Source organism: Dermacentor silvarum, chromosome 2 (assembly GCF_013339745.2).
Source record: "Dermacentor silvarum isolate Dsil-2018 chromosome 2, BIME_Dsil_1.4, whole genome shotgun sequence".
Lineage (NCBI taxonomy): Eukaryota > Metazoa > Arthropoda > Arachnida > Ixodida > Ixodidae > Dermacentor > Dermacentor silvarum.
This window is the reverse complement of record NC_051155.1, coordinates 74,806,656-74,950,834: the sequence shown is the minus strand read 5'-3', so window position 1 is coordinate 74,950,834 and position 144,179 is coordinate 74,806,656. Positions and strand designations below refer to the sequence as shown.

At 45.5% G+C, this 144,179-nt stretch overlaps 1 protein-coding gene and 1 long non-coding RNA gene across 2 annotated transcripts; one reads left to right on the top strand and one right to left on the bottom strand.

The window, feature by feature from the left end:
- Positions 1-38,337: 38,337 nt before the first annotated feature.
- LOC119440178 (phospholipid-transporting ATPase ABCA3-like) lies at positions 38,338-65,548 on the bottom strand. The gene is made up of 8 exons (XM_037705111.2): positions 65,320-65,548; positions 60,678-60,788; positions 59,130-59,253; positions 52,097-52,280; positions 49,325-49,512; positions 42,096-42,269; positions 40,356-40,570; positions 38,338-38,485 (listed from the first exon to the last, which is right to left on the bottom strand). The coding sequence occupies exons 1-8, from the start codon at positions 65,546-65,548 to the stop codon at positions 38,424-38,426; spliced, it is 1,287 nt and encodes a 428-aa protein (XP_037561039.1). The 3' UTR covers positions 38,338-38,423.
- A 13,605-nt stretch (positions 65,549-79,153) lies between these two features.
- Positions 79,154-82,834, top strand: LOC125943637 (uncharacterized). Its single transcript, XR_007465809.1, has 3 exons — positions 79,154-79,552; positions 80,917-81,020; positions 82,620-82,834. It is a non-coding gene; the product is annotated as an uncharacterized LOC125943637 (long non-coding RNA).
- Positions 82,835-144,179: the final 61,345 nt, after the last annotated feature.

The following is a 144,179-nucleotide window of genomic DNA, read 5'->3' as shown; positions in this document are numbered from 1 at the left end:
CAGTTTACCGAACTCATATGACTTCCCTCCATCCTCTCCCCCATCTGATGCCATCTAACACCTTCCGCTCAGCGCCGCGAGGGCTTCAGCCTCTGCCAACATTCTGGCTTCCTACTGCGGCGGCGGATAGTTAATCACCGCGTCTGCCCCCATTTCCTTCTGCCACCGCAATCTGCGGCGTACTTCCGATGCTGTTGATCCGGTCTAGAAATCAGTAGTGTGTACATCGAAAGGAAGAAAAGCAGACGTCATAAAAAAAATTAATAACATCGTATCATAGATGGGAACATTAAACTCTAAGCAGCGCACGCAGCCTAGAGTTAGAGCTGTAGGAAGAGTGCGACTAGTCAGTCCTGCACACAACGCCGGGAATGCGACGTGTTGGCAGTTCATTCGAAGTCTCTCCCGCAGCGCTATACCGGAAGGCCACCAAACGAGTCCTTTCACCGACGTCCCCGACTTCGAAGTTCCAACGCACACAAAAGCAATGACAGTGATTGCTCACGCGTCGGCTTTTACGGTCGCCAAGACGGACAAAAAAAAAAAAAAAACATTTACGCCATTTCCCTGGTTTCTGCGGTTAGGCTCTTCTTTTCCGCCTACTCTTACGCCTTTCTTTTTCTTATCTCATTGCCTTTGGCGACAATACCCTTCGGGTCTTACACTGAAGGTTGTGGTGAAGCGAAAAATAGAGGAAGGAAGCATTTAAAAGAAGTTAATGACGGTTCGGTACTGGGCTGCTGGAGTTATAGCAGCGGAGTTTCGAATAAGGCGAGAGATTTAGGCTAACTTTTTCGACAGGTTGATTGATTTTGTCCGCCATGCCGTCTGTTGTTTTGCTAAAGAAGACGTGTTCCTATAGGTTAATTAAGCTTGCTAAAAGGCTAATCTGGTGATCGCTGCCGTCGTTGATAAAGGAATGTGGCAGTGAATCCTCACTAAAAATGTTTTAAAACTATATCTCTGCTCTAGAATGCGCTAATATTTTTTTTGAAAATCTGTAGAAGTGTTCTGCTGCCTATACGTGTATGCGGAGTGTTTGAACTAGCTAAACAGGAAAAAAAATTATTCTGTATGGTTGCGCACTACCAGAAGAATGGACTTAGCGTTGTGGAAATGCTTTTTATTTATTTATTTATTTATTTATTTATTTATTTATTTATTTATTTATTTATTTATTTATTTATTTATTTATTTATATCTGTACGGCAATGTTGAAGAGGACTAGCAACAAATGATTGAGGGAATTCTTAGGCCAGCCTCAGTATATCTGTGGAAGAGTCCGTTTTTAATATGAATTACTGCTGCAGCTTATATCAATTACTTAGTGCGGTCCCTGATCAAGAGAAGGAAACTTACAGAAGAAGAAAAATTGGTTGCAGCTCACATGGCCGACATTGTCAAGCGATGACCGGGAGCCTGCCGCTATCCTTACAAAGGAAAGTGTACAATCATTGCGTTTTGCCAGTACTAACATACGGGGCAGAAACTTGGAGTTCAACAAAGGACCATGTAATAGAAACTTAGGAAGCACGGAGTGAGCTATTAAACAATAAATATTGGGCGTAACGTTACGATACAGGAAGGCAACGGCGTGGATTCGAGAACAAACGGTAGTAGCCGATATTACAGCTGTCATTAAGATGATGAAGAAAAAATGAATTTGGGCAGGCAATGTAATGCTTAGGGCAGTTAACCGGTGGTATATTAGAGTTACAGAATGGATACATGGGAATGGAAGTGAAGTCGAGGACGGCATAAAATCAGGTAGGTGCGATAAAATTAAAAATATTGCAGGCATAGGATGGCGTCTGCTAGCGCCAGACAAGAGTAAGTAGACGTTGCTAGGAGAGGCCTTCGTTCTGCAGTAGATATGAGTAGTCGAATGACCAATGTGCCTATTAGTGTTAGGAAATAATTTATCATTCGTGCTTTATACCTGTCTTGCTTACGCGGCTGTCACATGCTGCTGTCTCTGGCAAATGCACTGTATCGGACCTAATAATGCACTGTATCGGACCTAATAATTTCACTCGCTAAACGGCGTCGACCACAGGGTCAACGCTGGAGCCTCTCCGCTGTACCGCCTGTCTATGCCAGTAGCTCTCAAAATATGTAGTATCCTGAGGAAGCTGGTAATAATCTTCTTTACTGAAATTCCTGCCAATGGTGGCGCCAATAACAGGCCAATATGCGCAACTGTGTTTTTTGACACCGATTATTAAGCAGATATTATGTTCAACCGTAGCCTTTCTATTTTATTAAACCGTGTTCCCATGAGGAGATCATTATTACTGTCTTGCGTCTGACTTCTTTATACCTGCCAAGGAAATATGCCAGCGTGAACGTTAGGTCCACACTCATCAGCTGGTCTTGTACAGTGAGAACCGGCTTTGTGAAGGGCAAATGAACGATAACGTTTCAGTATCACAAATAAACCTCAACTAATGTGGTGAATCATTTACTTCTTGGTTTAGCACGCAAATAACATCCATATCCCGAGCCTGTAATGCCCGTGGGTATGCAAATTTATTTTGATAGATGTATCTTTATCTGCATCATTAAAAATATCTATATACGTAGCAGTGAAGCACAATAAAAAATCAAACTTTTGGTAGGGTGCATAACTGAGTGAAAAAGGATATGGCGCATTAGCACAAGTAAATGAATAAAATTAAGTGTCTCAAACCAACTGAATCTCTAAAGAGAGCAACGCTTTCTAAAAAAAAAAAAAAGCTTGTCTGGTGTCATCATAACGCCAAGCGCACTAAAGCAAGAGATGATCCCACAACATATCTATGTACTGGAGTACCATGTCCAGTACTGCCCTTCCAAACACGGAGGTTTCTCTGTTCTTGCGCTAATTATTCTCACACATCAAGCATGACAGCAAATTTCGCAACGCAGGTGAAATCGGGAGCTTTTAAGATGAGTGCAAGAGAGCAATTGTTTCTCCTAGTGATTCGGGTCCTATACTTGACGTCTACAGCAGTAGACAAAGCCCACGAAGATAAAGGTTAATGCTCCATTTTTTTTATAGTGAGTGCGATTATATTGCTTGTTCTAAGCGACAGACACAGGCCGTAGACGATTTTTCAAGCGCGTATACTGCGCAAGTCCGATTCTAGTAGGGTTAAGCTGTCTGCCCACCTTAAAGACACACTTACTGGGAAGAAGAACAGGCGACGGTCTCAACAAGCTGAACAGTGCTTCGTCCAGTTCATTTGGGACTATTGTTCATCTGCACCCATCCCGCTTTCCTCAAATTTAACGTCTTTCAAACGGTCCAATCACCACTGATTGCAGCTGCGTTGTTCTTTCCCTTTTTTCATGCCAACCACGTCGTTTGCGTACATTCCGAGGCAATTGCTTTGACTACTGTGGTAAGGTACGGTAAGTGAAGCTGGTCTGCATATGAAAGCTGAGTTAAAAATCAAACCTGCCCTCCGTAAGAATGTTGGTCGACTTCCCATTCGCTAGCAGTACTCGTCATCGCGTGCGACACGACTGCTTTGCTTTCATGACAGTTCAAAACAAGTGAAAATCTGATGTTATCCAGTACACTTCTGCTTACGTCTACAAGCGTGGCTTGTTGTAACGAGCAGTGCTTCCGTATGCTGTATTGATTTTCATTAAGAAGATATTGCCTTGCGCGATATTCGATGCTTTACATTGAAATATCTTGGGTGAAGTCACTTGCACATGTGTCGCCTCTCCGCGGAATCTCCGAACACAAGCGAAATGTCAAGGTTTAACATATCTTCATTGCATGCAGTGCAGAACGAAATGAATGATCGAAGGAAATATTAGGTTTTAAGCGCTTCTTGCATCGTCGTCAACGCATCACGAACGCTAATGTGGTGGTGCTATCTGCTGGGCGGAAAACAAAACGTTTTCCCACCTCGGTGCCTTCACGATAGGCATAGCAGGGTGTAAACAACGGACAATCTCCGTAATTACGACCAAACATTTCTAATACTTTGTCCTCAGCCAAAGATGAGAATAAGCGATAGTTCATTTGCGAACTTATTTGTTACTGCCACGAAGGAGCGCAAGTCATATGAGCGAATCTGATCGAAAAAGGTGAAAACAGCGCTATAACCACGAAAGACAGAAGAAACACAGATCACAGGCTCTGACTGACAAATTGAAGGTTTATTGCGGTGGAGCAACATTAAAAGAACGGTGGCGGGAAAACAACCGACACGTGAGCACCCAGCCGTTGTCGCATGGTAAAACAGACGGAGTTTTAAACCAGATAAGAATTTCAGTCAAGCAGACGCAAATTTGGGTTGAAGCGGGTGGTCTGGGATGCGCTGAGTGCGGCTCTGTTGCTACAGGTAGGCAGTCACGGTAACCTGTGCTCTAGTCAGCGGTATAAGATGCGCATGTGCAGTGCACATAGGTATCAAGTAAACGTTAAACAATATTATTGTTTTCTTATATTTATTTCATATATTTCTTTAAGCAAGCTCACACTTTCTCTAAAACTGAGGTGTAGTGGTTGGAGGCAACGGCACGCTTTCAGCATCTGCACTTGAACCGCGGTTAAACATGCGTTGACAAAAAATGAGATAAAGAGAGAAAGACATTAATTACCGCTATCTCATCGCATGATTTGCTGCTAGCAACTTTCGCGGAATAAAATATCATTTTTTTTCTTTTTGAGAAGCTGATGCTGCTTTGGGTCTTCGGCATCGTTCTACTCTGAGCTTCAGTTCACCTTTATGAATAACATATTGGCTACTAGAGGCCGAATCACGAAAAGTGAAACAACGACTTGCATGGTGGAAAGAAATGCTGTCTGCTAATGTTTCGCCTGACGTTCTTTCGAGGGATGTAACACTCTCGTTCATTCCTTCGAATAAGCTCGACTGTGGCATCCGTAATTTCTACAATGTTACATGTGCGTTATAAGCAGTCAGCGATCCCTATGTGGACGTTTACTTCTTGGCAGTACATTTATCAGTCTTGAGCGACACCTCGAAATTGGGCCTTAAGCAACCAAGTCTAAAGGAACCAGCAGGAAGCCTACTTTCGGTGATAGAGCGTCATTTCAGGCAAATTAATCCAAAACACTGGGAACGCAGCGGAAGGATCTAGAGGACGTGTGTAAAGGACGCCTGTTTCTGTACACAATGCGAAAGAGGCAGTCTTTTTTTTTTAATGCGTTAGCATTAGCAGTGTAAAAGTGTGTGCACGCAAAGTGTCTCAAAGTGTATGTGTGCACGCAAGTGCAATACGCGTAAAGTGTCTCTAGCGGCCAGTCGCTCGGCAATTTTGCGTGTATTCCCGGGCTTCTTTCACGCTCGCCAAACACTTTTACGTAACACGTATTCAGCAATAGAAAGCTGTGTAGGGAGTTTTTCATGTCGTTCTACAATCTTCTCTTTGGCATCTTTCATCTAACTATAATAGTTTTCAAGTTATTTGAATAATAATACTAATTATGTAATTAGGCGGAATGAAAAAAATAATCTGAGTATCTCCAAGCGACGGCTAACAACACTACCTTGGTTCTGTTCAGCTACGTTGTATTTGTGTATTTTTAAACCTTGGTGCATGATACTTGGGACACCCTGTATATGTATAAACTATATATATACAGGATGAATCATGGATATGGTACTTCAACAGGGGGAACATAATACTAACAGATTTTTCTCGCATTTACCACTACATAACTATTTTTTTTTGTCGGGAAACGTTATGCAAGTTGCATAGGAAATTGAAGTGTAGAAGCGCATGATCTGGTTACAAAATTACTCTGTTCAGGAAAACACTGACAGTATGAATGGAATAACACGCACAATCTATCTCAGTTAACTGGTGGGTGTTACACAGAAATATGCATCACTGCTCCGGTCTCTATATTCCTCCACAATCTGAGATCACAAATGTTCCGTAACGCCACGTAGTAGTGGGGCAGGAAAACTTCACTGAAATCTCCGTAACCCCTGAGCACGTTAACGCAGAACTGCTAAGGGACATATAGCGATCCGGCATCACGTACCGTGAGGCTTGCAGTTAACCGGACTGCAGTGGAGCGTGCATGACTGAATACCACTACGCGGAAGGCCAGTGTATTTTATAAGTCGCTTTTGTTGCACCTGAATTAAACAGATCTTAATGTCTAAGTATATTTGATACCGGCATTATGCCGCGTGCAAACACCGGAGATTTTTAAAAAATGCGCCAATGTAAACTTAGTCGGTACGTATTTAAAGAGCAAAGAGGGATAAAATGCAACGTGGTGCAGCGCTTGTGTTTTGTTGCTATGTGTATACCATGTTAACGCTGCTCGTAACTAAAGGAATCTTGAGGGGGTGAACACTATACAAGCACCAACGTAAAATAGAATGCACGCAACTACTATACACACAAAAATTTAAATGAATAGAACAGAAAAACGCAATTTCCTAGAAACCCGGTGTATGCGTCCGCTTGAATAAACAGACAGATATGCACCAAAGCATACCTGAGATGACCTTGTGTTGGCTAAATGCCAGACGTTATACATAAATGTGACATGCATGCATGCGTCAAGAACGATTGTCGTAAATTCTCAGCCGCAGGTAGAGTATTTGCATAAACAATCTGTTTTGGCCAGTTCAGAGCAACAACTCCGAGGTATAAAACCACCTGTGGCAATTGTATAGAAAGCAGTCACGCAGCATCCGCCCAATCGTCAAGACGCACACCAGCTAATGCACACAACTCTGTGCACGAAGCAAATACAAAGGGAACAATTCGAGAGTTGTCCGCAGTCTGCAGAAACCACGCGGCACTGTTCTACAATGAATGCGCCGTCTTCCTCAGCTGCTGGAGCGGTACTTTAATACGAGTTGGTACACCTGTTTTTACTTTTTATATGGCGTGCGCAAAGGTATAGACATTCTTGCTTTTCAGTGTTGTGAGACCAGATTTAGAACCCAGTTCTTGTAAAAGGGTGGTTCATATGTGAATGGGTGTCTTTCTACTGGTTCGTAGCTAAAATTATAATAGCAAGCGGCCGGCCAGTGACAAACACTTCATAAGGACAACATTTCTGAATTCTATTGAGGATTTTACCAAGCCAAAGCAGCACAAAGAGCTACGAGGGAATGCCGTAGAGTAGTCGTCCAGTTAAATTGTTTGACCAGCTGGGTTCGTTATCGTGCACCCACAGTATGATACACGAGTGAAATTGTTTAATATTGCGTAGGTAGTTAGTCCAAAAAATGCATAAATTTATGATTACTAGCAATAAAGATTAGGTGTGTAAGCTCAAATGTGAAATTGTGCGTCACGTTGGAAAACGCTATATTCAAGAATTTTCCACCTCGCTACATTTCCCGCAGTTATTTTTTCCACGTTTCAATGCTATGGCGCAATAAACAAGAACGAATGACAAGGGAAGGCCGGGCGCGCGCGTTTTGCGCGCGTGACAGCCGCGCTCTCAAAAGGGGTTTCATAGAATCAACATTGCTCAATGGCTTACTTGGATGCTATTTCGTGACGATTTCGGGGTCACCAAGTCAGCCGTTGAGCAATGTTGATTCTATGAAACCCCTTTTCAGAGCACGTCTGTCATGCGCGCGAAACGCACGGGGCCGGCCTTCAATTGTCAATCGTTCTTGTTTATTGCGCCATAGCATTGAAACGTGGAAAAAATAACTGCTGGAAATGTAGCGAGCTAGAAAATTCTTGAATATAGCGTTTTCGAACGTGACACACAATTTCACATTCCAGCTTATCCACCTAATTTTTATTGGAAGTAATCATAAATTTAGGCATTAGTTTTGACCAATTAGCTAAGCAATAATAACAGAAGAATTCACCAACATGCGCAAGTCGAATTTCGCTGCTGTGATCTGTCATTTACCTTCATTAGGTGATAATTCATTGGTAAATTCTAGTTAATCATTAAGGAGAACTATGCGAGAACGCAACCGCACGTTTGTACATAAATAATGTTTCACCAAAAAGAACATTTGAATTACACTTATGATAAAAGATTCACGATTACTAACCCGTATCTAATCAGGTCAGAGAAGCCTCTTCGGTATTTTGTGTTTACTCGTACAGTTTTCTTTCTTTTTTATATGGTGTTCTGTATGCAAAATGCCTTTGCAAGATAGCGTCAGGGGAGCTCCTCAAAATCCGAAGATGTAAACTATCCTAAACCAATTGAGCGCAGCCATAATTTCGACGTTGGTGCACATAATAGAACAAACAGTGCCGAACGAAGGCCTGGCAATGTGTGAAGTAACCCTAAATCCCTAATTATTGAGATGAGTGGTCCGCGAGAGAGAGAATTGTACTTTCAACAGTTGCGTGGGAAATCACGAAATAAAAAAAAGAGGAGTCGCTTGCACTGCAACGTCTACTTTCACGGCTTTTCAGTGTTGTTGACTGGCGGCGTACGCTGACAGGATCCACGGTGCATACAGTTAGCTCACCTGGGAAGAACGCTGCGCTTGTCGGGCCGTAGTATATATATAGTAGTAACTGGATTTTTCAATGGGCCAAGCGTATTTAGGAAAATCAGAAGCACAACTTCGCGGTTATCTTAGGTTTGTTATTTACCCAACAGTTTCGGTCGGTGGACCGACCTTTTTCAAGGGCTACAGGAAATTCTCGCAACAGACTTTTTATATATTCAGGTAGAGAAAGAAGGCGACAAAAAAAGTGAGAAAGGAGAGAGTTAAAGGAAAGACACCAAGACCTGGTCGTGCCAGACAAAGCAAAGGGCAAAACACGAGAAACACGAAAGAAGAAGAAATAACCCGCAAATATAATAGTAACAGCGTGGCGAAATCAGCATGAAATTGAAAAGCAAGGGCAAAACACGAGAAACACGAAAGACGAAGAAATAGCCTGCAAATATGACAGTAACAGCGTGGCGAAATAAGCATGAAATTAAAAAGCAAGGGCAAAACACGAGAAACACGAAAGAAGAAGAAATAGCCTGCAAATATGACAGTAACAGCGTGGCGAAATAAACATGAAATTAAAAAGCAAGGCACAATAATGTGGGTGGTTCGGTCCGCTCCCCCACTGGGGTAGTGGGCATTCTTTCGACATCACACACGTGTTCGGCTTGCCTATGTGGGGATTAAGTTCTGATTTTAGCTAATTTAACTTATTGACAAAGAAACGAGAGGTTTCCCATGTGTTTATTTATGCCGTGCGTGATTGTTCTAAATTTGTGGATAAAATATGACTCTCTTTGTTCCCGTTCACGAGAAGAGCGGAAGCCTGACTGGAGAAGAGTGACACGTATTTTATCCAATGAATGCTCAGGCAGACTGATATGTTTTGAGAATGGGAGATGTGGTAGTGCGCGGGTGTGAGCTCTGTGGTTATCTAGACGGAGTCTGAACGCGGTTCCTGTCTGGCCTATATACTGTTGGTCGCAGACTTCACAATGGAGCATGTAGATCACATTGCTGCTGTCACAATTTAGAGGTTCCTTAATTTTGAATGTGAAATCAGAGGAAGTAGCCTTAGCAAGACATGTTGAAGTCATGTGCTTACAGACCTTGCAGCGGGGTTTACCACAAAGTCTGCCGCCTGATTCTATGTTTTGAACCGTGGTTGTTCTAGCTCTGACGAGGATATCTCTTAGATTCCTTCCCCGGCGATAGACAACTCGGGGTGGCTCTGTGAAAATTAAAGACAAACGTGTGCTCTGCTGAATGATATTAAAGTGTTTGGCTAGGATGGTGTTCACGTGCGGTAATGTAGATGAGTAGGTGAGGATAAGGTTGGTTTGGTTGTTCGGATGGCGGGGCTTTGAGCCCGTCAAAATTTCATTTCTGTCTAAGGCTTGTGCTCGGCTTATAGCATCATCAACAATACGTTCCGGGTAGTGCTTCGCCACCAGGGCCGTTCTGAGTTCCTTTGCATGACATTGGAAGTCTTTCTCGTCAGAGCAGATGCGGCGGTATCGGTGGGCCTGTGAATACGGGATGGCTTTCTTGCAATGTTGTGGATGGCTACTTTTGAAATGAAGATATTGGTGGCGGTCTGTTGGCTTTTTATATAAGGTTGTGAATATGCGATTATCTTTCATTTGTACTATGACGTCAAGAAAGTTTACAGCTGATTTAGAATAGGTGTAAGTGAAAGCGATTGACGGATGAACTGAATTAAAATCTGCTACAAATTTAAGGAGACTTTCTTCGTCGTGGTGCCAAATAAAGAATATGTCGTCTAAAAACCTTTTGTAGATGAGCGGCTTCAAAGGTCTGGCCGCAAGAAAGGGTTCTTCAAGTGATGCCATAAAAATATTCGCATAATTAGGAGCCATCTTCGTGCCCATTGCCGTTCCGCTTATCTAGAGGAAGTGTTTCTCGTCAAATTCAAAGTTATTGTATCCTAGTACTAACCGCAGTAGCGTTGACAGCGTGTCCTCGTCTAGACTTACAGGCATGTTTGCGTTCATTTAAGCGTTGACTGCCGCGTCAATGCCCTCTGCTTGTGGTACGTTTGTGTATAGGGATACTACATCCATTGTCACCAGGAAGCTTTCTTTGGGGATCTCGAGTCCAGTTATTGTGCGAAGAAATTGGTTGGTGTCCTGAATGTAAGATGGAATGGTCGGGACTATGTCCTTAATTATGAAGTCTAAGGCACTTGAAATTCTTTCTGTTACCGTGCCGCTGCTTCAGACAATAGGGCGACCGGGGTGGTCAGTTTTGTGAATTTTGGGTAGCAAATAAAAACGACCGGGGGCTGGCTGAATCGGCAGCATTGCTTTAAGCATATCTCTAGATATTTTCCCCTCCTTGTGCAGTGAATTTAATTCGCGGCATATTTCTGATTCGAACAATTTAGTGGGGTCCTCTGTGAGTTCCGTATAGAAGTCCTTAATTTCTAATTGTCGATATCCTTCTTTCAGGTAGTCGACCTTATCCAATATTACTATTGCGCCACCCTTATCCGCAGGTTTAATTACCACATCTGATCGACGGCTCAGCGAGTCCAACGATTTGCGCTCTTCGTAAGACAACTTTTGTCGAAAGGGTTTCACTTTTGAGCATGCTCTCATGATATCTTTTTGGACGGCGGATATATACATTACCAAATATCTGTCCCTCTGATCTGGTGGCGACCAATTTGTTCCTGATGCTCCGGGGAATGCTGTTCGGCTGGGTTTATCATGAAAATATTCCCGCAAGCGAAGATTTCTGGCAAAATTATCCAAATCCTAATAAAATTGAAACTCATTAAATTTACCGCTTGCCGGACAGAATGTAAGGCCTTTAGCAAGAAGACTAATGTCGGAGGCCGTAATTAATATATCTATATATATATGTTATATATATATATATATATATATATATATATAGATCGGTGTACCGCGGCAGCTACGATTCAACGTATAGCGCGGCGCGACACAGAGTCACGTGTTGTCAATGAGCAAGTCGCGAGAATCAGAACACTCGGGGTAGCGCCGCAGCAATATAGCCCGAGGTGCCGCCTCACTTTGCAGTCAAGTTCCGTTCGAGGTGTCGCGACGCGTTCGCACGGAGGGGCGATGGCCGTGACAACAATTAAGCCATTACCGGAGGACCATGCAGCGCATCCAGCGTCTCACGCCCAACGCCCACCCTTTTCTAGCAGCGGCGATGACAGAGCGGCCGCGCCAGGCATCCAACTTTGGCGGGAGCGCACTTCACGCTTCGTCATGCGGACCTGCGCACAGAAAGCTCCAACACGTTGGCGCGTGACGTGAGACAGCTGTGAAAGCAGCGAGGAAGCTTTATGGCGCGCAGGGATTGAAAGCGGTGCCTTCAGAGAACCTCAGTTAAGCGGAAATATTTTCCTCCGCCTCTCTTCCTTCGGACACCCTCTTAACAGCGCCAAGTGAAAAACGAAGTACTTAGCAGCCAACAGTTAAATCGTCTGCAAACGTCTGTTCTTTCGTAGAAACTGACGCTCGGCGGAACTTACACTGCGTGCGCAAAAATAAAGGGTCATATTTCTGCGTGAAATATTGCAGCTTTAAATATATCAGCTTGGTAGCCTTGGTAACGGTTATTGCACTTTCTCAATACATTCAGTTGTTAAAATGTATGGTTTTGGTTATAGCGTTTGCAATGAGCAATCTTATTGCAATATAAAGAACAATTAAGGTCCTTGTAATGTTTTTTTACTATTATTATAGGTCATTTTCCCTCTTGTGATCAAATCGTTATGCCCAAATTATATGGAAAGTAGCACATTGAAACAGTGTGCCATATGGTGTCGTTTTTACTGTATTGAAAATGCACACCCGTATGTCGCCTGCGTCTTTTCGAAAATCCGCAAGAACGCCTTCTCATCTCCCTTTTTTATTTCAAATTATCTAAATTGCAAGTTTTAGTATTGCGTGGCGCCCTTCTGAGAACTTGATCATCATAGCGTGATTCATCATTTACGCGTCTGCGCTCGTTTTATGCGACATTCTAGCAGTTGTCGGGATATGGGGGGATGCCAGCGGCCCTCTGCCTCGACACAACGAGCCCCGCGGTTGGCGCATGCCTGCGCATCAACCGCGGTCCGGTACAAGCTCGAGGAAACAATAGACGACAACCACGTGTACACTCGGAAAGCATTTATTACGACTGCAACTAACACTTCGAGCAGGCCAGCTAGCTATAGTTGACATCGCTGAGGGTTCCCTCGAAGAGAATAATACACTAGGTAAAGAAGGGCATCCGACTTACCAACTGGGGAATACGGGGGGGGCCGCGGCGTTTGCCGCGGCAAGAACGTGGTTGACTAACCACGTGCGGGAATACGGGAGCGGCGGCGGAGACTTCCGCCATCGCCGCTTGCTGGAGACCAAAGAGACCCGGGCGATATCAGCGGGATCTCACGTGACCCACCCGGTGGCGCTGATAGCGCTTGCGATTCCCGCGCGCCGCCCGCGGAAGGAAAGTTTCCCCTCTCCCAACTCTCCCGGGCACGCATGCGCTTGACGCGACGTTCGCTGCCCGTGCGGCGGTTATGGGACCCGAGGATTCCCACATCCCTCCACCCTTAAATATTGCCCTACGGCGGAGAAATCGTTGGAACGACGTATTAACAAAGTATCCGGGCAGATGCGATGGTAAACTCCGGCAGGAAATGTCCGAATCCACGTTGATAGGCAGCACAGTCCTGTGTGGCGGCCGCCCACATGTAGCAGCCGTCACAGTGGTTGACGATGACGGGGGCTGAAGATGGCTTGCTTTCCAGATGCGCGCCGCAATGTCCACCCGGGAACAGCGGGTCAGGACTTTCTCGAAGCGGCGCGCGCGCCGGCACGATGAACCTCGCACCGACGTACCCTCGTGGGAGTATGATGGCAGGCCTCCCTCCTCGTGGCTGCTGCATCGGGCCGCGAACAGGGAGGGGCCGAGACAGCAGGCAGAGACGTGGACCATGGCAGCAATAGCAAGTCATGACGGCTTCACTCGTTCTGCAAAGTCGCTCAAATGCACTCCACAAACACTTAGAATTAAGGCAGTAGAGGCCGCCGCACCGTCGGCCGTCTGACACGATGCTGAACCACCCGTCTACCGCATAGCTTTATGCGGCAACGAGAAAAAAAAAACAATCCAGTTCGTTTGAATGAAGTTATTCGCTTCGACCGAATTTTTCCGGTCCGATACAGCGCAGCGTGGGCGATGCTCGTATGAACAAAGCGCTCTCTGGTCCCCCGAGATTTCTGTTATTCCGCCCGCAAAATATTGAGTTCATCTGAACAAAATAAGCTGTCTATTTCGAACGAGGTTTCTCCGCTCGGGCGAGTATAGTAGAACTAGCGAATCCGGTTGCACCCGCTAAATGTCACGGCATGGTCGTCTTCGAACATGCGACCGGCAGCTCCGCAGAGCCTTAGGCCTAATCGCGTCCATGACGGATACCAATGCCACAAAAGACCCATAAAGGGTTCCAATGAGCCGCCGCGAGGAGATGCAGGCCTAGCTAAGTGGTCCCCGCTCGCTGCTCAACACGCAGCTTCCGAGCAGACTCCTGGGACTGCGCCCCGCTGACGTCCTAGCCAGCGTTTCCGGCGCCCAGCTCCAGAGCCAAAGATACAGAAAAGAGGCTATTTACATATGTACAGGGAAAATCGACCACCGCGTCGGCTGCTGCACTCACTCGCTTCGGGCGTACTCTTAAAAGAAAACTTGCTGCAAATCTCAGCGTCTACACGAGTTCGGCGATACTGGCGCAGCGTTAACTCGCCCTCAAGAAAGCACACACAGATCTAGCTAGCAATCACGCCTTCGGCTGAGGCCTAACGCTGGTCCGGACAAAGCCTTCAGGCTTCCGCGCATCCGAACCGATCGTCGTCCCGTTTTCCAAGAGCTTGCCCCACGTTGGGAACGCCAAAATGTCGGGATATGGGGGGATGCCAGCGGCCCTCTGCCTCGACACACCGAGCCCCGCGGTTGGCGCATGCCTGCGCATCAACCGCGGTCCGGTACAAGCTCGAGGAAACAATAGACGACAACCACGTGTACACTCGGAAAGCATTTATTACGACTGCAACTAACACTTCGAGCAGGCCAGCTAGCTATATTTGACATCGCTGAGGGTTCCCTCGAAGAGAATAATACACTAGGTAAAGAAGGGCATCCGACTTACCAACTGGGGAATACGGGGGGACCGCGGCGTTTGCCGCGGCAAGAACGTGGTTGACTAACCACGTGCGGGAATACGGGAGCGGCGGCGGAGACTTCCGCCATCGCCGCTTGCTGGAGACCAAAAAGACCCGGGCGATATCAGCGGGATCTCACGTGACCCACCCGGTGGCGCTGATAGCGCTTGCGATTCCCGCGCGCCGCCCGCGGAAGGAAAGTTTCCCCTCTCCCAACTCTCCCGGGCACGCATGCGCTTGACGCGACGTTCGCTGCCCGTGCGGCGGTTATGGGACCCGAGGATTCCCACACAGTAAACATTTCTTTCGCTTTTGAGCTGTGTTGTAGTCAAACTATTGTTGTTGGTTGCGGGTGATGTTGAGTCGAACCCGGTTCCTGATCTTGAGACTGGTACGGTTACCCTTGCAATTGTTCTTGAGACAGTGTGTAGAATTGAAACTGTGCTAGCGACGCCCGGCCCAGCTCAGATCCGGGTGTTTATTACTAAGCTTTGCCAGGGCCCTTGTGTGCATGACCAGGCCCGGCGTGTACCTAAATGATATAAAAAACTTGCAGATTTCACCGCATGTCTCAGTCTCACCTTCTTGAGATCTAATTATCTGCAGTGCATAGGCAATAAAAGAGCGAAATCTTTGATTCTCCCATGGGTAGATCAGTGATCTCGCCCATTGCCTGTGCTGTTATAATTCCGCTGGCGCACATGCATTTATCTTGATTGCCCGATTTGGTGCAATAAGGATTTATCATACGAATATATATATATATATATATATATAAACTTCTCGAACAATATAATCTTCTCAAACTTCTCGAACACATTATTTCATCACACCGTTACAAAAAACTGATGTCCAATAATTTCTTTTTTGGTAGCCAGCATGGTGATTTCATAAAACTTTATCATGCGAAACAAATACTTAGATTAACAGCGGATCTACATTCTAACATGGATGATAACCTTCAAACTGGCTGTACCATTCTAGACTACTCTAAAGCACTTGACCGTGTCGCGCATGGCAGTCTTATTGCGTAATTATCAGCCGTTGGAATTGACGGTTTAATTTTGTCATTGAATAGAAACTTTTTATCTTGTCGCCTTCAATTCACAGTGCACGCCAAATGGCTTTTCTTCTTCCCTCTGTGACGTAATATCCGGTTCAGCGCTGGTAGCGTCTTGGGCCCCTTACTATTTTTAATTTGCAATAATGCCTTCAGTACTAACATAACTTCCAGTATAAGGCTGTTTTCCGATGACTGCATTGCCCACCGGGTTAATAAAAATACTAATGACCATCTTACTCTTCAAAACGATCTTAACGCTAATACCTCCTGGTGTGATAAACGGCTAATGACCCTCAACTCAAATAAAAGTGAGGTAGTTATGTTCAGTCGTAAGCACTCTACATCCAGCTTCCCCTATTCTACAAACAATACAGTGTTACCTCAATGCTGCTTTATCCACTTTCTTAGGGATAACTAACTCTTGCCCTCTGTTGGAAGGAGCACATAACTATTTGTGCTAAAGTATGTAAGACACTTGGCTATTTGCGTCGTACTTTGCGTCGTTCTAACTCTAACGTACGTAAATTAACCTTTATAACTTTCGTTCGCCCACAGCTAGAAAGCACCTCAGCAGTCTGATATCCTCAACAAAAGTACCTCGTTAACAAAATAGAGTCGATCTAAATTAGGCCCGCTCCATTTATATTCTCTAAATACGACCGCCATTTCAGTGTTACTAAACTTAAACAAGAACTTGACCTCCAGCCATTGAATACCCGTCACTCAGCTTCACTTTTATGTCTACTGCATAAATACGTTCATATCCTACCGTCTCGTCGCTTACTAATTCAGCCTCTCACGCACACATCGCGACGTCGACATAATAACCTGAGCATTATACGTATTTACAGAAGGATTAAAGCTTTCATTTCACAGGCACTACCACTCACCATTGCACTTTCGAATTATATTTGCGAAGCCATCGTCGCGATCACTGGCCATAAACATTTACGTGTACAATTGCGCAGACATTTTAACATTCTATAATGATTCCAGTTTTCTTCTATTGCATACTGAATAGGTATGTATAACACATTGATAACACTCCCGTGCTTTGTTTTAGTTGTCTGCCAACATAACTCTGTTTATTGCTCTGTGCCCCCCTCACTCAATGCTTCTTCCGAAGCCCCGTGATGTATTGTAAGTAAATACGTCGTCCACTTGGCGTTTCACGACAAAATAGCCAAAGAATATGTTCTTATCTTTGATGTTGCGGAATTGCAGAACAGGCTTCACAAATACGGTTTTCTGATACTCGCTGTCATTAATTTCTGAACTCGATGTCCCTCCTTATAGCTTTCTTCATTCTTAGGTTCCGCACTGGCAACCACGTTCTCGGTTCGTAAGTCCTTGCTCACTGAGCTGATATAAAACGCGCGTTTTGAATTCACTGCGTCTTACAAGGAAATGTTGCAACATGTGTGAAGTTTTATTACATTTCAGTGACAAGTTTTACTGAATTATCATTGGTATTATGCCATCGTTAGACGCAAGAAGCGATTGCTCCTTCCGAAATTTCACAAACGCTGTCGTCAATTCCGTAGCAGGTACTAACGATCGTTCTCAATACAGGGTCACCCATGCGTAAGTATGAGGCGCATTTGACCAATGGGGCCAGGTTCGAGGAAGGTCAATCGTACTCGCTCTGATGATTGTCACTTCAGCATTGCTTGCCTATGCTACCTGGGGATAACTCTGATCAATAAATTCTCTATTTCTTTGTCAATAATTATGAAAGCGTTTGCGCCTATTCACCATCATTACAGTGTGAGAAAGACCACCCACGAAAGCTCCGCAAAAGTATTTAGTTATTTTTATTCGCTCTTAGCATGCTCTTCAATAGAGAAAGAAAACGAATGAGACATTGTTGACTATCATAAATGCTGGAAATCACTTCGTTCTTTTTTTTATAAAGCCATTTATATTTTTGTCAAGCTTTCTACAAGGTGAAATAAAATGAATAGCGGGAAACCCAGACCGGATTATACGCATAAAAAGCGTACTTGAAAAACTTTAGCTTTATATAACGACAAAAAAATGGTATTAGAACACATTGAAAATTCTATATGGTCTTTACAGTGCACTTTCCAGGATGGACGGCTGCTTGGGAGCAGGTGCCATAACCTAAAATAGAAAAAAGGCAGAATGGGTCACGGCGGCCATCCAAAGCCGCAATGCATCCATATTTTGATTCTGAGTAAACGTGTTTTAATTTGGGCACCCCAAAATTCTTGTTGCCAACTTCTCCGTAACTGGTTTAGGGCTCTGGCATTACAATATTTGTTAAAGCGCGGAAACAAAGAAATTATAAGGCGAACGAATAAAGACGCAATTAAACGTTTGAAATTCGAGATGCTATAAAATGTAAGTGGTAATTTGGCAGTAAATGGCAGAGAAATGCGTTAGCTTGCCGTCGCGCCTGTTTGAGATCCGTCATATATCATTTAAACCGCGTTCACCACAGTGGCAAGTATTATTTAGCAGCTCACTCGACGCACCTCATGCCTCTTCGAAGAGTGAAGTGCAACTGGTGGTCCACCGCCAGTTGCACTATATATATATGCACGAGAAGACAGGGAACCGAGGGGGCCCGATTTTTATTAATTATATCATAAGAAGCCAACAAACAATGGCACCAAGGACAACATATGGGGAATTACTTTTTCTTACCAATTAAATTAAAGTAATTATAAATAAATGGAAATGATAATGGATGAAAAAACAAGTGGCCGCAGGTGAGGAACGATCCCACGTCTTCGCATTACGCATGCCATGCTCTTACCATTGAGCTACCCCGGCGCCGTTTTCCCATCCACTTTCTCGGGTATTTGTTTTACAACTAGAACTAAGCCCTGGAGTGCTAGCCAGCGCCACCACTCCCAAACCTAGGTGGCGGATGTGGAACATCCTTTCTGCCGCGGGCGTGAGGAGTATGTGATCTTCATGGGTGAAGGCAACTGGTCAATATACTCACATATGCTACCTGCAGCACCAATGTTGCCGGATTCGAGCCTTCGTTATGTGATGAACGAGAAGAAAGGGAACCCTTTGTTCCCTTTACTACGGCTGATTGTTGTTTTCATTATGACGTCTTCGTAGCATTTCGTCCCCTTTTTCGTCATTGCCCCCTTCACACGTGTTGACTTTTGTTTTAACCACGTTTTAGAGGTACCACGGCACCCTTTCATTCCCTCACTTATCGCCTACACTTCGGTTAGTGTTAAGAGAAATATTCCGTCCTCGTTTTCTTCTTTTTTTCTTTTTTTGTTCTGATCCCAAGTGTTTGCGTAACCTCTATTGTTCACGCTGTGGCTTATTCGGTCCAAGCAGTGTTACGAAGTTAATCTGCAAAATTATCCCTTATGTTATCTGCACATGTGCGAGTGAGGATGTAGTCACGTGCCTGGGTTCTTGCTTCAAATAGCCTATGCTTTGATTACCAAAAATAACTACTTGGGCGTCTGCGATCATGTTGTATTGTGTGTTCCTTCCGCTTGCCCTCGTTCTTTCGAGCAGTTTTAACCTTCCTTTAATTGTGAAACAACTAGCCTGCAAGAGCGCCCTACCAATAAGAGATGCTGCAGCTACACCGCCGCTGAAGCTTACCGAAGTGCTTTTTCAGGTGCTGTACTTACTATCACTGCTTCAAAGCTTTTGGGGCCTGTGCCGCATTGCTTTTCTTAATGTCGGCGTTGCGAAGTCGGATTCTTGTGCACTTTACGTGCATACCGCTCTAGCACTTAGTCCTAGACTGTATTTAGCGCCTAGAGCCACTTCTAGCGATGCCTCCACCAGGATAGCACTGATTGCCATCCGAGTTGATTCCACCTACCACATTTGATGGTGTGATGGTATGCGTGTATGAATAGCAGCGCTGTGCGTATTCTAATCGCTGTACTCTGAAGGCAGCACGAAGCTTCGCGGAATGCAGTTATGGCAGACATTTCTCCTTATAGATTCGCCCTATCTTTACCACGACAAAGTAGATTGTTAGCGCATACGTCTAGCGTAGCTTTAAGCACTCTGATTATAATGACCAGCAATATAGTGGGGTATATTTTGTTCGTAAGCGCCATTTTTATTGTCTGATCAGTCTAATGTCCCTGTGAGAGCATAACAAGTTGAACCAATGAAAACGATCCCCGAATTTATATTTTTAGTCGCATTCATTCGTTATGGTACCCAATGGTCAAGCTTTCCAGGGACAGCATTATGGTACATCAGGAAACTGTCCACAAAAACTCATGAACAAACACTATACGAGAACGATACACAACTAAAACAACAATAAAGTCACTATGCGATATGTTTCCGTAGTATTTCTAGCCGTACTTCAAACGAACACGGATCATGTACAATTTCTCTCAAGAATTCCCGCCGTATATTTATATTTTAACAATAGAAAACATCCACCATGGGGATGTATAGTAGATGAGACGTGGCGCTGCTAAGCCCGAGGCTGCGGGACGAAGTCCCGGCCGCGGTGGCCCCACTTTGATGGGGGCGAAATGCAAAAACGCCTGTGTACTACACTCTTGGTCAAGTACCGTATAATGTCCTGCACATATGCGATATATTTTCGTTCCAGCGTAAATTACTGCATATAAACGGACTTTCGAGCAATATTATGCGTGGCAATGGCTGCGGCGGCAGCCTAGGCCCGCTATATGCGGCCGCGAGCGGACGCAACGCTTATAAGCAGCCTTGCAAATCTGGCGCGCAAAAAGCCTGCCGAAGTGTTGAGAGCGCGTTACAAAGCAAAAGCTGTAAGGAGCAGTGAGGGTAATGCTTTGAGGGAGAAAGTAAAGCGAAAGGCAAAAGGAGAGAACGAAGAGAAACAAGTCGACGCCTCCACGTTTCTTGCATCCATGGCGAAGGAGGCGGAAAGGCTGCGCCGACCTAAAGGGGCTCTACGCCAACCGGACCGGGAAGGAGCGCGAACATGGCGTATGCCGGCGTACGAGGCGATTGTTTTCGGCAGTAATTATCGTCATATCTTTGTACCGGTGACGTTACGCGAATGTGTTCGTGTTGTGAAGTGATTTGGCCGCGTCGGTGAACGCTCTCGGTGATATCAGTGATGTTCAAATCCACCGTTGTTACCGGAAATTGCAAAAAAAGCAGTGCAACTTCGACAACCCATTCGAGTACAACGGCCACACCGGCGATCAGCGGCAGCGGGCCGTCATGTGCGCTGGATCGGCGGGCCCAGGAGTGCGTGCTGTAGAGCTGCGAACCTGTGCCTATTTGGTAGGTCGATTTTTACTTCCGATACGTTACGCTTACTAAATGCTTAATTTCTACCATTGCATTATTATGAACCAGCAGATAACGAATGTCGGTGATTTAAATATCTGAACGTGTAGTACTAATGCGAACACGCGCATTGGAAGTTTTGGTGTGTGAAGTAGTTATAACTGCAGGCGTAGCACCGTTTAGGTTTCCCCCTAGTTGTATGATTGCTGGCGATTGTTTTTCTTGCGTGGTCAGGTGTCCATTTGTTGAAACTTCATGCGCGAATTTTCGTTAGGGCTTGCGTTTTATAGCGGCGCTGGTAATCGCGTGTAGCTTTCTAACCATGAAATGTGCCTTTCTTTAATTCCTTTCGTGGGCTTTGCGTGATTAATTCATTGCATTTCGTAGTTGCAGTTTGTCAAACGACGGTCATATCTTGAAAAAAAAATTTCTCGTGTGTTACGCACTTTCCTCTGTGTAGTGTGTCGATTTGCGTAGATTTCTGGTTTTCCTGTTCAGTGGCGTACCAACTATTTCTCGAGTGAGGGGGCAAACCGCAAGTGATCTGACTCTCTCCCTCTCTCTCTCACTATTGTATATATTGTGGGCGTTTATTACGCACATCTTCCTCATCTGTATGTTATCATCATCATCCTCGCACTTTTACCTATCCTCCTCTTCGCCTGTATATGTGTTCATCATCATCGCCTGTGTGCTGCGCTGGTTCGCTGACGAGCTCCCGGGCCTAATAAACGTCGTTCCAACCGAGACGTCACAAGTGGTGGAGTGTGCTCTTCGGTCCTACGTCCTCTGGCCGTCCGGTCTGCCTCCTGGAGCTTCGTTCAGGTCGCCGCTTGCGCCCACCGTCAGCTAGCATGCCGCAGGACGTGCAGCCTGGCGCCCCTATTGCCTCCATTCCGACTTCGCAAGTGCCTCCTTCCTTTATCGTCAACAGCGCCCAGCGTGACCCCCATCTCTTCGCTGGTCTTCGCGGAGAGGATGTCGAAGACTGGCTGGACGATTATGAGCGAGTCAGTTCCGCCAATCACTGGGATGATGTTAATAAACTACGCCATGTCTCCTTCTATCTGTCTGGCGTGGCGAAGACGTGGTTCTTTAACCACGAGCCCGAATTGACAGACTGGACTCTCTTCAAGCACCAGCTTCGTGAAGTGTTCGGCACACCGGCTGTTCGGTCCACTCTAGCCAAGAAAAGCCTCGATGCTCGCAAACAACACCTGGGTGAGTCGTACACCTCCTACATCGAGGACGTCCTTGCACTCTGCCGACGTGTGAATTCTTCAATGTCGGAGTCGGACAGGGTACGCCACATTCTCAAAGGCATTGGAACTCTTGCCTTCAATGCACTCGCCACTAAGAATCCGGCTACCGTCGCTGACGTCGTAATCACTTGTCAGCGCCTCGATGAGCTCGAGTCTGTCCGCCTACAGCCCGACATTGACGATGCCCATTCTACGGGGGACCATGACCTACGTACACTGATACGCACGCTCATACGCGAAGAGTTACAATCGATGGGGTTAACCTCACCTTCGACGTATCCCAGCCAACCTTTTGGTGCGTCATTGCGTGACGTTATCAGGGAAGAACTGGCGTCCTTGACCTGCGCTGTGCCAGCACAAGCTCCTGTCCCTCAAGCGTTACCAACTACCGCACGACCGACATACGCGCAAGTTGCTGCCAAGCCTGTCGGCCACGTCACTTCTCCGTTGCCACTACCAACTTACGCGTCGGTTGCTACTGCGCCCACGGTTCACTTCCCGTCATCACCGCCAGAGCCTTCATCGGCCCATCTGACCTCCCTGTCACACGGTACACCGAACACCCCCTACTACCCCCCTTGGCGTCCGTCTCGTCCTACGTGCTATTATTGTGGCTATCGCGGCCACATATCACGCTTTTGCCGCAAGCGCCAGCAAGACGAGCGTCGGGGCTACGATATGTGTGAGCGCGATTTTTACAGTGGGGCCTCTTACCAAGGGCGGCGTTACTCTTCACCTTCGCAGCGCTCTCCATCTCCGCCTGCATCACCTGATGCACGAGGCGCTTACCGTTCGGCCAGACGCCGTTCTCCATCACCCTACCGCCGCTCATCGTCACCACTTAGGCCTGCCTCCCTTACCTCTACCGTTCGCGCGGAAAACTAAGCGATGCAGTTTCCGGAGGAAAAACTGCATACACACACAAGACTGAAATTCCTCCAGCGCGCCCATCCAATATGATTCGTGTGTACGTTGAAGGGGTGCCCGTGGATGCTTTAGTGGATACTGGTGCGGCTTTGTCTGTTATGCATGTTCATTTGTGTTCCCGTCTGAAGAAAGTTAGGACGCCTTACGATGGTCCCACGCTGGTTGCAGCCGAAGGGAACACTATTCGACCTGCTGCCTTCTGTACTGCGCGTGTACTTATCGATGACATTCTCCATCACATACAGTTTGCTGTGCTACACCCGTGCTCTCACCAGCTGATTTTGGGATGGGATTTTCTATCTTCTGCCTCTGCTGCTATTTGTTGTGGGCAGCGTGTGATACACCTTACCGATACCGAACACTTGCTTGGCGAAGAAACCCACACGCCACTTCACCTGACCGCTGCGGAAGATACGGAACTACTCCCAGGACAAATCCATCTAGTTACTCTCCTATCCGACAACATTGACCATGGTGACGTCTTGGTGTTCCCTTCTTCACGTTGCCTTACTAAAGGCATAACATTTACATCAGGAGTTGTTCGATTCCACAATGGATCTGCACTGGTCACTGCCACGAACGCAACTCCAGAAAAAATCCTCCTTCCGCAAGGCACAACCGTTGCATCCGTTGCCGATCTGGAGCCTGTCTGCGTCTTGCCACTTACATCAGTCTCTTCTGGGGACCCATCTTCTGGTGATTCTTCTTCGGCCGCCGCCCTTACAGCAGTCATCAGCAATGACTTGAAACCCGCGCAGACGCAACAGCTGCTGGCTTTGTTGAAAAAGCACGCCAATTCTTTCGACGTGTATTCGTCAACGTTGGGCCAAACAACCGTTGCAGAGCACCGCATTCTGACAGACAAAACATCTATCGTACGGCGCCGCCCATACCGTGTGTCTCTAGCCGAGCGGAAAATCATCGAAGACAACGTCGCAGACATGCTGGAACGCAAGGTAATTCGCCCCTCGGCTAGTTCTTGGTCGTCTCCTGTTGTCTTGGTCCGCAAAAAAGATGGCTCCGTGCGCTTTTGCGTCGATTACCGGGCGCTCAACAAGATAACTCGAAAAGACGTCTACCCTATGCCGCGCATTGATGACGCCCTTGATTGCCTCCAAGGTGCGGAATACTTTTCCAGCCTGGATCTGCGTTCCGGCTATTGGCAAATCCCCATGCACGAAGACGATAAAGAAAAAACGGCGTTCGCAACCCCCGATGGACTGTACGAGTTCAACGTAATGCCTTTCGGGCTCTGCAACGCGCCTGCGACTTTTGAGCGCATGATTGACACCGTGTTGCGTGGCCTGAAGTGGAAGACCTGCCTGTGTTATCTGGACGACATTGTCATTTTTTCATCCACATTTAATCAGCACCTACAACGCTTGGATGAAGTTTTGACGTGCCTCGCCCGCGCTGGTCTTCAGCTGAACACCAAGAAATGCCGTTTCGCCAGCAAAGCCATTAAGATCCTGGGTCATGTCGTGAGCAGGGATGGCATTCAGCCGGACCCTGATAAGACTGCTGCAGTTCTTCGCTTTCCTCGTCCTGACAGACCCAAAGACTTGCGCAGTTTCCTTGGCCTCGCCTCTTATTTCCGTCGCTTTATCCAGAACTTTGCCTCCATCGCAGCTCCATTACACAAGCTACTAGCTTCCGGTGTACCCTTTCTGTGGTCCCAGGAATGCGAATTGGCATTTGCGCGCTTGAAGGACGCCCTCACCTCTGCACCTGTGCTTTGCCATTTTGATGAGGCCGCACCGACTCTCCTACACACAGACGCTAGCGGGCGCGGTATAGGTGCTGTTCTTCTGCAACGCGACAACTCTTCGCGAGAGAGAGTCATTGCATACGCCAGCCGTGTACTCAGCGCTTCCGAAAAGAACTATACGATCACTGAGCAAGAGTGCCTGGCTATTGTTTGGTCGATACAGAAGTTTCGCCCTTATCTCCACGGCCGCCATTTCACCATCGTTACGGACCACCACGCTTTATGCTGGCTTTCCACGCTCAAGAACTTGTCTGGACGCCTGGGTCGCTGGATTTTACGCCTCCAAGAGTATGATTTCGAAATCATATACAAGTCCGGGAAGAAACACCAAGACGCCGACGCTCTTTCTCGCTGCCCGCTTCCTACGGCCCCGCTCGACGCCTCTGCAATCGCTTCGCACGTCACCAGTTCGACCGACACTGCTACGGTTTCCTCCCTGGCCTCTATGTACGAACTGCCTTTCGACGATGATCAGCCACTCGCCTCTCGTCAGCTGGCTGACCCGTACTGTCAACGCTTCATTGATCACCTCTCTGGGGCTTCTCGTCCACCTAACGCGCGCCTCCGTCGCCAGCTCGCGCACTTTAAGCTGGACGATGGCGTGCTGTATCGCCGTATTTACCATCCTGACGGGCAACGCTGGGTGCCAGTTCTACCACGCTCTCTCCGACTTCGTGTCCTCAACGCCTTTCACGATGATTTGACAGCTGGCCACCTTGGGTTCCATAAAACCTATGACCGCATTCGAAGTCGTTTCTATTGGCCTGGCCTTTCTGCTAGCGTCGCCAGATACGTCGGTTCCTGCTCTCCCTGCCAGCGTCGCAAGCTCCCAACATCTGCTCCTGTCGGCCAATTACAGCCGCTTCCGTGCCCTGCAGCCCCGTTCGAGGTTGTTGGGATCGACCTTTACGGGCCCCTTCCGGTCACTACTGCTGGCAATCGATGGATAGTGACTGCCGTCGACCATCTGACGCGCTACGCTGAGACAGCTTCTGTGCTTACTGGCTCTGCTTCGGAAGTTGCTCACTTCGTTCTTGAAGCCATTATTCTACGCCATGGTGCTCCTCGTGTACTACTCAGTGACCGTGGAAAGGCGTTCCTTTCCCAACTGCTAAACGAAGTTCTTCAAGCCTCCGGCACAGCCCACAAGACAGCTTCTAGCTATCACCCCCAGACTAACGGCCTGACCGAGCGGTTTCATCGCACCCTTGCCGACATGATCGCCGCTTATATTCAACCAGACCACAAAAACTGGGATGTTCTTTTACCATTCGTCACTTTCGCCTATAACACGGCCGTGCAGCGCACAACTGGCTACTCGCCATTTTACCTCGTTTATGGACGCTCCCCTACTTTCTTTCTGGACGTTTCATTCTTCAACTCCAAGGCTAATACATCTCTATCATCGTGCGAAGAGTACATTTCCCGACTCGACCACTGTCGCCAGCTTGCTCGCCTGAACACAGAGGCCAGACAACAAGACCGGAAAAATATTTACGACGAATGCCATCGCGTTGTATCTTTTCGACCTGGTGACGAGGTCCTGCTCCTGACTCCTGTTCGCACCCCTGGTTTATGCGACAAATTCCAGCCACGGTTTATCGGGCCGTACATAGTCCTTGGACAGACTTCGCCAGTCAACTATCGCGTCACTCCTCTTGACGCCCCCGCAGACCGCCGTTGCCGCAATACCGAGGTTGTCCACGTCTCCCGCATGAAGCCCTTCACGCGGCGTGCCTCGACACCTTGACGGCCGGCCAGGATGGCCGCTTTCACGTCGGGGGGAAATTAGTGTGGGCGTTTATTACGCACATCTTCCTCATCTGTATGTTATCATCATCATCATCCTCGCACTTTTACCTATCCTCCTCTTCGCCTGTATATGTGTTCATCATCATCGCCTGTGTGCTGCGCTGGTTCGCTGACGAGCTCCCGGGCCTAATAAACGTCGTTCCAACCGAGACGTCACAATATATATATATATATATATATATATATATATATATTTGAATTACTATTGTACTAAGCGAAAACGCCTGGGAATACTTTTCTGTCAGTTATTCATTTATGTTAAACTAACATAGATCTCTTTATCAATCACACATGGATAACCATCGAGGCCCGAAAACTTATTTCAATTTGCATTTAGTTCTTGACACAGTATAAAATTTATGATACAGGGACAAAAGGCAGTGGGTGCCCAGAGGTCCCTGATCCTGTCCAGGAGCAGCAGTGCAGCGCACGTGATTAATTATGGCGCTTTACGTGCTAAAACCTCGATCTGATTATGAGAAACGCCGTAGTGGGGGACACCGGAATAATTTGGACTACCTCGGGTTCTTTAACACGCACCTAAATCTAAGTACGCGGGTGTTTTCGCATTTCGCTCGCATCGAAATGTGGCCGCCGTGGCCGGGATTTGATCCCGCGAACTCGCCCTTAGCAGCCCAACAGCCACTAAGAAACCACGGTGGGTCGTGCAGCGCACATAAAAAATGCAAATTTGTTGGAGGAACTTTCACCAATAAACAAAAAACTGTACCTGATGTTTAAGTCTTGTGATACACGAATGTATCACAATCGTATTGTCGAGGTTACACGCAACGAAGTACAATCCACATAAATGACGTGCAATATCCACAAAAAAAGGGAGCAGACGTGTGAGACCTTGCAGAATTAGAACAAAATTGTCAGCGAAGCTGTTTCTTTCGATCAGTTTCAATAAAAGTTGCACTTACCTGCGATTATACCGTATAGTTTAAAAAGTCGCCCGTATATGACGGTGTTGTTTGAAACCTTGCCCGTATGTAATGCTTCAAAGCACTTCTCGTTAGAAATTCTCAAAAAGCCAGTAATGCCTTAGCAAATCTAACGTCGCCAGAACATTTACCATTTACACCTTACTCTCCTCCCTCCCCCCCCCCCCCCATTCAAATTTCGCTAGCTTTGGTATATCGCTTGAGTTCATAGTATGCCCAGCGCAGCAGGATCACTTCTGCTTTATGCGTAACACACATTCATAGAGCTACGGATCGCGTGCTTGCGTACTTTACTGCAAATATCATAACCAGCCCCCTGTCTTTGAAGTTTACTTACATAGTGCCCATACAGCGCCCTATATTTTCGCCAAATATAAACAAAGTGTCTTGTTTAGTTCACCGAGGACATCGATAAAACCAACTAGGAACGCCTTATGATGCTTGAAAATAGAGGGAAATACGACGGCTCAGTAATTATTTGCAATGTAATTCTAACTGAACCACGAACGCGAAAGTTATGTCCCACATTGCACTTACCATGACCCCCCTCCTTTTTCCACGAAATATAAATCTGTTGTAACCTATAGCTATATCGGAACACTGGGAAGGACAGCTGGAAGCGACCATATCACACGCTCTGGCACTTGAATAAGAATTTTTTTTTACAAAGACCATGTTTGATCCAACCTCATTTAACTTCGCTCAGAGGGTTATCATGGCTAGCGTATCCCAAATTTTTGATAAATTGTTCTTGGTGGCATTTATAGTTCTGTGAGGGCTGTGGGTTCAATTCTGCCCCTTAGACAGGCTCATAACACTCTAGAGCGCTGCATACGTAATTTATTGCGAAAGCCCCAATTACCTATCTATTTTGAACTTTACCTAAACATCAAACATCACTTGGTCCTCTGAGTCACAAAACATAAAGAAGCTGCTTCTTTTAGTTGAGTGAGGACACAAGGTAAACCCAATATATCACGCATGAAAAACTAAAGAGAAAAAAGTGAGGGTTGAATAGTTATTCGTAACGCTCCTGCATAAGCCAGAAACGTTACCACTTCGCGACACATTCTGCTGAAAATGCTACCTCTTCTGCCAAAGTATAAAATATCTGAAAGGCAGAGTTCTCTCGGGACATTGGGAAACCTAGCTAATAATAGCAGTGTGATACTTTCGAATACTTGCGCACAGTTTTTTTTAACTGCATTTCATCAACTTGCATGCATTTACCATCGCACATACATGCATTTTATCATCACACATCCCACGGTAAAATTGGCGAATTGTTCCCCCTAAGTTCGGTAAATTTGACCTGAGTTGTAGTTAAATCTACAACAGTGAAGTCGTCTGTTCTATTGGAAAAAGGCGAATGTAACCCACTCATTTGGGATATTACCTACATATTTCCCATGCTATGCCCCCAATTTTCTCCAGAAATAAACAAGATGCCTTGTTTAGCTCACCGGGCACACCGGAGAAACAAACTACGCATCTAGTATGATGCACGAAAACACATGGAGAGAACGATGGTTTAGCAATTATCTACAACACTTCCATTTAAAACGGGCCGAGTGAAAGTTTCGCCACGCATTTCAATTGAAATTATCTCTATTTTCACGGAATTTCAAGTCCATATCTTGTGCAGTTGTCTTGGGAGTCTGGGAAACATTTCGTCTAGCGGCAGTATGGCACTCTGGAACACTTCAATCAGTAACTTTCTGCAAAAGCTGTAATGAGCCTAAACAGAATAAAGATAAATCGCTCGCCACCCAGAACATTGCTTCCTACTTCGAATATATATAAGCACCATGCCCCACATAGTTTAAGTTTACCGACGATACCGGGGGAAGACAACTAAATACTGTGTATACCGCAGAAAAATTGGGAGAAAGCGAGTATTCATTAACAGTTTTTACAGCACGTAAGCAACCTAGTTGGGTACACGTCACCAAAAATTGGGTTCCATTTTTTCAAAATATAAAATATCTGCTGTGCTTGCTCCTGTACAGAAACAAGTAATAGTGTAGCTCTTATTTAAAAACGACCTGAAAATGATACAGATAAAATCAAAAGTCACGCAGGCCTTTAGAAAAAATTCAGTTCTGTGTTCTGTTGGTATTGAAATGGCTCTGCGCGTTCGACAAAGGTCATTTTCACGAAGATATTCATAAGTCGTGATTACACAATGAAATTCGATAGTTATACCTTTAATTGGTTTGATTACATTTTTGATGGTGACAAGATACTGAGACTGCAACGCTATGTAGACTATCTCTGGACGGAGATGCAATAGTTCCAGCATTTAATAATCAAGCGATTTCATGCCGTTGTACACCAATCGTTGGGCGCGGCTGACTGTAATACTTTATCCGGACCTCTCCCTTCGCCCGCAGCTTAAATATAACAAGCCTAATTTGTTTTCAAAGACGGTTAGGCGGTCCCAAACAAGTAGGCATGATGCAAGTAGCGCAAGTCTACATTTTTTAGGGTGGGAACTGTCCAGCGCTATAGGCCTCTCTGCAATGCAAGCGTGTATGGAGAATCCTGCGCGTCGACCGCTAGAGCCTCATGAGGAGGCATAAGAGACAATCCTCGATGCCCAAGCAAGGGATAATTAGTAAATAAAAGCATTCCTTACGTGGCCACTCTAATCAGAAAACAAATTTAGCCTCAGCTGTAGTTTTGTTGGACTTTCCGGCATGCATCCGAAAGTGCCTGCTTTCAAAAGTGTGGAGGTGGGGGGCAAATTGCCTACTTTGCCCCCCCCCCCTCACATTTGACAGTGGGAGGGGGGGGGGGCAAGTGCCCCTTCCCCCTGCCCCCCCGACAGATACGCCTAGTTCCTGTTAAATGCGTCGAGTTCACTAGAATTCAAAGGCCGATTTAGCTTGAAGCTTGCGTGACGCGACCATAATCAAATAACTCCGACGACGCAGCAGCTCCGAAGTGACGGTTTCCACTAGCCGCAAGATTTGCCAGATTATCTCTTGGAGATAAGCGGTACACTCGTCACTTGCAGAAGGGGCGAAGTTCTATGCAACTGGCAAAATTTAAACAACGCGACATGTCACGTCGATTGTAGCAATTTCTAGTTTTATAGCAGACAGAAAAATCTGGTTTTCAGTACTTGTGTTGTTCCATAATGTTTTGAGATAAAAGCGCTGCTTGCATAGCTAAAACTATGAAAGAAGCAAAAGAACATTACAAGCTGGACATTTTTCTTTTGTGTGGTGATTGCTATGTTGTGTTGATTTGCAACTATGAAGTACCCACTAGCCCCAAAATAGGCCTTAATAAGACCTTTCTTATGAGCTTATGCTTCTCGGGTTATCAAATTTCTGCATTTTCTTTTTATTCTCGCTTAACTGAATTTTTTTCTATACAGGAATAAAGTAGGACGTCAACACTAATAAGAACGCCACCCATGAAAGCAGAACCCCGGGCTCTCCATTGGAACGTTAGAGTGGACCACCGTACCGGTAAGCGAAAATCAGGCCAAAAATGGCTGTTCATTGCAATGCGGAAATATATGCTTATGATGAAGCACACGAAGAAAAAGCTCACATTTTTCCAGCTCAAAAGTGGTGTGGGGCTCAGAAAGATACAAGTGTTTACAATATTGCTCGCATGCGGAGAACAATGAAGCACTTACACGAGCTGTAATATCACTAGAGAAAGACATACATTCGAGAGCCTCTCACTAATTTCTGCTGATTTCAGAACAGTGGGAAGTCACTGAGTTTAGGCCAGTGTAAATTCAAGTACAACTGAATGCCAGTAAGTGTAAGGGACATAAATGAGTGCCCCTGAGAGCCAGCTGACAATGAGGGCCAATTAATAATTACCTGCAAGTGTGAGGAAATATGACTGTTAAATAAACATTGAGCCCAAGCACATTGAGTTGATTTCGAAGAGGTCAAGTATATATGAAATGTGTTTGTACATGACGTGAAGAATGCAACTGAATGTATGTTTATCTCTTTAGTTGCTTGCCAGAGCATTATGTGTTTGTGTCTATTGTGATGGCTTGATTACTTTGTTTACACTGTGTATGCACTCATTATATTCAGATTAATTAAGGTGATACTTTAGTGTTAATAATGCCACTGACATTTCAAATACAATGCTGTAAATTCAGAGGCCGGATACATTCGCATGTCTTTCACAATCTTTTGTGAGTTATTCACATGTGAAGTGTGTGATATGGAGTGTTCAGCTTTCTGTAGTAAAGCATCGATACCTAGTTTTATAATGCTGACATGTGCTCTTGGAAAAAGGAGGTAGAAAGATAGGAAGACAGGCAGGTTCGCCAGCGTAAATTGAAGTGACTGTGCTGAGGAAGGGGTATAAAGAGAATGAAAGGGAACAGTAGAGCCGAGATTTAAAATAGAAAGGAAGAGAATGTGTGCACATCAACGCAATGCCGTGCACTACAGCAACAACCCACATGTGAAGTCTCAGGGCAATGCAAGGGTGTTAAACACAGTCTGAACAATTGTTCTGTCCCCCAACAAGGTGCAATTAAGCGCAGTCAAGTGTGGTTTTTTAGCCACACCAAAATGAGGGCAGTCGAAAGACCTCGGATCGTTATCTCGCAGTCTCAGAAGTTAATGGTTAACATTGAGATCTGTTTCTTGCAAGTACACTACTATATTGGCATCAAACAACTATTGAACAAACATAGCCCTAAGAGGGCCAAGGTGAAGCAGTTTTTGGAATCGTCTATACGGTCGGCACCCGTCGCATACCATCGACACAATATTACCTTACCCGGCCGGATGCATCCGAGGGCTCACCTATTTCTGCCACAGCACGGCAGAAATAGGTGAGCACAGCATTTCTTTTTCCTTCCAGGTACAACGGTCACCTGGAGGCCCAGGAGTCATCAGGACAAATAACTCTGAATATACATGAATGAAAGCTAATGTGTTTGTGTTGACGGAGCAATTATGTTAAAACGAAACACATATTTAAAATGCTTTTTTTTCTATTGTTAGCAATGTAAACATAAAAACTTCTTTGGATCTCTGCATTCACCCAACCACTGCGGCATGTATACAGAGTGTGCTCCGCAAGACAAAACATTTTTTATGTTGCTTGGCTCCCAAAAGAGTTCTTCTATTCAAATACATACAAGGTGTGTTCGAAAAGAAACCAAGCTTTTTTTAACATCTTTATTGCTTATTGTACAACATTTTATGCATGTTCCCTTCAAAGTAGTCCCCTCTTATGGCAATACATTGTTACTATCATCTCATCCATTTTTGGAAAGCCTCCTGGAACGCTTTTTCTGGGATTGCGCGTAGGTCTCGTCTCGCATTGTCTTGAAATTGCTTTTATGGGTTAGAAACGACGACCTTTCAACTTGATTTTAAGTTCAGGAAACAGGAAAAAGGCTTCTTGGGCTAGGTCTGGAAAGTACAGTGGATGGGGCACGACAGTGTGATGTTTTTCTAGATAGCCGTAGACAAGGGGCGACGCGTGAACTAGCTCATTGTCATGTTGCAACAATTAAGTCTGGGTTTCCCACAATTCAGGCTTCCTACTGCCCACAGCATCCCGCAAACGCGCTATAATTCCTTGGTAGACTGCCTTCTTTACCATCTGACCACGTGGTACAAATTCCTGATGGACTATGTCTTTCCAATCAGAAAACACCACCATTACCTTGATTTTTTGCTGACTAATGCGTGCTTTCTTGGACGAGAAGACTGTTCGCCCACCCACTGCGACGACTGCACTTTTGTTTCAATATCAGAGCCATAAACCCACGTCTCATTGCCTGTTGTGATGTTACAGCAGTTTTCATTATCATTGCCAGTGGCATGCGGTTCCTGGCTTATTTCAACACAGGGGTTTCTGATCGACAGTCAACAAACGCGGCACGAATTTTGCACTGACACGACACATCTCAAGTTTGTCATTCACAATAGAATGCCATGATTCTATGCTGATGCCCACTTCGTCAACTAGTTCTCGAAGAGTTAAAAGACAATTTACACGAATCACAGCACGCACTCTCTTGACATGGTCACCATCTGTTGATGTGGAAAGCCGTCCAGGCTTGGGATCGGCACCAAGCAACATTCTGCCTTGTTCAAAATGCTTAAACTACTCATAGCACTGAGTGCGACTCATACAGTTTACCCGGTATGGATGGTTAAGCAATTGAAATGTCTCTGTGAATATTTTGCCAAGTTTGTAGCAATATTTCACACACTCACGTTGTTCTTCAACTTCATTCGTTGTTACTTTGGCACTAATCCAACAAACAGTTTGTACATGTGCGCACTTCGGCGGGTGTAGCTCACCAACCAATGGTCAGAGCGAGACGCGGCAAATGGCAGTTTGTTGTCTAAACCCGCTGCTACATGCGTTCAGTAGCCGCAGCGTGCTCTCTGCTGGTTTGCGTGCTATTTCAAAAGTTTTGGTTTCTTTTTGAACACACCTCGTACATTTTCATGCAGCGCTCTCATTCTTTCTTTTTTTTCTTGCTAGTCATAGATAGCTATTTTTTATTAAAGCTGCGAGCACTTAGCGGTCTAAATTTGTCATTAGATAACGTACCTATAGAAAATGTGACCTTACAGTAAGTTTAGTACATATGTGTGTTCTGTTCCTCATGTTGTAGTTATCTATTTTACGTAGTTTTGGTTATAAACAAAACTTTCTTTAATGAACGAGAAAACGGTGAACTGAGAGGCCCAACTCTTGTTGGTCGCAACTGCATGAAGTACATGCAAGTTAATGCGTTATGCTCGTTTCACATTTTAAAAGCTGCAGGCAGTAACACTGCCTATCTGCTTTAGTATTTCCTGTAGCAGTGTGGCTTTTATTTGTTACTGTCAGAGCTTGGTACTATATAAGTCCCCATTCTGTGTTGAAAACCCAGAGTGAAACTATGCTGGGCACTTTTCACTTTGTTGTATTGTTAATAAATCATTCTGCTTTGAAAAATATGTTCTTTTTCTGTGTCTGCATGAACGTACGTGTCTGCAATAATGTACAGCATGCTTTCAGATGGCGTACACAGATTAAGTGGGCATTCCGCACAAAGCATACTTAACGTTGTAGGAGAAAACGTGTGCTTTTAATAACTGCGCATATAGGGCACAGTTGATATAACGAAGGCAGAGGCACTCAACTAATGTACACGACACCTAAATCCGAATTCGATCTCTCCTTCTAGATAATAGGTATGCTAGCGGGCAGTCCATCTCACCTGCTTGCAACCACTTCATGGCACACCTTCCTTTGCGGGACACAGCACAATAGTGCGTGCCCACTAAATACAGCGCGTGCACTTTATGGCAGTCTGCACGGTGCCTTCTCTTTCTTTTCTTTTTTGAGATAACTAAAAGAAGTTTGTGCATGAATGCGGCTCGTCCTGCGCACGGAGATTCACTTGCATTCCTGATAGCAGAGAGTGCTCATTGAGGTGGTGCTGATCACACAAATGCAGCGCAAGATACAATGGACAAATTGCGGTTATTCCACGTTATTTTGCGTCGAAGCCATCGACTTGCAAGGGTATATGAATGGAGCCGTTGTAAGCTTCGACACGCCGGCAAAATCACACCTTGTTATGCAAAATTTCAAACAGCTGATCCATTCACTTTCAACGACAGTCGCCGCAGTAACAAGGTGACCTTAGCGTTTCGGCCGCACCTGTCGCATTCCGACGGAAATGCAAAAACGCTTGTGTCGTTCTTTCGGTGCGCGTAAGTAACTTCAGGTGGCCACGATGAATCCGTACCTCTCTATTATTGCGTCCCTCGTAATCCACAGCAGTTTCGGGACGCTAAGCACCATAATATAAATTCTTTAACGACGCCTCGATTTCTTACCTCCCTTCGTTCCTTTAAGCTCGACATCACTGCAGGTATGGCCACGGTAGCTCGTTGCAACTTCGCGTGCATGCGCCTGACCGTTGAAGAGGTGAAAACAAGCTAGCGTGTGCAAAGCAGTGAAGCTTCCGATATTTGCAATGCTGTTACGGTAGGCTCACGGGCGGAGATACCGACGCGCCTTGCTGCTTCAAAATAAACTCTGAATCATTAACTACAACGGAACAGCATAATAGGATCCGTTCGAGAGCATTCTTCTTGATACTCACAAAAGCTATATATGTCAGTGTTTTGGACAGGGTATCCCTGTTGAGGCCAGTGCAGGTGAATGCAAATATTTGTCGGTTTAACAAACTTAGACGTGCCGGTAATATCCCGCCCACTTATTCGACATCTCAGAATATCGGAGCCGTATTGTCGTTATACCGTCGAGGCAGCGCAACAGCGCGGATCAGTTTTAACTGAACCTTCTGAACGAGGTTGAAAGTTTCTCAGACAAAGCCGAGTTCCCGGTTAAGCAGTGACTGCAGCCGCATCATAGCGAATAAAGAGAAAATATAAAAGAACTACATTTGCCTGGCGAAGCAGTTGTTCTTTTCGTGCAGCCCCCATGCTCCGTAATCCTCCGTAATCCTACTCCGTAATTTAGCCTTTCCGCCCCACATGACAGCTGTTGAAAGCGCTATTCGTATACTGATACCCATTTAAATACATCTCCTGTCACCAACCACCTAAGCATCGCTATACAGCTACACAAACTATGTGTATTTCACGCACGATCGCCGACGGTGAACGATCGACATAAAACGACAGCCTCGGAAACACAAATGTACCTACAAATAGCTGTCCGAGTCCTCCGCGAAGGCGTAGTGATGTGGAGTAGTGGTTAGCGTGTTTACTTCTCAGGAGGTGTACCCGAGTTCGACTCCCGGTGTTCCCATGTTTGTGTGATGTGCGTTACTATGCTTGTGCTGTGTGTTATCAATTTCGTATAATGTGGTGCTATGTCTATGAAACAGCGCGCAAAACCACTGTGGACGGCACCTGTCTTCGAATAATTTTTTTTCGTTAAAAATGCCCAATGGGCCGCATAATTTTGAGCCGCATGAGATTTGAGCCGCTTAGTCAGCTGGACTGATTTGATCTGAAATACCACATAAACATTTGGGGGTATGCGTGACGTCCACCAAGCGGCCCTACCATGGGCCGTTTAAATGCAGGCCGCATAAGCAAGAGCCGCATAAAATAGGCCGCATACGTAGTAGGCCGCTTACAGTGAGTCATATATAAGCGTCGAAATTTTGATATACTTTCCGCCCTATATTGGTTGTTTTAAGCCGGTATTTGCTAAGAGTGTATGGAGTGGGGGCACGTTAAAGAAACCAGGTGGTCAAAATGAATCCGCAGTCCCCCACTACGGCACGCCTCATAATCATATCAAGGTTTTGGGACGTAATTTGTCCCAGAATTTATGAATAATAATTCTAAAGTGTTTTATTCATTCACTAACAACAAGAAATAATAAATCATAGAAAGCACTGAAACAGCAGAATACCACCCATTGAAGGGAAACACCATTTAATCAAAAACTTGGTTCAACAGTTGCCTAACGAGAACATTTCTGCACATAGAATATGTGTTAATGGAGATTAAACGCGATGCCTACTCTGAAGCCTTTATTCTTTCAATAAAAATAAGTGAGTCATGAATTCTACGGAGACTAATTTTACACATATTTCCGGCGGTTTACTTTGAAACATCCAAGAAAAGCTTATAATTTGCGGATTATTTCATTGTTCTACTAAGAATGTATTGGTTTACTGCGGTATTAATTACGAACTAACCTTAATCAATCACTTACACGTTTACTACATTACTGAACACGTCCAGTGAAAGCGTATTTTTTTGTCGATACGTGCGTATAGTATCGTAGAAAATAAGCCTGTCGCACACTACGGCTACACTTGGTACACGAGCGTGCATTGTTTACTGCATTTGAACAACGTAGTAGAGTTTAAGGGGCACCGACATATTTTTGAGTATTCATTTTTTCAGTTAAGTAAGGGTCCGAGACCTCTAAACACTATAAAAACTAGAAGCCTCAGAGCGCCGTAAAAATAATATATGCACCTTTTATATATTAGTATGTGGTCAAGTGAGAGCAAGACATTCCTACCTTTGGCACTCGCTCCGGCTCGCTCGGTCACCTCGTATATGCTGCAACGTGTTGTGAAGGCAGATGTATAGCATAGCCGACCGAGCGAGCCGCAGCTAGCTTCACAATGTCGCACTTTACTGCGCCTGTATACTGTGTGGTGACGTCAAAATACCTGAACTGGCTGTCGAAAGGCTAATATGTTAAATTATTAACGACCATGTGACCTTGTCACTATTCTTTTGTATGGTTTAGAGGTGCAGGACTTTCATTTATCGCAAGAAATTAAGAGTTAGAAATGTTGTTTCAGAACCCCTTTAGGTTTGTCGTCAGAACTGAGTGCCCTGTCCAGCATGTATCGGCCCCACATTCGCTACTTCCGGATGGCACACGTTGGCGTCTTCATACGGAGCTACCATATGGATCCAGCTTCACGTTCACTTTATTTCTTTAATTAAAGTGGCGACGTTTCGCACGAAGCACTGCCGTAAAAGGTAAAACGGACGCACTTAAATGCAAGTTTAAGAGCAATATTGGTGCTGTGTCACACCTCTAGAAGCACCTGTATTATATGGAGAAACGGTATACTTGTTCAATTACATTACTCGACGACAAGGCATAATGTAGATGAAAGTGGTCACTGTAAAGCAGAAAAGTTTGCATTCATGTGCGGTCTCTGCTTGTGGTCGCAAACTCCGTGAAGACGTCTTCCAGAGTCGTCGGCGACAGCCAGATTTCGTCAATTTGTAAAGCGGCCTTCAGTTCCTCAAGTTTGGCGTAGATGGTTCCCCACGTGAGGCTTTTGTCCAACTGGTACTCGTGCCTTCCCTGCGGAAAAAAGAGTATATAAACACAACGATGCCTGTGAGTAGGGCACCAGACTTTGTATTAGTGTTTTTTTATTGAATCGTGTCTCATTGCTACTTTGTCACCAACATGCTTAGTCATCTTAATTGTTATTAAAAAAGTGAACAAGCATCCTCAACGCACATACACACTACTTAACCTTGCAAAAAGCGCCGAGTAGCAAGAGAAGCCAATGAAGTACTTGTAAACTGTCTCACACTCCATTATATATTGTGAAGGAAACGAAGTGTTCGTTAAAACATAAAACAAGAGGCTACGCCACCCGCTGTGGTGGCTCGGTGGGTAGGGTGTTGTGCACTTTTGTACGAGAGGTCCCTGGTTTGGTTACTGCTGGTGGCTTGGCTAATTCCAATGGTGAAGTAGAATGTACTTGTGTACCATGATTTGGGGAAACCTTAAGATAACCACTTGGTCAAAATTATTTCCCATCACTCCACAATACGGTGTCCTTGATTTCTATGCATAGCAAATATACGCGTACGTTTGAATGGGGAGTAAACGCAAGGCTTCCTGTTAATATTTAAATATTTCACTATGTGAGCCACGATAGCCATAGAAATAGAGTTAGCTAGGTCATAAATTTTCTTCGGCTTATTTAAAAGATAACGACAGTTCATCACGATTTCGGAGCGTGATACCCCCGCACTTATTACTTATTTTAAAGGTCACACGTTATCTTTTCATTAGCTTAGCGATATGTTCAACTAGGAAAATATAGAAAGAGGGAAAGTGAGCGCGTAATTAGGGGAGAGGGTGGAATATGGGGCCCCAGTCGTTTTCACCATCTTGGCTTCTGTAACAGTTCTTCAATACGGCCAGGAATGACCGGCTTAGGAGCGAAAAAAAAAACTGTCGCGATTGGTACGAAAGGTAATCTGTTCAGAAGTGCCACAACCAACTACTCCCTTGTTCAAGCACAGATACACAAGCCACAATATCATTCATCTTGAATTTGGGCTGGGATACCGTAACCAAGTTATAAAAATATTTTCCTCGTCGGACTTCTTCAGTGGATCAGTCGGTTGTGAATAGTGGGTTATAGTAATTAGACTCGAGCGAAGGAAACCACTACCTTTTGCCGGCCTCGTTTCACATATTTGAAAACACCTCTTTTCGTTCTTCCATATTGTTTTATACCTGGATGATGCGCAGACGACCGTGATGAAAGCACTGTATTTCAATGAGCCGACCACCGCATCTCTTTACATAAAACTCACCCTGTGTTACTTCCGCTCTGTGTCTGAATAAATTATTATTAGAAAAGTCGAATAATTTATCGTTAGAAATGTCAAATAATCCACATTGTTTTGCCCGCCAGTTTACAGCTTTATAATGGTGCGTCTTTCGTTGCAGCCTCCTTATCAATGAAAATTTTTAGCCTTTTTCGTTTTTTTGTAAGTTTCCTTTGGCGTTGCTTATGTTTCATCGATCCAATATTTTATATTTTTGAAGTATGCTTTGAATGAGCTCACGCCATGAGGGCTTTCCGAAATCTTCACAACGTAAGACGGGAGCATGCTTTCGTTCTTCTCGCGAGCCCCTGGACACCTAAATATTGGTATCTATCTCAAAACATTGCAGACCCACGCTCACGGCACGCGTCAAGCCACGTGGGATTTCTGTGGTTCCAGGAACTACGCTGCTCTGATAGTAGGCAATCGGCTAGCCCTCCGGCGGGTACCTACACCCTACAAAGTAATGAACGTCAGCAAGAAATGCATCCTCCGAATATTCATCCTGGTCGACAGCATATGATATCAAAATATGCTGAAGAGAAAAATTGCAAACTGCGCTACTCTAGCCGACATGATGGCACACAAACACCGCTCACCTTGTAGGCACGCAGCCGCTTGCTCTCTGGCAGTATTTCGTTCACTGACAGAGTCTATCCGTGTTCTGGATTCACGTTCTACCTCGTTTACGGTGAACGCAAGTGTGCAACCACGGCCGTAGCGCTCCATAATACGGCGTAGTGGTCCCAGACAGTGAAACTGCCCGTCAGCCATGATGCCCACCCGATCGCAGGCAGCCTCGCACTCTTCCATCCTACGTCGAACAGAGTTTGTTACTTGTTGGTACTAAAAAAAAGACACATGGTGCATCTTTCTTTTGGAAAGCAAACAAAGCTACCTTTCATGCTGCAACCCGTCGATGCTAAGGTAGCGCTACTCTGCCTTTCCCGCTCTTCGCTAATCGTTCTTCTACGTGGGACACCTCTGTGGTTCCCAAAGGTTATAAATTTCTCAATGCGCGTGTAAAAGACGAATACCTTCTAGTTCGTGTAATGCTACATTTATTGTGAATACTCGTTCAGAAACTCTTTTCCGTGCAGTAGATTTTTATTCTTGCATATGTTGGCGTAAATTATGCTACGTGAGAAAACGTTGAGACATTTTGGAGTGCTAGCCATGAGTGCGATCAGATGGAAATCCCACGTGACCGCACTAAGTTAATCTCGCGTTCATAAGAGCAGGAAAGCGCGAGGATGAGAAGGATGGCTGCCTAGATGAAGGAATGGCGCTATCGTGAAACTTTTTATCGAGGGACTTTAGCCTTGGCAAGCTTGATGAGACGCCTAGCTGCCACAAGCACCGCTGCATCTGTTGCCTCTTGACAGCAGCCAATGAATCTGGACTGGCTGTAAAAGGCAGAGATTTCACGAATTCTGCTTGGAGTATTGGCCTATTTTCATTACGCCAAGGAACATTTTCCGGACGGAGGACAGTTGAGGTGATTCGCCACGACCACTGCGCGTCATGGCATGCGCGCAATGCAGTGTTGCTCACTGTATTCTTTTAGCAATGAATTTCGTCGAAGATTTTTTTCTGGAGGTAGTAATTTGATTCAAGTGAGTTATGGGTAAACATGTGTAGTTTCGCTTGTAAAACTGCGCCTTGAACTCAAAAAATGCTTGCGCTTTCAGTGCTTTTAATTGCGAAAGCCTTTCATAATTTGTGCAGTCTTCTACATACAGCGCACACAAGGAGGAAAAAAGAAGAAACCGTAACAGAATACATACAACGTATTGCGCCATTGTTTTCTTGTGTCTCGTCTATGTGCGCTGTACATAGAGGATCATGAATCACCAGCTTTCTCAAGTCCCAACCCTAGCAATAATTGTACACGTTATGCAAGAGGTTACCTTCATTATTACAGTGCTAGTGCCGCAGAGGAATAGATAACTTGCACGTGACGTGACCGTGATGGTGCATGAATATGGCACCTGGGATGACGTCAGTGTATGATATTCACTGCTGAGGGTAACCTGCTTTCACGGAGGAAAGATAGCTTATTAGAGGCGCGTGCCCCACAGGTTGTGCTAGAGTGTGTTGGAGCCACGCGAGACGCCAACGAGCGCAGCTGCTCACCGTGGTGGTTTACCAACATGGCGCCTAGGATGACATTATGCAAGCCGTCTATTGGCTTAGCTCCACAAAATAATCCCATTAAGTGTAGTTTCCGCCTATTCTAGGCGAGATGTTGTTCGGCGTCACTTCTTTTATTTCGCACTGCCTGATTACCATTTGCCTTAAGCGCGTTGACGTTACGAACACCTAACACGCGATCGTACTTGTGCGACGTCATGACGACCGCTGTGCCGCAGGTGCCGCTGATGGCCCTCAGCGCTGCCAGGATATCCCTGCGTGCCATCACATCGACGCCGGCCGAGGGCTCGTCGAGGAACACCACGCGCGGCTGGCCGATCAGCGCGGCAGCCACGGACAGCTTCCGGCGGTTGCCGCCGCTGAACGAAGCGAACGAATGAAAGAACATATGAAAGGCGCACGACGAAAATCGCACACAGAATACAGGTAAAGGGGCAAGGGAAATTCTCTCCACGGCTCATGCTTTATCGCTTGCGGTTTCCTAGTGAAAATAGCACGTTGTGGCTTGCCTTTCAAGAATGGGCTTCCCTACAGACGGTTTTATGCTCGCGATAACAGCAGCGAGCGTGCAATCCCCAAGAAACTTCCGGTCACCTGCGTTATCAGTCTGATATGTTTTAACGCATGGTTGCTTCTTTGCCAGTGACATTTAGCAGGTACGTCAGTGGAAAAACCGGAAGCCTTGCAGGGCCTATGTTTGTAATTAGTGAAAAGGTCTATAGAAATGAGCTTGTGCATCGTTCGATTGAAGTGCAAGTGTATACTAGGCCCTAGTTTTCAAGGGTACACTGTGCACAGCTGGATACTAGTGGAGAGCTTTCTCTGAAAATACCTGGTAACTGAAAAAGTTGCGAGCGCACTCTAGGAATGTACAGAATAACTTGTATTCTGCTAGGTTTTCTAGCCATGGGCTCTATTCTGGACACGCATGGCGGCTGCACGGCCGCCATTATCCGCCATCTTGGCTGTCTCATTGGCTGTCCAGAGGTCACGTGTTTCGAAATTTCTGCCGGGAAACGGAAGTTTTGCCAAATGCAATTTTGCGTTTTCGTCAGAATGACGAAACGTGACGTGGAGCTGCAAATTTTATCGACTAATACTTTTGTGCGGTCCTTGGCACCTATATTGCGACTTTAGCGCTTTAAAAAGAAAGTGTACGGTAGCGTGCAGAAGCCCGTGGAATGCATCTGCAATTTCGCGAATATGTGGTGGCATTCCAAGATAGCCGGCATGTCAGTTGTTGATTGGCTGAAAGAATATCCCGTGAAGAGCGTCACAGGAAGGGCCGTTTCGTAAACGTCAATTTGACGTTGCGTGACGTTGCGCTGGGCCGCCATTGCACAGATTTTCCGCCATAATTTGTGGTGCGACGAGCCACGCGAATTATGGTAATGAGCGGCCATATGCAGTGTCAGTCGAGAGGCATGCGTATCGCCGCATTTTTCCTGTCATTTGGGGCCATGAAAATCTTTTGTTCACAACGCGTGCTCATAGCATTTGCATCGCTCTCGGGTGGTGTTGGCATTTGTGTTTTGAACCATCATTTCTATTAAACACACGTTTATTTGAAATAATATTGGTGGAAACTAGCAAACTTTCTGCGACGTTTCGCACTTTTCACTACTGTGTTTGTATTGTAATCAATATTAATGACTTTTCGCGTCATCAAAGGCTATGACAACGGTGACTTTTTAATTTACAAAAAGAAATGTACGCAAGACGGCGCCTTGGAGTTTCCTTTTTATCCTCTCGCGGTGCGAGTAAGCAGCGAAGTGCACAAGAGATGGCAGTGCCAGCGTTTGCGTCACTCAAGCGGATACCTGCGGCGCGCGCAACGCTATCGATGATATTCCGTCGCTTCTCAGCCAGACGAGTCGGGCTGAGTAACTTGCGGATCACGAGATAGCGATAACGCGGCCTAGAGTGTGCGCTGATCATCACTGGCAGGTCGCGTATATTGTCTCAAGGTAGGAAGCAAGCGCGTGGGCGCCAATATACGATGACTCATTCCGTTTCCCGGGGACACGCATCCTAGCTAATGAAGCAGACGACAGCCTGCGCGCATGCAGACGACGGAAGCGAGAAACGATTTTGATCGAATAATCGTACGCTTTGAACTAGCTGCTTTATTTTCACTGGGGAGGAAAACTGTTTTGCTTTATCAACCACGCTATGTTCAGTGCCTACATTACAGTTTCTTAGGCGAAACGTCAAATTTGCGTCACGTTACGAAACCAAATCGGGGCTATCGGCGCCATTTTGTAAGCGTCGCGCGTACGTCACGCTTCGAAGAAAATGGCGGAATGTCCAGAATAGCGGCTCATGGTAGCTCTGTAGCTGTAGCAGTGTTGCCAGGTTTGGCTATATATAGCCAAATTGGGCTACGGGAAAAAATTTTTGGCGTCGACTTGGACGAGTTGTCTATGTGGCTATATTTGGGCTACTGAAAATCAGCGACTTGGCTGTGTTTGGGCTATACGTGGCGCCCTAATCCAAGCTCCAGAGCTGGCTCTGATAGGGTAGAAGCAAATCTCGAAGGCTGTGTTTTAGCTGGCAGAGCCGGCCGCGTGGTTGTGCGTGTGTGCGTGCGTGAAATTACCCCCCCCCCCCACTTTCACTTCCCCCTCTGCGCTGTTGTCTGTGCCGGTGGCTTTGATCTTTGCTGCATATAAACTTACACCCTGCTTGGCCGTTAGGCACCCGATCCCCGGGCATCGGGATGAACCTGGGAATAGCGGGTTTTTCACAGTACACGGTACTAACGTGGCTATGCTCACGAAGGGAGAGCAATAACATAGGGTCGGGGCCGTCGGGCGATCGGGGCGCCCACATGAAAGAAGGGAGCCGGGTGGATGACACGCCCCAGTGTATTTATGTCCATGTCTTAATTCTGGGTGAAATATTGTGCCGGGCAGAGCTTTCGACCTACTCCACGTTTCTCGCGCGAAGCTTTACTGCCATTTTCCATTTCCTGCTAGATGAAGTTTTCTTCGTGCTTAGATTCGAGATTCATTTCGATAGGTTGGGCGTTAGATCGGATCCTCCTGAGAGAGGAGAATCCAAACATGGGGAAGTGGGCAAAGTATGCGAGAATGTATAAAAAAGAATGGCAGCAAGACCCCGAGCCAAAGGTGGGTTCAGGTGCTTTTACTTCTAGATGGTTTGCCCGTAACGCTATCGATGCAGATACTCATTCTGCCAATATCGAAACATGTTTTCCACGATGACATCAGTGCACCACGTCACATGAACTTCGCCCACCGTGTTAGCTTAGCTTGTGAGGTGTCGTGCTGCTGGCTCGATGACGCGCGCTTAATTCCCGGCCACGGCGGCCGCATTTCGATCAAGGCGAAATGCAGGAACACCCGTGTACTTAGGTGTACGAACCCGAGGTGGCCAAAATTAATCAGGAGTCCCCCACCGCGTCATGCCTCCCAATCATATCGTGGTTTTGGCACGTAAAACCCCAACAATTATTAGACTTATAGAATAGGGGCCTCAAGCGTATTGGGGCCTCAAAGAAATAGCGTCAAAGCCACTGCGCATATGCAAGACGGAAACTGTGTTTGGGTTTTGCGTCGGACACGCTATTTCACCGATTTAGTCGGAGCCCCAAAAGCTACCTCAAAAGCTTTCGTCAACAAACATGGCGGCGCCCAACTAAGCGATGGCTCTAACATAGCACAAAACTGGGATGGATTCGTGGTAACGCATGAAGTTTGTAAACTAGAAGAAGTGATTGCGGTTATCGCTTTCTCTCAACTAATATGTGTAATGAAGATTGATTCATTAATGCCGCTGATTCCGAATTCAATTGTCGATTTCATGACGCGTAGGCCTATCACGGATGGAATTTGTGGGGTGAAGGTGCGTAAAGTTGGTTACTCAAAACTAAGCGCAACAAGCTGCATGCTGCTAATAGAATTGGTTATAAATTGTAATTGAAGGCGAAAACACGAATGTCTAAACTACTTTTCTCATCAGAAAATGGTATATATTATTTTAATATTTATAACACCTACATGAACAGAACTGAATTCCCAGTGCCACACGCCAAGCTCAATAGAGCTCAAGCGGTGACTCTGAGATTGTTACAGACAAGAACTTATCCTAGTCCAAACTTTATTAACAAGCTATATCCAGAAAGAGAGGTATCAATCAATTGCGAGAAGTGTAATGGCATCATTACTCTGGATCATATGCTTTGGCAATGAATGCCCTGTTGCTTTCACAGACTGCGACAAGGAAAGAGAGAGACTGGTGGCGGCGAGTGCTTCACAGTGGAGTGCTTTTAGATCAAGTACAAGCCGTCCAGAAGGCCCATGACACGGCGGTAAGGTTAAACCTTACTGTCCCTCGTCCCTTTGGCTAAGATCAAATGTCCTGACGTGGGAGCCGCCTGCGTCATCCTCAGGGTTGATCTTCAGGACCTGAATAAAGTTTATCATACCATACCATAGCAGCTTTTCTTTGACGCCGTAGTGACGCTGCAAACGCAACACGCTATCCGCAAACGCAAAACCCCTATTCCAAAACTCTTCATTCCTGCATGCCCCAATGCTAACACCCGCAAAGCTCTTCGGGGCCAAAAATTTTAGGGGCCCCTATTCTAAAACTTTATTAGCCATTAACATGTTTTTTTTTTACAGTAACCGGTTTGCACAGCATTACCACTGTTATCAATTTGTTGTTTACCATTGCTCTTTGTACGCCGTCGCGGCTCTTACCATTTCGAGCGAGTTAGTTCGGGACGTGTTCGTCGCCGAAAACGACTGCGCGCTTCTTACACTAGTGGGTCGGTTTGTGCAGTAATCTTTTAAAGCTCCGCTTACACCGATTCAGACAGTGAGTGGCATCTGTTGTCTGTCCGTTTTCTTAACGCATGTTCTTGGCGTGCTAGAGACCTATGGTGGCGGCCAGGTTGATGTAAAATGACACTATATGTATAGTGTGTGTCCCAGCTAATCCGGGACAAGCCAATTAAAAAAACTAAAAAAACGAGAAAACAAGATTGTACGATGAGACAAATAACGCGAGATATCATAGCGCGAAAGTTGCTCATAAAAAAAGAAGCCGTGAGCACGTCGCAGATCGCTGGACAGCTGAACTTCTACGCATAGGCAGATATAACGTGAGAGATCGACGACGCTGAACATTAGTTTGTGTTCACGACAGCTAAAAAGCAGAGTTCGTAGTTAATATTACTGTAAATTACTAAAAATAATAACTTAGTATTATGTGCCATAAAATAAAAGCACCGATTCGCCCTCTGCAACGATTAGCTGGAACTTAAGAGCTTCCGGGGCCAACCAAAAAGTGTTCTGTGCAAGCATGATGTCGCTGTTGTTGATGTAAAGGGCCGACCGTCACGGCGGCACGGACATTTTGTTACGACGGGTTGTGCAAAAAAGGACTGCCGTAGTCGAATGTGAAAAGGTATACACAAATAAAATTGCAAATAAAAATGGCTATATTTGGCTACGAAATATTTTGCACTTTTTTATGTTTGGCTATATTTGGGCTACAACTTCTATAGCTTTTGGCTACGCCACCTCGTCGGACCTGGCAACACTGAGCTGTAGCTTTCGTAGGCCGACCGCTGGCAAGTGGGTCCCATCTAGGGTTGTGTTAGCGACGTTGCAAGTGCGCTTGCGTATCGGAATTTCAGTGTAATTTAACGAGCACTTAGTTGAACAAAATAGTTCGATGATAGCAAAACGTCAATTGCCTTGGTCTCTTCAGTCACTCTCGCTCACTGCGGAACGACGTTCTCGACTCTAGGAGCCTTGCCATATTGAGCCTTGACATACTGAACCAGTATACTTGATTTTACTGCACCTGTGTACCATAAGGATTGCTTTAGCTCGATCCTAAATATTTTTTTCCAACGTTTGCCGCTGACCGATCCCAAGATAAAATAACGTAGGCGGAGCGCCGCTCAGACTACTAATGAAGCTCGAGAAGGAATTGGACTGGAATAGAAGAATCGTTATATGTGAGACAAACTCCGCGCAGTTTCTTACGCTTGCGATGACATGCTCAATGATGTCTTCAGGTTAGGGGGTGTGGATATACGACGCCTTGGTCTTGTGTAGTTCAGCCTAACAGCACGACAGTTTGGTTACACATGCAGGTACTTAGGTGGCTTATAACGTGAGAGCAGGGGCAGCCGTTGCCGTAGCCAGAGTACCACAGGTATCAGGCGTAGCCTGCTCCCGAAGTGCGGAAAAGCTGTCTTGATTTCAATTTCCGTTTGATTTGTTTTTAGCCGAATGTTTGCCTGATTACTTGAATAACGTAGCTAAAAACAATTCCTTCTATTATGCTCTGCAGTTTCACTCCTACAGCTAGTGTTCTTGTTCAAAATGTTTGCAAAATTCTGCCACAATTTTTCAATCGTACAACGGTGAAAGGCCTATAGATGCAAAAAATATATATGATTTCGAATATATAAGAATCTAATCAAAGCAGGAAATATAACTGCGCTTCTAATGAAAGCCCAACCGAGAGTTTGTGTACGATGTACGCGGTGTATATCAGTTGATCCACGGCAGCACCTACCCCTCCGTCACCTTTGTTATATAGGCAAGTTATGAGCATGCAGGCGACCAATGGTAGCCAACGCCGCTCGTGCAGATTTGGTAGGTGTGGAACAGTCATTAAGCCGTCGGTGCCACCACAGACGTGTTCTTAAATGTGCGTGCAGCTGTTGCATGGTATTAACCATCAACAAGTGACAAGTGCTTCTGTTGATTCGAAAGTCGAGATGAGAATCTGTTGCGGAGATTCCATATAGACGTTGGAAAATGTGACGCTTGCTTGAATTAGTTTTATAAAAAACGCTAGTAATGCTAAATATCAGTGCGACAGATCTCGCCGCCACAGCTGCTTCCATCCGCTCCCAATTGCTTTGTTTTGCTGTCATCCCAGCGAGAGCTAGTACTAACACTGGGCAGCTGCCAGAACATACATCGACAATACTGGTTTGGCGAAGCAATATTGTGAGAACTTTTAGTGTGGTAGAATGCCTTCTTTCCATACAATAAAAGCTCCGCAATAGTGGAACCCGTCCTAAATTTCACGAAAATGTCCGAGGGGTATTGGTAGATCCCTCCAAACGCTATCATTGAACATTTCGCATCAATGGTGCTCATGAAATCGTTGGCCTTATACATAAACAATTTTGGTACATTGAGAAAGAAAAACAAAAGCTGGTATGCGATTTTGTTACGTTTAGACGCTTTTCCTGAAGGACACTCATCAGTACCACAAATGTTCGTTATCAACAAGCAACGCGTAAAGCTAGGGGAATGGCTGATTCGGTATAGAATCGCGAGGAAGTTATCCTGGCAGAAGCAACTGGCGACCACTAACCCTTGAGATATTACCTCCATGGCTCGCTTTTGTTTCTCACCTGTAGGTTCCGCACCTTCGCCCTGCATGGCCTGACAGTCTGAACGTGTAGAGAAGGTAATCTAGGAGAGGCGATATCTCGGCTTCAGGCACGCCGCGCAGCCTTGCAATCAGGCGCAGGTACTCCCGTGCCGTCAGGTTGTCCAAGAGGCCATCGGCCTGCGGGCAGTAGCCTATCGCTGATTGCCACTGCAGTGAAAAAATAGCGTCACTACTGATCCGAAATTTGACTGGATTGATTTAGACGGTTCGAATTATTTCACTTTTTTGTTACAAAGAGAAATGCAGGTACCTCAGCGAAATGGCACGGCACAGTCCCCTGTGTACCTGATTGACAAATAAGTGTCTGCAAATCATAGCTAGAAACGGTCCTGCTTCAAGGTTGCTTTTTAGGCTTTCTTTCATCACTAAAATGATTCAATTTATAATATAATCATTTCTTGTTCTAAAGTATCCCCTTGTTCGACCATTTTTCGTGCTTCCGGGTTGAGTGCTCGCCGAATCACCCAGTCATGCAATTCCTCGCAATATATGCGTCTGAGATATGCTTAGCGACAGGCCAAAAGGGGGCTTCTCTTTGAGCTAAGCACAACTATTCTAGACCTGTATTTACAAAGACGTTGTCCAGTCAAAAATGTGTCATTAGCTGACCGCCTTTGGTAATAATATTGCATACAGATTTCGCTTCCGTCTCTTATAACGTTGGAGGTATACTCATGGTTAAGCTACTTCGCTTTCCAGTGCTACTTCAGGATAATGTGCGTATTTGGATTAGCTCTAAATCACACAGCTTAGATCCCTCAGACCATACCGAACGATGACAGAGCTGAAAAACCTGTTCTAATTAAAAAATAAATAACACAATTTCACAATAAACAACATCACCACGTTCTGAGCATGGATGACACTAAATACTGAGGCGTGGGCACAACATCACTGGTATAATCGTCGTTTCAGCAGAGCTATATTTTTCCTCCAGCAAGCGCTCTTGTAAGGCTCGCATTACGCAAATTTCAGTATGCCAAAGGAAAACTATGTTGCATGTGGGATCACACTTGAGTGTGTCACGCGATGCGCAATAAAGCGTACGGTTGAGCCAGTGCCTAATTCGGCAGAGAAGGAAGAGAGAGCGGCTCGCCACATTCCAACTTAATTCCAAACAGCCAGTAGATAACAAAAACAATGGGTGTAGAGCACGCTCCGAGCAAACGGACAAGAAGCGAGTGGGTATAAAGAGAGAACGCACTTGACGACTCTCATGAGGGCGGTGTACACTTGTGCAAAAGGCAAGGGGGGGGGGGGGGGGGCTCCGGTCGGATTATTTTATATGGGCATCTCCTATTTCTTTGCAACTGCTCCTAATCTTGGAGGTGCTATAGGCGACGCGGTGCTGAGCACTTGAAAATTTATTTAGCATCACAGCTGATGGCATTCAACAGCCCAACTTTGCGCTGTTTGTCTGCGGCAAACAAACGTTCCTCTTTTGGGACGCCGCTGGTGACGCCTGGGAGAGCGTGTACCAGATGGGGCTGACTTTTCACGAGCTCAAGTACGCGTAAGTGAGTGAAATTCATCTGCACTACTACTCATGTGTTTTACAGCGGCATGTCACGACTGTCTGATAGACCGGCAAGGAAATACCAGAAAATCAATTTTTCGTCGCTAGCTTATAAATGGTCTGTTGACGAAGGGAATGTTGACCCGAGCTTTTTTTTTCTTATTTCACGCAACCGACCAGCTCAATTCCCGCACTGCGGTGACCGCCCCACCCTACTGCATATGGTCTAGCTTTGCCAAGAGAATCCCAACGTCCCTCCTGTTCCAAACCCCACCCTCACCTCCTGGGAGGAGCGGCTGACCGACGCGACGGCGATTGGCCAGTAATGGCTGGTCGACCGTGCCGAGGCGGTGGCTGCTACCTATGGGGCCCCAGACTAAGGGCTCCACCTTCGATGCACAACTGGTCTCCACGATATTGTAATAAAGTTTATTCATTCTCTCCAGTGTGCTCGTTGCAGCTACTTGCATTTCCTGGCGTGGATCGCCTGTGTGATCGTTGTGCGGTCGGTAGGTCGCCTGCGTCTGTAGCACTTGTCGTCTTCGATTTTCATCTTGCTGTCCGCTCTCTTTCCTCCTCTTCTGTTAAATCGTGATAAGTTCCTGCGTTTCGGTTTATCCCGGGACATGAGCGGGAGAGGGGGGAATTATTATCTCTTGCGGCGCATACGATGCCGCCTTGTTTTCTGTTGATTTCGCAGGTTGCCCTCACTGTCTCTTTGTGGTGGTACTAGGATTTTTTCCCGGACCGTCAATGATAGCACAACCTCCTTGGAATAGCATACCTAACGCAACTATGCGTAGGGCTGTTATCATTCGACAACTGCGCTGTATGTGTATCTACAAGTTCACCATGGCACATTTATTTGAACCAGTATAATATGTATAATATGAGTTGCAATAGGGCGTAAGCTTACAGGACCCTGCAGGTGCACAAATTCTGCTGCGCAGTTAAAACATTATTCGATACAAAACATTTACCCGGAAACGCGCATAAGCCTATGCCTACATCAGACCCATGCACGTGGAGCGTTTCTCGTGCTTGAACAATTTGAAAACATGCACCTGTATTTGACTACGGGACGAAATACGTTAGTTTATTGGGCAAACGTGGGTTCCAATAATGCGTAATCGAAAATTTCGTGGAAACGCAAATGCGTAGCTGCCGCTCTTCGGGTACAAGGACCTATGGTCGTTTTCTTGACCGCTTGTTTACCTGACGTGGATTCCTGGAGAGGACGGCTTGGTTCATGTAGGCGTCACCCTCTGAGGGCCTCGTTACAGCAGCCAGAATTCGAAATGTGGTGGACTTCCCGGCCCCGTTCGCGCCTAGCAGGCCGACGCACTCGCCCGGGCGCACGGCGAGACTCACGCCACGTACGGCGTGCACGCGTCCATACCTGCGAGGGAGAGTGTTGCCCCCCGCTTGACAAACTTGTCTTTGTTGCTGCCAGACTTGTTCCATTGTTGTGCAAAAAGGCCACCTCGCTGATGGATTTCTTTTAGTACTGCCTTATCGCAAAGTGTTCCTAATATGTTGTTAATACGTTTTTATTCGAATGTAGGTCGACACCATTTTTTTAATGTTACCCAAAATGAGCCATCGAACTATGTACTATTGACCAAAGAATCTCGACTTATATTTGTGAGCAAAGCTAGCAATAGTACCGAGCTAACGGAGTTGCTTCGTCGCGGACGCCGAAAAACAGTCTGGAGAATGTCCGGCAAGGCTTTAAGAAATGCTGCACATCCAACACACTCGATGACACTGAGGACGACGTCATTTGGGGGTGGCATGTACGGCCTTCGAAGCGTCTTACGAGAATTACTTCTGTGTCAGTTCCGACGAGGATGCACCGTGTGGCATCCACTGGCGAGATATAGTAGCCGAGCTTACGGTAAATGAAAGTTTGGCGTAATAAAGGTTTTGTTTTTTTATATAAATAGGCCGACCTATGTTCAAGTACATACGATAATTTAATACCTCTCACTTGTTTTAGACGCATAAGAAACTATATAACGGGTTGCTTACACATTCTTCAAATGACCATACCTTGCGCCTATATACAAAGACCCTCCAGCTCCCCGACATACGTTACTTGTTGGTGAAGCTTCTTTTCTTTAGTGTTAGGCAAGAAGCTATGTTTTTATATAATTGTACTGATCACTAAAAACAGAAGTGAATAACAATGTACAAAATTTAAAGAAACTTACTAACCATACAACACGTCTATATCATCATCATCATCATCATCATCAGCCTATATTTTATGTCCACTGCAGGACGAAGGCCTCTCCCTGCGATCTCCAATTATCTCTGTCTTGCGCTAGCGTATTCCAACTTGCGCCTGCACATTTCCTAGTTTCATCCCCCATCTGGTTTTCTGCCGACCTTGACTGCGCTTCCCTTCCTTGGTATCCATTCCCTAACCCTAATGGTCCACCGGTTATCCATCCTACGCATTACATCGCATGCCCAGCTCCATTTCTTCCGCTCATTGTCAACTAGAAAATCGGCTATCCCTGTTTGTTCTCTCAAGCACACCGCTAGCTCTCCTGTCTCTTAACGTTAGTCCTAAGATAGTCCGTTAGTCTTTCAAAGCACTTCTAACTTCATCGCTAGTTATAGAAGCAGCCTCTGTATCCGGTTAATCACTATTTCTAATGAAAGTAGCTTGGCTGTTTTGGGCACTGCACAGATCAGTATAGAATTCTTCCGCTGCTATTACTGTCATCGAAATTGCTGATGATATTACCATGCTTATCATTCAGTGAATACATATTGCCTGGTCCTATGCCAAGCTTTCTTCTTACTGATTTAATGCTGCGTCCACATTTTAAGGCTTCCTGACATTTAGCGAATTCTATCTGATGTCTTGAGTTGGACATTGTCATGTTTTGTCGTTTCTTTATTAGGTCCTTTGTTTTTTGGGAGAGCTTACCTACTGGTTGCCTTGGTGCCTTGCCTCCCACTTCAATTGCTGCTTCTGAGATCAACCTAGTTACGGTTTCATTCATTACCTCTATGTTATCTTTATCTTCCTTTTCTAAAGCTGCATATTTGTTTGGGAGCAGCAGCCTGAATTGGTCTGCTTTTACCCTTACTGCCTCTAGGTTGGCCTGTTTCCTCTTGACTAATTTCACTCTTTCTCTCTTCAAATTGAGAGAAATCCTAGACCTCACAAACCTATGGTCACGGCACTTTACCTTACCTAACAATTCTACATCCTGCACTATGCTTGGATTGGCAGAGAGTATGAAATTTATTTCATTCCTTTTTTCTCCGTTAGGGCTTTTCCAGGTGCACTTCCTGTGCTTCCTGAAGAAGTTATTCATTATTCGGAGCCTATTCCTTGCCGCGAATTCTACTAACATCTCTCCTCTTGCATTCCTAGAATCGATGCCGTAGTTCCCAATTGCTTGCTCACCAACCTGCTTTTTCCCCACTTTTGCATTGAAGTCGCCCATGACTACACCATACTGAGTTTGCACCTTTCTCATTGCTAATTCAACATCTTCATAAAACTTGTATTTCTTCATCATCGTGACTAGAGGTTGGGGCATGGGCTTGTACTAGCTTCATTTTGTACCTCCTATTCGCCTTTATGACGACGACTGCTACCCTCTCATTAATGCTGTAGAGTTCATCAATGTTGCCTGCTATGTTGTTATGGACTAGAGGTCCTACCTCGGATTCTCTCTTATCTGGAAGACCTATGTAGGAGAGGACGTGACTGTTAGTCAGCACTGTTTAAGCCTCACCAGTTCTACTCTCACTAAGGCCAATATTATCCCAGGCAATGCCTGATAATTCTTCAAATAGTCCTGCTAAGCTAGCCATGCGCGTGTGGAACGTTGCCAGGTTCAGTTTCCATTGGAGGCCTGTCCGGACCCATAGATTCTTAGTACCCTCTGCCACGTTGCAGGTCTGACGGCCGCCTTGGTCAGGTGCTCCGCAGCCACTGGGGACCGAGGGCCATGGGTCCTGAGGGAGGTAGTGGCCGAATACTGTACCAGGGAGGCCAATTCCTTTTCCGATGTGGGAGTGTCCACTAGCTCTCGGTAATATATTGCTTTTCGTGCCAGTGTCAGGCACCACTCCATGCCTGAAAATGTGGTGGAGTTGAGTAGGATTCGAACTTACGACCTTCAGATTTGAAGCCGGGTATTCTACCACTGCTCCACGCCACCACTCATGAATATATATATATATATATATATATATATATATATATTGTAGTCAGGAATACGGGCGCTAGCAGAAGACGAAGAAGAAGATGGTTGTTGTTGCTGGTGCTCGCGCTCGCTCCGTTTGGCCGTTGCAGGTTCTGTGCATTCACACAAACGCCGAGTGCATCTGAACTTAAACGCGTACCATCAATTGGTGGAGATGCAGGGTACAGTCTGGGTGTGGAGTTCCAGGATGAATATGGAACCAGCACGCTCCACCACTATAGACGCATGGATGGCATAGAAGGCATTTGGTGGTCGACCAGGATCCGGGCTGAATGACATTGCTGGTGAATGTCTGCGGCGTGCGACTTCAGCATAGGTCAGAGGAGCGGAAATAGGCGGATTCTGGTAGGTAGTTGGTAGCGTCTCAGAAATTTGCTCCTCTATGGCCTGTCGTAGCCTCGGAGCAAGCGCTTGCACGGAGTCCGGGACGCAGGGAACAAAGGACAATCACCGTGCCACTTCTTCTCGGATAAATACTGTATCTGCTGCATCAACATTGTGGTGTCCGCTATAGAAACTGCGCGTGCAGTTAATGCTGACATGTTGGCCGGCTCAGAGCTCGGGAGCCGGGAAGAAATGCACTGTTTCCCAACTCGTCGTAGCTGTGGCAGTACTGAAACACGTCTGTGGCAGTTTTGAGATTTTAGGCAATAAGCAATTAGAAGGTGTTGTCCTCGATCCCCTTCTTGATGTGTCTAATTTTATCAGCTTCGGACATAGCTAGGGTTGACCTGGACGACGTCGTAGTCCTTTCGAAGGCCCTTGACTCCCATCTGAACCACCTCGCAAGCGTCGTGACTTGCCTTTCAGACGCTGGACTGCAGCTTAACTTCGAGAAGTGCCACTTTGCCGCCGGCTTAGACCATGTTGCCCGCAAAGACGGTGTCCTTCTCGACCCTGCAAAGCTTCGCGCCGTCGCCGAGTTCCCCAGGCCGTCTACGCCGAAAGAAATCCGTAGCTTTATAGGCCTGTGTTCGTACGTTTTCCGATTCGTGCGTAATTTCGCGTTCATAATGGCACCCTTAACGAAGTTGCTTGCCAACAGCCAAGGCATCTCGGCATGGTCTACAGCTTGGGAAGACGCGTTCGCCACATTCCGCCATCTTTTGATGTCCCCACCTATTCTAGGCCACTTTTACCTAGATGCTCCAACAGAAATCCACACGGACGCTAGTGGAGTAGGCCTCGACGCGATTCTTGCCGAGCGGAAGTCTGGCTTCGAAGAATACGTCGGCCCTTACGCCAGCCGCACTCGGGCCGCACTCTCAGCAAAAGTGGGCGCTTTCTTGTCCCAACCCGAATTATTTGACGGTAATGTGCTGATTTTGTGTTTCTGTGCTTCAGACGTGCTTCTTGTCATTTGAGAGAAGTATCAGAGACCGAAAGTAAAACAGCATACTGTAATTTCAACATTTGCGGGCGTCACATTTTACGCGTGCTGTAAATGAACGAAAAGCACACTCTCCAATCAAGCAGAGAAAACACGCCCGCGCCTTGCTTTTGCTTCGGGATGACACATAACCAAGATGGGATATTAACGAGAAAGTAGACGCGTGTACCGCTTTTGCACATTGTCGACGATCACAGCATTCCTTCTCGGATCGAATCCAGTTCGCAACTCTCGTTGTACGAGCTCTATCTCCGCACGAACGTCAGCATCCGGTTCCGCCTCGGTTTTCCCTTCGTCATCATTGCGCCAGCGTTTCTGCAACAAAACAGTGTCAGATATAACTGCCAGCTCGTTTGGATGCATTATGTATCTATAGACTCGCAAGAAAGTATTTTCCTCGTTATCATTATACAAGAGACGAACGGTGGAGGAGATAATGTACATACTGTGACTCCGGAACAGTTGTGAATCCGCAACTCTTTCTCGCCACGTGGCTAAATTATTTACCCTCTGAGAACAGGTTCGCGGATAGAATTCGCCTGAGCAGTGGCAGCATGAACGCAAATGTAAGCGTAATGCCAACGCTAAAATTAAAATGCCAGAACTGCTGGCAATTCATCGTTACGTGCATGTTAAAAAAAGCAAGAAAATCTTACGCCGACAATTAATAGAGAGGTTTAGCTTGTCCGGTAATCGGGTAAACGCGGGCGCGCCGGGCATCTGGGAGTTTCGGCGGAACCGTAAACGTGAGTGGCCTGTACGGTGCTGCCACCTGGTGGCGCAGAGCTCAAACAGACAAAAACAACCAATATTGTAGTAATAAAGCCTATTACACTTTGCTGCTGGTGTAAATTTTTGGCAGCACCCCGATGTGCATGCACCACTGCCGAAAAGTTACCCCAGAAGCGAAGTAGAATACACTTGGTTACTGCAATATTAGCTGTTTTTGTCTGAGCTCTCGGCCACCGGGTGGCAGCACCATACAGGCCGCTCACGTTTACGGTTCCGCGAAAACGTCCCGACAATACGCATAGCCACGCGTTCTTGCTAATTGCCGCAATACAGTAGACTGGTGCCGAAAACTCATGGAATTTTAATACTGCATATATCGCGCTGATGGGGCTTTCTGAGAAAGCGCTTCTATGGGGGCTATAGCATAAACAAAAGCTATAAGTGGCTGGCATTTTTGCTAACGGCAAAGTCAAGAAAAATCAATAGATGTGTTGTTCATCAGCATCGCCATCATAATCATCATCAGCCTATTTTTTATGCCCACTGCAGGACGAATTCCTCTCTTTGTGATTTCCAAGTAGCCATGCCTTGCGCTAGTTGATTCCAACTTGCGCCTGCAAATTTCCTAATTTCATCAACCCACCTAATTTTATGCCGTCGTCAACTGCGCTTCCCTTCCCTTGGCAGCAATTCTATAATTCTAATGGCCCAATGTTTATCTACCCTACGGATTACATGGCCTGCCCAGCTCCATTTTTTTTCTCTTAGTGGCAATTCGAATATCGGCTATCCCCGTTTGCTCTTTGATCCACACCGCACTTTTCCTTCTCATGGTAGGGGTTCCCTGTGACTAATCGAACTAGATAAAAGTTCTGCTGCACAGATTTTAGAGGCTGAATGGTGGTTATGAATTCTTTCCATTGCCGGGATGTAGAACATAACCTTTGTTTTCTTCATCTAAAATCTTCAACCCCGCTCTTAATCATTCTTGGTTACGGTCCTCGATTATTTGTTGCAATTCATCCCCAGTGTTGCTGAACAGGACAATGTCATCTGCAAACCAAAGGCTTCTGAGATATTCGCCGTTGATACTCACACCTAAGCCTTCAAAGTCTAAGAGCTTGAATACTTCTTCTAAGCATGCAGTGAATATCATTGGAGATATTGCGTCTCCTTGCCGAAGTCCTTTCTCGATAGATCATTTTCCACTTTTCTTGTGGAGAACCTAGGTTGTTGTCTATTATTTGTAGTTATTTCCCAAGACATTCATGTATGCCTACACTACTCCTTGATTACGCAACGCCTCTATGACTGCTAGTATATCCTCTAAATCAAATGCATTTTCATAATGTATGAAAGCCATATACAGAGGTCATTTGTACTCTGCAGATTTCTCAAGTACCTGATTGATGACATAGATATGATCTATAGTAGCCAGCCTGTTCCCTTGGTTGATTGAAGTGTTGACCTGATTCTATTAGAAATTATCTTGTTGAATACTTTATACAATACTAAAAGCAAGGTAATGGGCCTATGATTCTTCAATTCGTTAACGCCTCCCTTCTTATGGATTAGTATAATTTTGGCATTCTTCCAGCTCTCTGGTGCACTTGAAGTCGTGAAGCATTGCCTATAAAGGGCTTCAAGCTTTTCAAGCATGATGTCTCGTTCATCAGTTGTTATGTGTCGACAAATGCAGTATCGTTTCCATCTGACTCAAATAAGAAACCATTGCAGAATCGTCTGTTGACGCTTCACAGTAACCAGTTGTGGAGAGCTTGAAGATGTAGCAAATTCTAGCAATTTGATTTTCAACGTACAAATGCGCCGAACGATCCACGGAAAGGTAGTAGTAACGGTCCCTCTGGCTGTCGGTCTGACATCTCTCCACACGACGAGGGCAAAGAGCAGCACTCCCTCGGCGACCATCACGAGAATCTCCAGGGCGATGCCAGCCGGGTGGAAGCTGAATGGGTTGAGCGTCTTTACTCCCACGGTGGCATTATTGGTGTAGTCTGCAATAAATAATTATGTTGGCAGCGCGACCATTAGAAGATTCATTAAATTGATGCGTAGTACGGGTCCAAAAACACAGACGCCTAAATATCTGTTGAGTTTAATCTTTACCTCTCGGTTTTTTTTTTTTTCGCTATGCATCTGAAGCTGTGTGTACAACCGTATTCGCATTCGACCGCAGCGGAAGACGGTAATCGAATAGCTGACCTATTTCATAGCACGACAGTGCCGTTGCTACTGAAACACAAGAGCGAGCTTAGTTTGAGTTAACAAATACCGAGATTTATGTCAGTTTTCCAGTTCCTATATCTCATTACATGGTTTGATTCGGTGCGATGCACGTATTTTACTGTTTCGATACTACCAACTCTAATTGAGCTTGGAGGTTTTACTTATCGGAAGGTTTTTTTTTTTGCTATTCTTAAAAGGACTGTAACTAAAGTTTCTTATACACGATAAATTTCTTGGGGAGGCCACGTGAACAGATACTATTTTATTTGGGTATCACATAGTTCAGAAAATCAGCGAGCAGATATCGGAAAAAATATAACAAGTTCAACTGTGTGAAGCACACCGACACTCAAGTGCAATATAACAGTAGTGGGCCTGGCCAATCGTACTTCTCGCCAATCGACCGTACGCACACGTTGAGCATTTATAGAAACAGTTATGACCACAAGAACTTCGAAAGAACACATCGCACGGGGAATGTAGACGTTAATTCGATTAGCGTCGAAGCAACGAAGCAACACAGCGTAGTGCTACCACTGACCCTCGTCAGATGAGGCGTGTATGCACCGGGTTCCTCTCTCGCGCTTGCCACTGAACACACTGTGCTATGTTTTGGGGCTGCCGCGAAATCCGCCCGTGGTGCGTGTGTCATATGTTCCGACTAGATTGTCTCAAGTAGGTCCGATGGCTGGTTCTGAATGCTGTTTCATCAGCTCAGGAGCCCGCTGCATGCGATACCAACGAGACCATGGACTACCCAGTAGCTCAAGTTGGCGGGAACACGGTGAAAGAACCAGGAAGACAGAAATATAGGCAGAGAGACAGTCTTTATGAATTGCCTGAAGCTCTGCGAGAATGCTGATCGCATTAAAATTCGGCAACAGCCAACTCACGGTGACTTTCGATGGTAATGCCATTAGCATTGAATCCATATAGTAGCGACACAATGTATTGCCACCGTCGAAACGAGTTATGCATGAGGCGCGTACTGCAGCGGGACTCCCCTTTCGAGCTTCTCAAAGAACACTCAGCGCCATGTAGAGCCGCCGCCGCGAAGCCTGCGTGCATGGAGCGCCGGTGGGTGCGAACGCTTGGAAACGCGTCATGCGGCAACCGCGCTCCTCTCGCGCGTTTCTTTCTCGATGCGCTCCGTCATCTGGTGGCGCGACCGAGAAGTCCGCGCGTGGCCTACCAGCCGAGAAGCACGGCGTGCTGCTGCCGGGGAATGCTGAGAACTGTTCCCTCGCTTGCCGCACACCCAGGTGCACACACTCAGACACCCTAGCTGACGAGAGGTCTATTGCTGTGCACCACATACACAGTGCATTCATGGTTCAGGTCGCTTCAGCGTTGGCATGAAAGACGTTCATTGAAAAGCGATACTTACCCAGTGAATTTGCGGCACAGGCTGCTAAATCTTTGGGTTGCTGTCCTCGAATAACCCTTGTGACGTGGATTCGAATCCGCTCAGCATCGGGGAAATTTACGCGACTTTTTCGTCGTCGTAGAGCGGCACGTTCCCAGAGGCTCATGTCTAGTAACCCAATTATTTAAAAACAGCGCTACCGACATAGGACACAGAAAAGAGACCGGGACACACACGTGTCCTCTATCAGGTAGTGATTTTTTTTAATGATATGAAAAACCACCAACTCACCCAATCCGCCGTTCTTCTTAGTTACCCAAATTGGCGTCAAAGACGTGAAATAAAGAGCGGCACACAACTACTGACACATACCCAGAGATCAAAGAAGTTAATCGCCGACCATAGACAGAGTGGCATATACCGAGTTACGCATAACAAGGGCTCCAAGACAGCGTGAAGGCGTTTCATTAATCAGCGGTGCCTACGCATTCCCGCATCTACAGAGACCTAGTTCGGCATGGAAGAGGTTCGTTGAAGAGCGGCCCATATGTATGCACTGCCACCTACTCAGCTACCCAAGCTGGCCTAACGGTTGGTTACGAACCCTGTTCCCTCATCTAACCGTTTTTCAGGCTGTCTGGGTGACTGGGTAGTCCATGCTCGAATGGCTAGTGCCATCGACCATGGACTACCCAGTGACCTAGACAGGCTGGAAAACGGTTAGATACCAACAAACATAAACAGAAACAAAGGTAGGTAGCCTTTGGAAAGTGCGTGGAGTAACATATGGATGCTAATGCATCAAACCATGTAATAAACATGACCAACTAGGGGCTGTATATGCGTTTAATGTAGAATACGTCAGGCACTTCGTGATGACTATCTTCCAGCCTGTCTGTCTCAGTGTTTAACTGTTTACCCGCCAACTTTGGTCACTGGATAGACCATGGTCTAATTGTTAGTGCATATGTTAGATGTATATGTATGCATCTAACAGCAGTATGTTTTTTTTTTTACTTTGCTAATTGGGCAGCTATGCTGAAGTAACCGGGTTCGAAAACAACCGTGGGACCAACTTGGGTCACTTTGTTTGTGCCACTAGAGGCGTGATAACCTAAAATGATTCCGAACTGTTTTGATTCTAAACTCCTGACGTCAAATTTACGTAACGACCAACGCAAGCATCGGGCGCTGACCCGCAGCGTAATCTGAACAACTCAATCAAACACTCTCCTCGTTTATAGGAGGTCACCTATGTTCGTTTTAAAACGAATGACATTGTCTACACTCAGCGGTTTTTGTTATCTAATTGGCTGACACGAGGCGAGGAGCACGCTCTAGTGGAGATGGTTTCGATGGGGCCGGGCCGGCACAGTGAAAATAGATAACCGCATGAAGAGGGGGGTGACGGCTTCTCCGATTGGTCCACTTCGCCTTACTTAGCTTGTGGTGGCTGGTCGAAAATCGCGGCGGCGTGCAACGGAAGGATAAGAATGCCGCTAAAACAGATCCACAGCAAGTAAGAGTTTGCATAGCGATGTCGTATGCATGCCGAAAGGTCTCGATAACGTTTTACTGCCACGCAAAAAGGTTTATCATGCGCAAATAAAGACATGCTCACCGGCAGATGCGAGTATAGCGAGGGCCTGAGCGATCGGCGGACAGCCATCTTCTATTCCTTTCGGAACGGGGCAGTCTGTGGCTATTCAGAAAATTTTCAGTTGTGTTCGGCAAAGTAAGGCATTTTTTTCGCGTACACGTCACTTTGACGTGGTGAGTTTTCGCGGTTTTGTGAGGTTGCGTGACAGACAGGCGAAGTGGGGGTAGCCAGAAAACATTGGACCAATAGCAGAGTGGTAATGGTGAATAGGCGTCGAATCAGGAATGATTATTTTTCTTTTGTGCGGTTCATTCAAGCATAATCAATGTGTACACGTTATATCAGATGGGGAGATATCGCGGTATTCGTGACGTCGCGTGACAGACAGGCGAAGTTGGGAGTGGCCCGAAAATGTTCTGAACAATCGTGGAGGCTGATTGCAGAAATTGGAATCAGAACAGTCTGGAATCATTGTAAGCTATAGTGCCCTAGGTATGTATCACGCTTTTACGAACCCTTTTGACGCCAGTTGGAGTCACAGTTTGTGCTGCCCTTACATATATATATATATATATATATATATATATATATATATATATATATATATATATATATATATATATATATATATATAGTTGCCAGTTGCCAGCACCCAAAAAGATCACGTGCTCGTGACGCCTGCGGCAGAAAGGATGTTCCACACCCGCCTTATGGTTTGTGAGTGGTGGCGCTGGCTAACACTCCCAGGGTAAGTTCTAGTTGTAAAACATAAATACCCCAGAAAGTGGATGGGAAAACGGCTCCGCGGTAGCTTAATGGTGAGAGCATCGCACGCGTAATGCGAAGACGTGGGTTCGTTCCCCACCTGCGAACAGTTGTTTTTGATCCATTTTCATTACTTTATCATTTCTTTATTTCAATTATTAAGTACAAGTAATTTCCCGTATGTTGTCCTTGGTGTTATTGTTTGTTGGCTTCTTATGATGTGCTTATTATATATATATATATATATATATATATATATATATATATATATATATATATGGCCAGAAGGCAATGCGAGACAGCAGCCTGTTTATCGATACGCCTTATACAGGACGAACTCTAGAGGAATAGCTGGGGCGATAAAAGTGACAACTGGAAAGGCACCACCCTGTTGCGACCTCGCATTTTCGTAACGCTAAATATACTCAAAGTATGATGCGAAAGCAAGCATTCAGATGTAGCACGTAGGTATTGACAGTGTGTCAAGTTCATTCTGCATATTTTCAGAAGCTTCGATGGTTATTTATAAATGTCGGTGTAAATTTTACGGGGCGTGAAATGATGCATTTGAAGCCGCCTGAACTAGATGGCGCGATTGTACTCGGGCGGCTCGGCATCGCGTCGATTACGCGTCTGGTCTGAATCACATGTCCTCTGCGCCTGACGCCTGCACAAAGTAGCAACATGGCTGCGCCCTTGCGGTTAGCGGCTTCAATGCATGGGTGCTATCGGGAGCTTTTATCTATATTTAGGTATACTAAGTCTATTTTGATTGCATTAACAATGACAGTCGGCGTCAAACTGGTTCGGCCGGAAGTTTACTTTGTGTTGTTACTATCGCACAGATATTGATCGAACTAGTTCCACTCGTCGAACTATGACAAACATAACAAAACTGTAACATTTCTGGACGAAATCTATAGGAATTGCGAAATTATTACGGCTGATGCGTGACAATAGGATACGCGGCATTCCGTGAATACGTTCGGCTGGAGCGTGTCTGCGTCGAGGGAGTCAACAAGTGTCAAGGCGACGGCGCTCTTTAAAAACTTTCCTGGAGTAGATGGCTATCCATTTTGAACGCGACAATTAAATTGCCAGCTACCATTGGGATGGTGCTAAATAAATTGTACAAAACTCCCAGACCGCAATGAAAAAGCAAGACAAAATATAATGTTTATGTGTATTAAAATTTCCGAAATTTCTTTTGTCGTCACTAAGTTAATATGTATCACCCAGTTGTAGAAAGTAGCCCCTTATTCCATGTATACTTCAATTTAAGTTAACTGTATCGCTCCTTTCGCTCCTTAAGAGTGCCTTCGCTCCTACAGAGATACTGCTCTGCATATTGAATGCTCTCAAAAATTGACCAATATGCCCTAGAAAGAGTTGCTCCTGCATGTGGTATACTTTCTGCACTTGTTTGATTTTTGTGTGCGAACAGTGCTTGCCAACGAAACCACACAAGTCTGATGACTCTCTGGAAAATAGTGAGATCCAGCTGCACAATCACTACGCTTTATGTGCGAATCTCTGTGTGCTCAAGAGGACATATGAACATTCGTGTCCAAAGAAAGCAAGGGGCGTGGCTGACATTTCAAATTACTGATAAAATCGCAACGTGCTCCAAAACAGCACGCCCGCACACGTCCCTAGATGTAGAAAACCTGCTCGATCGACTCCTCGGCTATAACAGTGAATTGACTTTTCCTGTAGTTTCTGTCTAATAATGATACAACAATTCTTGTCTTAGCATGAATACGTACTGACTCATCATGTATTTAGTTTACTGGGTCATATTTTAAGCATGGACTGAGCACTACTCATTTACCAATATCGCATATGCTGGTGGGCATTACATCGCTCAAGCTATAAGGACCTTTCATCAACGTTTTACTCGAACAACATATTCTTTTTTTATTATTTTGTGCGATAGCAAGTATGGCGTTATTCGATTTTTTACGTTATTCGAAAACGTTAGCATTTTGGTTCCCATCCGGTTGGCACAGAAGATTGGATGAAATGTATGTTATTTGTTCGAGGATATACCCTAACGATCCAGTGTTCACGAGTTGTTGGCATCAGGCAATTTCGGTTGCTTACGTTCGCAGCAAAAGTGCATGGCCCCCGGAAAGCGGTTGTTCGAGGTGAGCGCCAGGCAGAAGTAGTCGAGCTGGTAGAATCCCCCGTGCTTAGTTTGCGCGTACCGCTCGCACTGCGCGTTCTCGGCGTGCAGCTGCAGCAGTTTCACCAGCGCCCAGGGAAAGGTGAATGCCGGAACGGGACACAGAGTTTGGGGCACCCAGCGTGGAGCATCGATGCCCCGGGACATGTCCAGCGCTGTGACGACCAGGTACACGAATATGGGCGCCGCGCCTGCTCAACCAGCGACGAACGAATCGTTAGCAGTGTAAGAGCTTGAGCTTCTAGCATCCGTAGTGCTAATGCTTTATATTTGTCGTGCCCAGACGGTAGTGACCGCCACATCGTTACTGGCGCCACCTTGCCCGAATTCTGCTAAGGAAGCGTATCACATTGCATTGTCGGCGTGGTACAGGTAAATATGGTATACATATACACTGGCTCGAAAGTAAAAATTTAGTATACCTTATTTTAAAGGCGAGACGAAGTATGCAAATGCGACTTGCGCAGGTGCTTTGGACTCCTTGGCGGAAACACTATGCGCGGCAACATTATAGCTTGAAATTGCATAATTTATAGAAATTGTTTTGTGACAACTGTTATCAGTTCCAGCATACGCCCATGACGTAGGACCGTCTTTACAAGTGCTGTAAAAGCAGAGGCATCCTGGAATAAAGCTCATTCGTTGCTAGCCTGGCTTCCTGCGCTCGTGTCTTTCCTTGACCACGACAGAACAGTTCAACTCTAAAATTTTTGCACTTGACGGTGTAAGATTTAAAGTAAAAGAATATTATCGTGTTGCCGAAGTCAACTTGATTTTGTTCATTATATTTACGAATCCTGTCTTTTGAAATATTTGCCCCATCCGACACTCCGTGTGGCCGCCCTCAACATTGGGGCACGTCTCAGTGTCTTGAGGGGAGCCCCATTGGTAATTTGAAACAGTTGGGCTGCCGCTCTCTTCTTGCGAAAATTTAAAAAAACTCAATAGATCCAGGAGCTATCTTACTTCGAATAGCATACTTGTGATGAGATTTCGGCCTCCGAATTAAAATAAACGTCGCTGAGTGATAAGTTTGGCAGCGCAAAACGCAAGTGTAAACGCAAATAAACGCAAATAAACTTGCCTTATGATAGAAGTGTGGTCATGTATCCAATGATTCTGTACACACTAATTGTAAAATTTCGAATGTTATTTTTTATCTTTCTCTAATACTTTACAGTGGTTTTGTGACTGTATTTGCACATTTCTAACTCTAATTTAAGAAGCATTACACATTTCTGGAAGTTGCACTTTCGCAGCTCGCATCGCGTTTCAAATAACATCGATTCGCTTCTATAGTGTTGTGATATGTCTCGCGTACGAGGCACGTTCTTTGGCTTGGAATCATAATACAATAGCACTGAAGCTATCTTGTGCAGTACTCGAAGCAGCCTCGTCCTGACGCACTTATCACTTGCTTTTAAAAACATGCAAGAAAAGAAAAGAAAGAAAGAATCATCCAAAGGCACCTTATAGCGATAGAATGAGTATATCGATACATAACGATCATGCTGTAAATTTTAAACACTGACTGTACTTTCTGCCATGCTCAAGGCTAATGCTTTCTGTTCACCTACAGTTGCTCCGAAGCAACTGTTACAACAGGTTGTGAAAGAAGCATGCCGATGTGTCAAATGTGTTTCTGAGAATGGGAGAAACGTTCTTTCAATTACCTTTAAGAAATGAATACACAATCTCTCTGTCGCATTTATGGTAAATTTACTTGTTGTACCAAACCACTGTTAGAGGCGCATACGCCTCATCATAAGATTATATAATTAACACCAGCTTTTCGTACGTCGAGGAGGTTGTCTAGAACGATCAGATTTTCTATGCAAAATGGCACACGCATCTTGGAAGTAAGCTGGAGCTCGCAAGAATGGTGGCTAATTCTACAAATGCTTGCTAGGTTGTGTTTAGTGGAATTAGGTTATCATCCAGTCTAAACAATATAGCCTCACATGAAAGCATTTCAAAGCCATTGTGAGATTTGAGAAAACAGCTGTGCTGCTATAGGTGCTACAACGTGATTAGCTTGAGAAAATTAATTATTCGAAAACAAGCGTAGCTGAAAACAAGAAAACCAGTGTAGGCAGCCCTAATTGATTAGTCGATTCTGGCGCCACTGAACCAGCCTTGTCTGGCAGCAATCAGCCTGGCTCAACGACCTTAGCATAGCCCAGTGAACTAATTCGCAGACACACATCTATAAAATATATCAGTAAAACAGGCAGGCAACTGCACATTTGTGGCGGCAGAAAACGAACGTCGAAAGCTAATGGGCGCATAGGCCTCTTGAACGCATCTTGTGTGGTCGCGGAGATATCCTTTCTATCCACCAATTTTTTGCTTTCGCGCGTGAAATAACCTGTACTTCCGGAAGCATAGTGTATATTGGTACGTGTTGATTAAGCCTTGTAGTTATAAAAAGCTTCTTAGGAATGGCTAACTTATTCATATCGGAGAGAGCAGATAATGCCCTTCTATGAATGGACATATTGCATATTTGTTCATTCTTGAAACGTCATACATCTGATATGTCCACTAGTATTGAAAAAACGTCTCGACAAAACTATCAATGTTGCAAGCCCAAATTATAAGGCTTGGTGTACGCTCGTCAGGAAGCTCCGTTTATGGCCATCGTGATTTTTTATATAAGTACCCTCCTAATCATGCTCAATATATGTTGCGGTTATAAATTAAAGTTTTTTACAAATAACTCCCGCTTAATTAAAGTGGTGTTTTACATAAAATCACGAAAAGGATTAGACAGTCATATCTCATTCACAAGTTTAGTGCACTGAACCAGCACGTGTAAATGTTTAAAAGGAAGCTCTTCAATACATTCGCTATAATTATCACTCAAGTTTATCGAGTATCCTTAATCATAACCTTTCTTCATTTGATTTTCAGACCTATTTGTATGCCTGCTCAATCAGTTTTCGTTTATACCTGTAACCAGAGCAAAGTCCCCTAACACATGTTCCTATTGAAGCTACCGTAGACTCTGACCAACCACAGGTCACTACCAAGTATTCTTTCCCTCTCTGCATGTCTTGAATTTCCAGAGAGAATAATTCATGCTTTCTTAGAAAACCAAACACACAAGATTGGCCGCCACATACGTATGTCCGTAAATTATCATTATGGTTCCGGTTTTTTACTCCACTCCTGTTATTTCCACTCATTATTAAAGAAAGTATTGTCGATGCTGTGTAGGAAGGGTTATATGCGTGGCGGAGATATTTCTTTTGTAACAGGAAAATATGTTCTAGATTGTTGGATGTTGCGTTACCCCATACTAATCGCAGATAGTTTAAATGTGATTTAAAACGTTAGTAGAGCGAGAGTTTATTAGGTGTGGAAAGAATGTATCTTATAGGGCCTACCACACCAGTTATTCCACTTGTTTTGCTTAGAGCGTATATAACGTGATTGTCCCATGGCATGGTCACTGAAAAGATGCCACCCAGACATTTGAAACTGTCGACTACTTCAATACTTGGTGAGTTTAACACAATGTCTTGACGGAGAGGTATGTGCTTGTTTTTTGGTCTGAATATTACAGCTGTTGTTTTGTTTGTATTTATCTTCATTATATTCAGTCCCATTCATTCCTCTAACGATTTAATTTTACTGTCACATTGTTTATTAGAACATCAGTATCATTACCGGTGAAAAAAAATAGTCCTGTCGTCCAAATAAATAATAAACCTTACCGGAGAGTTAATACTGACGATAACATTCAGTTAAATATTAAAAAGTAGAGGCCCTAAAATACTTCCCTGTGGCATTCCCCAATGGACAGTTCTAGCCTTAGAAGTAAAGGTGTCGATTTTCACAATTTGTGTTCTATTAGCTACGTAGGATTTGCAAGAGGTAGTGGTTGTCCTCGTGATCCATAATAGTTTAATTTCTCCAGTAAAATGTTATGATCCCCTAAATCAAAGGCCTTAAAGAGTCTACGAAAATACCCCCAACTACAGATTTGGTTTCGAACTCTGTTCATTTACGGGGTCATAATTTCTAACTTATATAGAATTTTATTTTTAATCGCCTGTGGCATATGGCATAATTCTTGTCCTTGAGCTGTATTTTTCCTAGAAGAGGACATCAGTAGAGCAAGAAATTGAAACACATACTCAACTAATTATCAAAAATTTACTAATTAATTCATAATTAATTACTTCCTGGCACATATTTCAACTTACGAATTGCAGCTGGTGAGCTTGCAGGATGTATCCACTTGAAATTAGCTTGCAGGATCGCACCAGTTTTGGGATATTATTTCCCAATGTGTTGGACAAAATACATCGGTATTCCAGTTATTTTTGCGTTTCACTGTATAAATGAGCGTTAAGTCAGAAAATTAAGTAGAATGACAGTGAATATTTACCGCGAGGTTGTATTGTCTCCAAACTTGTGTCATCCTCTGGAAATTCATTCCAAGTGCATACGCCTTGCAAACTCACGGGCTATATTTCGTAAATTGCAACATGTGTCGTAATGTAATCAATTGAAAAGATAATTTGTGAATTTTTATTAATTAGTTGAATGAGTGTTTCAATTACTCGGGCAAGTAATGTCCGCCTCTCAGGATAATCAACCTGAAGGACTAGAATTACGTTATCTGTAACATTCCGTAAAACTTGCAAATGATCACCCTGTAGATTCTTTCTGCACTTCTAATGGCAATTTGACTGATTTGTTCTTACGAAAACTCAATTGGTGTGGTGCTAACAGGTTATGTTTTTCAATAAACTTTGTCATCCTCTAATGCATATTTTTTCAAACACATTTGAAAACATGGGTAAAATAGATACAGGCCTATTTTTCGGAAATTATTACGATCTCCTTTTTTTATACGGAACGGTAACTTTCGCAGACTGCATTTTCGCTGGAAAAATTGCCGATTCCAAACACATGGTAAAAATATGGGTGAGTATTTGGGCACAACTTTCAACTACATGTTTAATGGGGTCACATGAAAGCCGTCAATGTCACGATTTTACTGCAATTGTTTAAGGTTTTTATAACGGGCACAATTTCTTGCGGTGTGATTGGCTGAAGGCATATGGTGTTCTCATTGTGAGTGCAAATACATTTACTAGCATGAGAGGACGTAGCGCGAGTACTAGCAATATCTGTGAAAAAATTACTAAATGCATCAGCGTTTACAATATCTCATAACTCTTTGCCATTCATTTGTAACTGCGATAAAGGCTTGTGCCAATCACTACAATTCAAAAGTCTGTTCAACCTCGACCATAGTGGACTGTTCGCTGCTTTCGATGTCCAGGAAAGATGAGTAGCATGCTGTGCGTGCATGCCGTAACTTATTAGTTAGCTTGTTTCGATACTTTTAAAATACGGCAAGGTCATCTGCTGATCGCATGTGGAGGAAACGTTGTTATAGCTCGTCCGTCATTTTCATTTCAGTCTAGGTGTGTTCTTGTACGGCACGGCGCAATAGCGACCTTCTTGACGTGGTTGATGCGTGAAGACTTATAGGATGGTGGGGGCATTAGGTGAGAACGTAGCTGTGGTATATAATAATAGATTTTGTGAAACAAGTACAGGCCGGAATGCTTGCGGCGAGAAGCGAGTGGAGGGAGTTGGAGTGTGTTTTTCGTTTCAGTGATGCTAGCTATGCGATGATAGTTGGCAGTGATAAATCAAGTGGCGTCATTCTGGACAAGTGCAAGCGCAGTAGTGAGAGTATTGAAGAAGGATCCGATATGGAAGACACGTATTCAAGTTTTGTTCTGACCAGTGTTTTGTAGAGAAATGGTTTGAGGGAGGAAGGAGCAGAGGAGGAGTTACGACGGAGGTAACCTAGCATGGGATTAGCACTTTTAATTATGATACTGCAGTGCAAAGTCCAGTTTAGGGTTGAAGTTATGTTCCCGCCTAGATAATGGTCACAAGAAACAGACTCCAAGAGAACGTTATTGAGGAAATAGCAGGGGGAGGTGGATGAGGTTCGAGTTACACGCATAATTTTGTACTTATGAGGATATAGTTCCATAAGCCATGTGTCACACCAGTTACACATGGCGTCAAGGTCAGTTTGAAGGGTACCAGTGTCGTTATCGTTGGTAACTTCACGGAGAACGACGAAGTGAAGGCCGGCCGTTAATGTATATTAGGAACAGGAGCGGACATAAAACGAACCTTAAGCGGACCTTTGTGGAACCGTGCAATGTACCGGTTTGGTAAACGATCTCTGATTATTGTATTCAACAAACTGAAGACGGTTAGTCAAGAAATACTCAAGCCAGCTAAGTAGATTTTGATCTATAGTAACTTTGCTTAACTACAAAAAAGCAGTTGTTGACAGATTTTATCTAATGTCTTTGAGTAATCCAGAAATATTCAATCCGCCGTGGAAGTTCCATTCAAAATTAAGTGTAGTTTGGGCATGAAGGAGAGTAGCTAGGTTTCAAAGCAGAGTGATTTGCGAAAGCCGTGTTGGGAAGAAGAAAAGATGAGATGAATTCGAGAAATGGGGTAAGTTCAGAAGACAGAATATCTTCAAATATTTTACAGCAAATGCTGATTAGGGAGATGGAGCGATAATATATAGGGGAATTCTTATTACCAGCCTTGTGGAGTAAAATAACCCTCTGGAGCTTCCTGTCAGCGGGGATTTGGTGGGTGTTCAGAGACTGCTGAAAATATTTCGAAAGAATAATTGATGAACACAAGCTAGTCTTTTTTAGAATTTTTGAATGAATGAGGTCGGCGCCAGCGGAGCCAGAAATTGCTAGTGATTCTATAACCTTAGAAACACCGCATGTATCGACGATTATTGGGTTCGTAGCAAGGCATGCGCGTGGTGTGACGGTGGGGAGTGGTCGATTAAGAACAACGGCGGAGTTATTGTAGAAAGTTTCATTAAAAATGTCGCAGTTTCGCCCGAAAGGCGAAGCATCAATTGCGATAGCAAATTGGTAGAGAGCTATTCGGAGTAGGGATAGTAGAGTAGTTTTATCGGCCGCATAAACTTGGACACATTCGCTTTCTAACTGAATAGACAAGCGTGGTGTCATCGCGCACAAGCAAACATGAATAGATCACACTGAATGACCGCAGACGACGACTGTCAAAACGCTGGCGCGGCCGCTGCAGCGGGCGAAGAAGCGTGCGGTCTATCGCTTCAACGGAAACTGAGCGGCGAACGGACAGCGCATCAAGGTCAGAGCCGTGTGGAGACACGGCCGGGCTCGACTGGCGCGCGCGCTCGCTCGCTTCTTAAGAAGCGAGTGCGCGCGCCAGTCGAGCCCGGCCGTGGTGGAGATAAAGAGACGGTGCAGCCAGTGCAAGCGTATTTGTTGGCAGAGTAGAAGCTGCTCCCCCCGTCCCTCCCGCGCTGCCTCCCCGCTTTTTTTTTTTTTTTTGCTTTCGCGTGGGAGATTGCGTTGCCAGTTCTCCTTGCGCTGAGTTGCAAGATAAGCATTTGGTGCCGTAGCACAGCGTCGCCCCGCCTCCCTCCCTCCCCATACCCCCACGGCCTTTTGGGCGACAATCGCGTTTGCTTTCCGCCGTGCGTTGGCTCTCCGTGATAGCGCGCGTCCCCCGCGCGCTTTTACTCGTACGGCGCGCGGCGACGATTTTATCGCCCTTGGAATCTATACGGAACCTGACGGCGACGGCGACGGCAGAAATCCCGTTGAAGTGTCCATATAATTGCTATCGCAATAAAACGGAGGGATATTCGTCATCTGATATAGTAGCACCGGTGTCGTTAACAATGCTAACAGCACTGTGACTGGAAGGCCTAATCGTTTGCCAAAATTTTGTGCGATTGTTAGTTAACATGGTAAGCAACGTTACTTGAAGTAATTTACTTCTGCTAAACTTTGTGCTAACACGTATGTACTCTCAGCAGTATAGTAGGCTTTCCATCGTGTGTCAGAGGAAGAAGACTTTGCGGCACAGTATGCCCGTTTTTTAACACGAAAGTGTTTTATGCCGGGGTCCACCAAGACTTCACTGACGTATTTCCGTCACGGAAATACGTCATAGAACATAATACAAAGAAAGAAACCAGAAGAAAAAGTTCCACAAACATGCAAAATTTGGAAATCGAACCCACGACCTCTCGGTCCGCGACGATAGATCGCCGAGCGTTTAACCCATTGCGCCACAAACGCATTTGCAGAGAGCTACACAGACGCGCCTTATATATCTAACACTCCTCCGTGTACCCGCGCTCTTGCTCGGGGTGGTGCCGCCGCCTACGAGCAGAAAAGAGAAGTACTGCATTATGACACTAACGCGCACCGACAGTGAACGCTTCGGTGGTCTCAGCACTTCGACGCCTCGATGCCAGCATTCGAAGGGACGCTGGCATCAAGAAGCACTACCAACGCCACTTAGGTGGCGTTCACCGTACTCAGCACAGCGGAGCGTGGCCTCCGCAATTAGCTCTGAAAATGTTTCTGAAGTTGATCGCGGAGGCTGCAATTACGACGCGCTGTACGTGCTGATTTGACTCGGTGACGATTCAGTTACGTGCTTTGTCTTGCGCGTTGTATTAGTGTGTCAGTTACGTGCTTCGTCTTTCGCGTTGTGCTAGCGTGTGCAGCGTAGTGCAGCTTCCATATGCACGACGGTTGCTCATGGTCATCGACGTTGGTAGTCGTGATGGAGGAGACGTGCCACCAGGCGTCAGCGTGGGTGCATCAACGCCTAAGGGCGCTTTAACCACAAAACACCAATAGACATTATATATCAATGTGCAATAAACATTACACTACTTCTGTGAAGACACGTTTCACTTTCGTGTTCTATACCGATTCCTATATAAGAGGGATCAACCACATTTTTTCTGTTTGCTAAGCGTTAACTGCCTGAAAATTTGCTTTTCTTGTAATCCAACATAACTTTAGTACGCGTGTGCTTCTTTGAGATAGGAGTGTTAATAGTAAATTCCAGAAGTGGGTGGTCACTTAAAATAGGTAAGTACAAAATATTAGACGCATGTTCGGCGCATGATGTTAGTATTAAATCAAGCGAATTGGCTGTTGCAGTTGCCAGTATGATTGGCTTACAAAACAGCTCTGAAAGAGCAAACAATGACCATAAATTGAAAACGTTGTTGAATTCTGCAGAAGGGGGATGAGCTGCAGGCGGAACTGAAGACCATTGTGCGCTTGGGAAACTAAAATCTCCCGACAGAACGAAAGGAGCGTTTGTAAATTGAGTGTGAATAGCGCCTAGCGGGTCATGAAAGTCACTGACAATGTCGCCCGTGTACGAGGGCGCACGACAACGCACGAGAGATAAATTTGCGATAACCCAGCTCGACAACTGACCAAATGCTTTCTAGTTGAGAGATCGCAGGAATAAACCTCGACAATGCATTCTTTTTTCAATGCAATTTATCGCCGTGACACAGAGTGCGATCACAGCGATAAATTGCAAAGTGGGAGACATTCGAGAAAACTTCATGATCATTTATGTTTGGATGTAGCCTGGTTTAAGTTACGGCAATCATATTAGCGTCGCAGGAATCGAGAGCTGAATTATAAGCGGCGAACTTGTTAAGAAGACTTGTTTCTTTTGTTTTGAAGTCTTATTAAACATTATTATGACTGGGCGGCATTTGGACTCTCAGTAAGCACCCAAGCGATGCACGCGTTCAACACCACTTGGTGGCAAGGCATTCCCAAAAGCAGATGAAATGGCATTATGTGCTCGCTGCTCCGTTTGACGCCAAGATTCATGGCCATCAGGAATGCCTTAATTAAGTTGGCAATACCATTCGATAATATAACCATATCGAAAGAATTGGACAACTGACTATTTAAATACATGCCAATGTTGAAATCTCCATCAGCTATTCAAGTATTGGAATTACGAATTTGAACCACATGTGCAAGAAATTAGGAGTAACGTTAAGAAACGGGAAGAGAGCGCTGTGGATCAGAGAACAAACGGGGATTGACGATATTCTGGTTGACATTAAGCGAAGAAATGGAGCTGGGCAGGCCATGTAATGCGTAAGATGGATAACCGGTGGACCATTAGGGCTACAGAATGGATACCAACAGAAGGGAAGCGCAGTCGAGGACGGCAGAAAACCAGGTGGGATGATGAAGTTAGGAAATTCGCAGGCGCAAGTTGGAATACGCTAGCGCAAGACAGGGGTAATTGGAGATCGCAGGGAGAGGCCTTCATCCTGCAGTGGACATAAATATAGGCTGATGATGATGACGCAAGAAATTGATCGTAGAACTGTATAAAAGCCGATATATCACCAGTCGGTGGTCGATAGCACAAAGAAAATACACGCTTACCAGTGCACATTGACAATATTTCATAGGTTGGTGAAAGCACAGTGCAAGACTCAAGAATCAATGGAAGCTAATTAAGGTCTACTGACACTTAAGTCACGCCGCAAGTGCTTTCACCTAAACCTCTTTCACAAAATTTTTCACACTTGCCCAAAACTTAAAAATTATGTTTTCCTCCCCCCAGATTACGTGTTCTCGTGGATCGATCATAAATTAAAGGTTAAAATTCCGTTACACCGCGGTAACACTTGCCATGTCTCTTTTTTTGCCGCAAACAAACAGTGACTGGAACCACCTTCCCGCCTCTGTCGCTGCAATCGAAGACCGTGCCACTTTCAAAGTTGCGATGAGCAATTTGTTGTTAGAACACTCCTCGATGTAATGCCCTTGGGCCATGAGAGTACGAAAAAAAATGTCACAGTTTCACCCTAAGGGCGAAGCAATGAATGCGATAGCAACACAGCAATGTCATACGAAGTAAGGTGAGCGGCTTTGGTAGCAATATGAATTGTAGTAAACATGAGCTGATTAAGTAAGCAGGTGTGCTGCGGCGTAAGTAGACCGACATGAAGAGAGACTCGATGACCACGAGAAGGCGCGTGTGAAACGGTGGTGTTGATGAGAAGCGCTGCCCGTGGGCAGCGCGTGCGAAGGGACACACGTGTAGCGCTGCACTGCCGATCCGGGCAGCATTGCATGTGTAGCGTGCGTTGGAAAATGTGGCCCGACTATTACTAACTGTGGTGTGAGCGCGCACAAACAAACATGAATAGATCACACTGAATGACTGCAGACAACGACCGTCAAAACGCTGGCAGCGAGCGGATATATACGCCGCAGGAGCGGGCGAAGGTACGTGCGGTCTATCGCTTCAACGGAAGCTGAGCGGCGAATGCGCATAAAGGTCAGAGCCGTGTGGAGATAAGAGACGGTGCGGTCGAACGAACGACGAGCGCGGTTGTTGGCAGAGTAAAAGTGTGCCCCCCCACCCCCGCTCCCTCCGGCGCTCGCTTCCCGCTTCCTTGCTTGCGCGTGGAAGATTGAGTGCGTTCGCTCTCCGTGACAGCGTGCGTCCCCGCACGCTTCTGCTCGGGCATACGGCGCGCGGCGAAGATTTTATCTATACGGAACCTCACGGCGACGGCGACGACGACGGCGACAACGACGGTGACGGCGACGCCGACGGCAGAAATCCGGTGGAAGTGTCCATATAATTGCTATCGCAATAATAAGTAAATAAAGCCGGCAGATCCCACGCCATGTGGGAATCGATGTTATGTGAAGCAGTGTGCGGGGAGCCTACCAAGTTAATGAAACAAGCATGAGAGCACCAAGACTTAGGAGGCACTTTCATGACCTACATGACACGCGTCTCATGAGTCCTCAGGAGTCCCTTAGCTACATAAAAGAGACCTTAAGGTAAAAGCATTAGTCACGCTCATGACTATGACTTCGACCATCAACCTTTAGCCTTTTCCTTCAGTTAGCACCACATCCGAACCCATTCCATTGGTTTTTTGAGCGTTAATTTTTTTCGCTGAGTCATTCTCATTTTTCCTAAGTCATGGTCATGACTATGACATCTACCACAATTCTTTAGTGTTTCCTTCACTTAGTACCCACATCCAAACCCATTTCAGTGTTTTTTGACTGTTAATCTTTTTCGCTGGGTCATTTTCATGACCTACGTGTCACGCATGTCATGACATTTATGTAATGACTTATCACTTATGTTCGTCTTACACTCCTGTCATATTATGCCAATTTTAGTACCTACTACCCATACAAAAATACTTCCTTACTTTCTTTAGAACTCTTACCAACTTTCTATCAACTTTAGTAACACTCTATGTACTTTTACTTTCTATTAACACATCTTACAAGAAAGTTGGTAGGGTCTGTTCTTACTTCGGTTTGAAGAAAGTTTGTTTAAAGAAAGTTTAAAGGAAATAGCTAGGCTCTGTTTTAACTTTCGTTTGTAGGAAGTTTTTAAAAGAAAGTTGGTAGGCTCTGTTTTGACTTCGGTTGAAAGAAAGTTTCTTTAAAGAAAGTTTTAAACAAGTTGGTAGGCTGTCTTTTAACTTTTGTTTGTACAAAGTTTGTTCAAAGAAAGCTTTAAAAAAGTTAGTAGGCTCTGTTTTTATTTTCGTTTCAAGAAAGCTTGTTTAAAGCACCATTAAAGAAAGTTGATAGGCTCCGTTCTTCTTTTCGCTTGAAGCAAGTTCGTTTGAAGAAAGTTTAAAGAAAGTTTAAGGAAAGTTGGTAGGCTCTGTCTTTACTTTTGTGTAAAGAAAATTATAACAATTGTATTTGTTTCATTCATTTGCTCATTTAACACTGCAATAAAGAAGCATAACATGCAATATCGGTAATACAATAATTTGTACGAATAAACTAAGTGTCATACTGATAATTGCTTCCTGCAGTTTAAGAGAAAGCGAGGAGACAGAATAATTTTTGTTATTACGCGTGCATATATAATTAGCAGTAGCTAAGGTAAAATATCTTAGCCTGCCCCAGTGAAATTGTATATAACGTTTTCCTACTTCAAAAAAAAAAGGTAGTTGTACATTGACTGGTACTCGAACCCGGGACTTCTGCGTGTGAGGCAGAGACGCTACCACTACTCCACGTATTATAGTAGCACCAGCAGGAACTATACAATGCCTATACTTTCTGACCCGTCGTAAGGCCATTTATTTGTTTTCACGACGCTTACCTTTTTTCGGAATTCGGCTTCTTAAGAAACCTTTCCTTTACGATTTTATGCAAACTATACACAAAACTTTCGCAAATGCAGTACCTGCGGTCACTGTTAAAAGAGCCTTTCCTTTCAAAACTGCGGGTGATTGTTGTGTTGATATATTGGCGGGATTCGTACGGCAGCAAGGATTCCGTAAATGCTTGCTTGGGCACAGAAGTGAATAATTTACGATTGTCAGTTTACTGAGTAGTCAGTTGTGTACCTGGCATGGCCGTATCTGTTTGTTTGCGCTTGCGTGCAAGCAGTACGCCTGTTGCACTTCAGCCGAAGCTTCAGCTGCTGTAGCACGCCAGCCATCGCCACGTTTTGTTACCTTTATTCCTGACGCTAAGAGGAAATATCGTCTCATCAATTCAAGATGAGAGCACATATTCTCGAAAACACCACACTTGATGCCATAATTAACGTGTATATGGGCGGTGACCACGGATATCTGCTCGGTAAGTGTCATATTAGCCCGTAGACCGTCCGTCATTTCAAGCAGACGGAGCTGAACGGGCGGCGGGTGGATTGGCTCATGCTTCAGCTACGACTTCCCTGGAGTGACAAATGCGAATCTCGAAGGCTATGCTCCTGAAGCGATGCGCATCAGGGAGGCAGGTTCCTTTTGGTTAACCGCAGTGTGGCGCTGCTGCAGTGTTTTGCTGCCAATTAATCCAATCCAATCCAAGTTGCTGTAGTGTATGGACCACGTTGGCTGTGCGCGAGTGCTCGTTGCAGTGAGGTGGTAGTTGAATTTTATATTAGAAGTGCCTAGGCAAAATGTGCTTCTTATCGTGTGCATTAACCATCGCACAACCTCTGGACTCGTGAAATGCCGTTGTTCGCCGTGGGTTTCGTGCGATACGCCAGTGTCAACAGTGTCTTACTGCGCCCGTCCAAGCTGCCTTTGTTTCCGCCTGCCTGCGCTCTCTCGTGAAAAGCCTGGTACTGGGGCTTCATCTCATTGTATGGAAGAATTTGTTGTAGGTTGTGCATTCGTGGTGCTGTAGTTCATCGGCAGCTCTACAGTGTTTTCGCCCGCAAGAGAGTTGGTGCCACGGTACCCGTGAGACGAAAGAGCGTTTGTTGACTACGTCTTGAAAGGTAAGCAAGTTTGGCGCTTGTGCGCGTTGTTGTAGCTTATGGTTCATGTAATGAGCTTTGTGTAACAAGAGCAGAGCACATTCTGAGCGTAAGTGGTCCATGTTTCTGGTGCACATATAGTAAGCAATTTTACGAAAGCTTCTGTTGATGTTATCGCGTACTTGCATTTTCCTGTGAAGTATGCTACCCCGTCTGATTGCTCTGTTACGTTTGGCCGAGTTGGGTTCCAAGCCGGGAGAAGAAGACGCCGGGAGAAGGAAGAGCGTAAGTACTTTTAATGCGGCATGCTTGCCGAAAGGTGTACAAAAAGAAGCGCCAGTGGCGTGATCCGCAGTCCTTTATAAAGGAACGCCGTGATCAAAGGGCGAGTGAAAACATATCAGCGCACATGCGCGAAACAGATTATCGTCCGGAACAGATGAGCCAGACTTGGGCGCCGGCTGATAAGCGGTGCGCAAACGCAACAGCTCTGACTGAATGGGAACACAATTATGGAAACACTGCAAGTTACTGTTGGGTAGTTTCCCGGCAGAAAATTATTCCATATTTAAGCATTTCCGCGAGTACACTGCAGGTGTGTATACGTCGATGTGTCATGGGCTTCACGCGTTGGCACAGGATAGCTATATTTGACGCTTGCGCACATATTAGCTTGTATGAAGACTTTTTTGTTTACAGTTCACTTTCAAAGCCCGCATCGCGAGAACCTGTCTGTATTCTATATTGAACTATAGAACCTGTCGTGTTCTATATTGCAAGGCAGATATACGCAGATATTGCAATGACGAGGTTTCTTTTTAATCGAGACATCCCAATCAGACGCTGACTTTTACTATATATACATATTCATCTAAAGAACAGTATGCCAGCTCTTCCAGTCATAGGTAATGACTGTGCCTTGTAGTAATAAAGTAAGGGCTGCGATTTCGTGGCGCTACTTTGCGCTCTATCCTACGTCACTCTTACCACCCACCGTGAACGGCCGGCTATTCCAGTTCATAACACGGGCGGCGCGTCGGTCAAACCACTGACGAAGAGCAAGAAGGAATATCATCGCTAAACAAACACGGCCTAGGGTTCAAAAGACTTTTCATGTGCTCAATATTTTTTTTTCATAATCCAATGCTCTTTTGCTTTATTACATATTTGAGTTTCGGTGATTTTTCTGTTCGTCTTATGTTTGCTGCATTTCCGCATGGAATCTCACTTGTTACAACATAACTGTGTAACCTCCTGAGATATAATGGAAGGATTCGTACGAGACGCGCATTAATGTAGCTGCTAGTGTGAGGCTCTTTGCAATTCAGTATTACACTGATTTGACAGGTTTCCAGATTCACATTGCAATAAATTATTCATTGCAGTTGAAGGCTGTGCGGATTCTGGAGGCATCCCACAGGAACCTGCAGCACTGCTGCAAGCTGGAGAGCACCACTATAAAGCACCTGATCTGCGTGCTTTTACAAAGGTGCGTACAAAACTGTCATTGCATTGTGTGTTGTAGGATATGTTTCTGTAATATGCAATCATTTTACTGTGTGCCATTTTCATAATTTCTAGTGGCTAATCACTTGCATATCACTTTTGGTCATCTGGGGGGCGCTCAGTTTAATGAACTTATCTTTAACTAGCCTCCTCTGAGATAAATATAACCCTGACTTGAGTAACTGCATGATAAACTCTGTACAGACTGTATATTAATCTAGTCAGTTTGCCTTTTTAAGATAATCGTTGAGAAGCATGAGGTCTCGAGATGTGTATCTTTTTGTCATTTTTATTATGGAGTATTGTGAAGCTCACTTCTCACACTATTGCCTGTGCACCTATATTGTTCCCTCTAATCGTTCACACTTATGTATTGCGTACCGTACTTCATCTCCTAAAATTAGCATACAAACAGCAAGATTTTCGTCTTTATTGGGTAGCTGCTGAATCCCTAGCCACAGTATGAGAAGGTAATTCCTCAAGCATATAACTAACCAATAACCTTTTAATGTGACAAGTTCAATATGCACCCGAAGTGCAGGTTGGCTTCAAGCAGGAAGCTGGTCTCCTTTGTATTTTACAGAAATTTGAGGTGGTAACGCAAACTGCTAAATCACAACAATCCGCACAGCGCAGTAGTTGCAAGCCACCACGACAGTGCAGCTGAATGCTGAGTGTTGGCCGTTACATTGGGACTTTTTTTTTCTGCGGGCAGTAGCAAGCCAGGACAGTGCAGCTGAACACTGAGCGTTCGCCTTTACATTGGCATTTTTTTCAGCATGTCTCTGCCCTTCTCCAGTTGACATTGGATAAAGCTTGTTCTTTGCTGTCACTTATCTGAAATGCAAACAATCTTTTTTACCTTTTCTTTCATATTGCTTGTCAGCTGCCTAATACACAAGCTTCCAGTGACATGGTAACAGTGCTGACTACTGCCCAGAACATGTGTGCATCTGTGGTTTGTGGTACCACATGCTCACTACCTCGGATTTACTGAGATGTCACAAGGAACCTTGCTTCATGCTCAAGCTGCCCTGCACTTGGTGGAAATATTGAATAGTCACTTTTTAATATAATAATTTGTTGTGGTTTTAGCAAATTGAGTTTTTAAACTGTGAATAATGCACACTAGAGGGTCTATAAAAATGTTTTCTACCACCTAAAGACATGGTTTAGGCAAAAAGTGCTTTATGCATGTCATCACATTTATTGAGTTCGGCATATCTCGCTGAAGCCATTCTAAAAACTTTGAGTATCTTTACTGCAACTGATTTACAGCTACTTTATACAAGTGTACGATTCCTACATGTAACACATGCATATTATGTGCAGTTTTGCTTCAGCAATGCTTCAGTCACTTTTTGGGTGGCGTTCCAATACCCACAAGGACGTCGCCCAAAAAGAAGCTTTGCACCCCAGAGGTGTGAATGCCATTCTAAGTATGTGTGGCAAGGCAGTCAGTTGAAATCTTCGTTTTGATTGTGGGTCATTCGAAGTCAAATTCTTGTGGATGACTGCATCATGCTATCTTGACCAGATACAATTCATAAGGCTAACTATTATTGAATTTTTCCTCCTTTAGGCTTGCAGCAAGAGGGATATCAAGAACAGGGGAGATATCCAGACCACATTATAGTCACTGCTTGCTTGTGGCTTCTTAGGGCATGTATGAAAGGGTTGGAAAATAAACATCAGTGTTTGAAAAGATTGGTGTGTTTCACTAACAGGTACATACTTTTATATGTTCAAGGTTGCATCAGAGCACTACCAGACAATTTTTAAAAAATGCTGGAAAAAGTCGATAAATGCCACCAGGATGTTTCTAGGACGAGCAACAGAAAGTTGAAAGAACGTTACAAGGATGTTTCTAGGGTGAACAGCAAAAAGTAGGAAAAAAGTTACTAGGATGTTTCTAGGTCAAGCAACAGAAAGTTGGGAAAAAGTTACAAGGATGTTTCTAGGGCGAACAGCAAAAAGTAGGAAAAAAGTTACTAGGAAGTTTCTAGGTCAAGCAACAGAAAGTTGGAAAAAAGTTACAAGTATGTTTCTAGGGCAAACGGCAAAAAGTAGAAAAAAAGTTGCTAGGATGTTTCTAAGAAGTAAAAAGACGCCCTGCTTTTAATGTTTGAAGGATGTTCACTCATTGTTTTAAGAAAGTTTGTAAATGAAAATTTAATTGAATATCGGTGGCCAATAGTCGACAGGATGTTTATATGAAGTACTTAGGAAGTTTAAAAACGGTTTGAGAACATTCAATAGACCTTTCGTAGGTTTTAGTATCATTTGTCTAAAAAAATTTAATTGAACGTTACTAGAATTTTTTGTAAGGGTAAGCTAAGGAAACGACTATGAGAGCCCCAAGACGTAGGCGGCTGTTTCATGACCTACATGACACGCATGTCATGACATATCCTTTATGTTCGTCTTACACTCTTGTTATAGTATAGTATGCCAATCTTGATACATACCATGTTAACGAAACGACCATGAGAGTACAAAGACGTAGGTGGCTATTTATATACATAGTGTGATGTGGAAGTACGGCACCGTGTCTAGGCTGTTTGGGTGAAGAGCGAGGTAGAGGAAGAGGAAGTTAGCAGATAATAGAACAGCTGGCCCAGGAACGGGTGCTGTCTCTGTGTCTCTCATTCAGTTACAATGGCGCAGTCGACCAACGATCCTCTGCTGGACGACCTGCAGTCGGACACCGTGTTGCGGAGCGGACGCACACTACCGCGTGCCGCTGCTTCTACTACTCTGGCTTCTGCAACCGAGCTCATTACCGCTCCTGTTCAAGCCAGTACGCTGTCTGCAACCGTCAACACAGCTCAGGTCAGCGACTCAACTGCCGTGGATATGGAAACTACCTCGGCGCCAAGGGACGCCGTACACGCTCCCTTGGGCTTTGCTTCCCATACCGCGCCGCAAGCGACCTCAGCATCGACGCCATAGTTCATAACTCCTACCTCGAATGTGGTTTCCAGCGACCCCGCCGTATTCACACAGGCAATCGCTGCTATGACCAGGTACTTCGAAGACGCCAACATCTCCGTCGTCGCAGCGTTGGCACGTACCGCGCTGCCTACGCAATCTCTCACAGAAATTCCGGAATTTCGAGGGTTTCCCGATAACCCGACACTCTGGCTGCAAAACATCAATTCCCTGGCCAGTCGGCACTCTTGGCCTGACGACGTCAAAATGTCGATTGCTGAGAGTCGACTTCGCGATTCCGCCAAAGCATGGCATCGGTACGATGGCTGCAATCACCAAACTTGGGCCGAATGGAGTGCAGCTTTAGTGCTTGCCTTCAGCCCGCTCTCATCCACGTACGATGACCAGTTCATGCGCATGCGGTCGCGCCGACAAGCTCCCACTGAAGACGTCACCAATTACGTCTACGATAAGCTCCGACTCCTCAACGACTGTGGCCTCACATGGCCGTCTCCAGCTGCGCGCCAGTACGTGATTGACGGATTGTGCGACTCTAATCATGCTGCCATCCTGTCTTCTCAGTCTCCTGAGATCACATCCCTCGTGTTTGCTCACAAGGCAGCGGAACTGCAGCAGTGTACTCGATGCCGTCTCACTTTCGGCGTGCCGCAGGCCGGACAGTCAGCACCCCTCTCATCGCGCCGGGGCTGCTTTTCTTGCGAACGTCTTGGACACCACGCCAAAGAATTCCGCCAATCACTGCAGTCCCAAATTCAGTACCAGGCCTACCCAACTCCACTGTTACCAGTACATGTCGAAGGAATAGGCGACTTGTCCGCACTCATTGATACCGGCGCCGAGCGGACGGCACTACACCAGCGTCATGCTCCCGACAACATTTCCCCGTGGACGCAGCCTCCAATCCACGGACTAGGAGGTAGTGTGATGCCAGTGGGCATGCTCGACGTTTATGACCGGACAACAGCAGGGACGAAGTTTCTCCCGGCCATTCCCGTCTTCGAGGACCTGCCTACTGACATGATTCTCGGATCAGATTTTCTACTGTCCGACGACATTCAATTCACCATCGATCGCGGCCATGTGGAGCTCCGGCCTGCGTTAACTGAGACTACTGCGATGCCCCTGCCAACGCCGAGAGGTGAGCCGCTTCGTTCGCTTACATTAAATTCGGTACTGGCTCGCCATGAAGCGGTGTTCGCAGACACTACCACCGATCTCCCGGGCACAAAGATGTTCCTCCATCGAATACCGACAGGGAACCATTCTCCGATATGCGTACCATTGAGAAGATACGCTGAGAAGGAGCGCTCCGTGATCGCAGATCAAGTACGCGAAATGCTCGCCGCAGGCATAATTAGGCCTTCATCAAGTCCGTGGGCAGCGCCCGTCATGCTCGTGCGGAAGAAAAACGGGTCCTTGCGTTTCTGCGTGGATTACCGGCAGCTAAACAGGTGTACGACGCCCGACTCGTACCCCTTACCCCGCATTGACGACGCTATTGACACAGTCCGCCACTGCAGGTTCTTTTCGTCCCTCGACTTACGTGCAGGGTATTGGCAGATCAACGTCGCTGAAGAAGATAAGTGCAAGACAGCCTTTCGCACTCCATCGGGCTTGTACGAATTCAATCGCATGTCGTTTGGGCTGCGAACGGCCCCTAGTACATTTCAGCGCGCGATGAATTCAGTTCTAGGGTCTCTGAAGAACCGAGCCTGTGTGGTCTACTTAGACGACATCCTGGTTGTTATAACCACCGAGAATGAACACCTTCGCAATTTAGATGAAGTGCCGTACAGACTTTACGAGGCGGGGTTTCGCTTAAACCGCGAGAAGTGCCTGTTTGGTCTGTCTAAGATAGCGTACCTTGGACATAATATTTCCCCTGAAGGTATTCAGCCACTCCCGGAGCGCATAGCTGCAGTGTCGGAATATCCCACACCAACTTGCTTGAAACAGGTTCAGTCATTTATGGGTATGGCCTCGTATTTGCGGAGGTTTATTCCACACTTCGCTTCGATCGCAGCTCCCCTGAGTGATCTCCTTAAAAAGGACGCACAGTTTAAGTGGGGCACCGCGCAAGAAAACGCTTTCCGGACGATCAAGCAAAAGCTCACTGTCTGTCCAGTATTAAGCCACTTCAATGATGACTGGACCACTGAAGTGCACACCGATGCGAGCCAAGTCGGTCTAGGGGCAGTGCTCGTGCAACGCGATCCTGATGGCGTCGAACACATCGTTGCTTATGCCAGCCGAAAACTCTCCGACACCGAGCGCCACTATCACTCCAATGAGCTGGAATGTCTGGCAGTGGTGTGGAGCGTGGATGACAAATTCCGACACTATCTGTTCGGGCGCAGATTTACCGTGGTAACTGATAATTCTGCGCTAACGTGGATGTTTTCTAAGCAACAGCTAAAGCACAAATTCGCCCGGTGGATTATCACGCTTCAAGAATATGATTTCGACGTGCGTCATCGTGCCGGGGTCTTGAATAACATCGCCGATGCCTTATCACGTAATCCCCTCGAACATTTGGAACGAAACAGGCAAAATCACATCTTTTTTGCCCAAGTAGACTTGCCCAAAGCGCAACAAGAGGACAAAGACTTCGCGACAATTATTGCCTCCATAACTGACACAAAAACAAACTCGATGTTTGCAATACGCAATGGTGTATTGTACCGTCGTTGGTGGCAAAAGGACCGCTCGGAAGAACGTTACCTCCTGGCCGTTCCGAAATGTTTTCGCACAGAGATACTGCGAGCCATTCATGACACCCCCGAAGGAGGGCACATTGGTCAACGAGCCACGCTCCGCAAGCTACAAGAACGCCTCTGGTGGCCGAAGATGCAAAGCAATGTACGCTCCTATGTTGCTAGCTGCGAAGCGCGTCAACAGTTTAAGCGACTGCCGGGGCGCCAGCCTGGACTGTTAATACCTGTGGAGATACCCGAAGACATCTTTAATACGGTTGGCATCGACTACATAGGGCCACTACCCACCTCCACTGCTGGAAACCGCTACATCATTGTAGCTGTGGACTATCTGTCCAAATACGTGGAAGTGACTGCCGTACCATCCCTGGCATCCACTCATTTAGTCGATTTTCTGCAACACAGGTTTGAATGGAGACATGGCTTGCCAAAGAAATTGATATCAGATCGCGCCACAACATTTCGCAGTCGGGAACTACGAAAGTACCTTTCCGCGGCGGGAGTGCAGCATCATTATACATCCGCGTTTCATCCCCAGGCAAACGGCCTGACTGAGCGAACAAACCAGAGCATTCAGGCAAGGCTCGCTCCATATACAAAAGTAGGGCGGACAGGAGAGGCCGATTGGGACGTCCACCTTCCGGCAGCTGTCTATGCGGTCAATACAGCGCTGCAGACCTCTACTAGTGTGACGCCGTATGAAATCGTATATGGAAAGCTGCCCCAGCTGAAAGCGGTCCTCAGGCTAGATGCTCCCGTTAGCGGCACACGCCCTGACAGTCGCACAGTCGCCTGCCAGAAGATCAGAGCTGTGGCGAAAGAAAAAGCCACACAAGCGCAAGAAAAACAGAAGCGCTATTATGACCGCCGCCGTCGGCCTGCCCCTGCGTACAACATCGGAGACGAGGTGTGGGTGCAAAGAGGTGGCAACTGTCCAGGCAAGAAGCTACTAGCAAAGTTTGAGGGGCCTTTCACCATCACCGAGCGCGTAGGAGAGAATACATGGCGCATTAGCACCTCGGATCCAAGCTTTGGACTTGACCGGCGTAAAAGAAACAACTTCGCCGTGCACGTGTCGCGCCTCAAGAAAAGACTACGCCGACGGGACTGAACTGTCGTTTCTTTTTTGTTTGCCAGGTCCGCAGCGTGGCCGAGTGTGATGTGGAAGTACGGCACCGTGCCTAGGCTGTTTGGGCGAAGAGCGAGGTAGAGGAAGAGGAAGTTAGCAGATAATAGAACAGCTGGCCCAGGAACGGGTGCTGTCTCTGTGTCTCTCATTCAGTTACAATATATATATATATATAGCTACTGTCAAAGTAGCAAATCTTGGCCAAGGAATGCTTTGCATTCAAAATGAATAACCTGACATTCAACGTCATCCGCAATCAGCAATGCTACTCCGCCCCCTCCAGAGTGCGACCTGTTTAAATAGTAATTATTATAATTAGGCAACCTAAATATGTGACTTTAAGAAGTCCATCATGTTTCGGCTAGAATGATAACCGAAAATTGAAATGAAAATCCGGTAAGCAGCTCCTTTAAGCACGTCACCTGGTTTCTCACAGATCGCGTATTTAGGTGTATAAACTTATGGATGCTGCACGATATGTTGCTACAATTTCATTTACATCATTAGGCAAGTAAAACTCCACTTCATCATACATCCTTCAGGTATTTCAACAAACTGTACTGTTTAGAGCTCCTCAAGTTCATCCTGATCATTAATGTGAACTGCATGAGGTCCCTAGGTCTTTAAAACAAGGACCTTGCCGTTGACGTACCAAACTTATAAACGTTTTGCTTTGCTGCTTCTTTCGTAGCCTGTAGAAGCTTCCTGCTGTGCCGAGTCAAATTTCCTTGAAATAAAATTCGGGGGACATCTTTAGCTGTCTTTTTCTTGAGCCACGCGTCTCTGGTCTTCTGCTTTGTGAAGCGGATAATATTTCGTGGTGCATTGCCCTGCTTAGGGCAGACGGTGCATGGCTGCAATATCAGCCGTTGTAATCTGAGGTACTTCAAGCTTATCAGTGACTTCATTTCGAGAGTTCATCAAGTTTTCACCCTCCCAATAGGGATTCCATGAACTTCTAGGTTCAGTCGTCTACTTCGGAACTCAAGATCATTCACCTGCCGCTGAAGCTTGTATTCTACAGATGCATGTAGCTTTTCTCTTTCTTCTAGTTCTGTCACTCTTTTTCTTAGCCCCTTGATTTAAGTGTCTTGCTTAGCGATCTTTTCTTGAAATTCATCAAATTTTGGGGATAGAAACTGAACCGTTAATTCCATGCTATTTACCTTTTCGATTAGAGCCGGCAAGCCCTCAATTTTTTCGTTAATCAACGCAATAATTAAATCTACGTCGACTTAATCGTCACTGCGACTAACCCGCGGGCCCATGTTCTTACATGTCACGCACTTCCAGGCCTTCTCTTCTCTTAGGAGGTGTAATCAGGAGCTCTAACTTCAAATAGATGAGTATTGTGTGATTGAGCAGTGAAAACAGATGGACAGTTAAATTTAAAACAAATAATAAGAATACTAATAGGGAAACTATAAGGAAAGGATTTTAGAATAAAATATTGTGACGTTGCGGAAATGACAAATAAAGATGTATTTACACTCTTTAAAACGAAGGCCACCATGTATAAACAAGATGGCCGTCGAGACCGATTACACCACGACGCGTCAAATCGTCGACTTCGGACTTTGGCGCCACTCTTGGTGGCGCCGTAGCACAACCCCCGCCTGCAAAGGCGTCGTCTCAGCGCTAGCTCTAATTGAATTGAACTCGCGGCAAAGTAGGGTTTCAGCCGAGACACATGCACAGTGTCAGTGGGATCAGGCGAGTACAGCGGAGCGATCTGGGGCGCTATAACGTAAAATGATTCCAAACTGTCTTGATTCCAAACCCCTGACGTCACATTTACGTAACCACCGACGCAAGCATCGGGCGGTGACCCGCCGCGTTGTCTGAACAACCCAATCAAACACTCTCCTCGTTTATAGGAGGTCACCTTTGTTCGCTTACAAAACCAATAACATTGTCTACACTCACCGGCTTTTCTTATCTAATTGGCTGACAAGAGGCGAGGAGCACGCTCTAGTGGAGAGGGTTTCGATGGGGCCGAGCCTGCACAGTGAAAATAGATAACCGCATGAAGAGGGTGGTGCCGGCTTCTCCGATTGGTCCGCTTCGCCTTACTTAGCTTGCGGTGGCTGGTAGAAAACCGCGGCGGCGTGCAACGGAAGGATAAGAATGCCGCTAAAACGGATCCTCAACAAGGAAGAGTTGGCAGAGCTATGCTGTATGCATGCCGAAAGGGCTCGATAACGTTTTACTGCCACGCAAAAAGGTTTATCATGCGTAAATAAATACATGCTCACCGGCAGGTGCGAGTAGCGAGGGCCTGAGCGATCGGCGGGCAGCCATCTTTGATTCCTTTCGGAACGGGGCAGTCTGTGGCTATTCAGAAAAATTTTCAGTTTTCTTTGGCATATTAACGTATTTTTTTTCGCGTACACGTCACTTTGACGTGGTGAGCTTTTGCGGTTTTGTGACGTCGCGTGACAGACAGGCGAAGTGGACGTAGCCAGAAAACATTGGACCAATAGCAGAGAGCTAGTGGTGAAAAGACATCGAATAAGGAATGATTATTTTTCTTTTGTGCGGTTTAATCATGCATAATCAGTGTGGACACGTTATATCAGATGGGGAACTATCGCGGTTTTCGTGACGTCGCATGACCGACAGGCGAAGTTGGAGCGGCCCGAAAATGTTTTGACCAATCGAGGAAGCTGATTGCAGAAATTGGAATCAAAACAGTTTGGAATCATTTTACGTTATAGCGCCCCTGGTAGGTAACATCACCGAGCTGGCGCCATCGCCAAGTTAACATCGCCAATCACCCGTAACAATATAATTTGAATAATAAGGAAAGTGGAAATTAACCTGGTATGCGTTTGTTTTCATTATTGAAACAAGTCACCGCGTCGAACATGTCCCTGTGAATAAAACCCAGTACCAAGGTACCGAAACAGAGCAATCTCTTTCACACTCTGTCGTCATCGGACCAGGGTCCAGCGCTATCGCGTGCTGGCGGTTGGCGTTCTCTTCATGGGCTCGCTGAAGAAAAAAGAATATTCAGTACTTACCTCCGAAGAAGAAGAACAGGGCGGTGAATGTGAAAGCTGTCGTGGGGCTCCTAGAAAACGAAGCGACCAAGTAAGCAGTGCAGATGCCGACAACTGAGAAGGCCAGAACCACTGCAAGTGCGCCTGCTGAAAAGTTTTGAAGAGTGAGATTGCGCATTCTTAGGATGAAGAATACAAAAGACGTCACGAAAGTTCGCTAAACAGCTAGGTACAGTGAGGTATCCGAACGAAACGACGCTACACAGGAAATACTAATTTACACAATAAAAGCCTCGAAACCCGGCATCCATACAATTACGCTATTCATACGTATTACATTTACAATTTTTAAAATATCTGAAAAACTCTTGTTGAACACGGTAACACGGATATTTTTTTTAATTGCGCCTTCTTTCTGGCTTGTAAGATACCGTGCACTTTCTGTTTTCGCGAAAATTCTTGTAGAATGTATTGCAGAGATGTGGTGCATAAATGTATAGTTGAAGCGGTCCTCTCCGATGCCTCATGACACGAGGGACACCAAGAAGCATCCCGTTTTGTTTGTCTTCGTAGTGTATGTGAATTGTTGTTTACACGGCAGTAATGACACTGCACGTAAACCGGAGGAACGTAGCCTACGATTCTAGGAAAATATCTAATACTTCGTTTTGGATATTACGGCCCAGGTGGGTAGCCTAGAAGTGAAGTGACCTTTTAAAGCAAAGCTGTTAGTACGGATATACCGTGCGTCCCAGCTAACGTCGGCCAAACTGTTCAACAGCAAAACGAAATTTTTAACATGGTGCAAGATAGACAAAAGAAACACCGCAAGTCTTAACTCTTTGCTGCATGCTGTCCACTACAGCTGACAAATTTCTGCTAGTTTTGGAGCAAGTGCGGCGCCTTGGAAATACTCCGGTGCATATTGGCAACTCCAGTGGACAAAAGGGGTTTTCATTTGCCGCACGAGATGGCACCACCATACCGCAATTTTTCCCAAACTGGGCTTCAAAGATGACAATCGTCTGCTCCGGCGGGTAAGTTAGATTTGTCTGTACTTTTTTTTCGCATAACTCAAACAAAATTGCAATTTGATGCGTACTATCTCATGCACGCGACAGAGGATGCATTCCTAGTCAAGAGCTGTAAATATTGCGGCTGAGTAAAGCCCAAGATCATTTTTTCAGAACAATTTTTATATTATGTGCAGTGTAGTCGACACCATGCGTGGTGTCGCCCATACATTTGCGGGTCTTGTGCGCTGTGTCGCGCTCGCTTCTTGTAGCCTCATATTCACTGTTGCTGATGTTTACATTATTTTAGTAACGCAGTATAACTTTGTCCTTGCTAGGATGCAGCGAGCTATTGAAAAGAAATCTTTGACAGCTGCCGAAATCGAGGAGCTGTTGGACGTCCCGTTGTCGTTGATGAAGACGTGCCATCTGGCCATCTGGCAGCGATGACGACCGCCTTGAGAGCCAAGGAGACGGGAGTGATGAAGCAGAGTTTGGGAGATGAGCGACATCGTCGATAGCAGTGACACGGACGATAATGACACGGATACTGACAGCGACGCGGAGGAACAATGCGTGACAAAACAGCGTCGAGTACACAAGGTCAAGCCGATGGTACGGCGCTGGGACAAAAGGGATATAGCTCCATCTACTAAGCTCTTTAATAAGCTCAAGCCTAAAGCTACAGCTGCAAGTGGGAAAATTCCCTGAAGATGTTCAGTATCATGTTCGGTGAGAACCTTATCGAGCTTCTGACATTTGAGTCAAACCGATACGGAATGTGCAATCGCCCCAGAATGCAAGTGATATCTCAAAATGAGATGGAAGTGTTCTTGAGCGTATGTATGTATATGTCGATTGTGGATATATCATTTAGGCGCTCTAATTGGTCGTCGAACACAAGGCAAGATATGGTATCAGATGCCATGACTATCAATCGATGGGAAGAAATACTGTCTGTTCTTCACCTCAATGATCCCGCTCTAGAAAAGAAGAGCAGTGAGGATGGTTTCGATCGTCTCCAGAAGATTCGTCCAATGGTGGAGAAACCGAATGCGACATTCAGTAATTTGGCTGATCAAGAGACCTACCAGGCGGTAGATGAGCAAATGATCCCTTTCGAAGGGAGACACCCCCTGAAACTCTACATGGCGAAGAAGCCAAAGAAATAGGGCCACCAAGTCTGGGTCAGAGCTGGTCAGTCTTGATAAGTCCCTCAAATCGAGTTTCACGGCGACAATTTGAAGTCGGACCGACCTGACGCACCAGTGACAATTGGCACGTCAGGTCGCGTGGTGCTGCGCATTGTCAGACGTGTACCTTTGGGTACTTTCTTTTTTTTATAACTATATTGCGTCTCTAGAACTATTATCTCACCTGAAAGACAAAAGATTGCATGCGACATGCACCATGCGCAAGAACAAAACTACCAAATGCCCCCACATGACAGAGAAAGAGCTCAAAAGACAAGGCAGAGGCTCATTTGACTACAAAGTTTATAGAGACCATACCATTGTGGTTTGCGAATAGTACGACAACAGGCTTGTCGTAATGGGGTCCAACGTACACGGAGTTCACCCACACGTAAAAGTGAAGCGCTTCGACCGAAGAAGAAGAACGTAAACTTTATTATCAAATCGATAAGATTTGAGTCCGGCGTATTTTTAGTGGGTCTGGGCACCCGCCGCGGACGCGGTCCCGAGACCTTGTCTCGAAGCAGCTTCCTCGGCTTGCTGGACGGCCCAGAGCTGTGCTGTCAGGTTCGAGCTGAGCAGTGCGGTCTTCCAACGCGAGCGGAGGCTGGCGGTGGAAGAGACGGAGGTGTCGGCACTGCCCGAATTGTTTGTTATGTCCTGACATTCCCATAACATGTGATTAAGTGTGGCAACCTCGCCACAGGATGTGCATCTGTTTGTAGTGTACATGTCTGGTTACATGGCGTGCATGAGTCTTGGGTTTATGTAAGAATCAGTTTGTAATTGCCTGTAGTGTACTGCTTCGCCCTGTCTAACCTAGCGTGAGGGAATTGGTATACGCGTCTCTGTAACTGGTAGTGTGTCGTGATGTCGTGGAACCAGGTCAAACGATCCTCCCACGCCCAGACGTTTGCAGTACACCGCGGGGGCTCTTCCTCCGGTGATGCTCGGTGAGTGAGGCCTCGATAAACGCGGTGAGGCGCTTCGTTGGGGGTGCTCAGTCCAGTGTGTGCCGGGATCCATAGCAAGTGCCTTCGGTTATCGACATCGGCCTCTCCCTGGTGTATGGAATGTCGCTTGAGTATGTGATACGCCTCTTGCGATATGCGCCAATTTGAAAAATTGCGAATTGCCGTTTGCGAATCGCAGATCACGTATGCAGCCTTGGTTTGTGTGAAGGCCAGTGCTATGGCCGCTTCCTCTGCCGCTTCGGCATATGTCGTGTTCACGGTGACGGTCGTGAGGTGGTTACTTCGGTGGCTAGTAACTGTCGCCACGAAATTCTTCCTGTCTCGATAACGGGCTGCGTCGGTGAAGACTGCCTCCTTGTCGTTGGAGTAACTTTGGTTCGTGTGTTGTTCCCTGGCCTTACGTCTCCCCGTGTGGTGTTGGGGGTGCATGTTGCGAGGCAATGGGGGCACGTATAGTTGCTCCCGCATGGTTCTTGGCATTTCCACTTTGATGCCGTGCTGCGTGTGATATGTAATGCCGAGCTTTTCGAGCACGTGCCTGCCATGGCGGGTCTTGGATAGGCGCTCGAGTTGGGACACTTGTTGCGCCTCCACGAGTTCCTCGAGCGTGTTCTGCAAGCCTAGTTCTAGGAGCTTGATGGTGCTCACCCCGGGCGCAAGTCCCAACGCACATTTGTACGCCTTGCGTATGAGGGCGTTGAGCTTGTTTCTTTCTGCAACCGTCCAGTTGTGAAACGCTGCCGTGTACGTTATTTGAGAAATAACGAAGGCTTGTATAAGTCGTATGACGTTGCCTTCGCGCATGTCCGCGTGTTTGTTGGTGATGCGTCAGATGAGCTGCATCGTGCTGGTGGCCTTTGCTGACAAAAGAGATATATCTCCATCTACTAAGCTTCGACCGAAAAAACAAAAAATAACACATGTTGAAGTCGAATGCCCTGTCCTAATCGCAAGGTACAATGATAACATCAGCGATGTCGACAAGTGCGACATACTACTTTCAATGTACAGAACGCATCTTAAGACCAAAAAATGGTACAGGTGGGTCATTTTTCATCTCACAGAATTGTATGTTGTGAACGCATGACTCTTGCACCGCTGTCTCGTAGCGGAGTGTGCCATGGAACTCAGTGACTTCAAGCTCTCGGTTGCGATTGGGCTGATAAAAGCTGTCAAGGACCAGAGCTGAAGAATTCGAACCTTCTACAGAATCACCGGCAAGTTCTGCCACAGCGCAACGAAGGCCACCTGCCAAAGCAAGTTCAGTTTCCTCAGACGTGCGTTACGACAACGTCGGTCATTGTCCCCGTCAGCAAGCATCTGTCGCTCAGAGATGAGATGTAAGATGAGCGAATGCAAGCGCAAGACTATATATTTTTGTGGAAATTGCAAGGTGTACTTGTGCGTTGACGCCAAAAGTGACTGCTTTTTTTGTTTTTCTAAAGGCGAGTAGCGTACCACGTTCAAAGTGTTGTGTTCAAGAGTACAAGTGCTCGAGAAAAAATCTTAGCTGCTGAAAAAAAAATTATCAGAATTTCTTTGGTGGCGTTCATATTGCCCACTGTAGTGGACATTTTGTAACTTGCAAAATAAACGTTTGACTTGAACAAAAAATTTTTCTCTGCTTTTTATAGGTGCACAATAACAGGAAACCAAGATTAACCACAGTGTACACGCATAGTTTCTTTTCATGCAACAAAGGGTTAAAATCGTATCTCTTCTTCTTTCTGGGGTTTTATGTGCCAAAACCAGTTCTGATTATGAGGCACGCCGTAGTGGAGGGCTCCGGAATAATTTTCACCACCTGGGTTTCTTTAACGTGCACTACAACACAAGCACACGGGCGTTTTTGCATTTCGCCTCCATCGAAATGCGGCCGCCGGAGCCGGGATTCGATCCCGCGACCTCGCGCTTAGCAGCGCAACGCCTTAGCTGAGCACGAGGTCTTTTTTTGGAAAATGAGCACAAGGTTTTTCCTCTTTTATTACAATACATTCTGTCCAACCCCCTTCGATGAATTATTGACTGATGAAGTGGTAGGTTTTACTGGTGCCAGAGCATCTGCTACAAAAGAGGTCCACGACAAAAGAGGTCCACGAGGTCCAAGCCCCTATCCCAAAGGGGTATTGTATATGAATGTGTTGCTGGAGGCATTCAACAGAGAAATGCTTGGGTGTACGGGAGCTAGTAAGAATGAATGAAATAACTGCCATAAAATGCGCAGCGACTGCAGTTTCGAAGAACCGCACAGAAACAGAATGGTACCTTAGCAGGGCTGAGATGATGGGTACCGACAATTGTAGCGCTGCTGCAAATCACCTAAATATAGCCGCCAGTATGCAACTGACGTCACAGTACAGTAACCATCTATCACGATTTGTGGTCGCTGCTAACGAGGTGCTATCCATCTGCTTTTATATGACAAGCTGATTTTGGACAGTACATAGAAATACCATTAAACTAATTCTGACGTAAGACACTCACAAACATCGTATAACTTCAAATGCCTTGAAATCAAGCAAACGGAAAGGAGCTTTCATATTTTTTTCCGTATTGTGAGCATTAATATACGTTGACTGAGAGAAGGACACATTACGTAGATTCGGCACTACGTGATTTTAACAATGAGTTTCACATACTATCCTAATTTCCCATAACCATTTGTTAGCGATAAATGCAGGCTACGCGAGTGCTGACGATACAGCAAACTACAATTAAGCAATTTGTTTTCGCTATATTATATATTTTTTTCGTGTTGTGCTGGTGAAATCGAAAGCTCACATTATTCTATGCTGATGAAGCGCCTCCTGCTTTGGTGCTGGTGACCGTGTTTCTAATCACTTTGCGACGTGGAGCGTGACCGTACCATTAGTCTGAGCAGTCAGGTCGTACTGGGCGTTGATGATAGCGCCGACGAGGCTCCATGCGAGTGCGTACACGCAGAGGTCGAACGCCAAGTTGGCTGCCCAGAACAGCAGAGGTGACACGCCTGCCATGAGCTGGAAAGCCAGTACACCACCGACACGCTCGGCGTTCGGTTGCAGTGCCATAGGAGCGATGCAGAGAGCCGTGCCCAGTGGGATGAACACGGCTCGCACGAACATTGGCAGAACCACCGAGAGCGCGTCCCGCTTCGCCGCCTTGGAGAAGTCAAGCAGTGGACCCACGTTGCTCTGAAGGCGCAGGAGTTAGAGAGAACTGTGGCGAGGCACCTTGTGTCACTTTTGTGTAGTCTAATGCCGCCTCAACCTTGCTGTAGATATTTGCCCTCCGGGATAGCGGCATTTTTTTTTGCCGCAGCATGACGTGAATTGCACCCAGCAACAATTACCGGCACAAAGCGCCGCTGATTTACCTTTCGCGACTGCGAACGATCGGTCGTAATTAACAGGCACTGCCTAATCGAATACGCAAATGTTATGGCTGTGCTTCGTGATCACACTTTAGGCACAGGTCCTAAGTGCTAAATATACGATGGTAAACAAGACACACAACTATATGGGTGCATAGCCTACGCGATGTGACGAGATCATCACGCTGGAATTTTACGACTCTACCTACTGCCCCTTCATCAGGCTAAGTGAAATGATTATTCCTTTAAAAAATGCCTAATTCCTCAATGACTTGTATTAGAACCATGATTGTAACGCTTCTTCTTCCGTACCACGTTGTATTGGCCTAATGGCTGTCCTACGGTGTACTACGCAAACATGCCATAAAACTGAACTGGCTGTTGTATGTTAGCTATGCTGGATTTCTGTAACCTCAGCTGGTACCATTTTAGGTGAGCGCTATGGAATGGTGGTTAGCACCTTAGCACAAGGGGCTATATGTGTTTAACAGATCAGTATGCTAACCTCTCATGTCCCACATGAGGCTTCTCATGACAAGATTGGGAAATAACAGATAATGTATAAAAGACCACCAGGTGTTCAACAAAAGAAAACGTCAGTACATCCAGAACCGTACTGTGGTCTCTCTTCGCTATTGCTCCGTCCAAAGAAATAATTTTATTGCTGCACAACCACGCAGTGTAATGGAATGTTTTATTAATGACACGTGATAATCACTCGAGTGCATGTATAGCCATACCGATGCTTCAGCTTCTAAAAGAAACGGGAAAAACACGCATACCCACATGTCTCTTCAAGTTGGAGCAAATAGTGAAACAGACCATTCATCCACGATAAGTTGCTGTCCAGCAAACTCAACACTGTGTGAGCGCACGAAATCACTTAACGAAGATACTTGCCGCTACTGGAGAACAAGTCGCGCCGCGCTTCGGGATAAACTTGGATGCACAGGTTAGTGCTGCAGAAGGTCCCAACTTAACGGTCGCTAGAAATTTATATGATGTCTTTCCGTAGAATTATACTTTGTAATAAAATTTCAGTGCCACAGAGGTCAGTAGAAGTAAAGGTACTAGGAGCGTGCTACCCCTTCGACCAGCAGGTTTCTTCTGGTAATCGACTTGGAACTCGTCTGTTCGCCAGACGCACACATTTTTTTAAGTAGCCCAGCCAGCATATACGGTCACTCACCTCTTCTTCTCTGTAGAGGCGCACGTTCATTGTTATGCCAGCTGCGGCGTCACCCGACAAATGACGAAGCAGAGTAGTGTGCATCGTATTCAAAGCTATCACGCCGCTCAGTACAGCGTGCGGATTCCACCATACCTCAAGCCTGGAAAAATACCGCACAAATGGTTATCCAAGGTGTCGTGATGCATGGAGTCGTCAGTGCATGAGTTGAGAGAGTTCTAGAACTAGCGGACACAAGTTGCTTACGTACGCTAAGCTGGTGTTAAGGTATCAAAAAAAATAACGTCAACAGCAGCGCATCATTGCAGAAACCAAGCTGTTTGTATCTGTGAGTCATATGACTTCCACATTTGATATTTCGAGAATCTTCCAATATTTGTCCTGCTTGGATCCATTTGTTCTCATTTCGCGAGCTATTACTCGCCCTCGCTTCATTTTCATCAACGCGGTAGATTTTTTTTATTACATTACATATTTTACACCAAATATAGAACGTTCTACAGAGACCATAATCTATGTGAACTATCAACGCATGTTTGAACAGATGCATCCAGATGAATAACAAAAACAATACATTAACAAGGAAAAAGAATGCACTGAACTGAGGTACCTTCTACTTCCTTATTGTGTGTTGCTTGGGATGCTTCAAAATTATTGAAACAACGTAGGAAGTCCCTCATTCATCGATCGCCATTGGTGTTTTACGATTATTGTCCTTTCAAGTTATTGTATTAGCCATTATATCACCACACCAGCTGAGTTTTTGCCGTCACCGTGATGTTCCGTATAAAATAAAAGTGCGATAAAATCCTATCGCGCCCCGGGCGCCGTTATTCGTGTGGTGTATAGCGTGCGAGGGTGAGCCTAGAAGAATGGCGGCTGATGCGCGCCGCTATTATGCGCCACCAATGTTGGAGGTCACGAGATCAAACGCGCTAGTGCGGAGGAGGGGGGGGGGGGGTGGAGTTGCGTGCGGTAAGGTGATCAAGCACGCGCTCTATAAGAAGAAAAAGGTAGGAGGGTAGCGGGGAGGCGCCTTTAATTAGCCCAGCTGTCGCTGCGTGGAGCGCTGAGTACATAGGGCCTCCAGGCGTCATACCTTCTGCTGTGGGCACCAGGAGTAAGAGTACGCCAAAGTGGCTGGTGGCTTTATGCGCACTAAGTTATTGCGCGTCTTGTGTTGGAGGTCCCGTAAGTTTCCAAGACGCACGATGCGTTTCATCTCGGCTGCCGGCGCTCTTCATCACGTCAGCCGTACGACAGCGAGTGTTCGGCGTCATCGAGTGAGATATTTTCATATGTGCCTGTGCGCGCGTGACACTATGCTCATTACTTAAGCGAATGTTTGCTGCACTTTAAATGATGTTAGAACTACGAATTGGCAAATGTAACGGGTGGGTCGGCTTCATTTTTAAAAAGCGGCGTAAGCTTGCAAAGTTTCGAATCCAAATTACAATAAAGAAATAATAAAGTGCCACTTTTTGTATTTCTTGTAAAAAAGAAATTTTATGAATGCATTAAACATAGTGAATTTCAGTTGTGCTAACTCGTTAAAAGTTATATTTATTCTTTGCAAATTTGTAATCAAGTACACAGGCAAAATTATTTATTTTATTATATAACCGAGACATATAATTTAACGTGCCTTCGCGTAGTTGTATCATACTTTGCCATGGCTAACAATGCTTCACCTTCCGGGGAATCTTCAGTGTTTTCACTAATAATGGACAGCTCTTTACGCAAGTACAAAGTAGCACAGCGAAGTACACTGATTATAGTAAACAATTATTAAAGCCCAGCATTCCAATACTAAAAGATAGCGAATTGTGAAGGAGAAAATGATTTCTTACAAATTACTCTGGTGACGTTGTTACATGCTTACCTCAGCGAATTCGAGCCTTCTTCACTGGAAGAACACGGTAGAATATACCACGTTACCAAGGCAACTTTTTTTAAATGTAAACACTCGATCGCCCTCTGGGTTACATGGCTTTTGCAATGCAATGAAGTGTGACTTAACATAAATTACTAATATATCTATAGTTATGAAACATTGTGTAGTAGGTTGGCGCCAAAATGTTTCGTCAATTCAATGCTGTTATATGGAAAGAAGACATGAGCATTCCTTAAGCCGGATTCATTGCCTAGAACATAAAGATGGCACGTAATGTTGTGTATGTATATCGCGCAAATGATCTAAAACTACGCGCGTGACAACGTGCCACATTAAATAAATACGTCAGTGAAAACGCTCACATCGCGTTATTGAATACGCGAATTTTCAGTGATTCTCTGAAAATAGTTATCGTAAGTACACAGGGAGAAACTTTTCGAACGTTAAAAGAATCCCTGACACAAGTCGACAGCTACACAATGCAATATGTCCAATGCATTTACTTTATAGAGTATGAGGTCGTTGCTGAGTATAACTGGAAGATTGTAAAAATGAAACGTTATTCCACACAATTATTTTCACCGTTTTCGGGTGGATTATTCACCGCAGCACGCCAGCAGCGAAGACAATTTTGCCAGAAACACTCACTCATCCTGGCGGAATACACTTCCGAACACGAAAGCTCTGGTGTATTCCAGGAAGTTGCCGAAACCAATGGCAAGCAGCGCATGTTGGGCCGAAGCAACGCTGACGACGTTGTCAACGGTGCCCTGGGCAACGGGGCCGAAATACTTCTGCACGAATTTCGCAGACACGTTGTCGACCTGAAACATGCGAACATCCTCGGTGCTGGTACTGTAGAAATTACTGAGATACCAACGTTGATGGGAAAGCAACCATTTGACCCAACAACGGGGCAATAATAAAGTCAACGGCAACCTAAATTTATTTATTTATTTATTTATTTATTTATTTATTTATTTATTTATTTATTTATTTATTTATTTATTTATTTATTTATTTATTTATTTATACAATACTGCAGGCCCAAAGATGGGCCGGAGAAGAAGGGGCAAAATCACATGGATATACTGTATACAAAACCTTTGATACTCCTTTTGTCGACGTTTCACAGCCGTACCGACGCCATAACACGGTCGTTGACTGTCGCAAAGCCATAATATAAGTATACGGCGCAAGATGACACGCTTTCGCTTTCGCCAAGCAAGCATCACGTGCTAACGCCACTGGGAGAGCACTTCTTAACAATAGTCGCTATTTGTGCATTTCAAGAGCAACATGTGTAGTTGTTTTTTTCTTTTGATCACAGGATTGATCCCTTAAGCGAAGCCGGTGCGCGTAAATGCCTTGTCACATGGCTTTCTGTTCATGTAGGATGCTGCAGCTTCAAATAGCTCAAACGTGCTATTTATTGCGGGCCATTCCTAATGAATAGTTTTTTATTAGCGTTCAGATAATTGTGAAAGAAACGCTAATGAAATATTAAGAAGAAAACTATAATAAGGAACAGGAGCCACATATATTTGGGAGGGCCGTTAGTACAGTGTATTGTAAAAGCCTTTCTTCACATTTCTGCTCGCTGTCAGCGTGCCTACCATGGCACCTAGAATTACACATGATATTTTCTCTCAATGTTCGTCGGTGTCTTCAATGACATAACTTGCTACTAGCAAGTTTATATGGCAGTTTTCATTCTGTTCTAATTCACCTTGCATTTAGTCTAATACAACTACTTCTACTAATGCTTCAGTTTATTTACAACACACGGCACGTACAAAAGCCAAAAAGAGTACAGAGTCCAATGGTGCCATGAAATTATTTTTCTTCGCAGCACAGGCATCACGACTGAAATTAGATGGTACAGACTACGTATTTGTATTTACGCCCTTGCAATGTTTTAATAATATCGCGCAAGCGTCGACCACGCAGCGCGTCAGCAGTGCTATAGCGGTACACGACACTCCTGAAATGAGCAGCGCAGCAAATGGCATTTGAACTGTAAGTCACCTCGCGCGCCCCCGCATATACTGTCACCGATCCCGCCATGCCTCGCGCTACAAGGCGACTCAAACACCGAGCGGTCGAGCGCTCGCGCGATAGTTCAACAATTGCAAAGGTGCACTGAAGCAATTCCGCTTTTCAATACTGTGCTAGAAGAAATTCTTTTTCTTGCTTATTCTTCGGTCTCCAAGCTTTTGCTCGCGACTGTACATGATGCAAAGTTTACCTCAAGCTAGGCATCTTGATGCTTCACGTAAAAACTAGCTAACATAGTGCTCAAAACAATTGGATACTCTAGTTCTTGTTGTAAAAGCAGCGCAAATGTGTTGTTTACCTTACTGTCCTGCATACGAAGATTGGCCATACTTTTCAGGTTACCTGTACGAACGAGGCACCATGCGGGTATAGATCCTTGGGTGTGACGGCTATGAGCTCGGTGTCGACGTGGCGCGAGACCAGATTGAGGCGCGCCGTCAGAGGATTGCGCTTTGTGAGGAGGTCCTGCTCGAGCCTGAACTGCACGAAGAACACTGCCGCTGGAAGTAACCAGCAAACAAACGGCGTAGACGGGGAGCGGGCGAAGCAGCGCCACCTCTTGGACCACAGTGCTGCGAGCCGTGAGACAGTGCTCGCGCGCTGAGAGCCGCCGTTCGTCGCCGTGCTTTCAGGAGACAGTGGCCGCATTTCCAAGCGATAGCCGCCGCCTGATGGTGGGCAGAAAATAAACGTTGAACCCTGTGACTATCGTAGTCCGCCGTCTATACCTTAGCGGTGGTGTCCAGTAGTATCTATGTTCTGAATATCGAAGGTACGCATAGTACACCACATATGGATAAATATGCATGAATGCGAGGTTGGACGTGTGTGAGTGTCTCCAGCTTTCACCAACGAAGAGCCGAAGACAAGCGAAGGTGTGAAGTTTACGAGCATTTAAAGTGCGCTGTGATGTTATAGGCGTACGCTTGTGCACGTCATCACAACAAAAGGAGATTGTGGCATGAACCAGAACGTGCGTCATGTGGTGCGATTGAAAGGGGCGGGCTTGGGCGCCCTAAGAATGTTTTTCAGTGAAGAGGAAGAATTAGGACGAAAAATTAAGCACATTTTATGGATAACAGAAGGATGCCGTTATCCATAAAATGCATAAATGCATAATTGAAAGCCGAACATTGATACCAATATTTAGGCCGTGCAAGTGGCACCCATACATTATGCTGCAGTGAACACGAGACGGAGCACGCCAAGTGCTACGGTTATCTCGAGGGCACGCCACTGCATGCATGACGAGCTGGCGGAACTTCGTCGTCGTTTCGTATACAGCGACTTTTTTTTTCACTCGCGTCTGTTGCGTATCACTGATAACGCAATATGCCTCCGTAGTTTGCTTGGCTCCACACAAAAAGTGCGGAGCTGCCTCATAGCAGAGCACTAATTATAACTATCATGGTCACCGAACACGACAGTCTATGGGGAGTTCACACATTTGGCAAGATAATCGAAAAGCGAAAAAGCATGTAAACGCATTTGAAAAGGTGACTCCGTGCTGTTAACCACTGTTGGAAGCTTCTAAGGAGAGACAGTGAAATCTTCACGTCTCTTGTATAATTGATGAACTGCCCATTTAATGTTGAGCTAGTTGGTCCAGCATAACTGATATAATATTAACGCTTGAAAAACGTAACTAAATACCTAATTAACTTAACTCTAATAAATTAGCCTAATTAAATTAATTGAAATAATCAATTAATTAAAATACCTTAATTAAATTAACTAATTAACTAGACAACTGCTTGGAGGCGATTACAAACAGAAACCTATGTGAATCCCGTGCAGTTAAAAAGACTTTCTACCCCGAGATATACGCCAGCGATATATGCAAGCTATGCAAGTCTGCTAGAGCCACCCTTCAACACATGTTGTGGGGATGTAAAATATATCAAGAAAAAATGGCAGTCTCCCCGTAAATCTACGGGCGCGGTGGTCGGCCACGCTACTCAGCTCAGAACTCCTAGACCAACTTTGGGCCGTCCAGCGAGCCATGGATGCCGCGCGGGAGCAACAGCTCCCAGTGGCCATCTAGGCGGCCCCAGGCCCGGGCCTCCCAATCGCCGAATTTTAAATAAAGTTATGTCACTCACTCAGAAAAACGCATGAGCAGAAACAGCAGACGACTACGAACCCGTTCATCCCCCTTATTTCTGTGCGCTTTTTCTCAGCACAAATTTTCCTCAAAATTATTTTCGGCCCTGCGTACTCGACTTATCTAGCTTTTTATCCAGGTGATTTATGAAATGTTTTTCTACAACCAGCGAAAGCTTTGCTCCTAAATGAATTAGCACATTCAGGTATTTGTACTATTCCATCGGCACTTTGTAAACCAGTGCCTATTTAACCTATTAGGGACCACCGTACTTTAAAAACAACAGTACCATTTTCATTTGTAAATAATTAAAGAATAAATATACTGTGTTCCTTAGTACGCCATTTTGCTAAGAACAGTCCTGCCAAGACGACCCCGTTGTAGTTTTTTTTTTTGACAGCTGCATGATGTATTTGATTTATTCATCGCCAAACTTGGAGAAGTGCTGAACATAGCCGGTGCTGCCGTACATGCACCTTCTTTATTTTTATCAAGCTACATCATATGCTTCACGAAGCTGAGGTTTGTGTGGAAGTGTGGACGTAAACGATGAACGCATGACGTTCCATATACAATACGTATTTATAGCGTCGCAAGAAAATGAATGTAGGTGTACTTTGTAAAATACACTGGGCCTATGTGTATGCTAGAGGGGTATGCTTGATCTCAAAGCACACACGGTGGCTTTTTACCATTATTTTTTGCTGATTATTTTTTATATATTTTGCTGACTAGAAACACGTCAGAGACCATCGCAGGTAAAAATATATATTAAGGATTACATCAAGATTGCTATTATTCCCCCTGGTTCCTTTCTTGCTGCTGAGAAAGATGACAACGCTCTTATTTTCACAGTCAATAAAATAGCGAGCCGTGTTGCATCAAATTTAGATGAATAAAAAGCCATTTGGATATAATATGAACATTATTTAAAACGGCAGATAATTTATGCAGGATTTTATTACAAATTGCAAAATAGGTGGGAGGAAACAGAAAACAACAAAGACGATCTATATTCCTTTGCCAATTGAAATGAGTTATGCAAATAAAATAGAGCAGCCCGCATTGAGGAACGAGATGTAGATCCCATCTCTTGAAAGGTTCGAAAATTCGAACAAAAATGTTGCCGACCTAATCATATAACAGGACTGAAATGCAAGAACCGACTGTTATTGGAAGAGATGCCACCAGTCCGTTGAATGTTTCAACAACCACTCAACCAAATGGGGGCTGAATGCTTTTAGTTATGAAAACCTGCATTCATCGTAAGATATCACGTGTAGGTCTGCGTCAATAATATATTTTCATCGTGCGCGCCTCTGAAAGCAACACCAAAGTCCTTCCCCGTGAAATTATGCTACACACTTGAATAGTAAAAACACCTCCCACCAAACTATATTTCCCACTAAAATGCTTATTTTGCTACCAGAAGGTTATGACGGCTTACGCAAAGTTTGTTTGACTCTTCGCCGCTGCAAGCATTTGTTTTTTGAAGCTCCGAAATATAGGATTTACCATTTGGTAACCTACATCAGGTATTGCTCCCATAAAGTAAAGGCCCAGCGTACTTTAAAAAGTACACTATCGTAGCGTTTCAAAGAATAAAGCGGCACTCATGAAACCTTCACAATGTATTTACGCTGTGAAAATATCACCTCACACAAGAAATCTGCAAAATGTAACGGGTAGATTTTCCTTTGCAATTGGTTTGCAACAAACGCAATTGGTTTCTGTGTGCGCGAAAGATTGCAGGGTGTAGTAGAAATGAAAATTCCTAAAACGCTTCTCTCACCTGTTCTCAATTGGCAGTCTCGAGAGTCCTCGTTGGCTGCGTTGTTGTAAACGCTGGTGTAAAAAGCGAGGTCAGATATATCATGAACCACATTATGACATATATTGGGGTAACACTGTAACTTCGCAAGCCACAACCTTCCGTCACATGTTCCTTTCCAGGTGTGAACTTCACAGTTCTTAAACGAGAACTTCGAGATCATTGAATACGTAGTGAACAAACAGACATCCACCTAATTACCCTATCAGCGGCGGCTCTAATACGCCAGATTTCATTCAGATAAACCAAGGGGAGGAAGGCAGCAGCGTACTTACATAGGCAAACATGGTCTACTGATTATGCTGCACAGCTATGGACATGGTACAATGTTGGGATTTGGTCAAGTCCAGTCCAGTTATCATTGTTATCATTGTAGTCATTGTTATCGTTCTCTTTGAATGCTCGTGCTGCCGCCACAACGTTGTGCTTCGGTGGCATGCTCTTCCTGACTGTCCTGCCTTCCTTCCTGCGACCTATTGTTCTCTAGAAGCTTCGTTGCCTTAATAAATTTCCGCAAGATATCGCGTGAGACTCTGGCTTGACCATACTGTATTGATGTTTTGAAGCATTTGTTCTTTCTGGTTTGCGTGTACCTCTGATGTTTATCCTGTTTTTCTCGGAAAGCGGCTTGATAACTGTCGCAGCTGACTATACCTGACGCTCTTGACATTCAGCCTGCGCTTGCAAGAAAGCGGTGTTGATGATGTGGCAGGATTTGTACTTCATGAGTTCACGCTTCGGCAAGGTGAATCCGGAAATCTGATCACGGATTGAGAGTCAGACACACATTGTTCCTTCTCAAAAAAAAAAAAACACAAGCCAACAATTGCCAGTGAACAAGGTTAGAAACTGACATGTTCAAGTATTGGAAGACATGCACCGCGATGGCGATAGTCTGTCCGCTTGCTTGCACCTTACTTATTGCTCATCGTGTTAGAACAGCACTAGCTTTCCCTTCTTATAGATTTTCTCTTGCTACGTATGGCAGCCGCTGACAGGTCATCTTGCCTTTCGGTAGCTTACTGATTCGGATTCAAAGTTTGCGGCGGGATAGAAGCGTGAAACGATTTTCCGTGCTAGGAAAGCTCGTCCCATTGCATCGCAGGCTTAAAAAAAAGTATCGTTTCACATTCACCTATACGAAAAATAAAAACGCAACCCTACAGTGTAATAAAAAAGAAAACCGATAGTATATGCTTAATCAGGCCACTAAACAGTATCCGGTACTCTATCCAGTTTTGAAACAATGGTAACCACGAGCTCCTTCGAAACCATACTGGTCGGCGAGCTCATTAGTGGGCTAGTTTGTCGTTCCAAATTATGGACAGATGAACAAATTTGATGCGTAAATGACCATTCAGGGGCACATTCCATGAAAAATTTGTCAACTTGACACAACTGCCATCGAATGGCAATTGTGAAGGATGGAGGAGAAGTGGTAAAACGTTTAGTTTGACAAGGGTGGTCCAATGGGAAAGGGGGTCGTTTGGAGGAATAATACGTTTGTTCTCGAGCCCGATGCAAAAAAATGCAATTTACAGAAGGATTGTTATGGCAAGATAGCATCGCTAAAAGAAAACATGATCTATTGCATTTTCATTTCACAGTGCACATGCAGATGTGCTATCGCGGCGTTATCAATTTTGGCTTCGACGTGACGTGACTGCTCCCTCACCTGATGTAAACGTCTTCAAGCGTAGTTGCCTTCAGGCCTACGGCAGCGACGCCGAGGTCTTTACTTCGCTGTTCGAGCAGTCGCAGCACTCCGGCCACTCGTTCAGTGTCGCAGTGGTGCAGTCTAAGCGTGACTTCGTGCATTCTGTCTTCGCGAACGATTGCTTCTGGAACGATTTGCCGAACTTCTGACAATGCCTGATCGACTCGGAACGTGTCGTCGAGTTTTGTAATGGTCACATGACATCCAGCACCTACGCCAGAAAGCGTTATGGACACAAGTTAAAGTTCTACGGGGCTCAAAGTCCTCTGACTGACATGAATATAAACCATTTATAAGCAGTCCAGAGTAACCGCGTCAATTTGAACTGTGCGAGCAGGAGTCGGTCTCGATCAACATTACATGCCACTATAGCAAACTTTTTAACACTATTTTCCGCAAATGAAGACACAGATTTCAATTACTATGCAAAAATAGCTCTGCCTTCTAGTTTTTAAATAATTGTATCTTCATAAAAACTTAGACGTTTAGGCATGCCATTTGTTCGTGCTCGCATAATTTACGCACCTAAAATAAGTTTGTTCGCTTAACTATTGTTTTGCTTTCACCAAAGAAAGTGACCGAGCTTGGTATTCATCGTGCAAGAAGGTATCGAAGATCTGTGCGCTGTTCTAACTAAATAATTTGAAAGTCTCACTTCTCGGCGGAATATATTGTTTGCCCTCAGCATGAAATGAGAAATGGCATAAAACTGGAGACTTCAGTTTAGGCCAAACAACAGCAATGCAGGCGTCATTGCGCGCTTGCTATGTAGAAGCCGATGAAATCGCAATATAAAAGCTTCAGAAAGCTTTCTTTTTCCAACTTATTCAGTCACAAAAACAATCTTAGAGGTTTTCCTTTTGCATTATAAGCCATGTCAACAAGAAGGAGCGCTGGCCATCCCGACGAGTAATCAAATAATTTACTGGTGCCATTATTCAGAGCCGTATCCTCTATTACTGATTGGATGCCGCCGGAGAAACAAATAACCTCACTAAAGCAGACATTAAGGGTCAAACATATTTTTACAGAGAGGCAGCATAAGACAAAAACGTATATGCAAACACTTTGTGTGAAGGTTATTGGTAGACGCGTCGGGTGGAACAGCAGTTCTCTGGAATACTCCTTGCATAATTATCGGCGATATAAATATTGGCCGTCTGCTCCAATGATCCCTATGCGAAAGAATTTGAAACGCTTTTGCTTACATATGGAAGTGCAAATTTTATAACATTACCTACTAGGATTACATCAGTAAGCGCTACGCTGCTTGATATATGTGCTTCAAATTTAAATCCGCAGAATATAAAAACCGGGGTTTTTTCGTATGACATAAGTGATCATATGCCCATCTTCCTTCTGGCATCATCTACTCCTCACCTCCGTATACCAAAAACCCAGACACTTCTTCATCGAACTAAAAACAGCAAAACTCGGGAACATTTTTTCACTTAGTTCAGAACTTAGATTGGAGCACTGTTTATAGGCAAAATAACCCTGATGAAGCTTATAACACCTTCCTAAAGCTGTTGCGTGCTAGTTATGACGCAGCATTTCCACTTCAGAAGTGGTCACGTGATAGAAATAAAAAATGCAGAAAGCCTTGGATAAATTCTGATCTCTACAGGCGCATTCAAATAAAGAATAAGTTGTACCACGATTTCATCCACTCGAGAGAGACAGATGCGTTCACTAAATACAAGACATATAGAAATGTTTTAACTTCAGACATAAGGAAGGCTAAAATGAACTACTATGAAAAGTTATTTGAAAAAATTTACAACAATCAGAGGAAATTATGGGAAGTCATAAATGGGCTTACGAACAGGAATAAAGGCTGTCATAGAACACAGGACCTAACAATTATTGGCGTAACACTCAGCGGCGAAAGGTTGGCCAATGTCATTAACGAACACTTTATAAACGCGGGCTCCTATGTTGCAACCGATGGAAATACGGAAAGTGCCCCAACTGCTGATAAGTCTACTGTGCCTTATTCTATTTTTTGGTACCTACAGATCCGGTTGAAGTAGAAAACTTGATCAGAAAGCTTAAAAACAACGTTGCATCAGGGATTGATAGGCTATGCTGAGTTGAAATTGATATCACCATTGATATGTGATGTATTGGCCTATATTATCAACCTCACCCTCACTGCCGGTGTATTTCCGGAACAGTTAAACGTGGCAAAAGTCACTGCAGTACATAAAGGTGGTGATATAAATAGCTTAGCAAACTATCGATCAATATCTGTGCTTCCAACAATATCAAAAATATTTGAAGGAGTAATTTACGATAGACTTGCATCTTTTTTGATAAACATCAAATAATAACAAAGAGTCAATATGGGTTTCAAATAAATAAGTCAACGGAACAAGATCTATTGTATATCGAAGATAATATAATCGATCATATGGAAAAGAAAAAATACACTCTTGGGCTCTTTCTTGATCTTCAAAAAGCATTTGACTCCATACAATTCGAACTGTTAATTCATAAATTGTTGAGGTATGGAGTACGTGGAGTCGCACATTCAACTCTTCAAAAGTTACCTTGAATATCGCTATCAATTCGTGCAAATTAATAGCACAATGTCTACAAAGATAAAGTTAAACCAAGGAGTCCCCCAAGGGTCCATACTGGGGCCACTATTCTTCCTTGCTTATATAAATGACATCGTAGAAATTCCTGATTCCCCTGAACTTATTATGTACGCTGATGATACAAACGTTTTCTTTTAATCAGACAATTTAATATCACTTGAAGTCAGTGTAAATAACTATTTAAGGCATCTTTCAGAATGGTTAAGGCAAAATAAGCTACGCTTAAATACCCAAAAAAAACAGCCTATATGATATTCCGACCTGTAAACAAGCCCATAAGTAAAATAAGTGTCACATTTGAAGGAAATCGTATTACACACGTTAGGGAACAAAAATTTCTTGGTGTGTGGTTTCAGGAGGAATTAAACTGGAACACACATGTAAATCACCTGATTACCGCATTAGCGCGAATAGTTGGTTGTTTTCACAAAACAGTACACTTAATCCCATTAAGGTTAAAATTAAATATGTACTATGCACTTTTTCATTCTAAGGTAACTTATGGGATATTAGTCTAGGGAACAACATCGCAAAGAAATTACTATAGACTTATTACTATGCAGAACAAAATATTGCGCTGTTTCGAAAAGTGCAGGGGAAAATTACAAGACCAGCCAACTGCTCCACTGTTCATAAAACATTCCATGCTCAGGGTTGATCAGTTGTACTACTTTAAATTGCTCCAAGTAATTGAACAAAATAAACTATATGGACAAAGCGGCATCGAAAAACCATACTACTGTTCATGAGAACAAAGGATACGAGCACCTAATGTAAGAACTAATTAAAGAAAACAAAGTGCTGCGTACCAGACACATCATATTTCGAATATCATTGCAGATAGATTAAACTTTAAAGCTAGTAGTGCTGCATTTAAACAACAAGCAAGGAACTTATTATTTACCACATGTATACAGTTTCAACATTAACTTGTGGATTTTCATGCCTCGATCAATGCCTAAATCGTGAATTCACGAATTAGTATTCCGAGTGTTTCCATGAATAATGTAATTTCATTGCATCCTCATGCATTCTACGTTTCCAATTTTTGGAATTTATTTTGTGTATCTATATTTTTGGCGTGCACAACCTCTTCTGTACGATTATTTAAAGATGTTATGTAATTTTTTCTCTTGTTTATGTGACTTGTTATGTGTACTCTTGCAAGTTGCTAGTTGTCCATTTTTCTGAAACTGATCTACTGCAATCCTTTTTTGACTGTGTTGAACTCGAAGCGTGTGAGCTGTCACGAACTGCGGAGGAACAGGGACCTTTGTCAGGCTTGATTGCCTTTAGCCCCTGCCCCTGCAGTGAGCTTTGTATATTGCTTACTGTAAATAATAATACTAGCTTACTTACTTACTGAAAAAAACTTCAGTAGACAGTCTACCACTTCTTATTTGTCTCTCCCTTACGCGTCTGGTCGTGTTCAAACGCTTCCTAATATAACCACCGGGGGCTGGAGCGCCGTGCCCACGCTTCTTAGAATGATAGCGAACAAGCTGAACAGTATCGTTTTAAACGGGACACGTGGACGATGTCAGTTCGTAACTGGGATGAAGACGGGGTGGCTTCAGCGAGGGCTATATTGTAATTTACGTCCCTTGATCATCGAAAGACCTGGTACAGCTCTGTACAGCGTGACAGCAGTTTTTAGGACACGCCATCGTCGTGACTTGAAGACCACGGAGGAACGGGAGCTCCGGACGAGAACTGAAAGTTCGGGTGGCGACTGTCGCAGAAAGTTTAGTGGGAAGCTTGAGACGCTGTGTGTCGATCATAGGTGACCTGTCGCAAGACCTTACCAGGTCTTGCGAAGATTAAGGGCCGTCAATTACAATAGTCCTTGTTACGCACTGACATTGTCAGTTACGCACTGACATCGTCATAGGCGTATTCCGTCGTATGTTGCGACACCGGAGGTAAATTACAAAATTGTCCTCGCTGAAGCACCCCGTCTTCATCCCAGTTACGAACTGACATCGTCATAGGCGTATTCAGTCGTATGTTGCGACACCGGAGGTAGTAGGGTGTCAAAAGTCAGAGTGAGATGGCAACCAAACAAAATGTAGAAGGGGACAAATTGTGGTACAAATTGTACGCAAATTTCACGTGCTGTCCCAATCGTGTTGGTCTGCTGAAACGTACATAGACAACAACTTTATTCATGTGTGATTCAGTCGTTCAGTCAGTCCGTTCGTTCGTGGTTGATAGGCTGTTGTGAACTTGTTGTGTTCAGTGGAGTAGGAACGCTGTAGGTCTTCGAGAACGTGGGACAGGAAGTAGTGACACAATGTGTCAGCAGCTGCCGTGGCGTGCCGTTGGCAAAACTACGTCCAAGTAAAAAAGTCTGCGATATCTTTAGCGCAGCTGGTCGGCAAGGCACGTGTAATAGCATAGCGCGTTGCATAGTGTGTTGCAACGGCTATTCATTTGTTTCCTTTTATAGATGTGAGAAAAGGGCAAAGGAGGTCCGCACCAATACGACAGAAAGGCCGCGTGGGAACACTCTATTGGTTGAAGGTAGCCAGTAGGTTGCGCACACGGTCTCTTTGGCCGCTGGCAGAGGTCAAAAGCCAGAAGGTAACGTGGCACAGAACGGTGCAGGCCTGGCCAGAAGCAGCGACGCCGCAGTCTAGCTAGGTGCAGGAGGTGCGAAGGTGTCCGGCAGTGGGTGCGTCGGGGAGCTCAGCAAGAACAGTAGAACGGAGGGGACAAGTGACGACTAGCAGTATAAGCGGTTCACCTTAGGTAATGTAGCGCCGATAAATAATTTCGTCAAGGAACACGAACATTCTGACGACTGAGCGATCTGAGTGGCCAGAAGTCAAGCGCTTGATGGTCGATCGTAGAGAGTCATCCGTTCGCTGCTCAGCAATGATGTAGAGAAATTCAGAGGTGGTCAAAAGGGAAGTGTCGACACCCTGTTCATCGTTGGGAGGAGGATCGTCGGGGTGAGGAGACAAGCAGTCGGCTACCGATGTAAACGGCCTGACTTGTACAAAGGGAAAAAGACTCCGGGGGTTTTAGTGCCCAGCAACCAAGGCCGCAAATCGGGTCTTTCCGTGACGATAGCCCACATAGGACATGGCGGTTTGTGATGGCAGAAAATGGGTGACCAACAAGTAAGGGCGAAATTTGGCCACTGCCCACACCAGAGCGAGACACTCGCGCTCGGTGATAGAAACATTGTTCGCAGAAGGGGGCAAGAGGCGGCTGGAGTAGGTAATGACGCGCTTGTCTCGGTTCTGCTGTTGGGTGAAGACAGGACCTATTCCATGGCCACTGGCGTCCGTGCGAACTTGAATTGGTGACCTAATATTGGGGGCGTTGTCAATAAGCGGATGAGGGTGTCGATGGCATCGGCTTGTTCACGGCCAAAAAAGAACGCAGTGTCCTTCTTCAAGAGGTTTGTCCGTGGCCGGGCAATATTCACAAAGCTTTACCAACCGTCGAATATAGGAGCATATGTCATAGAAGCTGCGTACATATTTTGCTGAGCAGGGTACAGGAAAGTTCTTGACGGCGTGAGTCGCATCAGGATCAGGATGTATACCGGCAGCACCGAGACGGTGGTGAAAAAGTTTGACTTCTCGGTGTCGAAAATGACACTTAGAAGAGTTACGTTGAACGCCAGCCTCCCTAAAGGCACCAAGAAGAGCGGACAAGCAGCTGAGGTGGCTGTCAAAAGTAGTGAAAAGACCATGACATAGTCCAGATAACATAGACCATTTATAGCCCCGAATGAGAGTCCATCATTACTTCAAAAAGTTGCTGGGGCATTAGAAAGTACGAAACGCATAACCTAGAAATGATTACGGCGGTCCAGTGAAACAAAAGCAGTCTTCTCGCGGTCTACTTCATCTACTGAAACATCCCAGTAACCAGATCGGTGGTTGATTGAAGAAAAAAATTATTATGGGGTGTTACGTGCGAAAACCACGATTTCGATTATGAGGCACACCTTAGTGGTAGACTACGGGGCAATTTGGACCGCCTGGGGTTCTTTAACGTACATCTTAATTCAAGTACACGGGTGTTTTCGCATTTCGCCCCAACGAAATGTGGCCGCCGTGGCCGGGATTCGATCCCACGACTTTGAGCCTAGCAGCCCAGCACCACAGCCACTAAGCAACCACGGCGGGTGATTGCAGAGAAGTATTTGGATCTGTGAAGGCAGCCCAGAGTGTGATCAATCTGTTAGGGATGGCACACATTCTTTTTCGTAATCTTATTCAGTTGACGGTATTCTGGTGTCTGGTAAGACAACCAGAAATGTTCAAGGACTCAACGGCACATTTGGCTAGCGCCTTGTCTATTTCAGCTTGTATTACGTGGCGTTTTGCATGGGACACACGATAATGATGTCGGCAGAGAGTGCTGAAATCACCGGTGTCAATGTTGTGGATCACAACAGAAGTTTGTCCCTTTGGGCAGTCCTCAACATCAACGACATCGCGATAAGACGCCAATAACACGATAGAAATCCGAAGCCTGTTGGGCAAGGAGGTCATGAGCGATCGTCTTTGAAAATATTCCGGGACTGCAGGTGGCCCCAGACGAGGTTGGAACATCCAATACAGAGATGGCAGTGTCGTCGACGGGAGAAGTGTTGCCGAACGACATGACTTTCAGGATAACTTGTTTACATAAACCGGAGTTTAAAACAAAAAGAAAAATTTGGTTGTCAACATAATCATAGGGGTATAATCAGCGGCAACAGGGGCCTAGCAACAAACATTGACATTAGGAGCCAGCACATACTCGCCGTCAGGAACTGATTTGGCGCATCTCAAAGGTGTATACATGGCGGCTTGAGGCGGCAGGCGCACGAAGTCTACAGCGCATAAACAGAGATCAGCTGATTTCGGAGGACATCAGTGAGGCACATGGTCCTATCCAAACGCTCCACTAGGCCGACACGGCACCAATTTTGGTCTGTCGACTGTTGGCAATAGCGTTTTCCTTCCTATTAAACCGTTGGCCACAGCGTTTTCCGTCCTGTAAACTGCTCGCGTCATCAGTCGGCAGACCAAAATCGTTATCGTGCTGGCGTAGTGTTAATCAGCCTTAACAACGTGGTTGGAAACTTGGTAAAAGTAAAATCTACATGGCCATGAATGTGTAACATGGTAATGAAAGTAAACAAGACAAAGAACAAGAAAATACGCAGTGATCAGGTAGGAATGCAATTCATGCCTGCAGTGGTAGCTAGTATAGAACATGAGGGCTATTTATTCAGAGCAGTCGCAGTGCCACTGCCCCTAGATTTCAACGCGTTGGTAAGGGACAGGGTTTACTTTGTCTGCTTTCTTTATTTCCAATGTTTTCTCGATATGAAGTGTTACTATTGGCGTTTTTTTTTACATTTAGCTGGGTGGTGTTCTGCTACGTATTTTTTTGTACGTAGTAATGTTTTTTTTTTTTCTCGTACCTTGAATAACCATAAGAAGCAATTGAATCACACTGGCTCTTCTTTTTTTCGTTACACTCATAAAAAACCACGTTACACGTATTACGTGTCTGAGCCACCACTCAGTCAACCGCCTAAATCATGAAGCTAATGATGGCTGGGATATACTTACGGTAGGCAATCTGCGCACAAATTCACATTCTATTCTCGACGTGCTGGCTAATCTATTCTTCTTTCATGGCCAAAATAAATTGATGCGTCAATTGGCTTGTCAAATCGGCATCTCTATTACATTGATAGAGCGGCTGACTTCAACTCACTGAAAGCGTTTCTTGAGAAACACCGGAGATCCTGCGCAGCAGAGGCTGCCACGGCATAATAGTACCACTCGGTCGGCGAGCACATCTGCTTCGTGCATGTCGTGCGTCGAGAGGAGAACCGTGGTCTGTCTCCTGCGCATCGCCAGCAAGACGTCCCACAGCTCCCGCCGGCTTTCGGGGTCTAGTGACGACGAAGGCTCGTCCAAGATCACCACCTAGGTTAATGCACATACAAAAATAATAAGTCTGAAAGTACCACCCTCCGTGATTGCGCGAGAAAGATTGCAGTGTTTTATTTTCCGCCCTTTAATATACGTGTGGTGTACAACAGACTTGTGTAATCAATGTTGTCACAGCGAAATCACGGTGCGGGGCAGACGCGTAGTAAAATGGATGAATGATAAAGTGGAACTCATTATTGGTCAAAATTGACCTAGGAAACAAGGCAACAATGAAGCGGCAGCCACAACGCCAGAGCGCAATTGGGGACGTCAGATCCAAGTGCGGCTGCTATTGTGCCTTTGTTTATGGTAAATGATACTGATTGATTGATTTAGTGATTGGTCGATCGATTGACTGCTTGATTGATTTATTGATCGCAATGCAGGCAACGGCGCATCGCGTGGCGTTGCGAACTTACCAAGAATTCGCGACACGTGTGAACTGATATCATTATTGACCTACCTGGGTATCAGAATGACGGCTACATTCAGGATTGTCATGAACGTATAATTTTGGCTGGTCAGCAGTCTATTGTTACGTTAGAAAAATAATCCCCTGTCACAAACATCATAGTGCTTGCGCACGAGCTCTGCAAGCGTTGCCGTGCTGGAATCTCTTGGCGTTCACCGCTATGCTTACGTTGTAGGTTACCGTGTGCGTAATAGACAGTTGTCACATTGACTTCGTCAACAGCATGATATTCAATATTTTAATCTTATTTTCCAGAAATTTCTCTAAACCCACTGTAGTGTCTGCTTCCCGGCTAAGAAATGGTTTTTATGCTATAAGACGCCGACTAAGAAAAGGGGCTACAGGACACACGAAGCACATTATATGTCCTGGGCCACGCTTTCTTTGACCGCGTCTCGTAACGTAATGACCATTTGACACTGCATAATAAACTCGCCCAAATCACCACTTTGGTTAGAGCCTACAGCATTGCGCTGCAAAGCACGAGGTCGCGGAATATCTAACCCCGGCCGCGGCAGCCGTATTTCGATGGGGGCCAAATGTAAAAACGCCCGGGTGCCAGGCATTGGTTGGACCTGAAGATGCCCAGGTTGCAAAAATTATTCTAGAGTTCTTCCTCAACGTTTTGCTTGTCACGAAACAAACATACAAGCATAAGCAGAGTAAAGAACTTAAAATTGGGCTACCATCCCTGATCCTCTCTTCTTTTCATATACATGTACTGTAGGAAATACGAATTCACATTTTCCATAGCTAATACATGAAATACAAACTTTTCCTTCCCATCCAAAACATCCAGACTATTTGCCTAGGTTTAGGAGTATTCCGGTCGTCGCTATTGCGGCCACTGTCGCACACACGGGCATTGCATTACCACCAGCCTTACAAACACGTGAGATGAAATTAGATCTACCTTTGGTCTCGATACCGTCGCAATGGCGACACTTAGGCGCTGTTTTTGTCCTCCTGAAAGAGTTGCGCAAAGGCAGTCCTTCTTGTCAACGAGGCGGGCCTGTTTCAGTGCGTGGGAAATCCGCTTCGGTATTAAAGCGGCCCTGCGTTCCTTCACCTGCAGGCAATAACATAACCAGTGTTCGCACTTTGAATGACGACTCACGAGGTACGTACATTGCAAACATACAAGTGTGGTGCGTAGATAACGAGGTGATGATCATGTCTGAACAAATTCAAAGCTTTGAACGGTCCCGAAAACCGCTGACATTTCAAACAAAAGACTGCGCGGTTTCCCACTCGTTTCGACGCAGCCGCGCTCCCTGGCGGAGAAACCTCTGCACGTGAAATCAATGCTGGCTACTTTACTGATTACTGCGTGTGAATTTGGTAAATCATCCAATGGAGAACGCGCAACGCCACTGCTGGAAGTAGGCTGAGCCGCAAAAAAAGAATAGAAAACGGAAACGGAGCGGAGCTCGTGAGGCATGCCTGGAACGGTTCCTCGGTTCCGGTGTAGGAACAGCTAGGCAAGAAGTGTCACTTGCCGACGCTATATTCGAGAAAATAGAGTCCCCATATTGGTGGTGAAGCTCGCCTCCTGACATCATCGCGATGCGACATGTATATTTATCCTATCTCCTCTAATATTGAGCCCATTTGAAAACTTGTTCTGTTAAAGCGTTCCCCAGACGACAGTTTATAGGTTGCCGTAATAACAAAAATTGGCCATGGGGCCTGTCGATTGATTCTTTTAGCATCTGCACTTGAACTGTTGCAAAGGAGGATGCGCATATGCAGTATTTCCTTGGTAAACTTGGTCATTCTTCTTTGAGTTAATTTCATTGCAATTTCTGTAGACAAGTATTATTCTGAAACAAAAAATTTGTGGCGAGACATTTCTTATGAATGTGTGAAACCGTTTGCTCAACACAGTGTCACACGCTGCTAGTAACACATAAACGAATGCACGTGACTAACATCGACATGACTAAAGTGCAAGTTTTTCTCTTTGTCATACACTTAACAAACCGCACGTTACTTGGCACTACGGAACTAAGAGCCCTGGTCAAATGTCACCGTTCGGATGAGGTTGTGGTTTTGGGACAAACAGTAATTTTTGCTACGAAGAATAAAATCCTCGATCACATTGTGAAATCTGAAAGCTTCCGCGCTGGACCTACGTTGCAAAAAAATTCCAATGAAGCAGCATATAGAATATGTTAGATCCGGCAGCTACGTCTTCTACCTAAGCATAAAGTAGGTCATAGTAGCATACTAGAAAGCGCTGCTTAATGTGTTCTGTTGCCTCCCTAAAGGTGCTGCTGCATTCGCTTCAAAGATAGTACGCATTTTACAGATTTTGTATCTTATGCCTAATCGGAATTACAATAGCTTTATGACAGTCTTACCGTCGCGTAGAACACGAGGTGCTCCCAGACTGTGAGATCAGGAAAAAAGACGCTCTCCTGCTGGCAGAAGCTGACGATCTGGCGCGCCCTCTCCGGAAACTGAGTCATGTCCACGCCATCAATCACGACTTTTCCCGAGTCAGGGAGTAGCATTCCTTAATAGAGCAATTGGGCGTCAAAGTAAGAGAAAACAAAAAGCGCTTTTAAAAACTATGCAGGTGCAAAGCATATCTTGGAAAAGATGTGAAGCGAAGCTTTTCTGAGGCAGTTAATTAAATGACATAAATTTTCTGATATAATTGCTGCGTATTTGGCATATAGGAAACTGACGCGCGCGCATGTGCTCTCGGGCATCCGTACTAAGAAATGCGATACACGGGGTGATCATTTAAATACCGAGTTGGGGTTGGCGTATACGTGCAAGTGTGTCTTAATAGTTAAACATTGGGCTACTGGGCTGAGAGAGCGAGGTTCTATCCAACCGTCGGGCATGTAATCTTTTTTTTAAGTTCGAGCTATTCGATAAGACAGCAGCAACACCCAGCATCCACGGTCATTAAATCCCTGGAGGGTTCACCAAGGAACCTTCGTTCTAAAGCTGTGGTCTGTTTCCTTTAGAAGTTAGAAACTTACGTGCGAAGTTACGTGACGCCTTTTCGAGGCACCTCCTTGTCGTAAAGTCCGATTTCGATATAATGATCAACAAATATCTTTTTTTCAACGCAACGGCAATAACAGCATCATATAAAATACACTTTTTAATGGCTTAATGCTACCGGAAACATTCTTGCTCCAACTTCAGAAAGCTGAAATAACAGTTATTCTGATCTACCGGCCACTACTCAGAAAGGAACTGTTCGCTCACCGAAGCAAATTTTGATCTGCCAAGATATATTTATGAAAGTTAACCGGCTATCTAATCATCCTCATCCACTTCTACTGCGCATGACACCCATAAGGCCAACGCATAACTTCAAGAAATCAAAGCCGTCCTTCGATACATGATATTCTGAATACTATAAGAACCTCTTCGCTGTTTGTTTTGTTCAAGCAGGCAGAAATACGCAATTCACCTCTGTCACAGTCCTTCACTATTTGTATTTGATATCGTAAATATCAATAAACATGACCTACCCGCGATTACGTTCATCAGCGTCGTTTTGCCAGCTCCGTTGTGTCCAAGGAGCACTGTTATTTGGCCCTTGTAGACGTCCAGAGAAACATTAGAAAGCGATCTAGTAGATCCAAAGCCCTGCATTGTACGAGTGAGAGCATCGCACATGTATTACGTCAAACATACTTCTAGCTGCATCGTTTCCCAGGTAAGCTGCTTATGGCTAGGGTTGCGTGCATTTTTCTTCTGCGTAAACAAATACTCAAGCCCCGCGTGAACGCGCTCGTACCACTGCTCGCGCGTTGGTCGTCGTATTCTTCCACAGCTGGCTCGTCGGCATCCCTCGAATATGCATATTGAGTAGATTAGTTATCAATAGCCCTTTCAGTCACGAATTATGATATTCTGCAGGGAAAACTTTAAACTTGCAGGTATTGATCTTTAAGGTGTCCAGAGCGCGAAGAAAAAAAAAACGTTCACCTCTCTAGGGCAATCATTATGCAAATTCGCTCGCGTCATCAAATGGGGACATCGTGACTCAATACTAACGCTTTTTTCGCAAGTACGCTTTCCCAGTTTACGGAAAAGAGGTAAATTATTTACTCAAGGTTCTGCGACTGGTGCATCCACGGGTTCACAGGTTGTAATAGTGGAAGAAACAGTCCTTCTGAGATGCGATCTAAAGGGAAACATTGCATTTCCGGCAGCGGACCCCGGTTTTCGCCACACACTTCTCGTACTTGCACCACTGCAGAAACGACCACTGGTCCTTCGCATCGTACCTCATAAAAGAACTTGTCGCAACACGTTTAAGAAAGTACGGTGACTTAAAATGAGCTCTTCGGGAAGGATATTAAAAGTAACAACGCCTAATTGCAGCACATACAAAATGAAAATCCTAATATACAAGAGCAGCCCGAGCAAGTTCTGGGTCTGATTTGCCCGAACGAAATCCTATTGATCTGGCATCAAACGAGGAGTTACTGATATCCAGAGAACCACTCGAAGACGCTACATAGATGTCACAGCGATCTCATTCGCTCGATGGTCCAGCAATAAGAGCATCTACCATCTTCATGGTCAAACTTTAATATTAATTTTAATTCTTCGACAGGTAACTAGGTGGCGCAACAAATCCGTGAAGGCGTCGGTAGTTTTAAGTTTTCGAACGGTGCGTGTGGGTCGCCGGCGTGATAAATAAAGGTCGAATAAGTCACGGTGTCTCCGTATGGAGACGCGGAACAAAACAGTGGTCAAACTATTCAGTAGCTCAACCCTGAGTATTAGGTATCTGGTTTTCATAAAAGGTAGGTCTTTCTTTTCGTAAAACAGCGGTTTTTAACTGTTCTGAATGATTGAGGCTGCCGTAAATAGAAATTTGAATAGCGACTCACCAAAGCTCCCGTGAAGCGTGGAGGCGTGTATTTTGAAACATATTTTTCTTCAGCAGTGTTTCGCCACTGCATATTAGATGGCGCTCATTATGTTTATGTCGCGAATATTAGTCGCACTAGTGTGCAGCATGGCTTCTTCGCTTTTTGACGAAAAAGGCAACGAAGAAAGTTGCAGCTCCATAAGGAGCCACCGTGACTGAAAGGGATAGGCACAATTTTCAAGATAAGTGAACTCCCAGGTAGATAATAAAGGTATCTCAAAGATTTGCCGCTGTACGACCCGCGTCGGCCATGTGTACGTTCGGCTCGCCCTCTCTTTGTCAGCGTTCAAATCGCTTGCTTATCTAGTTTCCTTTCCTTCCGCTCTCCCGTGGTGGCGGTGCCGTCGAAAAGTCAAGCGTGTCTAGTTTCCTGCGGCTCCTCGGGGCGGCGGTACCATCGTCCACGCGATTGCATATAAAAAAAGAAAAAGACACGTTGCCGTTCTTCATTTGGAATATTCACTTCTCTTCTGTCATCGTAATGAGGAGGCCGCGCATAGTCCGGACTCCCCAGACCCAACGAGCCTACGTGCTAAACAGGTTCGCCGGTCATCCGCATTCACAGAGTTAAATGGCTTATGATTTTAGTCATACGGAGTTGGCAGTGTGCGTTTGGCCGCAAAATAGATAGAGTGAACTGAACGCACGTACGTTTCCAAGAAAGTACAACTTCTCATTGCTGCTGTCGAGGCCCCCTACACACCATCAACACTATATGCTCAATATCTTCGCAGGCGGAGCAACAGAAGCGTTCTGCTTTCAGCAGCTAGCGGCATGAGCGTTGTGCGTGCGCACACTATAAGCGCAATAGCGTTCTTGCTGGGGTGTTGTGTGTACATTCTGGTCTGAGCAGTAACCGTCACGCTAACGTTACGCAATATTTCACAGGACACCGACAACGAGTCTCCTGTCGGTCTCATCTCGTTCAGCCACAGAACACCTATAAGCGTTTCAGAGAAGAAAAACTGCACCTTCCACTGTGTAACAGAAATAAGGGTAGCGGCGGCGTACTGAACTGCAATTGCGCACGATGAGAAGACGCTGCAAGTATTCTCATCATCATTATAAGCAAGGAAATATGGCTGTTGCTGGTTCGCGCAGGTCGTGCTACTCTTTTCTTCTTTTTCGATGAAGACTTGCCCTTCAGGCATAACTCTTGGTGTGTATATGTGTAATATATGTGTGCTGTCAGGACTGCTTTTTTTACGAATTGAACCAGTGTTTTGGGGAATCTGTTATCATGTATCCAGCGGTCATAGCTGGTTGTGACACTGCAGCGGAGGGCGGCGTGCAGTAGGAGACACGAGAGTTCCGATTGAAAGCCTAGACATGTCCATGTTAGGTGGTACGCATCTGCCTCCTTCACTGGGAGGGAGCAGTATGGACACGTAGCATCCAGTGGTAAATGCGACCAGTTCCACGTTGAGATCACAGCGGTGTAAGGGCCACCACGGCCCGAAGCTTCCTAAGCACAACTTCCTCCGCCCTAGTAAGGTGAAGGGGGAGGTAGCGGACACACGTGGCATAAGAGCGCGTGTGTCCTGCCGGAAAAAAATTACGGTTTCGGAGTGAGTTAAGGGGTTGACGTGGGAGGGGAATAGACTGAAGATCTGGATTAGGAGGGTAGTGTACCTGCTGGTCAGCAACAATGTTGTGAGGGTTCGCTGTATGGCCTTTAATCCAGTGTGCCTCGACGCAAGTAGCTGTTTTACTATTCATAGCGTGTATCGTCTCGCGGATTTACATCGCCTTGTCAGCCTTCTTGAGTTCTTGAATAGCCGCTAAAGAATCAGTGGAGATACTCGCTCACAGATATCTAGTGTTTTCTTTGCTCCCGTTGCGCAGCACAAAGGATGGCAAGAAAGCAAACGCGCTATCCCGCTTCCTTTCTTGACCTTAGTTGTGTTTCGCTGCCGTTAATATAATGATAATTAGGGATAACAGGGGAGTGAGATGCGTCACAGCAAATCCATTCAGAATCTCGTGCAAACGCTTTCCATTATTAGAAGAAGGTTTAACCGTTCCACAAAATTTGCCAAACAATTTTGTAATGATTCTCTTGCGGACGCCAAATTCTCAGCTCCTCAACGGGCCAGTGGCGTCGGTGATGTCCGCGAATAGGCGAATGAAGGAAGATGCGCCCAGATCACCGGGCCCGATGCACTACAAGTCCACTTCTGAAGGACTGACTGTTTGGTCAACTCGTGTCGCATATATGGTACTCGTACTTGTCTCTTTTGCACTCGATTCCGTACAGAACGTTGCGTTAAGTTGCCCTATAAAAGTCAACCAATTGCTGAAGATTGCTAATATATATATATATATATATATATATATATATATATATATATATATATATATATATATCTGTTTCTAGGCTATATGAAGTTCTTTGAAACTATAAAGGAAAGGGCACTGAAACACCTAAATGACAGCGCAATTCAGGGCCCAAGTGAACTTAGCAGTTAATAGCCATCATCTACATGTAGTTATCTGCTGACGTATAGTATAGCAGTTATCTGGAACGTAACCTTATCAACGGTTGCGTTATGTTTATTATTATCAGCCAGCTAGAACATGTAGCGGATGAATGAGTACACAGATGCGCCCGCTGAAACCGAACGGCGCGGTACAAAGTGGCCGCGACGTTGGCGCTCCTCATACTATTTGGCGCCATTGGCGCCTCATTGGCGTGCTATAGACTGGTAGGTGGGCTATACTGTTTTGCAGTAAAGGCACTATTCATTGAAATACGACTTGCCGCACGCTACTTACTTTCGTTACGTTGAGCACGGACACCATTCTCTCCAAGTTCTGTGGCTCAATCTCAAGCGGAAATGGCTCTTGGGCGAGTTCAATAGGCTCGCCCGTGTGGTGTGGTCCACGGAGAGGTCGTCTAGCCTGGGTATTTTTTACACAAATGGTAAGCAAAAGTAGCGATCGCCGCAAGCGCATATGCTTAGCGCCGACCGCACTGCACGAAAAAAAAAAACATATCAATGGAAATGAACACACGTTTCTTGAAAAACACCTGCATACTCATTCTTGTGGAATAATGCACGGAAGTTCTGCCAGGTAAATACAAGCTGATGCTTTAATATATTCAATAGAAGCTGTTACGGCTGCTAGACTGACTGATAGTGGCAGGAAATAAATGTGCACGAGAAAGCGAGAGGATAAATGTGGCACGCCTGTTTTCAAGAGAACGAAATGTCGTATCTGGATGATACTTTATGGCACGCTTGGCACACAGACTATTAGTTGCAGTGTCAACTGGAAAGTATCGTGTTAAGTGTGGCCGCCACAATTAATTAGGGAAATTGTCATGATTGCAAATACCACTTACTACAGAGTAAAGAGAAGTTCACATGAAGCAGGCAAGTCAGGATGTGCGATAATTGGTGTGACAGAAAAAAAATAATAACAATTACACAGATTGAAACGCAACATGAGACCACGTAGAGAGACTGAAGCTACATGAAGACCTAATTTATTGTTTAAAGCACCAGGATCAAACTATGCAAAATTGAAGAAGCTGTTGCGCAACTTAGAAGGGGAGTATGCGATTAGTGTTAGTTATTCAGGTGAGGCACACACAAGAAATGCTGTCACAAAAGAGCGCGTAATCCAAGCGCGCGCCGCGTGTCACGCAAGCCAGCAAAAGAACACGCCGGCCCTGCGGCAAATTCAACAGAGGGGGAGAGCGCATACGCCTCAAACAGCGACGCGTACAACGGCGCCTAGACGTCTAGGAGAGCATCGAAGAAGCGACGTTAACCGGAGAGAGAGAGAGAGAGAGGACACGCGCTCGCCGAGACACCTTCTCACCCGGCGAGTCGAGGGACATTACTAAAGCGCGAGCATGCACCAACAGGAGGAGTCATCACCCCCCCCCCCCCCCCTCCTCGAGAACTCTCAGACGGCGGCGGCCGAAGGTACGAGAAAAGACGAGAAGATTCCCAAGCTTTGGGCATGCTACGAGATCACGACTCCGATAGGAAAGTTCGAGAACGCCTGTGGAAGCTATATAACCGCCGTGCGAGAATCATCAGGGAGTTCAGTCCGCACCGGTGAAGTGATGTAACGTGAAGACCGAGCGTCTGCGGAAGAAGGGGATTCCCCGGCAAGCTAGTCGACGAGTTCATCGAGCGTCTGCATTTCGGGAAGAAGTTCCTTCTTCGAGATATGTCCGGAGCTACGCCGAGATTGTCTGACTCGAAGACCAACACGGGTGAATACGATTGGACACTTGGTGTTCCTTTTTATTTTGTACTTTACTTGTTGGACTCTTAGTGATTGTCGTTAATTATTTTCCTGTGTTTTGTGAATACCCATCTGATTTGTATTGTGTTGTGTCTAGCATATATAAGTGTGCAAGTGTATGTGTAACTGCCTTGTGTGAAGTATATATTTTGTTGTGTTTTGACAACTCTGGGCTCTGACTCGGTCTTTGGACAGCAACCGGCGTTCGCTGGCGCACCAGAGGGCCCATTACTAATTGTCCTTGCTTTCGTGGGATTATTTTCGGAAGCTGATAAGTCGGCTTTGGAATTTGGTCCGGCATCTGCGCCTCGTTCACGGGGTCTGTGACAAATGTCCAACAAAGATTGAAACATAATTTAAGAGCTGCCACTCGATACCACCAGAACATAGGTTTTGGGTTAGTATACTTTGAAAAGGTATGCAAAATTTGAACCAGTACTTCACCATATTTCGCACGCAGGGCTGTGTAGGAGATGAAGGGCTGTATTGTAGCTGTTCAATGCGTTCGATTCTACTTTTTTAGCATTCACCACTCACGACCAACGGATCCAGTTAATAATGTGGGCGGAGTGACGTTCGGGCCGCTGAGAAACCGTGAAACAAAAATAATCGGAACGGATTCGCTCATTACCCCAGCTCTAGATGATTTCTGTTCCTCGCTGGCTTAACCAAATGCTCTCTGTTGTATAGTAAAATACGTGTGCTAGAAATTGCTCGCGAATGCTTAAAAGGATACGGACACAAAATCTGAAAATTTTACGAAAATGCTGAAAATGAATCCTCAGTGTGTGATTACACCAAGAAGAAGCAATCATTTAGCTCATTTTTGAGCCAATGGCTTTATTTTTGGCGTTTTTGTGAGCGCGCACATCGCCGCCCGACCCGCGGGAGTTGGAAGGCGTCACGTCACGATACACTCGTCGGATAGCCAGCCGGCCGGTCGCGATTATTCGAAGCGCGCTGATGCCGCCATCGCAAGCATGGATTCGAGTTCTGGTGCCTCTATCAGCGATGAGCTACGTCTGAAGACGAGGACCATTCCAACTTGGCAAGAAATATTACCGCTTGCGGTTACGAGCCTTCCGGGTCAAGCGACGCTGAAGAGCAGGCGGCAGTGCCTGTCAGGTTTTCGGGAACAGCAGCGCGGAGATTTGGCTCTGCACTAGACACTTGTGCAAGAATTGTTTGTCATTTCCTCTGTACACTTGCTTTTTCAAGAGCGCACGCAGGCGAGACAGCTCCGGGGTGCTTCAGCACTGCGTGGATGACTGAATAGTAGTTTATGCCGTCGGCGTAAGCAGCTGTTGTGAGGTACACTGTCGTCCACTTCGCCAGCCGACCGACAGACGGCAGCACCTGTCTGGCGTTCTCCCCAGTTTTTCCCGCTTTTAGCCTGTGGAGAAGCAGAGCTGTGTGCGTGTCTGTCCCCGCTGCCATGTATCACTCATCTCGTGAGTCGCGCTCGCGCGCGCTAGCCTTGTATTGTTTTACTATGCTTTGCCAACATTTGGCAAAGCCTCGGGCATCTCTCCCCAGCCTCGCCCTCACACTGCTCAAGAGGGCTGCAAGTGAGCGAAAACATTACCTACATCTCTTCGCATCCTCTCTTCAAATGCACCGCTGATCATTTCTCCCTCACATTTTCGTGAGAAGACCGATGGCACAGCGTCAGGCTTTAGGGGTTGTCTTTTGAGCGGCATACCGAGGCTTTTCAGCACAGCCGGGCTGGTCACATAATCATCGTCGACGAAGTGGTCCGCGCAAATGAAGTAATTTTGTAAAGGTAGCCAGGCTGGGCGTGATGGCTGACAGCACGTATCCAAAGTTTACCACCTTCTTGTCTCTGGGAAAAGTGTGCGATGGCGTGTTACGACCGACGATGCTGTTATAACAGCAATGTCTGGGCATTTCCTTCCGCCGCGATGAACGCGTCAATACCGAGCGACGACGGCGGGAAGGCGCATGTAAGACGCACCACCTGCGTGGAGCGCCGACGGGGATAATGTTTCAGACGGACCACGTGCGAAGATCGCCGAAAGGGGTAAACAAACGCTGCAAGGGACCGACACCCCCGGAAACACTGCGACGGCTGTGGCCGACCTTGACCGCACGCGTGCGGGTGAGTGTTATGGCGTCGAAATTCAACTTATGCCGGCGGGCGCTTGGAGGCAAGTTGCAACAGAAAATCACCCAAAAAATGTTTCTCGTTCTTTTTTTTCAAAGCAGCTTGTCGTAGTCGTCATTTTCAACAGTTCTACTTTTGTTCCGACGCAAAAAACTACCCGCCAACTTTTTGTGTCCCTATCCCTTTAAGGCTGGCGTGGTCTACTTAGTTTGGTGTGCCATCCTCTACGATGGAACTGGCTCTGCGAGACGTACACTTGCGATACAATTTCACGTAGTCTGATTTTTTTTTGCCGATGAGGTGAACTGACACCTAGAGCGATGTGCGCATGCTTTTTTCAACCTGCAGTAAACCTGAGAAGTATATGACTCTCGGAAGTAAGCATGTTGTTGAAACATGCGACATGACCGTAACAAAATTGATTTCATTGTGCTTTTCACTTTGACAAGCGTTCAAACCATGATAGTTGCATACACATTGCTCGACTAGTTCATTCTTCAGCAATGTTTCTGTCCCCCACCCTCAAAAACATAACATTTATAAGTAATAACTGCAAGCCCTACAAGCCACCAGGTGCTTAAAATAACGCCCTCTAAGGTTTGCGTATCGCCCCTATTCTCCGACACAGCCACGCGTGTTTTGTAAATCGTGTGCTGAGAATGCGCCTACGCGTTCTATTTAAGCAGTTCCCATTGTATATTACTTCTTTGCTCATGGGGCAAAGATCTAGGGTTGTTGGCTGGTTTACTGATGGTTTACCAACCGCATTATAGACGATGGGGAAGGGTTGGACATGAATCTAAATATGCTGCACAATAAATATACGCAGTGTGAAGAAACATTGGGGTTAAATATGTTTTATCCTTGTTATCCCGTGTGACGTTATTCTTTGAATTGAAGGTATTTTAGCCATACCTTCCGTAAACATGTATAAGTGAGTGGTTTAGTGGCTATCCGTGGTGCAAGCAAAATCGGAAAGGTGAAGGAGTAATTTTGTTCCTACGTGATGACTGGATCTCGAATAATATTCAAGTAACCTTTCACAATGCAGAGGGATGGGGACTGTATATCAGTGAACACGATACGTTTTATACGTTATGCGTCATTTACAGGCCCCTGAAGTATTACGAGTATGTTTCTAGATGAACTACCTCCATTTAAGAAAAAAAAACACCAGAATGAAGCTTGCTTATTTTTACGTGGACATATTAACATAGGCACAATGAAGGGATCTAGTCCAGTTTCAACAGATTATCCGAATTTATTAGCAGAACTTGCTCTACAGTATGTAAACAAAGCCTGCACTTGAAAGATATATATTGGTTCGATACTGACAAAATCCTGTATCACGCACATTATTGTTCATTTTGCAAATGAATGTAACACTTTTGGTATCATAAATCAAAATTAGCTGATGATTACTTTCTGCCGATTGCTATATTGTCGGATAAGCATCGTAAAATTTGTGATGAACTACCTGCATTTAAGAAAAAAAACACCAGAATGAAGTTTGCTTATTTTTACGTGGACATATTAACATAGGCACAATGAAGGGATCTAGTCGAGTTTTAGCAGATGATACTAATTTATTAGCAGAACTTGATATCTGGTCAACAAAAATTGCTTGTTACCTAATTAATACCTATTTTGTAATAATATTATTACAAAGTAGGTATTGGGTAACAAGCCAGTAGATATAAATATTCAAAATAGTGATTGGAGCGCTCTCTAACAATTTGATCACACAAATGTAAACCACAAAATCACAGAAATATTTCAAAATATCTAACTGCAATCGAGAACTAGTAGACAATAAAAATAAGAAATTCTAACAATAAATGAATGAAATATGACACAGTTCGTGTGTGTTATCTGACCGATGAAACTTGAAAGAAGTGCAAAAATGCTCAAAACATTTACGATATAGCGATTATTGTAGATCCTAACCCAGTCACCGTAGAAATTCGCAAAAAAAAAAGAAACGCATCTCGTGCCCCAGTTTACTTCGACATAGAGTGATAGTAGAAAAAGTCGGCAAATGGGAAACAAAATGTAGGGCAGATCTAAGAACGCCTCCAATAAATACGCAGCAAAAAAACTTTTCTCGAGGAAAATCCTCACGTCTTTTGCGATGAATCCAATGTGACCTTCACAGATGCAGCAGAGGAACTGAGAAATACGAACTGTAATAAAAATAATTCATATCGGCAGCGCTCATTCTGCGCATTAGCCGCGTGTTTCTGAATCTTACCTATATGCTATAATGTGCCAGATGACAAGCAAAAGCCAACTCGGCATGATAAAATTCGCTTTAGAGATTTGTTCGACAACTTTATTAAGCCAATGGAAGGTATTATGAAGATATCAAATGAAAGCATCTGCAACGGTTGATATATCGAATGAACTAAAGACATCCGTATTAAGATCGTTATATAAAAATGCAAAAATTCAGTGTGCCAACTACATGAGAATTGCAAATTTATCATCGTTAGCCCATACCATGGAATAATACATCGCGCCGACCGTGCGATCATTTTGCGACAAGTTTTCTTTAAATAACCCAGCGCAGTTCGAATTCACAAAGAAAGAAAGAAACTAGTCAATACTACTTGAATGATTTGCTAGATTTTATGAGCAACGCATTCCAGTATACCTACGTAATACTGGAACTATTCTTATACCTTGCGAAATCATTTAACGAAATAGACCAGAAAGAAAATAACCTTTATTGAAAAGAATGGGCTGGCAGTTTTAGTTTTGGTGACCTCAGGTGGCGGCTCCAAGTTCTAAGATCAGAATTTATTATACAAGATCGTAAACTGTAGGCTCTCTAACGCAGCCTGCGTCGGAGATGCGAACCTCCTGTTTGACCATCGCGTCGTTGAGGATGCTCAACCTGGTGCAGACGTCGACAATGAGCTTATCACTATATAAGGGCCCGTTCACACCAGCCAAGCGAAAGATAACGCAGTACCGGCCAAGTGAAAAATAACGCAGCAGAAAAAACTGACGGTATTGACGCGCAGAACGATGTTGCGCTGATCACATCAAATGTCGCCGCTTCTGCTTTCTGCCGCCTTCGCAGCTTCGACGTTCTCTCGCCTTTACTGTTATGTTTAACGGTTACCTTTACATTCCGTTTTCAACAATACAATCAGTGACCCGTCAAGCTGGAGCGAGATTTTTCTTGTGAGTTGGCTCTGTGCGCGAGAGGAATCGAGTATAATTGTCTTTCTTTGCAATAACTAATAAAAGCTAAAGCTGTAAGAAAGGCGTCCATAATGGCCTAATTGCTAAAGGAGTTAAAGGAAACAATGTTTGGCTTCCAATTTGCCATAATATTCCTGCTCTTTGACCACCCTAGTTCCTCTAGGACTTGGAGAGTCACGACTTGACTACACTGTCTCTAATGCATGCAGAATAGCTGCAAGAGACCTGCCTGGCTTCTCCACCCTGTCATCTGCTGCCGTTACCTGTTGCTCGTGCCCTGTATCACGTGCAGTAGTCGACACAAGTCGTAACTTTAGCATTAGCCATATAGGCATAAATATTTACATGAAAGCCATTCCCATGGCCAGTCAGCAAGCTTTTTAACACTTAGGCGATGACTGTACAATGCTCGGATCTGAAAGAACTGGCTCAGGGTTCACGGGCGATGGCGTCCTTAGCGCGTTGCGGGGGATGGGACGCGTCGGCGTCCACGGGCGACGGCGTTCCGAGCGCGTCCCTCACGCTGTTATAGCACGTTCCCAGAGAAGATCCCTTAACCAATGCTCCGTATATACAACTAACGCAAACGCGAAATCCTCTCACACCCCACTTCTTCGTTGACCTAATTTTTCTTACCCAGCCATTGGTTGGCGTGCCTCACGCTCTCCCCCTTCAACGCGAGTATTGGACGGCACGTCTTGCGTCACCCCCTCCCTGTTCTCCTTTTCATTTGCATCCTCTCACAGCATTCTCGCAGTGTTGAGCTCTTCTTTTCGTCTCCTCTCTTGCTAGGTCACGTCACTTTTCTACGCGGATACGATCTCCTGGAACCTAACCCTAAACAGCTTCGCTCTAAAAAACGGCCATACCCCTTTTGCCTCCATGACGTGGCGTTTCGCGATGTCATTGGATTCCTCCTTTCGCTCTGCCCGTTATATCTATAATTGGTACGCTTGCGGATTCACATTGTTTAGCGCCGACTCAAAAGGGACTGTTGTGTGACTTCTCGCGTGCATTTTGTGACACTCGGCGTCACCTAAGTTTGGCCTTCTTTCACCGTGCATGAACGACGTTCTGCCAATATGCTTTGGCTGGCTACAGGCTTTGGTGGCGCAAAAAAAGTATTTCATTTAATAAAGGACATACTAAGCCAACATTTTCTCCTCGTGCATAGCGAACACTGCAACCAGACGCGCTGCTTACGCGGTTTAGCGCCGACTGAGGTGATCGATTGTGCGACTTCTCACGTACGGCATTGCGCAACCCTCTTGCACAGTACCGAGGCTCGCTTCACAGATCTTTCTCTCGCAACTCATGCATCCCCTCACAGGACATTAAAACACGGCGTATCTCTCGCGTGTCTGAGCCCTTGACAAAACGGAGACATGCACTGCGCACAGTGGTGAAAAATGCGGTCATCTGCAGCTAGTGAGTAGTAAACGCCAAATTATGGGAGGCCCACCACCAACATCACACGAATTGTGCCTATGAATACTTTTGCCACTACGAGTGCTTCGCTGAAAAATAATTGGAAGACCGCCGTCATTTACACGCCTTGAAATGATACCAGCGCTCCACAGAATGCCGAAGAGAACGTCTGCGGCATCCAATGGGGTGAACGCCCGCCGAAGGCATGCCGTGCCATTCGCTTAGATAATCAATTTTCGATGGCCTTTGACATAAATTCCTGGATGCTTCCTGTGTATATTTATCGTGGCGAACAAAAAGAAAGTGATAACGAGAATGAGCCCACGCAGGCGCAACTATAGCCAGGATATTACTTAAAAACGCAATACAGTCACTAAGTGGAACAACGAGTTTTACTACTATTTTTTTGTGTTTAACCTGCTCAGAACCAAAGAGGTCCATCAAAGTGGTTGCGTATTTTGGTTTCAGTGCAAGCCCTTTAATCTACCACATAAATGCATATAAGCAAAATATGCCTGGGACAGCAACAAAATGTCACAGATTAGGTCCGTCGCACCTAGTACAAGGAGAAAGTTTATAAAACGAAGGGCATTCTCCAACTTCTTCGCCCGTTTTACTGCGATAGCAAATATAAGGACACTTCAAGCGAACTTTCGGCGTCGCCGTAGGGCATCGCAAATATATATACGAGGGCGAATCAGAAAGTCGTTGCCCCTATTTTTAGGGGCAAAGCTCCTTAGGGTCGAGCCTTGTCCGCCATCGCGCTGTCGTAGCCACGCTAGTACTCGCCGCTCCCGCTAGAGGCGCAGCTGTGCTCTCTTTCTCTTTCGTTCGCGACGCGCGCTCTCTCTCTCGTCCGTAGCTAGGGGCGCTGCGGTGCACAAGGGCTTAGGGTGCCTCGATGCCCAGCGCCGCCGTTCAGGGTGGAGACAACCCCGCTGGCGCCGCCATATTGAATCACACTAGCTCAGACTCGGCTACGCTTGCGTTCATAAATAGTGTTATTCGCGGCGCACTTCCAAGTGCTTTGCCTTGATGAGGATTTTTTATCGGTATCGCATCTGCACATCTTTATAACCAATAGCCGTTAACTCGTCGAAGGTCCAAGACGTAAATGTATGGCACCGGGATTATGCCCCAAGTTGCCTAATTCAATCACATTTAATATGCCGTGTGTATGTTTGAAATACGCAGTAATTTTTTTTGCGCTTCGATACTTGGTATATAAGGTTTGCGACCCCCTGTGTGTGGAAGTTTTTCTTTTTCGCTGTTGTATTTTGGTTTACACGTCACGCCTCCTTTACCGTAGCCAGCCACTCGCGCACGGCGGTTAGTTTCCCTTGTGTTGCGCGTGCTCTTCGCGTTCGTTGCAATTATTTGACGATATCTACGCGCAATTTCGCTTTTTTTTGCCCACAAAACTGTGTGCTGACAGGATTAATCTGGTGTAAAAATAACTGCGATGTGAAAATAAGGTTTAGTTAGTGCTGTAGAGAAAAATGTAACGTAACTTGTCTGTGTCAATCTTGCGTAGTACACACAAGAAACCAAACGATGCACAAAATACATTTACTTATAATGTCTAGTACAGTCAATCATGAAAGAGATATGTACATGAAAAAATATATGTACTGTGTGGCGCCTGAAGGTTATGTTGAAAGACAAGACAAAAAAATTCGCAAGGTAGGCTCAACATACACAATTCGGGATAGGGAGAGTTTTTTTTAATTTATTCATTACATGGGGGTGGGGTTCAAGTGCGTACATCAACCTTATTACACACAATATAAATTGGAAACAAGAATACAAACAAGAAAACGCAACCGCGGGTAATATTAATCAAGATATCCAGCCAGAATCCATCAGCTACCATCGAATACGTCGCATCAGCCAAACACATCGATGGCGAGTACAGAACATTTTATAAATCACCATTAAAACACTGATAACTACCTTGAAAAAATAAACAACACTGCATACATATCGCGTACAAAAACCGTAAGTGAAACTAAGACAGTCAAATACAGATTAGCAATGTTTTTCTTTTCGAAAATATAGTCCATGATGATGTAGGGCTGTTGACTTTAACAGACGGTGCCCATCCTGTCGATTTCCCTCGTACTGGTCCTCTTCAAAGTGTTTCTAAGTACAAGTAAAACAACAAAAGGGATTATTGATATGAAAAGTTGCCTTGTAAATACAGAGAACCCATTAAAGTGCTTAAAAATAAATTTTGGCAGAAGTAATGCTGTATTACCTCGCTTCACACGTTTCGAAGAAATGCGCAGACTACAACAGACACCATGCCAGAAAGCGCCTAGACATTTTGGTCCCATGATGCCCTTCAACTCTACTACACCTGGGCATACCGTGCACAGACATTTAAAGACCGTCACAGTACCCACTACGATCGGGAATGAGCACGAATGACCATCGGCTTACGAGCACCACGCTACAAATATATTCGTCTAAAAAATCAGCTATATAACGTAACAACCTGAGATCCGCAAGATATCTGCTGAGAATAGAGAAAATCACAATGCTTCGCTTGCCACGTACACAACAGCCGCTCTCCCCAGAAGAAGCACTGCGTTCTTTAGTCCCAAATAACCAGTACCGAAAAAAGAAACTGAGAAAAAAAAAGAGACAACAGACACACGATGTGTGCTTCCCGTGAAAAAGTAAAATAGGTGGTTTACATGATGATTTGTAGCTAATGTAAGGCTATTTCGCGGCGAAGCATTTTCGTCAGTCCTTAAAATTAGGGTACTACTCGCATAGACTGTGCCGATCAAAACGGCAAAAACCTATGCGACGCGCGCTCGCAAACCATAGGCTACTGAGACAGCATCGGTGCAGTGCTTAGTTCGTGAGCGAACGTAGGTACGTGAGCGAGGATCAGAGAATACTTTATTATTTAAATGAAAAACACGATGCGATAGTCTAAACTTTCTTGACACTTATCTCGCAAATGTTGGAGTTATCCGTTGCCTTCCAGTGATACTGCTTTACTTGGGCTTCCCATCTCTTCCTTCGCTCTGGGTCCCGGAGGAAGCGTAAACAACGAAGCCCTTTACGCGTCGATCCGGTGCGCAGTTGGGAACACAACAGCCCGTCATGTCGACTCGATGCACTTGACAAGCTTGTCATTCATGCGGCTGAACACTGTCCAGCAAGTAGAAGCGTCAGTGAAGCATCCGCGCGCACTGTGTCTCGAACTAAGCACCGATACGCACCGGCACCAAGCACTCGCAACCGCTTGCTGTGATTCAAGATGGCGTCGCAGAGAAAAGCGGCGGCGCGGGGGCGGTCAAAGGATGGCACCACCCTGAACGGCACCGCTGGCATCGAGGCACCCTACAAGGGCTATATAAGCGCTGTATATACTGTACACTTGTACAATATATATATATATGTTGGGAAAATATTAAACCTAAGATAACCGCGAAGTTGTGCTTCTGACTTTCTTATATATATATATATATATATATATATATATACTGAACGAGAAGAATGGGAACCAAGGGGCCCGATTTTTAATAAGCATAGCATAAGAAGCCAACCAACAATAACACCAAGGACAACATAAGGGCAATTAATTGTACTTAATAATTGAAATAAAGAAATGATCACTTAATAGAAAATGAAAATAGATGAAAAAACAACTGTCCTCAGGTGGGGAACGAACCCACGTCTTCGCATTACACGTGCGATGCTCTCACCAATGAGCTACCGCGAAACCATTTTCCCATCCACTTTGTGGGGTATTTATGTTTTACAACTAGAACTAACCCTGGGAGTGTTAGCCAGCGCCACCACTCACATACCATATGGCTGATATGGAACATTCCTTCGGCCGCAGGCGTCACTAGCACGTGATCTTTTTGGGTCTATCACCCAAAACTTTGAACTTGCATTGTTACGAGCCGCCGGAAGTGTGTGCTGCCGACGCGCGTCAGAACAAAGCCTACGAAACTTCTGTAGCAGTTTTAGTGAAGCAGACGCGCTCCTGTGCTTTTCCGTGGCACGTTGAAGAAGACGACGAAGACACGCTCCGTGATTGCTTGAGTGTATCTGTTTCTGGCTGACACACTCATAGACCCAAAACACAACTTTCAAGTTTACACACCACACCCCAAAGTCAGCATTTCTCGCGAACAAAAGGTGCTGCGAGAAAGACACCGGCGGAAAAATCTTATTTCACTTTTCAGAGACCGATAGCTGCAGCGAAAGCTTCAGGAGCACGGTTGCTATGGCAACGTTGGCATTTGGGGTACCCGTCCCAGTGCTCCTTTGCGAAAAACAGAAGGTGACTTCTGCCACACCTTCTCCAGCACGTCCGTGTTGGCCGGGGCCTCTCCTGGGTTTCTTCCTCCATGCTGCGGAGCGTTCGTGTTAATTAAGCGTGCTGTCGACGGTACATTGAAAGTATATGCTAAGCATTTATAAGCAATTCAGCACTAGTGAAATTTCGTTGCAGTTGGCCTTTAAATCTACAAAACAATATGGGTGCTCAAACCTGAAAGTGACGTAACTTTATTGGGGCGGCTCTTTACGGGTAGCGTATGGCGCCCGTGGGGTCATCAAAGGCCCTATACACGTCGTATAAAAGCTTTTAAGGCTGCAAGAAATTTTGGCGCACTCGCGTATATTGCGTCCGCGTTAGTCGGTTAAGCATATCGTTGGCACATCGCCTGAGAAGTTGAAGCGCAACTCTAAAACCGCCCCTCGGACGAGACTGTCAATTGTTTTTCTGGTGGTCGGTTGTGGTCAGAAATTCGCCACCAATACACAGGCGCGCATGCAAAGGGCATGCCCTTTCTCACAACGGAGTTACAGGGCACATGCCTCGCGAAACGCCAACTATTATAGCCCTTGTAGATGCACGTGCTGTCACGCGAGAACTTACGGGAGTCTAAACGTTTACATGCTCCGTTAGAGCTCTCGAGAAGGACTATTCTCCTCTTCTCCCGCCACTCTCTCCCACTGTTCGCCGCTTCGGGAGAGGGTTCCGGCGACAGAAGATAATGATGACATTGGAGCGACGAGGATGTAGACTTATATGTATAGCCACCCATACTTTCGCTGCATATGCGCTCGTTAACGGCTCTTCTTTCTACGGAATTATGCAGTAAGAGAACAAAGCTACTTATAAACCTTACCTTCAACAAATATACACTTTCAAGCGCATCATCCCTTTAATAGAGCGAAGAGCTTTCCTGAAGAGTTCAGCTATGCACTTACATACAATGACAGTAATTGTCAATGGCATCTGCACATTCATATTCTCAGAGTAAATTCTGAGTAGAATGCCACAGGATAGCCTCGGTATTCGATGTTGTGGTCACCAAGAGTACTCCAGCCTTTTAAAGAACACGGATAGCCATCTAAAAATGTTTTATCGAAGGAAAATTCACGCAGACCCCACCCACCATGAACATTAGTGAAAGCTAAGCGTATGCGAGACGGTTAGACAAAACAGCGCATCACGATAAGATGTGCGTAGCCGACTTCGATGACAAAATCGTCCCAAAGCCGACCTCACACACAACGGCGGACATTGCAGAAACAGAAGACAGCGCCACCGCCGACCAAAACACCTAACTTTCGGACGCCATAAAGAAAGCTTCACTATACAGGCATATCTCATAGCCTCTTCAGCTTCAGTAATATAACTGTGATAACAGAGTGATGTGACTGAATTCGCTATCCGATGCGCATGTCCACCGTGTTAAAACCCATCGCACGTGTGCCGATAAGCAATGCACCGTACCTACATAGATGCTTGTTTTATTGCGACAGCAATTATATGGTCACACCAAAGGGGATTTCTGCCGTCGCCGTTGCCGTGAGGTTCCGTATGACGTCAACGGCGATGAAATCGTCGCCGCGCTCCGGACACTGTATGCGCGAGTGAAAGTGACGCGCGTTGTCACGGGGAACGAACGCACGCGGGAGAACAAACGCGCGTTCTGCGCCGTGCTCCCTGAAGGGCTGCAGAATTAAGCGTCTCTTTCCTCCTTTACAGTCAGCGTATATAGTCGCGAAAGGCCGTGGGGGGTAGGGAGGGGAGGCGATGTTTAGGTGCGGTACCAAATGCGTATTTAAATGAAAACGTTGCGAGGCGACAAGGTGGCTACAATTTCCGACGCTGCTCGACGAGTGTCCCATTCTGGTCTCGTCTAAAACCTCCGAGCCGCCCCCAGAGGCACCGGCAACAGTCACCAACGCCGCGCTCGTTCGGTGCGAACGCGGGCAAAGCTCCGACAGCGTCGACAACAGTTCGGCGTGTTGCTGGTGCTGCTGCATGTCCAAGATTATACAGCTGATAAAACTACTATCCTTACTCCGTATAGCTCTCTACCAATTTGCTATCGCAATTGATGCTTCACCTTTCGGGTGAAACTGCGACAATTTTTGTGCAATACAGGAATCTTGCAAAAGCTGCTGCTGCGTCCACGTCCATTATTACAGAGGCGACGAGGCACGATTGTGCCCATGTGGGGAGGGCGTGGCCGGCAAGATGGTCTTAGGCGATCGTATCGTGGAATTTCACCTAAATGGTAACTCTTTATGGGCAGGATTACGTCAAGCGTATAGAGCTATGCTGCGCTGCTAACAAGCTCATGGAAGCCGCCGACAAGAAGGCAGTATTGGTGATGTGCTGTGGGGAGGATACATACTCCCTGATAGCTACCCTCGTAAAGCCGGGTTATATTGCCACACCATTCTATCACTAAAGTTGCTCATACCTTCTCTTACATCCTTGACAAGGTTATTGTGCTCGGGATTCTGAGAATGACGTACAGCCCACAAATAAACGATACGGAACGAAAGACCGACCGCGCATGCCTTTTCATGTAAATTTTTTTCAGACTGATATATTAAAAGTGCGAAACAATACCAGAAACCTGAAAATTGTATAATTTTTTGGCGCGGATTTACACAATTTCCGGGATAGGTCTGCGTAAAAGGCCGCGTTTGTACCAGAAAGCTTGCCTTCGTGCGCAGCGTTTGCTGCCAGCGTTTCCCGGTAAACCTTACGGTTACATAAGCTGCAGTTGCCCGGAAGCGTGAGAAGCAGTCAGGGATCTTTGAATGCTATCGCATTCCACTCTTAAAGTCGAAGCTTAAGCGTCCTCCAAGTTTTTGTGATGCATTTGCAGAATTCCACGAAGAGCGGTAAAACAGAACTCTACGACTTCTTTTTTCTGGGGTTTTACGTGACAAAACCGGTTCTGAATATGAGGCACGCCGTAATGGAGGACTCCGGAATAATTTTGATAAGCTAGGGTTCTTTAACGTGCACTACAACGCAAGCACACGGGCGTTTTTGCATTTCGCCAGCATGGAAATGAGGCCCCCGCGGCCGGGATTCTATTCCGCGACCTCGTGCTGAGCAGGTTGCGCCTTAGCTGACGGCGCCACCGCGGCGGGTAACTCTAGGACTTTAAAAAGTTATCACCGCTCGTTTATTTATTTACACTGGTTTTTATAGATAACATCATCAGCTAGACAAACATCTGCGAAAGCTTTAAAGCGAATAAATTTCTTCGGATATCGTAGCAGCTTTCTGAATTTTACTGAATGACGTCACCGCTTGCGAAAAAGTCCGAGCCCTTCCACCCTGCGAAGAGGGAAGTCCAGCGAAGCTGGTGGTCTGGCGGGATTCCCTATGTGGGGCGTTAGCTATATTGTGGATTTGTCATGTTGAATTTGGCAACAAAATGGTAAACCGACCTCTACGCTACGTACTCGGGAAAGAGGGTTCGGTGCCGGCTCCTCGTAGCACAATGGGGTATTTTTTAACACTTAGGCGGTGGCTATATAATGCCCGGCTCGGAAAGAACTGGCTCGGGGTCCACGGGCGACACCGTTCCTAGCGCGTTGCGGGGGATGGGATATGGGATATGTAGGTGTCCGCGGGCGACGGCGTTCCTAGCGCGTTCATCACGCTTTTATACGACGTTCCCAGATAAGAATCCTCAACCAAACCTCCGTATATACAACCAATGCTAACGTGAATTCCTCTCACACCCCTGTCGTCCGTTGACCTACTTTTTATTATGCCGCCATTGGTTGGCGCGCCTCGCGCTCTCCTCCTCCAACGCGAGTATTGGACGGCACGACTTGCGTCAACTCCCCTCCCTGTTCTCCTTTTCATCTGCATCCTCTCACAACATTCTCACAGGGTTAAGCTCTTTCCCTCTCCTCTCACGCTAGGTCACGTGACCTTCCTACACGCGGACACGATTTCCTGGAACCTAGCCCTTAAGACCTTCGCTGCAAAAAACGGCGATACCCCTTTTTCCTCCATGACGTGGCGTTGCGCGATGTCATTGGGTGCCCCTTTTCGCGCTGCGCGTTGTATCTTCAATTGCTACGCTCACGGATTCACATTGTTTAGCGCCGACAGAAAGGGACTGATTGTGTGACTTATCCCGTCCAGTTTGTGACACTCGGCGCGGCCTAACGTTGGCCTTCTTTCTCCGCACGTGAACGACCTTCTCCCAATATGCCTTGACTGACGATACGCTTTTGTGGCGCAAAAATTATTTCATTTAATAATGTACATTCTAACCCAACATTTTTTCCTAGTGCACAGCGAACACTGCCACCAGACGCGCTACTTAAACGGTTTAGCGCCGACTAAGGTGATCGATTGTGTGACTTCTCACGTACGGTGTTGTGCGACCCTCTTCCACAGTACCGAGGCGAGCTCCACAGATCTTTCTCTCACAACTCATGCATCCGCTCACAGGACTGACAAACACGGCGTATCTCTCGCGTGTCTGAGCCCACGACAAAACATAAATACGCGCCCCGCATAGTGCTGAAAAAGGCGGTCATCTGCAGCAAGTAAGTAGTGAACGCCAATTTATGTGAGGCCCACCACGAAGATCACACGACCGGTGCCTGTGAATACCTTTGCGACAACGAGTGATTGCCTGAAAAAAAATGGCCGCGTATCTGCGTGCTTCGCTGCAAATGTCGTCGAAAGACGATAGTCTTCTGCCGGCCGTACTACATGAGTGCTGGTCATCCTATATGGCGAGCATCAACACTAGGATCCATAGAGTTGTCAAAGATTAGGTCGGCGCGCGTCGTGCAGAGGGCAATGTGTCCCATTTCTTGGATGTAGATGGCGACGCCTGCGGCACGCTGAGCTCCCCGCTTCTCGTGCGCCACGCACCTATAGCCCGGTATGTCGACTGTGCGCGCAGTCCAAGTTTCGCACAAGATAAGCAGATGTGCTCTTATGAGTACGTTGTCGCCGGTAACATCCAGGTGGTGTGCGTTGAGGCTCTGTACATTGAGCATAGCCACGGACAGTTGGCCCGTAGCATCAGCTTTGTCCATGAACTCCCGAGCTCGCATACAGACGGTGGGTAGTTTATGGTTGCGGAGCCGACGCATCTCGTCACGCAGCTGACCGGTCTTCTGCCCCACGCGTGTGGTAGAAGCGGAAGTCATTGTGTTTGTTTGTGAGGAAGAGGCCGTCGAGGCTGGTGGCCCGTGAGAGTGCAACGTACACAAGGCGAAGTGGGTGGGCCGTGTCATATGAGTACACCACCTCGCCGTAAGTCGCGCCCTGAGATTTATGTATTGTTATTGCGCTCGCTTGGACAAGGGGGAAGTGGGTGCGCTTGCACGCGACGCCGGTGCTTTTGCAGAGGGTCACATTGATGGAGCGTGGCCCGATGGGCACCCAATCTGCGCTGATACCTGAGAATGCGGCCCTCACTGGGGCCACTTTGAGCCTTGCCAATCGGCCAGCCGTCTCGGATGGGAAGTCAAGCCAGAGGCGTTCCACCTTGTTTCCTTCCGTGTCGTGCTGTATGTAGCCTCGCGGTCTTAGGTGGTTCTCACGGCATGCGCTTCTGGCGTCTCTTGAGTAGCCCGGTACGCTTGCTTGGCCTCGCGGTCTTTGGTGGTTCTCGCAGCATGCGCTTCTGGCGTCTCTTGAGTAGCCCGGTAAGCTTGCTTGGCCTCGCGGTCTTTGGTGGTTGTCGCGGCATGCGCTCCTGGCGTTTCCTTTGTCTCACGGCGGGCTCGCTTGGCTTCACGGTCTTTTCCACGCCTTTGGGCGCCATCTTCTGGAGTTTCTGTTTCCCGGCGTTTCCGTTGTGCCTGGCGGCCCTTGATTACCCGTTCGGCACGAGCTTCGGGCGGCTCTTCTGCCGCCCGGTACGCTCGCTTAGCCTCTCGGTCGCTGACGATTCGCGCGTCGCGCACCTGGTCTGTGTCCTGTTGCCTCCGGGTGCGCCTCGACTCACGATCTTGCGCTAGCCGCTCGGCTCGTTGCTCGGACGTTTCCTGGGCACGCTTGAGACGACGAGCGTCGGCACGCCGGCGCTTCTCCGCTGCAATTTGGTCGTCGGTCTTTTCCCTGCGTTGTCTGGGCATGTCTTGTAGAGTGGGTTGTATTTCATCAAGCGGCCATTTATGTTTTGCCCTGCCTCAGACAGCGCTTCCTTTATGTTGAATCGGCCGCATCTGGCTGGCATTGATAAAATTGAGGAGGCGGAATCGGCCGCATCTGGCTGGCATTGATAAAATTGAGGAGGCGCTGTGTGAGACATGGACGCCATCTGGCAATACATCGGGAAACATGAGCTTGTGCAGAGGGTGTCCTTCCTCTATGGCAGAGGGCGCTCGTCGGCGCGCAGTCGGGGAAACACGAGCTTGTGCAGAGGGTTCCCTCCCTTCGTGGCAGACGTCGTTCGTCGGCGCGCATAGCATGGCATTTTCAGCGCAGCTTAAGAAACTAGGGTCTTTAGAGTTACGTATCTATGTATTTTCTATTAAAGGAACACACCTACTAATACTTACCTAGTGATGTTGCACCTCAGATATGCGTAATATTTACTTTTTGATCGATAACGTTCACAAGTATGAACAGCCGTACCAGTTTAAGTAGTGTGGGCGGTAAGCAAGTGGTCCAACTTTGGCCGGGTGGCTGAATCGGTTGACAGACAGACAAACGGAAAGATAGACAGACAGACAGACAGACAGACAGACAGACAGACAGACCAAATTGTCAGCGTTTAAG

Bases quoted from the DNA above. Each gene is read 5' to 3' on its own strand.
- LOC119440178 (XM_037705111.2), bottom strand. From the start codon at position 65,548: ATGTCCCGGGGCATCGATGCTCCACGCTGGGTGCCCCAAACTCTGTGT. The intron at 49,513-52,096 runs GTAAACAAGCGG...TTTTCACTGCAG, and splicing joins TCTCCAGGAATCCACGTCAG to TGGCAATCAGCGATAGGCTA. The intron at 42,270-49,324 runs GTGAGAAACAAA...CGCTTCGTTCAG, and splicing joins CGAAGGTGCGGAACCTACAG to CGGCGGCAACCGCCGGAAGC.